This window comes from Lynx rufus, unplaced genomic scaffold, assembly GCF_022079265.1.
Source record: "Lynx rufus isolate CCGP_SWC_20201006 ecotype Redwood Valley unplaced genomic scaffold, mLynRuf1.p SCAF_1, whole genome shotgun sequence".
Classification (NCBI taxonomy): domain Eukaryota; kingdom Metazoa; phylum Chordata; class Mammalia; order Carnivora; family Felidae; genus Lynx; species Lynx rufus.
Genome location: NW_025814823.1, coordinates 101,410,532 through 101,554,710, shown reverse-complemented (window position 1 = coordinate 101,554,710; position 144,179 = coordinate 101,410,532). Strand labels below are relative to the sequence as shown.

The following is a 144,179-nucleotide window of genomic DNA, read 5'->3' as shown; positions in this document are numbered from 1 at the left end:
AGATGTCAAACATATAACTGAATGAGAGCTGTTAGGCCGTTGGTGGTAGATCTGATGTTGGTATCAGATACCACTGAACTAGATGACCCCACATCACATCTTCTGGACACTCCAGAACATACCATCCTTTGAAGTAAAACAGGTGCTTAATGGGAATCCGGGCAATGCAACGCTTTCTGTCAGGTATCAGTTGATAGTCATACTGTAACTGGTAAGAAATTGGTAAGATGAGTGAACACAGGGAAACTCCTGGCAACAGATGCCGATGGAAATGCGGAGAGTCTGGGATCGGTTATCTATTGTGCCAGGATTTATAAGCAAGTATTAAGACACGCTTCTCTGGCTGCCTATTCATTCAGATTTAATCATATGATCACCTGGAATGAAATATCCACTGAAGATAAGACCTTCCGCAGCCCCATGGCTAATGCCATAACACAATACACAGAGCCTGAGGTGAGTGTTGACACGTCCAGTGTCTCCTGGATCCTTTATGCTTCCTGTCCTAGTGTAACGTTCCTTACCATACCCATTTCACTCTTCCAAGGGTCCTGGCATGGACAATGAATCTCAGGCTCAACCTAGGATAAGGATTGAGGAAAACCAGATGAAAGAGTTGCTCCATTTGGTTCCCAAAGGCTTGAAGTTGGTGAATGACAGCCAATTCCTACAGCAGGGCTTACAAAACACACACACACACACACACACACACACACACACACACACACAATCTTCCATCTCTTTAAGTTGCTGGACTAAAATGGCCAGACATAAAATTCAGAATTTGATCTGTTGGGCTGTTGAATCATGTCCACGGAATCCACAGCTCTTCTCCATCTCTTGTGTGACAATTAGAGCAGTTGTGGAAAAAGAGTGGATCTATAAGGAGAGCAATGAGGATACGTGGAAAGCGAAGAATTTCTCAAAGGGTAGTCTCTTTCCTCCTTGGATAAGTCTGCAACCATCTTGCTTGAAGCGTTTGTAATAGCCTTACCTGAGGAAGTTCTCACACAAGGGAAATCTGAGTCCCTGTGCCTGACCTCCACCGACCCTGATAATCTCCAGGCCTATAATTAGAGCCTGTAGAGAATAGCCCTCAGAGATTCTATTTGATTTCTGTTAACAACAGCAATACCCCCTCTGGGCCTGGAGAGGCCTGTTTTCAGCTCCCAGAATGACCACAGATTTTCACCTACAATTCTCAGACCGGAGTCCATACACATGTATCCCTAACGCATGGAGAGGAGGCATGATGCCTTGAAGAAAGCACCCTGTAATATGCTAGTACGTTCTATGATTTTGTTTCCAGCTCTCCACAAAGGAAACTATTCATTCACCAGAACGACTGTGCAATGAGGAGAGGGAAATACCCCGTCCTCTCAGGGGTTGTTGGACATTGGCTCTGAGCTAACACTAATTTTTGGGAACGCTAATTTTGGGGAGACTGTTGGTATGGTCCACTGGTGAGAATGGAGGCTAAAAGAGATCAGGTAATGAGAGTTGCAACCCGAATCCAGCTCGTGGAGGCCCAGCAGGTTCCTGATCACGTCCGATGATTTTCCTGGTTCCTAAGTGCACTATCCGTACAGATGACCTCAGCAACTGACCAAATCCTGGCACTGGATTCCTGACCCTTGAGGCACCTAAATGTGTTTTTCCAGCATAATCATGAAGAGTACTCCGTTCACTATCAAAAATACACTGGTTTTAGTGATACATTGTACGGTCACCCCAGCCTATTGTGGTAGGAAGGACCCAGGAAAACTCTTAGAACTTCCTCTTCCCATCAGAAAGTAAATTGAAAGCCATATCATATCCTTGGAAGGAGGCTGGGAAAGGTGGGGTAGAAATACAAAGTTAACTGCTACCCTCAAAGACTTAAAAGAAGCAGAGGTAGCTCGTTTGACCCATGCAGAAATCACCTGAGTCTCCCAAATGTGTCTTAAACATTCTCACCCAGTTGATGATCACGAAATGAATCTGTTTTTCAAATCAAAGAGGCCCATCCAGACATCATTTCTTTACCGGAGCAAATAAAAACAGTTTTTGGTTTACGTCTATTGATCTCACCAATGCTATTTCAATAAATAAGCTCAGAAGGTTATCATCACTTGGCAGGAGCCTAGTATACTGATCCTGTCTCAGGAGTACTGGAGCTCTTGAACTCTATGCCAATTTGGCCATAGCGTCCTTGATGGTCTCATCATTTCAGAGGGCATCACGCTAGTCGAATATATCGTTTCCTGCTGAGAATACCCAGTAATAGAAAGTAGCAATGACTTTCAATGGGCCTCTCACCTGTCTGAGGTACATAGGGATATCCTTGTCAATATGAAAGACAACTTAATACGCCTTGCATCGGACAGCGGTAAAGAAAAAGTTGTAACACTTGACAAGCCTCATTGGGTTTTGGAAGTAACATATGACACAGATGTGCTCCTTTGATTCACTTACAAGAAAGCCCAGTGGCTGCGAATTTTGAGCGGAACGTGGGATCTGAGAAGGCTAGAAAATGTAAGTTTCGCAGTAGACAGCTCTTTACGACCTAGTGAATCCAGAAGGACTCAAAAATTCCGCAGCAGATTGGAATGCTGTCTAAATCCTATGAAAATTCCAATAAACAAACCACCGTAGAGGCCCCTAGGGTGTTTGAGTGTAAGCACATACTCTTTGACAAGTAATACTTCTCCTTTTGAGAAACAGCTGTTGGCTTGCTCTTGGTTCCTGGTAGGGGTTGAACACCTGTCCTGAGAACTCCATTCATGAACCTCCTATTGCAAATGAGATGTTTGTAATAAAATCGGACATTCCTTGAGACACTCTGTGCCTGCGATGAGCCGGTTAACACAGTGGTGACCCTGAGACTCGATAGAACCTAAGCACGGGCTGCTGCAGAGCCCGCTTTTGATCCTCTGTGTCCCTCTCTCTTTCTCTTCCCCTCCCCCTCTCGCACCCACACGCCCTCTCTCTTTCTCTTGTAGAATACATAAACTTAAAAAAAAAAACGGGCGCCTGGCTGGCTCAGTTGGTTAAAAGTCTGACTTCAGCTCAAGTCGTGATCTCGCGGTTTGTGGGTTTAAGCCCCTCGTCGGACTCTGTGCTGACAGCTCAGAGCCTCTGGAGCCTGCTTCAGATTCTGTGTCTCCCTCTCTCTCTGCCCCTCCCCTGCTTATGCTCTGTCTCGCTCTCCGTCTCAAAAATGAACATTAAAAAAAATTAAAATAAATAAATAAAAATCTGATTCCGTGAAAGCAATTTACATTTAGCACAACCTGGTTTCAAGACAACACAATTTCTGTGTTGCAAAAGAATTTTGACAACTTCCTGCAATGTATTGAAACGAAATTTAACTTTGGGGGAGCAGAACATCGTACTCTAACAAATGCAGTGAGAAGTTGACTATCGTATTTCCTTTAGATACCAGAGGTGACCAGTTATGGGAGTTCTTGAATTCAGTATCCAGAAATCTCCTGTGCATTTGTCTAGATTCCACTGGAGGACTGAGGGTACCGTGCAAGTTGTTGCCTCCAGAAGCCTGAGAGAAGGAGACTGAGCAGGGCAAGGTAAGATATTTCCCTTAAGTGGCTGGTAGCAGCAGCATCAAGGAGGTGAGTGAGTATACATCATGATGGAGGAGGGATACCAACGACAAAGAAAAAGTGATGAATGAAGTCAGATGTTGGGAAAGCAGAAATAAATCTGAAAGTAGAAAGGTTAGGGGGAAAGCTTTCTGCATAGAGTTCACACGGGACGCCCAAGTAGCTGTGTGGCATGGGAACAGCCCAGAAAAAGTTGAGGCCATGTGAGACCAGGTGCCTGGTCAGCAATCTTCGGGGCCAGGGTGGGGAGGCTGAGTTTCAGGTAGCAGCTTATTAGCATGGTAAAGTGTCTCGATTTCAGCCCAGGCATCACTGAGCACCAAGCCTAGTGGACTGTGGAGTTAGGTCCGCTTTCACCTGCGGACGTGCCCACAGCACAGTCACTGGGAGGCGAGCTCTGCCACTGGGGGATGCCTCCCATATCCCTTTCTGGGTCACTGGGCTACCTGTGCCTGTGAAGAAGAAAGGTGATCCCTTCTGCTTCCTCAAATAACATGAGGATTCTCAGCATTTCTTCCGCCTGTATTTGAAGACGGAACTGGGCTGCTAACACATAAAGGGGTTCCCTCCACACCAGACGATTTGTCTTCCTCTGACACATTTGACAGATTAGAAACTGTTCCGTGACATATGACTCCACTGCCTTTACATGGCTGAAATAGCTTCAAAATTCTCAAGAGCAAGGACAGTGGTTCTTATGGGCAATCCTGTTTATCGCGTATCAATACAAAATTCCAACGGCTCACAAGAGAGAAGAAAGGATCCCAAACTTAGACTTGGTAGGCAAGATATGGAGTAACTTGAAAGAAATTGGTGCCGTCGTTTGGAAGGTTCTAAATAACACCGTTTAAATAAAATTCAGGAAGAGACACACTTGGCTGGCTCAGTTGGCAGAATGTGCAATTCTTGACCTCAAGATTGTGTGTGTTCAAGCCCCATGATGGGTGCAGAGATTATTTAAAAAGAAAATTAAAAAAAAATTTTTTTTAACATTTATTTATTTTTGAGACAGAGAGAGACAGAGCATGAACGGGGGAGGGGCAGAGAGAGAGGGAGACACAGAATCGGAAGCAGGCTCCAGGCTCTGAGCCATCAGCCCAGAGCCCGACGCGGGGCTCGAACTCACGGACCGTGAGATCGTGACCTGAGCCGAAGTCGGACGCTTAACTGACTGAGCCACCCAGGCGCCCCAAAAAATAAAATTTTAAAAATCAGGAATAACTTCATACAAATGGTACCATAACTTAAAGCCAAAGTTATTTTTTATACAGTGATTTCTGAATTCCAAAGTGGCTTATGTTTTTCTAGTTGGTCATGGGTTCATAAAGACCTTTAAGTCCCAACAACTTAACGTTTGATAACTTCAAATGCATTATGTATAATTCTATATTTCCGTGATGTGGTTTTATATTTTGTTAACATGTTTTCATTGAACGTTTTCAACCTGCAGTTGACAGTAGCGAGTAGGCCAAAATAAAAATAAAGGAACCGTTTATTGAAATTTCATTACACGAATAAGGAAAGACATTACCAACTTCTAAACCTGACATAAATGGCAAAGGACAAAAACTTTTTTTCAACATAGCCGTAATTGATACCTTATATAGTCAGTGAGTCCATACCTCACTGTTTACTATCAGTAAACAAAAGAGACCCCAATTCTTGCCATCATGGAATTTATGCTATGGTTATCTCTGACTTCTTTCCTCCCTGTATTTCCAGTATTTATTAGCTATCAAGACTTGTCATACTGATTACTGCATGATTTCTTAAGTTTATTCTTTTTTTCCTGCTTCCCTAACCAATGGATTGATTGAGACTTTCATTACTATTTTTTTTTAATTTTTTTTTAACGTTTATTTATTTTTGGGACAGAGAGAGACATAGCATGAATGGGGGAGGGACAGAGAGAGCCCAGAGCCCAGAGCCCGACGCGGGGCTTGAACTCAACGGACCGCGAGATCGTGACCTGAGCTGAAGTCGGACACTCAACCGACTGAGCCACCCAGGCGCCCCCTTTCATTACTATTTTTAATGTTTATTTATTTATGACCAGGTAATCCATGCACATTCATTATTTTAAAATATTATTAAATACTAAATATGAAAAAGTATTCAAGCAGTGAAAACTATCCCACACCTGTCTCTCTTCCCAAAAGGCAAGCTCCCTTTCCAGTTTTTTGTATCACTGGACAGATTTTTCAACACCTAGGTAAGTGTTTATTTGTATTTTATGTACATAACATAATATATACTCTATTTTATAGAATAAATGTATACTCCATATATATTTTGTTGTATGTTAGTTTTTGAAATTAATATATTTGGAAGATCTTTCTGTATTAACACATACTAGCCTCATTTTTTTAATTGCATGATAAAAATGGATGTATACCAACCCACAATTTGCTTAAATGGTCCACTATCATATTAGGCAGGACAGCCTGGGTTATATTACAGAAGCAAATAGTCCTACAAATCTCAGTTGTTTATTTCTTGCTTACAAAATGTCTGTTGAGGTTCTGGGCAACCGTCCAGGGCAAATGCCTTTCCATATGGCTACTCAGTGATCATTTGTTAGCGGTCCCACCGTCCTATAGCTGTACCATCTGGCACAAGTGGCCTCCTTACTGGATGCAGCAGAAGAAGAAAGTTTTGGCTCAGAAGTAAACCTACATTGCTTCAGCCTAGGAGAGATGCACACACCCTTGATGTGACCAATTTGCCAGAACTCGTCCCATGGCCTCTCATAACTGCAGTGAGAGTAGGGAAGTAAAATCCTCCCATGTACCCAAAGGAGAGGAGAACTGACCATGCAATTAACCAGAAGTCCTCTGAAAAGCTATATTTGACAGCCATGTTATTGGTCTGAACTCTCTCAAGGAGGTGCCTCACATACCTTCCGTGTTTAATAAATATATGGTAGGTAGCCAGCTTTAATGGCGTCTTCATAACCATTGATGGCATAGCCAGTCAGTGAACTGCATTTTGCAAGTATAAGATGGGTTGGTCAAACAGCACCATCACAAGGTAGATCTGAATTATCGCTACATTTTCAGGAAAGGCAATGTTTGAGGATGGCAAATGTTTGAGGAATTATGTTCATACTCATTTGGTTCATAAATGAGTACATTGTATAACCTTCTGGAGATTCACAGCAACAAGAAAGATAAATGAGTATACCTATGTTTGTAACAGCATCATTCACAATAGGCAAAGAGTGGAAGCAACATAAGTGTCCACCCACAGATGAATGGATAAACAAGACATGGTCTATACCCTACCATAGGGTATTATTCAGCCTTAAAAGGGGAGGAAATTCTGACCCGCATTACAACATGGAAGAACCTTGGATAGACTCAGGGATGAACACGGATAGGACATTATGCTAACTGAAATAAGCCAGTCCCGTAAAGGGAACTCCTGTATGATCTAGGAAGCACCTCGAGTAGTCAAATTCAAACAGACAGAAAGTGAGCTATTGACTGCCAGGGGCTGGGGAAAGGGGGTGGGGACAGGTCAAGGGAACTGGGAGTTCGTGTTTAATAGGTCCAGAGATGCAGTTTTGCAAGATGAAAAGAGTTTTGGAGGTGGACCTTTGTGCAACGGTGTGAACGTACCTAAAGCCACTGAATCGCACCCTTTAAAATGGTCAAGATGGTAAATGTTATGTTATCCTGATAAAAAAAAAAAAAAGAACGACAAATGAGAAAACATCTTTAAAAACTGGCTGCAAAAATTTGGGAGCAAACTCTAAATAGCTCTGGTTCCTTAGAGAAACTTAGGAAGCCGTTGACACGAGAGCAGTGAATGAGCCAGCTGGAAAGAGATTGTGGTCAGAGAAGAAGAAATACGAGTTGATGATTTGGAACGTAAAAGAGTCTCAGGTGGGGGCGGGGGCGTCTAGGAACTGGCCATAGGAGCAGGTGGGTGAGGTGGAGTAAAGGAAAAACGAATGGAACATTTGCATGTCAAAGAACAAAGAAGCCAGAATGTTAGACAGGATATCTATACGGATGTTGAAATCACCCATGACGATGGCAGTCTGAAATAAAGAGGAAGGCTGTGAACAAGGGGTCAAATTCCATGAATGAGCAAATAGTTAAGAGAGGTTCTCTTATTTGATCAACATTCCTAGACTATATTTAATCTCTGGATATCCAGCTTACACCCAGTGAGCTCATAGAAGGTGGCTTGTATAAATGAGAATGACAGTTGGCTAGCTGAGAGGAGAAATGCAGGCATTCCACGGACTTCCCCAGTCTGCAAGAACAGCACATTCCTGCCCTTTACAAAATCCGTACGGGAAAGCACATTACAAACAGAAGCTATTTCGTGAACACAGAATGAGAGACACACAGAGAGAGAGCAGTGGTAGTTGAGAGGGGTGGAGGGACAAGTGTAACGTCTAAATGCTTTAGACCCTATGATAACCTGACTTATCAGCCTCTGAGCTATGGTCACCTGCCACAAGGATTGGGTCGAGCAGTTACAGGGCCTGAGGATCCCCTCCCCACTGGATGTGCTGAGAGGGTATTGCTAAGTTTTTTTCTCCGACCTCTCCCTTTTTCTAAGGAGTCAGCATGAACTTTTGTTGACTCATTTCTTCCTTTAGAAAACCAATTGCATTGGGGCGCCTGGGTGGCTGAGTTGGTTGAGCATCCGACTTTGACTCAGGTCACTTCGGGTTTGTGGGTTCCATACCGGCATCAGGCTCTGTGCTGACAGCTCAGAGCCTGGAGCCTGCTTCGGATTCGGTGTCTTCCTCTCTCTCTCTGGCCCTCCTCCGCTCGTGCTCTGTCTCTCTCTGTCTCTCAAAAAATCAAACCTTAAAAAAAGTTAAAAAAGAAAGCAGAAAAAAAACAATTGCAGTATGATTAAGGAGACATTCTGTCTCTGGCAGTAAGGTGGGCATTTGCTATGGACTGAATTGTGTCTCCCCCCAAAAGTATATGCTGTAGTCCTAAGCTGCTTTGTGATGGTATTCAGAGGGGTGTCTCCAGGATGTGATTTATACCCTTAGGCAAGGAGAAAGGCACAGGAGATCTTTCTCTGAGTGCGCACACCCAGGAAAGGCCATATGAGGACAAAAGTAGGAAGAGAGCCCTCATCAAGAATTCGACTGCTTTCAGACTTCTGTCCTCAGAACTGGGAGAAAGAAATGTTTGTTGTTTAAGCACCTAGTCTGTGGTATTTGTTGTGGCCGCCGGAATTATCTGACACAGGATTTTTCTGATATCATTCATTGGTCTTGGTTTTAGTAAACTCTAAGAACAACGTCTTTGCCTTACTTTACAGCAGCGTTATTATTTTGTCACGTTCAGCTTCTTAAAGTTTCTGATGTTCAGACTGTTTTGTTGGCCCTATAATTATTTATCTTAATTATTCTTTCATTAATCCATTCATTTCATTGAGCGGTCCAAGTAGAAAGCACTTTCATCATCACTTTCTGCATTAAGATTCCAAGAATCTGAACGTGAGCTGTGTCCATCGTGGAGAGACCCGAATCCCTAAAAGAATGGTCTCTGATCTGGACCCAGGTCCACTCTGCGGGAAATCGTTTCTTAGGCTTTACTCTGGGGGAGGGTGCCGCCAATTAGATTTTATGTGGGTATTCGTCCAATTTTGAAAGGCCATTTTTACTTACTGCATCTTACTCTTTGTTGAGAGGTGATTTAACACTTTCAAGTCTCTAGAGAACCATTCAAGAGGTTATCACATTAAGAAGAAAGTAGTCCGTAGTATCCCAAGTATGAAATGGCTTTTCATTTACCTATCTCAGCTCCAAAGTTTCAATTTATTTTCCCTTTTAAAATGGATAGCCCTTGGGGCGCCTGGGTGGCTCAGTCGGTTAAGCGGCCGACTTCGGCTCAGGTCATGATCTCGTGGTCCGTGAGTTCCAGCCCCGCGTCGGGCTCTGTGCTGACGGCTCAGAGCCTGGAGCCTGTTTCCGATTCTATGTCTCCCTCTCTCTCTGCCCCTCCCCCGTTCATGCTCTGTCTCTCTCTGTCCCAAAAATAAATAAAAAACGTTGAAAAAATAAATAAATAAATAAATAAAATGGATAGCCCATTAAACATGTAGATGGGTGGCAATGTTGATATGTATGTATTATGCCAAATTGCTTAGATTTGGATTTTTAAGCTTAAAAGCAACATTTTCCTTGTAAGAACAATCTCTATCAGTTACCAAATCGTTAGAAAATACAAGAGAGTAGAAACCAGCAAAATAAACCAGGCAACGGTCATAATCCCATGCTTAGTCACATTTAACATTTGCTTGCATATCTTTCCAAAATAATTTTTTATCTTTCTCTGGTTGTGTCTCTTTTCAGACATTTATTTGGTGTCGTAAATGCAATCGTACACACCATATTTGGTAACTTGTTTCCTGCCTGTATTGTGAACACCTTTCTATGTTGATACATAAAGAGCCATATCTCTGGGTAACAGCTCTATGGCATCTCCTTGTACACATATGCCACACTTTAATTATTATTCAGAAAATTGACATGTAGGTGGTTTCCAAATTTTTCACTCTTATAAATAACTCTCCTGTGAACATCTTCCTACCTATACTTTTTGCAATCCACCTTTTTTTAAGTTTATTTTCATTTATTTTTGAGAGAGAGAGAGAGAGAGCAAGCAGGGGGAGGGATAGAGAAAGAGGACGACAGAATCCCAAGCAGGATCCACAGTGCCAGCACAGAGCCCAACACGGGGCTTGAATTCACCAACCTTGAGATCATGACCTGAGCTGAAATCAAGAGTTGGATTTTTAATCGACTGAGCCACCCAGGCACCCCTGCAATTCATTCTTTGGGGTAAATTTGGAGAAATGGAATTTTTCCCAAGAAAATAGTTTCTCTGCTTATTGTCATCTGTACAAAGTTCGTTCTGTTTCACTATCTGACTCCAAGTATGTGAGAGTGCAGAATTTTCCGTACCGTCACCAATATGAGGCATTGTTACTCTCTTTGTTCCCCCCTGCCAATTGACAGACAAAAATGGGTAATAACTTTGAACTTCTACTTGAATGTAGATTTGCCATTCTGGGAAACCTTACGAAAAAATAAGCCACGAAATGGAGACTGAGTTTAGTCGCCTCTGGATATTGGTCAGTTTCGCCATTTTATTCCTTGCCCTGCATGTCCCTATTTTTGTTCCCTGCTTCATTAAGGGAGAAAAAAAATATCATCTCTAAGATGGAAACAGAGCAACAGCCCTTTTATTTCCAAAGTTAGTACCACCAACTCACACCTAAGTTTGAAACCTTGGAGTTTCCCTCAGACACAGTGTCTCACTCCGTAAAATAGACCTTCCTCTTGAAATGTGTCTTGCGTCTAAACTTCCATCACCATAGCTGATGACATCTTTATTTTACCCATTTCCCCAGGCCAAGTTGACATACCGCACTGTCTCTAACTCCTTACCCAATCTTTTCCTCATACTAAACTATGTAAGTTATTACATGTGCCATATTGTGACATGTGTCCTTCCTGGTATAAGGAGGGATCTTTTCGGGGCGCCTGGGTGGCGCAGTCGGTTAAGTGTCCGACTTCAGCCGGGTCACGATCTCGCGGTCCGTGAGTTCGAGCCCCGCGTCAGGCTCTGGGCTGATGGCTCGGAGCCTGGAGCCTGTTCCCGATTCTGTGTCTCCCTCTCTCTCTGCCCCTCCCCCGTTCATGCTCTGTCTCTCTCTGTCCCAAAAATAAATAAACGTTGAAAAAAAATTTTTTTAAAGAAGGGATCTTTTCAAGTGTATATATACTTACAGGGTAAGCTCCTTACCTCCACTCTTGCCCTTTCTACAATATCCATCCCCAAATGTGTTCCATGTGGAAGCAAACCGCCCTATAGTTTCACATTTTCTCCTCATTACAATCCAGTCAGGCTCCACCTACCCCCACCCCCCAATTTTGAGCAATCTCTTTCAAAGGCCAGAATTATGTGTTTCATTTGTTAAAAATAAGACTAAATTCAATTATATACTCCCCCTGACCAAAACGCCCCTCTGTTGTTAGAAAAATGGCCAAAATCTTTAGCGTGAATGACAAGGACCTATCTGTCCTCAATCTCACCTTATACTTATTTCTCTGTATTCCTGATACATCAACCGTTTCTTATTTCCTTGGACATAGCATGCTCCTATCCATTCTCTTGACTGAAACTCCCTCTCTCTCTCTCTCTCTCTCTCTCTCTCTCCATATATATATATATATATATATATATATATACCTTAGCCTGTACAACTCCTACTTCTCATGAAGTCTTATTTTAAATATAGTTCAGGTCCTCCTGATATATGACCCTGTTTTCACAACAACACCTGTCACAAATGTATTTAATTAATTATTAGGATAGTTGTTTAATGGATCTCTTCTCCACCAAACTATAAGGTCCAGGAGGTAAGAGAGTGCATCTATCTTCTTCGCCTTTGTATTCCCAGCACCTAGCACAGTGACTGGCCCATAGAAGACATTCAATAAATGTGTGTGAAAAGGACGACAGTAAGATGGAAGGAAGAAAGGGTGGAGGTAGATGTCTTAAAGTGACATCTGAAAATGACAAGTTGAGGAAATTGCTTTTGTGATTATGCTCTTCTCTGTGAAGTAGGAAATGAAAACATCTGCAGGTAACTGAGAATTTGGAAGTGGGGTACCTGGGTGGCTCACTCTGTTAAGTGTCTGTCTCTTGATCCCAGCCCAGGTCTTGATCTCAGGATCGTGAGTTCAAGCCCCACATTGGGTTCTGTGCTGGGTGTGGAGCCTACTTAAAGTGAAAGAATTTAGAAGTAGACGAGAGGGTGTCAGAGCTTTAAGGATAATGAGAAATATTTTGGAATAACATGGTGAAGAACTTGAGAGTTGGCTAAGTAACATAAATATCTTTCCAGGCCTTGGGAGATTTGAAGTTCACAGTCACGACTTTGGGCAATATTAACCTGTCTAGTGTACCATTTTCTCCACCATCGTGTTGGAGCCTGAATGAGCTTGGCGAGGAGGCAGAAGAGAAGAACAATCGAGTGAAGGAAGTTTGGGGTGTTGGGAGGAAAATGCTGAAGTGTTGAATTATAGTAACTACACTCGATAAGAAAGAAAGTAAAGTCAAACGGTTGATTGTCAGAGAAAGATAAAAGGTCAAAGGACTGGAGATCTAATAAGGCTTTAGAAAAATTGTGGTAGGAATATAGTTCAAGAAGAAACTGGAGAAAGAGGAAGTTTTGGACCTAGCACAGAATACTTAAATTAGTCATTCTGATGGTGGAGTGTTTTCAGTTCATTAAAAGTTGCAAGGAATGACCACAGAAGTGGGTGGTGAAGGTTCTGTGAATAAGTCATAGAAGATGTGGGAGGCAGGTGACGGGCCATCCAGGATACTGAGTCACCTATGATGAAAACGTAGCTCACAGTGGAGAGTAAGAGTGAACTAGGTGCCAAACATTTCACAGGATGGAGGGGAAAGGACCAGGATGTTGGAAATACGGTTCTGGAGCTTCCTAAAATTGAATCTATGAAAGCATATGAAATTGCCTGAGGGGAGTTCAGAGAGTCAGAAAATGAAATATCAATACTTACAAAGCAAGGGAAGGAAGCCCAATACATCGAAAGGATGGAACATCATGGTCAGAGAGGGAAGACAAAAACCAATACAAAGTGTTGAAGGTAAAGGAAGTCACAGCAATTGGGATGTGCCTTGCATATATTAAAAATGAAAAAAAAAAAGACGTCAATGAAATCAATGGTTGAAAAGAGATAACGATTATATTTGGTGATTAATGAGTTGTTGGTACTCATGGGGAGGTATACAGTGAGTACAGGCATCAAATCCAATATTTTCATTTTAGATACTGTTTCCGATTTTCAGAGAAATATCATTATTAGGCATCCGATGAGAGGTTCTATCAGGTTTTTTTCTACATTAAAGCACCTGTCACCATTATAATTATACATTGGTTTTACAGTTTCTTGGAAAACTCCATCTGCTCTGGATAGGCTAGTGATTTTTTCTGTCCCAGTCCTCCTACCCTCCTTTTTGTTATAGCCTAGCCTAGTCTCATGAGAGCACTGTAATTCAACTGCTTTCCTTTGAGAAATTGTCACAAATTAAAAAGATGCGGTCCTATAAATTTGGAAAAGCCACTGTAGCATTATTAATATTTAGATAAATGTCTTTTGCTGGGTATCTATGCTTGGCTCTATTGATTTCTTGCCGTGTGAGTGTGATCTGGCTTAGAACATGTACTATGTGGTGAAGTATTTACTCGAAGATTTATGAAGTATATATATATTTTTTATACTAGAAGCAGAGGAAGGTATCAACCATTGTATCACCTGAGATCATCTTTTAAATAGTGTATTAAGGATTTTTACTTGAAAACGCATGCCATCTGGACTATTTAGTACTATGTTTTTGGAGGCAAAAATACATACATAAGAGCACATAGAAGACAGTCATATTTCAACAGCCAATATCTATTGGGCACCTGCTATGAGCACGCCCTGTACTAGGTGCTCTGGCTGGGACAGGGCCTAGGGCAGAGACAATGCTGCTTCCAGAAGATTGCAGCCTTCAGGGAAAAGCAAACATTAAACAAATACAAACGTGATGACACAATCCACCATGTTAGTAGAGGTTTTTTTTCTGAAAATCAAGAAAGATTAGAAACGATGATATATTTGTTCCCTTTTTTTTTCTTTCAAATTTTGTATTTAGAACAAGACTTTCATTACCGGAAAAGATACAAAGTTCACTGAGTGAAAAAAAGGCAAAGAAAGAAACATTTGGGTTCTGCTTCATCTCTTATCAACAACGCCAGAAATCTAAAGCTTATTTTAAAACACATTAAAATCTAAACTAAGACACACTGCATGTTTTTTTTTTCCTGGATTAGTCAATGACAGATGCTGATTTTTTTTTTCTAATCCTGAATATATATATTTTCTTTAATTTTGGAGAGAGAGAGAGAGCGAGCATGAGCAGGGGAGAGGGGCAGAGAGAGAGAGAGAATCTTAGGCAGGCTTCACACTCTGCTCAGAGCCCAACACGGGGCTTGATCCCACAACCCTGGGATCACGACCTGAGTAGAAATCGAGAGTCGAATGCTCAACCAACTGAGCCACCCAGGCATCCCCACCCCCCCCGCCTTTTTTCTAATCCTAAATATTCTAAGAGCACTTGGGTTAAAGAAAAGATTCATGGTCGGCCATGAAAAAAGAAAAGCATTCAAAGACAAGTTTCATGCTCTGCTTATGTAGAATTATGAACACTTTGTACCTCAGTTTCTCCAAAAGAAGAAGGCAGAGACTGGGAATGACCACAGAGCCATATACAAGTAGATCAGGAATCTGTTTGAAATTACTGCAAGCTGTGCTCACATGTTTTGCCAGTAAACGACACCATTAAATGGCAGTTGGTGAAAAATTCAGTATCACTCTCTTTCTGTTGATAACTGTAGATAAATAACTTTCATAACTATGTATTATACATTTTTCTCTCTGAATTTTGAAATGAGCCACTTAACATTCCCATACAGAAAACAAAAGCATCTAAATGAGAACCAGGAAAATACCTGGAATGTTTAACAACTTTGTGCATGCAGGGCCCTCTAGTAAGCAAAAGAAACTAAGGACAGTTAGTGGTTAAAAATATGCCCATCTAGATTACCTATATCACACGCACATTACATTTCAAAAGGATTAAAGTTTAAATGTACTCAACACTAAAAATATACCGCCCATAATTTAATATTCCTGACCTTGTAGGCTCTTCAAGTCCATCATTATGAACATCATTTACTGTAGATATTTGAAAGTGTCCGGTGATAGAAAGCTGGGTAGACACACTACTGTGATAAATATAAATCAGGGTGATTCCTCATTTTTCAAAAGAGGATGAGTTATCACTTTGGCCTAGTAACTGGTATACTATGTGCACTAGTTGGCTTTTATAGCTATAAAAGGAATTCTTAGGGATGTGTGCATAAGAATATATAATGTTACATTTGAGCTTCCTTTAAGCCGAATTGCAAAATTAAAATATGCTGAATCAAAATACTGCTAAAAATAAAGCTTAGTAGACAGCATATTTATTTGGTTTTTAGAAAGATATCAGCGATGAATGAAGTTTGGGGAAAACAGCAAGTGTTTTGACAAAAAAATGCGACAGGGATTATGGCCGTCACGGTTCTGGCAACCTGTTAATGTCAACGATGCACTTAAGAAACGCTGTGCAAGAAGGCTAATAAATCAGAGCCAGCCATCATTAATAATCCATGACAGACAGGGAAAGGGAAAGAAAAGAAAGAGAGGGAAACGTAGGAGCAAACATTCAGTAACAAGATACTCAGTAAAGCACAAAATGTACTATAATTAGGGGGCACCTGGGTGGTTCAGTCATTTGGGTGTCCGACTTTAGCTCAGGTCATGATGTCATGGCTCACGGGTTCGAGCCCCACATCAGGCTCTGTGCAGAGCCTGGAGCCTGCTTCGGATTCTGTGTCTCCCTCTCTCTCTCTCTCTCTCCCCTCCTCCACTCATGCTCTGTCTCTCTCTGTCGCAAAAATAAAAAAACATTAAAAAAAAAAGTACTATAATTAGAATTATTTATATTACCAGAAGACCCAGGAAAGGCTTTCTAGTCAATACTTCAACAAATAATTGGGGGAGTTAATAAGCATATTGTCAGATTATGAGTTTTTCACTTGTCCTATTACATTTTAAGTGTGTGTGTGTGTGTGTGTGTGTGTGCATGTGTGTGTACATGTGCCATTTAAAAGTACATGGTATCTTGGGGCACCTGGGTGGCTCAATGGGTTAAGTGTCTGACTCTTGATCTCTGCTTGGGTCATGATCTCCTGGTTCATGAGTTCAAGCCCCGCATCAGGCTCTGTGCATACCGCACGGGTTCTGCCCATCCCCTGCTCACCTGTGCACATGCACTCTCTCTTGCACTCTCTCTCTCAAAATAAATAAATAGACTTAAAAAAAATTTTTTTTAATGAAGGCACGTAGTATCCGACTGAGGATATACCATGTGGTCAAGTTTTTCTTTCCTTCAGGTTCCTAAATAGATTAGAATTCCACACAAAAAGCAGCTAATATATTGCCATCTGGGCTGTATTGGAAATTCATCAAAAAACCATTTCTCCCTAGTGACATATGATAATAACCATACTTTCAGGTTACTCATATACAAAGAACTGAAAACTTCTCCAATATCCATGGGATGTTTCCAGTCAATGTTATTATCCTTATCTTATCAATGATACAGAGTTCATAGTGAGAAGTGCACCCTCCTAAGTTTTAAGCACTGAACAGGCTATTAATCTGGCCATTACAATATGGTGTGCTAAGTGGAATGATAAGGAAAGTAGACGTGGTATCATCAAGGCAATGACTTTGGAGGTCAAGGAAAGCCTCCTGCAGGAAATATGTAATATGAGGCATAAAGAATAAGAGGTAGACAGACAAAGATAGAGGAGGAGTAGAGTAGAGAGTAGAATTCAAGGGGAAGGAATGTCCCATGCAAACCCTAAAACTGAGAGAGAACATGGTCATCCGGAATATGGGAAGCAATTTCATTTACATTGAGTGTAGATTTTGAGGTGTGAAATGATGATAGATAAGCCTGGAGACCCAATTAATCATAGAGGTATGAGGTCCATGGAGGGCCAGGATCTCTAGCAAGGGAAAATGGCATGACCAAGTCTGTGGCAATTGTAGTGATCCACACAAGGGTTGATGAAGATTTTCAGCAGTGGTTGTACCTGCATTAGATGACGGTGGGATAGACTTGTTGAAGGGGATGGAAAGCTGTAGGAGGCAAAATTAACAATTTCTACTGTTGAATTACAAGTTCCTGAAGGAATTTCTGGTTTTCACTTGACCCCATACCGTGTAGCACCGAATAAATAAATATGCAGCAAAAATTTGTTGAGTAGATGAATGAATGAAACAAATTCAGTTTTCTTTTCCTTTGCAACCTAACTTGGTAGAAGAATTCTTACCTTTATTATATTGAATTTTAACCATTGGCCCTGCCTGAAGTGTTTTGGTTAATTCAAGCTCTCTCCACTTGTGGAAGAGAAATTACTATTATCCAAATTTTAATGTGAAAAATTTCAAAAATGTAGAAAAGTAGAAAGAATGCTACAATGAATAACTACTCAATACCTTGTTAACGATTTCATGATTTCTTGGGTTTGTGCGTGTGTGTGCACGCGTGTGGGTGTAGCACTTGAAAGTTGCAGATGTCACACTTCACGTCTAAATATTTCAGCTGTAACTTCTAAAATAAGGATGTTTTCATGTAAAACTATGATAGCATATTGCCCCTAAGAAAATTAACACTAATTCCCTAATATAACCATTTTCAAATTTCTCCAATCACCCTAAATATATCTTTTATCTATTTTGTTCAAATCAGGATCCAATCCAAGTTCACAGCTAAAGTGTGAACTACTTGGTTGTTAAGTATCTGGAAATGAGAGTTTTCTGAGCAAAGAATGAAAGTGATTGAATTACTTAACCTGAGGCAAAAGTGCTGAGAATAACTTAATACTCAACAGAAAACATTGGGCAACCAGGTTTGTTTCCTAATATGACGTACTTTCCTTTTTCTTAACCAGTGACTTCAGTTGGCAAGTGCATTGTGCTTATGAGTCCTGGGTCAAGGGCTCACTCTCTATATGGGTCTTCTCTCACTCCACGGAGAATGACCTCTGTCTATGTGATCATACATTGTGCTCCATGCCCTCGGTAATCACTTGATAAAAGACTGGACTTTGTCACCAGCAGGAACTGAATGAGTGTATGTAGACGGTCAGGTGAAAATCTATTACTCCTTTAGGGGGAGAAAAACCACTCAAAAGTAATAAATTATTCATTTGGTGGGTCGTCTTCATAGACGAAAGAGCCCATTGGTTTAAGGGGCTGATATCATGGTGCGCTGTGCGTGGTGCACCCAGATGAGTTTGGGTCTGGAGACAAAGGGTACACTGAGATAAATGCCAGGTAAATTTGGACATTAGTCTCTACCATTGCACCTGCCAAATCATCAAAGCTTAGAATATATTAACTGCAGATATGTGAGCCGACTTTCAAGGACTAAGATTTTTGTCTTCCTTTCACATTCCTTTTGCCCTCCCTTCCCTTCCTTTTTGATGGAAATACCAGTAGGAATTTGACAGTGATGGGCAGCCCAGGGGCACCATAACAAAATTCGCAGGCCTGGTGCAGTGTCTCTGTCTCTCTGTCTCTGTGATCAAAGTAATCACAATTTGTATCCTTTACACATATTCAGAGGAACGACGGCGTCCAGGGTGGTGGCTGTCTCTTCTAAAATTATGAAACTTCAGACAGTTCAGTCATTTACCGGAGTCTAAGTGGATGTTGGCTTAGAAAGTCCCGGCGAGTTGTACTCGAGGATGAAGGAACAACAGTGGTTTCTGAATGACTGGGGTAGCTCCTTGACGGGCGTTCTTCCCTTTACAACTTATAAATAATATATTCTTGACTCCATCATAAAATCTCATTTTACGTTAAGACAAACACTCTGACTTTTCCATGCAGGCTATTTTTGAAATATAAATGTTCGCAAGGTGATGTTAGTGGGGAAGTCCCTGATGGTGATGGGGCCCTAGTAGCGATTTGAAAAGCTGCGCGAGAATGATAGTCCTTTTCGATTGTACATGTCAATTTGGGGCTTGAGGCTTCCACTGCTACTTGTACAGCCTGGCCTTGCTGGTAAGCAGGTGTCTCTACTCTTTAATATCTTCCCCTAGCCTTTATTTCGGGCAAGCTGCCTTGTTTCCAATTTCTCCGTGCCAAGCTAATCCATCCCCTTAGCTGACACTACACTTGAAAGGCAGAGTTAGAGGCTTAGGGAATCTCTCGGCAGATATTAGGGCAACGCTATATAAAGCCTTCTTTCAACATTCCCCAGATCACCGGGGGAATGCACGTTATTGAAATGCACGTTATTGAAAATAACACGTTATTGAAATACACGTTATTGAAAATGCACGTTATTGAAATACAGCGATAAATGGAGTTCCGGACCCCGGTTATTAGTAATGCTTCAGGACACTGCCATTTTCTATGAAAGCTGAGTCAGATAAAACTCACAAAACTGGAAACACCACCCGGGGGGGGTGGGGACAGCAACTGAAGGTTAGATACGCTTCAGGATACATTAGCAACTGCAATCATAAATTGTATGGCAGTGTGTTCATGGTGGAAAGGATTAATGGTGGGAGCAGGAATTCCTAATCACCAGTGTGTGGCCGATGAGTGAGGGATGAAGAGAAGGTAGCCTTGGGGTTACTGTGTACAGCCCGCAGTCAAGTGGGCCCCTCACTAAGCTTGTCCATCAGGAATGCTCTGCGGAAAAATATAGTTTGCCACTCTCTACTACCGTGAAAGCCTTCGTATTTTTTCCCAGAGCTTTATACATAACAAAATTCCCTTTCGGTCTGCCATTTTGAATCTCAAAGAGAAACTGGTCCTCAAAACATGAAATCAGTTGATTGTTTCAAACGATATAACGTTGAACTGAGAACATTATTAATGGTTGCTATTATGGAGAAATTTAGTACTTTTGATGGAAGGCCACACTTTTTTTCTCTTACCCCTAGTCACTTGAATTTCCTCTCTGAGGGGTTCTAGTTGATGACAAGAAAAGAAAGAAGTCCAAAAAAACCCCCCAAATCACCGGAAGCACGTAAACAGTGTTGACAGTGGTAAGCTAGCCAGGAAATGATGGAAAGAGAGTAGAATAATAGTGAACTCAAGGGACTGGGAAGGCCAACCTTTCTCCCTTTGACTCATTCTGCCTTTGGAAAGTAGAAACTTTACACACTGAAGATGGGATGTGTATCTGATGAGAGAAAGTTCTACTTGACCATTAGGAATGCTAAGGACGTCTTTTGGATGTAGTTGCTTGTTTGGTTGGTTTGGAGTTCTGGTCTTTGACAGTTTAGCCTGTGACGGGTTAAGACCATTTTTTTTTTTTAACCTTTTAATCGAGTCTACAATGTGTGTGTGTGTGTGTGTGTGTTGAGAACACTTAAGGTGAGATCAGCTCTCTTCACAAATCTTGAAGTACACAATACATGTTGTTAAGCACAGGCACTATGTTTCACAGCTGGTCTCAGGAACTTATTCATTTACCTTAACTGAAACTTTATATCCCTTGAACAATAGCTCCTCCTTTCCCCTGCCCTCCTGCCTGTAGCCACCACTTTTAAGGTTTCTGCTTCTATGAGTTTGACTATTTCAGATACCTCCTGTAAGTGAAATCAGACAGTGTTTGTCCTTCTGTGACTGCCTCATTTCATTTCACATAAGGTCCTCCAGGCTTGTCTACGCTGTCACAAATAGCAAGATTTCCTCCTTTTTTTAAGGCTGAATAATATTCCATTGTATGTATATATCACATTTCTTTGTCTATTCATCTGTCGAAAACAGTATGGTATTGGCATAAAGACAGTCCAGTGAACAGAGAACCCAGAAATAAACCCACACATGTACAGGCAGCTGATCTTTGGCAAGGGTTCCAAGAACATACAATGGGCTACTTTCTGTTGAAGTTTTACTCCAGGCTTCAGTGGCTGAGGCAAAAGTGAATTTACGTTTCTTTCTGGCTTCCCGTGGTAGGCAAAAGAGGAAGTGATTCAGGGGGCCAGAAAAATGGCCTGGGGTTAGAATCTGCGTTAAGTGTGAGCCCCAGCTTAGAGGACCTTGATCAGGGGCAAGGATCAGAGATACGTATCAGTAAGTTCACAGTGTATTAACCCATTACAATATGCTCGATGCCAAATTTTTGAGTCCAAGTGCCTCACCTGTAAAATAATGAGAGCATTATATCCTACTTTCCAGAGTTTTTTTTTTATGTTTGTTTATTTTTATTTTTATTTTTTTAATTTTTTTTTCAACGTTTATTTATTTTTGGGACAGAGAGAGACAGAGCATGAACGGGGGAGGGGCTGAGAGAGAGGGAGACACAGAATCTGAAACAGGCTCCAGGCTCTGAGCCATCAGCCCAGAGCCCGACGCGGGGCTCGAACTCACGGACCGCGAGATCGTGACCTGGCTGAAGTCGGACGCTTAACCGACTGCGCCACCCAGACGCCCCATGTTTATTTGTTTATTTTAAGAGAGACAGACACAATGCAATTGGGGGATGGGCAGAGAGAGGGGGACAGAGAGAATCCCAAGCAGGCTCTGCACTGTCAGCACTGAGCCTGATGTGGGGCTGGAACCCATGGAGCCTCCAGATCATGACCTGAGTAGAAACCAAGAGTCAGACACATAACTGACAGTCACCCAGGCACCACCACCCCCCCCCGCCCCCCGCAGAGTTGTTTCGAAATGAAGTAAGACTATGTACACGTAAGTTCCTAGAAAAATATAAAAATCTTTTGTTTTTAATAAGCAGTATTGAAATATATTTTACATTTATATGCTCTAGTTTTCCATTAATGTTATTAACTAATGGTCTTGATTATCTGAGTAAAATAAGATTCTATATTAGTAGCAAAAGCAGAGATTTTCAAATATATTTTAGAAAGTGAAGGTCTTTCAACATTACGACTCCCTGCACTCCTGTTCAAGCCAGGTGACTTTCTATTTATGTATTTTTTATTCTTTCTTAAATCGTGAGAGACATGAGTCCAGGGAGTATTGGATTTATCTTTATTGTCAAGTTTCTGTCACTGAATAGAAGTATGTGACACAGGTAAATCACTATGCAACCACTCAGGGATTCATTAATAGACACTAAGGTGAATATGTGAAGAGAATACGATAGAATATTCATCAAATGAAAAGTGTACATACTTTTTTAAATGTTTATTTTATTTTTGAGAGAGAGAGAGAAGGCGCACATGCAGGGGAGGGGCAGAGAGTGGAAGACAGAGGATTTGAAGGGGCTCTGGGCTGACGGCACAGAGCCCGATGCAGGGCTCGAACTCATGAACTGTGAGATCATGACATGAGCCGAAGTTGATCACTCAACCAACTGAGCCACCCAGGTGCCCGGAAAAGTATACATTCTTAAATAATTTGGGGGAGGACGAAAGTTTTGGATTATTAAATTAGTCAATTCAATTAAAATGTTCAATTTTGGTTTAAGGTACTTTGAGGAATATAAATTTTTTTTCAGTTTATTTATGTTTGAGAGAGACAGAGACAGTGTGACCAGGGGAGGGGCAGAGAGAGAAAGGGACAGAGAGAATCCCAAGCAGGCTCTGCCCTGTCAGTGCAAAGCCCGATGCGGGGCTTGAACTCATGAGACAGTGAAACCATGACCTGAGCTGAAACTAAGAGTCGGGTCCTTAACCAACTGAGGTGCCCCGAACATCAATTCTTTTAAGTTACTAGCATGCCTTTAGTTACACTAAAAGTCTCATTTGCTAATGGCACCCTAATAATCTTTAAGCATTAATGAAAACTGCCTAATTTATGCCTGAGCTAATTCATCCGACACAGTACTGCCCAGAGTCCAGGCACGAGGAGAAGGGTAGATAGCATCTGCCCAGTGCCCGAGGAGGCAGGATAGCGAAAAACACCTCTGACAGGGAAGGGAGGTGGGTTTTACTCCTGACTCTGCCACCAGCCAGCTGTGTGACCTTGGCCCATCAAGGCTTATTCCCTAACCTTGAAACCAGCGTTGGCTATCAACCAAGAAAAACAAAGGCGTAGTATACATGGATGGCCTGCCCGCGTCTTCTGAACAAATTCTAAGATTTTATCACGCCAGCCGAAAAGTACAAAACCTCCCCCAGAAAATGTATTTTGCTTTTGTTTCTGTCGTTCCTGTTATGGTGGGACCCTGGAGCTTGCCCATTTAGTCTGCCTAAAGTGTGGAGAATTCCCAGAACTCCCTAATGCGTCTTCCACACTACAGGTCTGTGATCCAAGGCAACCGGTGGATGTTTGTGTGGAAGGAGACAAAGCTGGCCATGAGCCAGAACTGGTTCCAGTTATCAAGCCAGAGCCTGCCCCTCAAAATAACGAGCTTTTGAAGAGGCTAAAACTGTTTTTATTCTTCCAGGGAGCAGCCTGCTTATAATGAAAGAATAACTGACTCCAAGGGAGGAGTGTTCTATTGCCTTCAAAGTTAATATCCACATCAAATGAATCTGCCGTAGACAATTACAGTTACAAAAATTAGAAAGGATTGTCATCATTTTCCCCTTAGAGTTTAACCACAAGCGACAGGGAATTTCCTCAAGGTTACCCACTGTATTTTAATTTTATTTTTTAACGTTTATTTATTTTTGAGACAGAGAGAGACAGAGCATGAACGGGGGAGGGGCAGAGAGAGAGAGGGAGACACATAATCTGAAACAGGCTCCAGGCTCTGAGCTGTCAGCACAGAGCCCGACGCGGGGCTCGAACTCACAGACCGTGAGATCATGACCCGAGCTGAAGTCGGACGCTTAACCGACCAAGCCACCCAGGCGCCCCATACCCACTGTATTTTAAAGATTTACACTCGCTCTGTGTAAAATGCTAAGTGCTTTTTTAAAAAGAAAAGTACACAAAATTCAACAAATGAAAATGATCATTTTCACCATCTCATCAGAAAGAGAGAACAAGACGGTATGTTCCAGTTAGTTTAAACACACAATAAGATTTTCTTTTCCACTGCCCTCTCATCTCTGATAGGAGACTTTATGTCTGGAATGAGTTATCAAGGGAGCATCACAAGTATTTTGTAGCATCACATAAACAAAAGCAGAAGGGAGAAGAAAAGTGTAACCACAGTAGTAATAATGAAACAGTGTAACATTTTACTAACCTTTCAAAATGCCCAAGATTCGGGACTGGCTCTAAACTAGTGAGTCGTCTTGCTGGGTAAGGTCAGAACTGGCCTATTTCCTAACAATTCTAAACGCAAGAAAAACAGAATCCAAATAATCATTATGAAAGCTTACAATGATGGGAATATTAGAAATATCAAGGTTTTTCCCTTGATATTTGAAAGGGCATGTATTTGAAAGGGCATGACTGGAAAAAATATACATATATATTCTGCCATTTTATATTATGTATTATAATAAATCTGTCTTTATCTGAAAGTAGACTAGCCTGGGTCGTAAGTTTTACCTAGTTCTAATTTATATGAATAGCATCAGGGACGGACAGGATTTCTCGAAGAAAACCTTTAAGATTAGCTAATGCTTTCAGGACTCAGAATTTTGTTAAATATACTTGATAGGAGGCAATCCTCTGTGGGTCTTTCACATTTCCGCACATCTTATAAGCCAGGTACTGACTGCCTTTTGTTCTGGACACTCTCAAAGATGTTTGTATAGTGAGCACACTTGGAGAATGAACTGCTGCCCTTTAGAGCAAAAGTTAGGTTTGCTTGCAGCCCAGAAAATAGGGATAGTATCAGCCTCTGGAACGATGGGCGGGCATGCGTAATATCCAGTATAACAAAGATAACCCCTCCCACTAGAGCATGCTTACTGCCCATTATAAAAGATCCTGGCTCTCTCGTCTCAGGGTTTTTCTCCTGTAACACAGCCACCTGTGTGTTACTGCGGTCACCTGGCCCTCTTCATGTTGTCACGCGAGTAATGGGGGTCAGCGAACCAGCACAGCGATGCTGACACCCTGGCTACTCCTATCGCTGTCCCTCATCTTTGATCCAGGGCTCTCATGTTTTCTAGCAGCATCCATGAGACTGTGATAGGCTAAGTTGTGAGGTAGCAGGCAGAGTAAAAATCTCAGTCTTCACAGCTCTTGACAATCCTCACATTGGAAATGTAGTGGTCTCTTCTCTGGAGTGTTTGTAGGTGATGAAAAAATTTCATGCACTTAAAGTGGATGATTTTTCAGGACGTGTAGTGTAGAGATGAGATACAGGTGTATGTGTAAATTCGGACTGACCAAGGCAATACACTCTCACAGATATCAGTACCTGCAGTTCCAGAAATTCTCTGCAATCTGAGTTTATAGAGTTGATGCAACTTAGGGAGCAACAAAACTCCTGTGAGCCTGAGATATAGTCCATAATGCTGATTTATTCGTTTATGTAGGGAATATTTCCAAGCAGATGAGAAGTTTGCCGGGAAAGAAAGGCAAATGCCATTTTTCTCCTATAGGCGTGTCAAGTGTAATCATGGAAGCAATAATTAAGTCTTCTCCGGGGTTAGTGCGGGGGAGTGGGAGGAGTCTGAAACATACATGACCACATCAGGTCCTGTTCCAGGTTGACCGTTCACACCAGTTAGTCAATGCCTTTCTCTTCTGGATAATGCTGAATCACTTACAGAGGTTACTTTGAAGCCTTTTTTTTTTTTTTTTTTTGGCATCTCTCCAAACCATTTCATCTCTGTGGGTGGCTTTTTGCTTTGGACAGATGGCAACTCGACTAATCAGGTTTTGACTTTTTATGCCACTGTCACTCATTAGTAACTTAATTTCATTGAAAAGACAACCTTCGGTCGTTGGCCGGGCTTCACTGTTTCTCCATCTTCTCCATCACACATTCACAGGGAACAAAACAACTAGTTCCATGAGGGGCGATTTCACTCTCAGAGAGTTTGGAGTTGCTCCCCCTGCCTCTCTGAACACACGGAATTAGCTGTAGTTTCCCCGCGGTTTTCATCCTTTGGTTCACAGACGAGATGCCTCGGCCACCATCGCTGGCGTCGGCAGGAAATTTATCAGAACTGCAGCTTTTGGGACTCTCACCTAAATCTAGTGAATTTGAGAAAAGCCCAGGGGTCTCTGTGTAAACATGCTCCCAAGGTGATTCTGGTGCATGCTACAGAGGCACCACATGAGCTAAATCCCATGGGAGAGCTACAGTGAATTCCAGAAGGTTGTTAAAATGGTTGAAGGATATCAACTTTGTTTAATTAAAAATAAATTGAGGGGCACCTGGGGGCTCAGTCGGTTGGGCATCTAACTTCAGCCCAGGTCATGATCTCATGGTTCGTGGGTTGACAGCTCAGAGCCTGGAGCCTGCTTTGGATGCTGTGTCTCCCTCCCTATCTCTCTGCCCCTCCCCGACTGGTTCTCTCTCTCTCTCTCTCTCTCTCTCTCTCTCTCTCTCTCTCTCTCTCCTTCTGAGAAATAAACATTAAAAAATATTAAAAAAAAATAAAATAGGGCACCTGGGTGGCTCAGTCAGTTAAGTGTCTGACTTTGGGTCAGGTCATGATCGTGTGGTTCATGAGTTCGAGCCCCGCGTCAGGCTCTGTGCTGACAGCTCAGAGCCTGGAGCCTGTTTCAGATTCTGTGTCTCCCTCTCTCTCTGACCCTCCCCCGTTCATGCTCTGTCTCTCTCTGTCTCAAAAATAAATAAAGGTTAAAAAAAAAATTAAAAAAAATCTTTGAAAAGGTATGCTTTTTAAAATGAAGAGAATTTTGCTTTTATATGGAAAGAATCCGATGGCACATAACTTAGCAAACAACGACGCTTACCAAGCAACTTGTGTTATACTGAAATCTCTCTCTTTTGTTCTTCATACCCATGAGAGAAAGAGAGAAACACATGAGTTCTAGAGATACGATGTCTCCTTGGGAACTGCATGACAAACCACATGCAATTAAATTGACATTCCTCTAATTTAAAACATTACATGGAATATGTGATTATGGTAACTAAGAATTTTGTGATTTCTGGCTATCAGCATTTCATTCATAAACGTTGGGTTTATAGATTTTCGCTGATATGATTACGCTTCAGAAGATTAAAATGACCATGTGTTAGAGATCGGCCTTTGTGTTAGTTCAGGTCTTCTGAGAAGCAGATGCCAAGATAGAATTAGACAAGCAAGAAATTTATTTGTGGAAGATAAAGGGAAGGAAGTAGGAGGAGGCTGAAGGAGACATCAGACCATAATGTAGGTCTAACCCTGTGAAGCGTGAAGGAAAGTAAAAAGGATAGAAAAGAAATCTCAGACTGTAGGGGTCTAAGTGAGTTTTGGCCATCCCAAGAGTGAGTCCTTTTTTTTTTTTTAATTTTTTTAAATGTTTATTTATTTTTTGAGAGTGAGACAGAATGAGAGCGGGGGAGGGGCAGAGATAGAGGGAGACACAGAGTCCAAAGCAGGCTCCAGGCTCTGAGCTGTCAGCACACAGCCCGACGTGGGGCTTGAACTCATGAACTGTGAGGTCGTGACCTGAGCCGACGTTGGACACTCAGCCTACTGAGCCACCCAGGCGCCCCCCTGGGCGAGTCCTTGAGTGGAAAGAGCCTTGTACAAGAGCCCTGTGTCCGTGTTGGGCAGCAAGAGGTCCGTGTTGTGCCCTGCTAAGCCCTCTGTGCTTAGTCACCGGCTGGGAACAGCCCAGGGGAAATGTGTCCTCGGGTCATACACTGATGTGGATCCCGAAAGCTGGACCGCCCATCAACTGTGCACTCTGCAGCAGGAGACGTGAACGGTGCGTTTTCATGGCTACTGGAGGTTCTCGCCAAGTCGTTTCAAAAACATAAAATGCAGGGTTGCAAAAGCAGTATATGCTCTGCCTGTTCAAACTACATAGTTATCTAGACTTAATGGTGACACACTACAGACCCCTCCGGGTCACCTCTGTCATGCTTGGAAACCTCTGAGATGAGTACAACAGATGGTGCCTAAGGTATTGTTAAAGCAATTCAGGGCTGAAGTTTTTCTTTTTTTTTTTTTAAATGTTTATTTTTGAGAGAGAGAAAGAGAGAGAGAGGGAGACACAGAATCCAAAGACACAAGATCCAGGCTGTGAGCAGTCAGCACAGAACCTGACACGGGCCTCGAACTCACACACCACACGATCATGCCCTGAGCTGAAGTCAGTCTCTTAACCGACTGAGCCACCCAGGTGCTCCTTAATTGTCTCTTTAGACAGTGGTCGGAAACGAGAAAGCAGGGAAAACAAAGAGAGATTTTCTCTGCTTGACTCAAGAGACCCCCAGACTTTTCTAGTACAAGACAAAACTTTAATCACAAGTGGGACTTTCTGAAAAGAACTTCGTCATTTACGGCTCTTTTCATCTTAACCTCAGCTATTAATTAACATCCTTTGGCAAGTAAACTTTGACACTCTGGCCTGAGTCAAAGCCTTCTTTTGCAAAACTTTGTGACCAGTGTTTGTTGGTTGTTTTTGAATACATGTTCCCTGAAAAAAAAAACAACAGATGGTAATGCTGGATTGTAGGAAAGGTATTAATTGTCTTCTTCTAGCTTTTCAGTCAATGAGGATATATTTTAAATCCTTTCCATCCTCTTAAAAAAAAATCTCTATGAAGAGAAACAGATGGTCTACTCCACCTAGCACACCTGTTTTACTGGTTACTCTTAGACAAAGCCTCAGACATAAAAGATTCACGCTGATTTACTAAAAATACTGTGTAATTATAAAACGCATGTGCCTCTACAGAGTGTAAGGGACTTGGGTGTTTCCCACGTTTTAAAAGCAACCATTGTCATTAATAAAAAAAGATTTGACCTGAAAATGAGGAGAGGTCACCTGCTTTTTTTGTTCAAAATATACAAGTAAAGCATGTTCAGTGCCATAGTTTTAAGAATGCAGAAGAATGTTTAGAATACGACAAAAACCATGCCGGATTTCAGCACCTAAAGATAATCTCTATTCATAGATTGAGTAACGTACTTCCAGATGTGTCTCAATACGTGGGATTCTGAGATTAGGATAATACTCTATAGGTTGTGGGGCAATCCGTTTTTTAAAATAGGCTTTATGTTCTGTGCACTTTTCCATGATAAATGCAGATGGAATTAATCACCATCATTTTTGACAGATGCATAGTGTTCTGATATGTGACAACATCGTAATTTGTTCTATAAATCTTTTTTATTATTTAGGAAAAATTTTTAACATTTATTTTTCAGAGAGAGACAGAGACATGAATGCATGAGGGGCAGAGAGGGAGGGAAACACAGAATCTGAAGCAGGTTCCAGGCTCTGAGTTGTCAGCACAGAGTCTGTTGCGGGGCTGGAACTCGCAAACCATGAGATCATGACCTCAGCAGCAGTCAGCTACTTAACTGACTGAGCCACATAGGCACTCCAGGTTTTTGTTTGTTTGTTTGTTTGTTTGTTTTTAGAGAGGGCATGCACAAGCAGGGAGAGGGGCAGAGGGAGAGAGAGAGAGAGAGAGAGAGAGAGACAGAGAGAGAATCTTAAGGAGGCTCCACACACAGCATGGAGCCCTCCCGATCTGGGGCTTGATGTCAGGATCATGAGATCATGACCTGAGCTGAAATGAAGAGTCTGACGCTTAACTGACTGAGCCACCCAGGTGCCCCGAGTTTAGCTAAAGGAGCTGCTTTTCCTACATTTCGGTTTGAAAGCTTCATATGTAAAACGTTGTCCCTAAATGTCCAGGCAAACTGCTAGAATTCCGCCAAGAAAAAAAAAAAAGAAAAAAGCACGTTGCTAGGACAAAATGCTTTGAAAGGCTTTGTTTTCTACTCTCAAGAGAGAGTCCACATGACAATTGTGAAAAATAATTTCTTTTTTTTTAAATTTTTTTTAACGTTTATTTTTGAGACAGAGAAAGACAGAACATGAACGGGGGAGGGGCAGAGAGAGAGGGAGACACAGAATCTGAAACAGGCTCCAGGCTCTGAGCTGTCACCACAGAGCCCGACGCGGGGCTCGAACTCACGGACCGCGAGATCATGACCTGAGCTGAAGTCGGACCCTTAACCGACTGAGCCATCCAGGCGCCCCGTGAAAAATAATTTCTGATAGTCATTATCTAAAGAACTCGGTTAGTCACTGGCACATCAGTGAAAGTCAAAGCACACCAGAGACCACAGAACTAATCTAGGTCTGCATCAGCATGCTTCGGCCTACAGTCCCTGTGAATTCTTGTATTGCGCTCTCTAAAACGATACTATGCAACGTGTACTCTCTGTCTCATTGGCACAAAAGACCCTGAAACTCACGAAGTGAATGAGGACAACAGCACACTGCCTTTGTGAAAATCATGTAGCCACCTGTGTCCCCACTTATCCTTTAATTGGGGGCAATCACATGCTCGGGAGAGCAAGCCACCCTCTGTTAGTGCTTTTCCACGGTTTCCTGAGGAACACGGTAAATTCAGACACCTGCTCAACAAAGTCTTGAGGTTCTGTGTTATTCCAGGGGCTCTAAAGGGTATAGAGAAACCCCCCTTCCAGGCCTGCAGACAAGACAACAAGTAGAAAGAAGTATAACATATGTGGTCTCTAATACAACGTATGCAGATTTCCTATATAGAAACTGACGAGGGACTCAGGCTTAAATTACAGGTCATCAAGAAAGAGATCTACAGCAGAATTTCTCAGACCATAACTTGAGGAGAGAGGAGGCATGTCTGCTTTCTCCCCTTCCAGTGAGAAGAATGAGTTCTTTACTCAGTGTGTCTGACTTTGACACAATACACATTCCAAGAATGATCCTTGAAAGGCATAGGATCACTTATGTGGTCAAGACACAAGTAATGCAAGATAAAAAATACAAACATGATTTTCTTCTTCCTTAACTTGGTCTTTTAAAACAGAAAAGATGGGGAAAGCTGCCAAATGTTTGTATAAAATCAGAATAAAATGCAATTCGCATATATGTGCAAAATCCTGTCTTGATCGTATGGTCACTACTGATTTTACAAGGATATCTTATTTCCTTTCGGGTGGGGATTTATGTCATAATTTTCCTGTATTCTCTCACAGCATATATGAGTATTTATTTATAGATGGATTTTGCAAGGCTTTGGGTAAATGAGCTAAAAGTGTCTACAGTTTTATGACACAATTTACTTATAATTGTGCCTTGAAGATATTATAAACTCCATTAAAGAATTCCTTAAGACAGGGTCTGTTTCAAAATAATTGAATAAAGACACGTATAATAGTTTTCATAGAGTATAGTGAATCTCCCCTAAAAATAGGCCGGTATGTATTCTGTGTGTATTATGTATGTGTGTGTGTGTGTGTGTGCGTGTGTGTGTGTGCACGCATGCATGTATGTGTACATATGCTTTCCCTACTATGGTGGAAAATCAGATTTAGTCCCAGACCTGATAAATAATCAAGCATATGAACACAATATTTTATAACAGTTTGATTCCCAGGTAAGAATACATGATTAAAAAGCCTTTATTTTTCCTGCAAAAATAACCATCAAAATGGAAAATTCACTGTTAGCTATTTGTTCTTCCATGAAAGGCTGTCAGTAGACATATCTCTAAAGCTAAACTGGAATTTCCAGTTTTGTAAGACTCCCTTTTTAACTACAACCCTTTATATTGAGAGGACCCAAGAGTGTCTTATGTTCCTGAAATATACACCCACACGCCCACACTCCCTTCTAGATAACAGGCAATTGAAAGACGTTGACTGCATGTATTTCTTTTTTGTTACAAAAGTGTTTCATTTAGATGCTAACATAAACCAGTTATAATCTGAATTTTTCATAGTGATTTATGTTAACATCATTATTCTTTATGGACATTTAATAGTGGGTAAATATGTGGAATGCTCCATTAAATACAGAAAAATCTTAAAAATATTTAAAGTCGTTTTATGCTATAATAGACTATTTTCAATAAATATATGCAACAGTCTACATATACTGAATTATGCATTAATTACAAATAAAATAAAATATGTTGACTAGATTTGAATACCAAAATTCTAAAATAAACAAATAGGCTGATTCCTATACTGGAGTATAATATTGTGAGTATTTTCAAACATGTTTTGGTTGTCAGGATTTTTCTTTAATTTCTTTTTGTTTTAACATCTATTTATTTTTGAGAGAGAGGGACAGAGAGAGAGAGAGAGCGCGCGTGCGCGCGAGTGCACAAGTGGGGGAGGGGCAGGGAGAGAACGGGGTAGGGGGGAGAGGGGTGGAAACAGAGGATCCCAAGTGGGCTCCGTGCTGACAGCAGAAAGTCCAATGTGGGGCTCGAACTCCATGACGTGAACCCAAGTCAGACGCTTAACTAGCTGACCCATCCAGGCACGGCAGGATTTTTTTTTCTTTCTTTCTTTTTTTTTTAAATAAGACTCTACAGGGGCTCCTGGGTGGCTCAGTAGGTTGAGCGTCCCACTTCGGCTCAGGTCATGATCTCGCGGTCGGTGAGCTCGAGCCCCGCGTCCGGCTCTGTGCTGACAGCTCAGAACCTGGAGCCTGCTTCGGATTCTGTGTCTTTCTCTCTGCCCCTCCCCCGCTCATGCTCTGTCAAAAATAAATAAACGTTAAAAAAAAAAAAAAAAGACTCTACAGGGCACACAGAAAAAAAAAGTAATAAAGCCAATAATTTGTCCATACGGTCCATTCTCTGTCAATTAAACAAACAGATTTGGTTCTTCTATTATCTTAGAATATTTATCATGACACTACTATTTATTAGGCGCTTATGTGCCAGGTGCTATGCTAATCTGAATCCTTAAAACAACACTACGAAGTTGGTATGGTTGCAGCCATTTTAGGGATGAAGGGACTGTGGCTTCAGAAGATTAAGTAAACTTGCCCAAGGGCACCGGACTACTTAATGACCTGGCTGAGATTTCAGTCTAGCTGTTCTAGCTTCATAGTCTATGTCCTTGGGCTCTTGTTCATTACTTCAAAAAGTACCTATGGAGCCCATACTACGTGTGAAGCACTCTGATAGATGCTGAGGATATAGTGATCAACTAAAAAATTCCTGATCTGGGTGGGGATTAGCAGGAGGGACAAAAACAAAATATTAAAAGGACAACTGGCTCAAACAACCACATTTCTGAGAAGCGTGGTCGTGCAGGTGTATATACCTCTTGGGGCTGTGGCATTACTGGGTCATCAAGTTCATGCAGAAGCATCTCAGGGATATTCTACTATCCTGCCCTGTTTCCATTCTCAAGCAGGTTGCAGGAACAGATTACAGAAAAATCTTTCATTTGTGTTACTGGCAAAGCTATCATCTGGCTCCTCCCTTGAGTCATAAAAAAAAAGCTAGACGGAAACACACCTGGAGGGATGATCCACATTCCATGTCAGAAGCTTGCCGCCAGCCTCAGGAGTGAAGCTTTTCCCCCAAAGTGGCCACACTGGGTCCCAGGCTTTTCAAATTTGTACACCAGAACAGATGGCTATCAGTTGATAGAGACAATCACTATCTCATTAATGGATCATTTTATGATTTTATGGGGGCCATATTTTGGGGTAAGTTCCAATTGCCTCTTGGGGCAAGGGCCACACCTCTGAGAACACCATCCATCAGACTTACGCTCTATTTTAAGCTAAGACTCTTTCTTCCCTTGAATACATACCTCGTGACATCAACGATACACAGGATTGCTTTTAATCACTTGACTTGAACAGACACCTTGTGTCTGCATTATTGGACGTGTCTCAATATGTAATTAGCATTCGTAGCCTTCAAAATCCCCATTACCATCCAGAGAACCAAACCCATACGGGCTCCACATGTGTGCTAGGCATTAGTACCTTTGTGATATTTCAGGAAACAAATCAAAGCAGTTGTACAAAATCTCTTTTAAGCTTTGTTCCACTTGGGGGCGCTTGGGTGGCTCAGTCGGCTAAGCGTCTGACTCTCGATTTTTGCTCAGGTCATGATCTCACGGTTTCGTGAGTTCAAGCCCCACATTGGGCTCCGTGCTCATGGCACAGAGCCTGTTCGGGATTCTCTCTCTCTCCTCTCTCTCTGCCCTTCCTTCCCGTCACCCCCTGTCAAAATAAATAAATAAGCTTAAAAACAAACAAACAAACTTTGTCCCTCTTAGGAGTGGTATTAGTCAGCTAGGGACGCTGTAACAAAGTACCATAGACTAGGTGCTTGAACAACACTTTATTTTCTCAAGGTCCTGCAGGCGAGAGGTCTAAGATACAGGTGTCGACACGGTTGGTTTCTCCTGAGGCCTCTTTCCTGGCTGGTAAGAGGCTGTTGTCTCTGTGTCCTCACACGGTCTTCCATTACGTGTGCCTGTGTGTCCATGTCTGTGTGTGTGTCCTAATTTTGTCTTCTTATAAGGACACCAGTCATATTGGATTAGGGGCCACTGTAATGACCTCATTTTAACTCAGTTACCTCTTTCTAAGCCCTGTCTCCAAATACGGTCATGTTCTGAGGTCCTGGGAGTTGGGGCTTCAAGACAGGAATGTGGGGGTGGGCGGGGTGATGGCAAATCACAGGCAATAATAGGAGTGTTCGCCAGAGATGAGAGCATTCCCTACCCAACCCATCACTGCGTTACAGAGTATATAGGGTTTTACAGGAACGCCTCAAATCCTAACACCTCCCAAGGTTGGCCTACAGGTGCCATTGGGACGTTCTCCCTAGCCCTTTTCAGAGGAGGGTCGCTTCCTCCAGCACAGTGTTTCTAGGCAGGGACGTACCCCACAGGACACCTAACGTTGAATGACGTAGTGAGAGTGATTGAATTCCCTTGCAGATCCGAGGAAGTCATCTGGCAGTCTGAGTTTGCTAGTAATGTTTTTAACACCTGCTACTTCCTCTCTACCCATAGCCGTCCCCCCCTCCCCAGCTTTTCCTAAACAAACAGAAATCAGGCCTCAGGCTCAAGAGCCTTTGGCAAGCAACAGCATCCACCCCTCACTAGACACTATTTTTGTTGTGTGTTTATTTTCATTGAATTCGTGAGGTCACCCACCATTCCATTTGTGGTGATTCTGTTTTCCGATTGAATTCAGGATGTATATTTTTTTCACTTCACATAAAGTGTTTAAGCTTAAAACAAGCGAGTCCGTGGAGAGAAAAATATTAACGATCGTACTCGTGACAGGCACATATGGAAAAATCGTGAAGGCGGTTTACAAAGGATCTTAGAAATGCGGCTTTCCCATGTAAGGGAAGAGGAAATATTGGTCTTCTAGTATTTGAGTTGTCCAGGAAGGGATACTCCTCAGGACAAGGACACTTCTAGATCCATCCTGAGCCACCACTGTCAGTATTGGGGTCAGTACATGTTTCCAGGGTCCGACGTCCCTCCTCTGAGTGCACACTTTGTCCACTGCAAGCTGGGAGGAGACAGAGCTGCTTTCTCTGCGTGTTCTCTGGAAAATACCATATCCAGGATCTAAACAGACCTCTGAGCATAGGGCGGGGCCTCCACCTCTGGGTCCTTTCCCTTTTCCTTCATCTCCAACCTTGACATCAGTAAGACCCTCATCTTGGCAAAGGAGCAGCTCATCATAGAAGTTTAGGGCAGACACACGTAGACAAAGCAACATTTCTGGCCTGGATCTGAAATTTCCAGGAAATTCCAGTGTACATTTGATTCATAGTTTTTTTCCAACCTTGTTCCCTCTCTTTGCCACACGTTTGTTTTACAATGTGTGGTTTCGTTCCTCGCTTGCTTACTGGTTTTCTGATTTAGCACTAATTTGGACTCAGGTAGCTCAAAAAGGAGCTTGGTTTATGTCTGTTTGAGATGTTCTAGCTTCATAATATGTTTTATTTTCAAGACTAAGATATTTTTCCCAATTGGGATTGGTTAAATACCGCTATTTATGTGACGGTTTTAGAAGAATTACTAATCCATGGGGGAAATGTATATTAAACAAAGCGAACAGTTTACAAAACAGCATTTCTGGTAAAGTGTTGCTTATTTTTTTTATTTTTTTATTTCAGAGAGAGAGAGAGAGAGAGAGAGAGAGAGAGAGAGAAAGCAGGGGAGAAGGCAGAGGAATAGAGAGAGAATCTTATGCATGCTCCAAGCTCCACGCAGAGCTCGATCCTACGACCCTGAGATCAACACCTGAGCTGAAATCCAGGGTCGGGTGCTCAACGGACTGAGCACCCAGGCTCCCCTAAAGTACTACTTTTTAAAAGCACTATATGGGGGCGCTGGGTGACTCAGTCAGTGAAGTGTCTGACCTCGGCTCAGGACAAGATGTCGAGGGTCGTGATTTAGACCCCCCCATCGGGCTATGTGTTATCAGCACAGAGCCCAATTTAGATCCTCTGTCCCCCTCTCTCTCTGCCCCTCCCCTGCTAGTGCTCTCTCTCGCTCTCTGTCTCTAAAAAAATAAATATTTTTTTAAAAAAGGAGAAAAGGGTTTATTTGAAATGAAGTAAATAAAAAGACTATATGTGTCTGTGTGTATATATCTCTATACATCTATGTATAGATATATAGATATTATGCAAACAATTGATTCATATGTAATTGAATGTTATTAATGGTTCTTTAACCAAAGAGATTAAAAGCATTTTTAATTTTATTCTTTATATGTTTCTACACGTTTTCAATTTTCTACATTTAATTTTTATTTAGCTTAAAATTATAAAAATAGTAAATTTACAACGGACCTCATGTGAAAACAAAACAAAACAGTTCTATTCAAATGTTTCCAAGAGGGAGTCTCTACCATCTCAAGGTGACCAGGGCTGCTGGCCAGGACTCTTCTAGAAATTTCTTTTGCTCTTTGCTGAGAAAGGTATAGAAATGCTATAGTTAGTCCTGAGCCATTTTCTACCAAGAGACATGGTCTTCGGTGAAATACAGGGTCAACAAAACAAAACAAGTTTGGCTAAAATTTCTTAGCACTAGGTTAGAGGAAATCTGTTTTTTTTTTTTTCCTTGAAGAGTGAAACTAAATAGCACGTGAAAAGAGGCAGTCACCAAGATAGAGAATATCAATAACCAGGTACATTATTTTATTTCTTATGGACCATTTATTTTGATCTCTCACATTATAAAGCTTTTTCCATGGCAATGGTTCTCAATCTCTTTAACCCCCATCGTCCATCGGATCCAACATGGCTCCTAAGTGTAACTAATTTTCCACCAGGCAAGCAAGAGAGCCTCTTAAGGTGCAAATCAGAATGGGAAGTAATTTTACTTGGATAAAATTATTTCTAGTTGCTTCTGATATCCCCCCACTTTGATGATTACTGCTCTATAGTATTTTATTGCCTTTTATTGAATATTTAGATCCACATCACATAGGGGAAAAAAGCGCTTTACAATATTCTGCTAAACATTGTGAGAATTCTCCCTTCACCCTACCTCAGTGTGCCCTAACTTTCTCCAAAACCCACGTGCTTCAGAGAAAAGTGATTTCGTCTCCAGTCCCAGAACTAGGCCTGGGTGGTGTAAGGGTAATCTCAAACACTTGCAACGGTGATTGGTTTAGGAATAGAGCCCAGGGAATTGGCTGTGGCATTCCCCCAGCCACAGAATTGTTCAGAAACGACCAATGGCCAATGTGAGCCAATGGACTTCAGCTGGCTGGAAAGAAATTTCCTTACTGTTAGGAGAAAAGCCCCCAGAAGAGACAAGTTCTTTCTCTGAAAGCCATTTTGTGCTGATGTGAAGTATGAGACTATTTTAGTCTCTCTCCAGCAAAGGAAGCTGACTTTGAAAATGGAACGATTCTAGTTGAAGAGAGCACGGAGAAGGAATTCACAGGGACTACATCTACCCCAAACCCCTGTCCTGCTTCTAAAGCACTGTTTGCAACCATTCCTTTATTCTGTAAACCAATTGGGGTAAAGTTTTCCATTTCTCACAGCTGAAAGCATCCGAATGCTGATACCATGTGTATAATATTGAAGAATTCCTCAAAATATAGGTTTGTGATTCTAGTGTGAACTTAATTTCACCTTATAGATTGGAGTGAATAGGGCAAGGGAAGCTGACTTAGTCTCTTTAACTCTCAATTTAAGTTAATTCCCTTACATAGCATCTTAAATATTAATACCAAAAGTTTCCATTAAATACAGCATAATAATATGGTTGGTTATAAGAGAGGAGGGCTTTTAGCGATCACAAAATGCCAATGATCTTGAAGCAAATCTCAATAATAGGATTTGTGCTTAAACTCTGTTTTACCTATAATGTCCTTGAGATCTAATCTTAAAATATAAGTGCTGATAAGTGATTAAGATACATTTCTTTGTGAATAATTCATGTATCAGTTCATCAAGTTGAAGAATTATTACAGTGAAGAGAGATTTCAAAAACTATTTATAGTATCATAAAAATAATCCTCATGTTTTTGAAAAATGATGCCTTTTCAAATAATTCATTTCTTTACATTTATTGAAATATTTTTAAATAATAAATTAAAACTATAAAAATAAAAGCAGGGACACTTGGGAAAAAAAAACATCTTTCCCCTCTTTGGTGAAATCATTTTATTTATTTATTTATTTTTTGAGAGAGAGAGACAGAGGAGGAGGGGTAGAGAGTGAGGGAGACACAGAACCCAAAACAGGCTCCAGGCTCTGAGCTAGCGGCACAGAGCCGGACGCAGGGCTCGAACCCACGAGCCGTGAGATCATGACCTGAGCCGAAGTCTGACGCTTAACTGACTGAGCCACCCAGGTACCCCTCATTTCATATTTTGTTCTATAACTTGTGTGTATAAGAAATCAGTACCTTTAAATGTGTGGGAAGGAGAGGTAATTAAAAAGCAAACAAACAAACAACAAAAAAACCCGCCAAATCCCAGGTAATCTACATGATTCTTTTCTACGTAGCTACGTTGAAAGTGTATGTTTTTGAATATTACTTAGGTGCCAAAATAATGGTGGAAACGCTGTGTTCCATTTTGATGGGAAATCTTCTGCCCTTCAAACATGTTTATTTTGAGGTTTCTACTTTTTCTCCATTAAACTCAGCAGTATCTATGACGTATACTATAAATTTTTTTTAATGTTTATTTCTGAGACAGAGCATGAGTGGGGGAGGGGCGGAGGGGGGGGACACACAGAATCCGAAGCAGGCTCCAGGCTCTGAGCTGTCAGCACACAGCCCCACACGGGGCTCGAACCCACAAACTGTGAGATCATGACCCGAGCCGAAGCCGGACACTCAACCAACTGAGCCACCCAGGCGCCCCCATGCTGTACGTTATAGAAGCACAGGCACTTTGCCACCCATCCCCCATTATTTACTTATGTTTAATTTGCTAGATTCCTACATTCCTGCACATCATAATCGCATGTGGCCGCAGAGGCTAGCTGAATATTGAAATTGATTGAAATTGATTTCCACTTTGCTGACACAAGAAAGTGGGAAAAAGAAATAGTGACTCTGAAAGAGAGTTCTTAAATTAAGGGAAAATGTATTAAATTAACTCCTTTTTTTTTGTTTGTTTGCGTGTGGAGGTTCATATTTCACATTTTAAAATGGAAAGCAGTCTCCGAAGAGGTCCAAAGAGCGAATCTGAGCCTATTTGGGGGTTCTGTTTCCAAAAATACAGAATATTTTAACACATGAAGACTTTCTTTAGGGGGTAGCACTTGTGAACAAAATATCTCAATAAGTGAAATTTTAACCAAAATAAATAACATACCTGGAAACGTTATTATCTTTGAATATAGCCAATGTGAATTTGAGAGGAATGGGAGAAAAAAATGTATAGAATCATTTTGTCTCACTATCAGTATCAGATTGAAGTATGTAGTTTGTTTTAAATGGATTCTGTCAAAATGATAACATTAGGGCACCCATACTCATGAGAACCAAGCTGGGTAGGGCGAAAGCTAATTGATCTAGGCAGAAACGCTTCAGGGAAAGGACAAGAAGAAAAAGAAACCCAACCGTGTGTGTAAGATGAGCTCTCCCTAGGCACTAGTCTCAGAAGTGGTTAAGTTAACTATTTGGATAGGATGATAACTGGGTTCATTGCAATGTGTTTGTTATACCATTTGGTGCTTTTCAAATGGAAAGAAAGTGGAATATCTGATCACTTTTCCTGAAACTTGAAAGCTTACTTTAATTAAAAAAAAAAAATCACCAGTGAATTTGACAGAATGTAGATATATGATAAATTTATTCAATCCCCCTGATTGAGTTCAGCAGTATATTTTCCAAGTGAGACAGCAGTGTGAACTTGGATATTTGAAATTTAAAGAAACCCCTGGGAATCTGATGGTGCCTTATGGTTCTATTTTGGCCCAATTAAGACATAGGAGAAAGTCCTTGAAAACTTTTGATCTCTACATTTAAACAATTGAGGTTTAAGAGTTTGACAAAAGTGGAAAGCTGCTGGCTAAATACAAAAAAATAATGTAGCATTTTCTTTTGAAGAAATGAATATTGCAAGAAAATGTTTAACATTTTTATACATTCATGGTAGAGGACATTAGTCAAATATATCACACAAGCCTACGTTTAGAGCCCATCTACTGGCTAAAATCCATCATAGTGTTGCCCATTTGTGCAACAAATATTCATTGAATGCCTATATTGTGTGCCAAGCACTGATCTAGATCCTGGGGATAGGGAGCGAAACAAACAAGGTCCCGGTCTTGTGGAACTTAATTAATAGATTGTACTTCATTGGCACTTGTGCTCTTGACAAAATGAGTTGTTAATTTTAACAAGGATTTGGGATGCAATGTATCAAAATAGTATTAACATTCCCAACAAGAAAATAATAACGAACAAGTAATCCATTGCCTTTTTATCCTTAACCTGCTGAATAGACATCATTTTGGTGTGTTCCTATCCCTTGACGGAGATAACAGAACCTGGTTTGTCGGTCCACACTGCCTGGATGGTAGACAAAGCTATAATATCCCATGCCTTGGTTTAATACAAATGTTATTTAGGTAAGAATTGTTAGAGACAGCTGACAAACACATACTTTTGAAAACATATTTGGAAGGTACTCCTCTTTGTATCTGTGAGCATCAGTTTCAATTCTGCAAAAGTCTGTAAAATTCTATGGGGCACCTGGGTGGCTCAGTCAGTTGAGTGTCTGACTCTTGGTTTCGGCTCAGTTCATGATCTTGCGGTTTGTGAGTTCGAGCCCTACTTCAGGCTCCGTGCTGGTAGCCTGGAGCCTGCTTGGGATTCTCTCTCTCTTTCTCTCTCTCTCTCTCTCTGCGCCTCCCCTGTTCTATCTCTGTCTCTCTCAAATAAATAAAAACTTTAAAAAGTTCTTTAAATTCTGTAAACGTCTAGATTTTTAATTATTTCTCTTTGTTATTTTAAGTATCCTTCTCTCTCCCTAACAAAGCAATCATCTTTGTTTATCAGACTTCTGTGGTACTGCTAATTAGAACACTAATGAAACATACAAGTCCAATATTTTATTTCTCTTTTTTCCTTCAATTTTTCCTCTTTTTCTTCTTGACACTAATATAATAATCATATTTCTCTAAATTAACCTACCCACTCTCATCCCTGACATCCTTACAAAATCATCTGTTTATCTTAACCTTCAAGTTTTTCCCAAAGTATCACTGTAGATTGTTCTCTTCTCCTCTAGCCCAGGAAATCACTTCTTCTCCTTTTGTTAGAAAGCTTGTGAAATCAAATAGACTGCAAAGTGTTTCTTAATGCATCACAGAATGACTAGTGCAATCTGAGCAAGACAGTTTCGTAGCTACATTTCTTAATCTGCATCGAATTACGAATTCACCTTTGTCCTCCATGTATCTAAGTCTCATCTCTAATACTGTCTATCACTTGGTGCAGATATAGTTCTAACATCATTGTAAATTTCACTTTATTTATTTAACGAGAATTTATGGAGCATCTGCTACAAATTCACTCAAGACACTCTTCTAGGCACCAGGAGTATGGTAATGAACAAATTAAACGTGTTCTCCAATCTACTGGAATTTGCTCTCTTGATTTTTGGTAGATTCCATACTTCCGGCTAATGCTAGGATAATCCAGTCAATGTTCACATTGCAGATTTTTAGCCAAAAGTTAAAAAAAAAAATCACCGTAATCAACTCTTACCTTATAATCAACTCTTTTCTGGGACATGAATCATTTTATGATGAAAAAGCAGTTCACGTATGTAACAATTTATAGAGCACACTAACATTCTGTTATCACACTCAATGAACCCAAGAGGACCTCACAACTGAACATCCAACCATTTAAATCTGGAGGAATTAGAATGTCCAAGTCAGCCTTCCTAAGAACTCGATTCACCGTATTGAAATAACAATGACTTCAACGTATAATTAGGAAAATAAATTTAATCTTCTCCAAACTCTGGGAGCACTATGTGGAAGTAAGACATTCCTTCCCCTTAGATATTATCTTTCTCCCTTTCACCCCTGAGAATAGTGAAGTAGATGTGGCTGAAGAATGCAAGTGATGAGCTTTTCAAAAAACTCCAACCAGTGATCCCTCAGCTGGAGAGCGGGGTCGATATTGATGGGGCGCGTGGGGACGTTAAAGGCTGATGATGTAGTACAAACAAATTTCCTTGAAGTATTAAGTTTTTTTCTATTAAAGTCATGCAAAAGGTCTTTTGTGTCCATATAGCTTCATGTTTTAATTTCTTAACCATTGGCTAACATGGTTGCTTTACAATAGGGCATACAAGTTGGTATAATCCAGTTTCCTGCCACAGCTCCATTGGCTCCTATGTGTATCCCAGTTTGAAATCACTGGAGTAGCTTAACACAAGCTGTCAAAAGAACTGATCTTTCACAATTATCCAGTTTCAAGTTATCCAACTTCATGTTTTCTCCTGTGCTCAATTTTAATGAAATACCTGCTTTTCTCTCCACATGGTTGCTGGGAAGCTCAGAAGGGTTGATAGGATTTGATTATTATTACAATTACTACTTTTATTATTATTAAATTACTGTTTTGTTCAACAGTCTGAACTCGGGTCTGGGTCAAGGAACAAAGATGAAATGGTTCCATTTTTCTCCAGTTACTCCTTCCAACTGTGCTCCGTTAAGTCTCCTTCTCCCACCCCTTAACGACAGCTTGATTATACCTTTCTGATCACTTCCAGCTATAAAAATATTAGTTCAGACCAATTTAACCCTTTTTTAAATTTATTTATTTTTATTTTATTTTATTTTATTTTGAGAGAGAGTGAACGGGGGGTGGGGTGGGGGGAGGAGAGGCAGAGGGGAGAGAGAGAGAGAGACAGATTCCCAAGTAGACTCCATGCTCAACACAGGGCCTAATGCAGGGCTCAGTTCCATGAGCCTGGGATCATGACCTGAGCCAAAATCAGAAGTTGGAAGCTCAACCAAGTGAGCCACCCAGGCATCCCCAATTTAACCCATTTTATTTATTTATTATTTTAAAAAATTTTTATTTTCAAGTTAGCTAACATACAGTGTGCTCTTGGCTTCAGGAGTAGATTCCTGTGATTCATCACTTACATACAACACCCAGGGCTCATCCCAACAAGTGGCCTCCTCAATGCCCATCATACATTTTTCCCACCCCCTCATCCCCACCCCCATCAACTCTGAATTTGTTCTCTGTCTATAAGAGTCTCCTTTGGTTTGCCTTCCTCTCTGTTTGTATCTCATTTTTTCTTCCCTTCCCATATGGTCATCTGTTAAGTTTCTCGAATTCCACATATGAGTGAAACCATATGATATATGTCTTTCTCTGACTGACTTATTTCACTTAGCATAATGCCTCCAGTTCCATCCATGTTGCTGCAATTTTTTTCAAGTTTATTTTTATTTATTTTGAGAGACATAGAGAACAAGCGGGTGAGGGGCAGCGAGACAGGGAGAGAGAGAATCCCAAGCAGGCTCCTCACTGTCAGTGCAGAACCCGATGTGGGGCTTGACCTCACAAACCAGTGAGATCAAGACCTGAGCCAAAGTCAGGAGTCGGACCCTTAACTGACCGAGCCACCCAGGTTCCCCTTAACCCATTTAAAAATGTTAACTCACATCTGTTTGAATTCTCATCTCCTCCCATTTTCCCTGTTCAGCAAAGTTTCCACCTATGGGATTTGAATGGGGAGAGAAGTGGGATCCACTTTTTCACCTCTCTCCTCCCTTTCTTTTGAGATCCTTACTCCTCCAAAGAGTCGGGATCCAAGATGGAGAATGGCTGCAAATATCCCTAACTTAGCAGCTGCAGGTGTGGTCCTGTCTTGTCCGTTGCTCTTTCTCCGTTCAAGACCTGTCAGTCTCTGCTGCCGTGTGAGAGGCTCCCAGCTAACTGCTGCTTCTCCTGGGACTTAGGTGCGAATCCTTTCTAGAGGCATTTGGTCAAGGTGGTGTGGGGAGCTTCCCAAAACACTGCGTCGTGCTCTGGAAGACCTGCCTTAACTCAGCCATTTTTGATTCCTCCTGCTCAACTGCTTCTGGAACCAGATCAGTTCCCCTCTTGGAGTCTATGCCCCAGCTTCTCAAGGTTGCAGTATCCTTACCCGGTGGCCTGGCCTCTTGGATGCCAGAATGGCTCGGCAGAAATGACCTTCTGCCATATTCTTTTCATCTATGGGGATCTCATGCATTTTGGCCACAACGAAACATGATGTCGGCTGCTAATGCTAATCTTTCTCTCTCTCTGACACACCCATGTGCACACATACACGAGTAGCCTCTCTCTCTCACACTCCTTCCTACTTAACTACTTGAGTAGCCACAGTGAGCTGCTGATGAGAAAGACCATCCATGTCTGTGGGAAGTTCCTTTTGACTTACTCCTCTTTACTCGGCCTGGGCTGAGGAGGGGGGCACGTTCGCTCTCCCCAATGGGAAGACCCTCAGGCCTGTCACTGGCCACACCTCAGCCCATCATGTTTGAGCACAGCGTTAGGTGACTGCTCAACTGATGGTCATGCTGAGCCAGTGTGGTCACCTCCTCCAAAGGCCAGGAGAGGCGTCTGGGCCTCTGTTGTCCCAGGTGCTCTTCAGAACAAAGAAGGCACGACACCTCTTCGTCATCCTGTGAGTCACGGGTGACGACTCCAAGGCAACAAAGTCCCCATTCGACACCCCGTTACCTGCTACACTTGCTGGATAGAGTCTCTCTGGAAGTGTTCACGTTCTGGCAAATGAAAAGTTCTGGGCTGGCGGCAAAAACACATACAGTAACTTGGGAAGGACAGTTTTGTGATTTATGCAGCTGCCAAGGGATATCGGCTCCGTTAGACCACTCGTGAAATGACATGACTAAGCTTGCTTAGCTGCTGGCTGTGGGGGCCGCTTGGGCTAGCGCTCAGGGATGTGGGTGAGAAGTTGAGAGAGCCTTCTGTCTCCCTGAATCCAGGCCATATGTTTAGAGCTTTTTTTTGTCTGAATCCACAGGGTGGGGGGCAGGGATGTTGGGCAATTATTGTCTGTTGTAATTTCTGGTGGTTGATGGTGACCATAAGGCAGAGAGGCAGCAAATAGTTTTATACCCTTCAGATGCACTTGTAACATCGGCATTAAATAGAACTCCTGTGCCAGAGATATTTTATAGTACGGAAGACTGGGTTTACGGTTTGGCGGGGTCAGACTTCTGTGGGCCAAAACACCCAGAAGCCTGGGGAATCTCTCCTCCGGACAGCTCAGTAGGCCCGCACCAGTTCTTCCTCTACTCTTGGCTTTGGTGTTTCAAAAGGAAGCTTTTTCGAGGAGGGAGAAATTGACACCCATCAGAGATTACATAACAGGTGAGTCAAAGTCCCCGAGGGTCACGTAGTGTCTCTCAATGACACAGGGTCACAGTGGTGGGGGTTTCATCCCAGCACATACCATCTGTTGTGTCCTTTACTCCCTCGGATGAAGTCCCCTCAAAGTTGGCTGCCTCTGGAAAGCGGGCGCTCTACTGATGGCCTCGTCTTTTCAAAGCAAACCTGAGCAGCACCGTCTGTTGGCCTGCAGCCCTTTCCCACAGTTCCAGAAGGGTCTCTATGGAGTAGGACGTGGTCTCCCACTCTCTGCTGTCTACCCTGCCTCCAGGAGAGAGCCACTGTGACAAACACCATGACTGGGTGCCTCAAAGCTCATCCCAGCCCAAAAGTAACCCCATGAAGCTTACTCCACAAAGGAGGGAGAGCAAGAAATGTGGGTTTTCTTCAGACTCTTCAATTCTACTTCAAGCTTCCCCCGCCAGGCAGAAGTTCAATCTCAGTCATCACGGGGGCTCCCACTGCACACACAAAATGTGGTGCAAAGGTGCTGGGGTTCTTACCCAGGGCAAACTTTGGGACGGCGGGGGGCTGTTTGCAAGGTTTTGCTCCTCTGGGTTATTGATAAGCTAACCATCATCCAAGACTTCGTGGCCTCTTCTAGTGACTTTGCTGATTGATTCTGTGTCAAATTAGGGGCATAAGATGGGGCGCCTGGGTGGCTGTCGGTTGGGTGTCCAACTTCAGCTCAGGTCATGATCTTGCTCGTGGTTTCGAACCCTGCGTCAGGCTCTGTGCTGCCAGCTCAGACTTGGAGCCTGCTTCGGATTCTGTATCTCCCTCTCTCTCTGCCCCTCCTCTGCTCATGCTCTGTCTCTCTCTCTAAAAAATAAATCAACATTAAAAAAAAAATAGGGGCATAAAAACTTGTGCCAAGTATGACAAACGGGGGTCTACAGTCTCTGTTCCCTGGGGATCCATCAGCTCTAGTCCCTGTTGCTAATCCCTTCCTGAAAGTTCTGTCAAGGGTTGGAATGCGGGTCCCCACCACACTGTCCTTCACCCCTCTCCTTCCCACTTTAAGATAATCTCTTCTCTTTTCCTTTCTACTATCCTTTCTCTGCCCTTCAGGGATGCATATTAGAACCACCTTACGGAATGTAGGTCAGAGGTAACTAAAGTGTGGCTGGAAAAAGTTTTGGTTGGCTTGTATCGTGTTGTTATGGGTTTTTTTGGGGGGGGGGTTATGTCTTTAATTTGAATGAGAATATATTTATAGCATCTGAGGAGACCAAAGCGTGTGAGGTCCACCACATTGTGTATATCCAAGGGCCGCCATTTGTTGTTTTGGTTTTTAACTGAAATTAGTAACCAGCATTTAAAAATCAAATGCGTGCACATTAAAATCTATAATTCTAGCTTCTTAAGGAATTTTGGAAAATCTGGCTTTTGCTGCATGGCAATAACCAGCTGGGGAGAGAAGGGCTGTCCCTTTAGACAACCACAGTGCTCTGCTTCTGTCCTGGTGCAGCCCAGCATTCGTCACTAGTTAATAGCACCGCCTGACCTGAAGGAGTGTTGGACTTTGGAACTCTCTCTTCTGGTCTTTCACAAGAGCCAGGGAGACAAACATTTTTTGGGGGGGGGGCAGATATCACCCTTAGAACCCTTAGAACATAAATATAGGCCAAGGTGAGGGGATATAAAAAAAACATGGTTGTCTTTGTAGAACCAAAAAAGAAACAAATGACGAAGACCGGAATAAATTATCCGTCCACGTGAACAATAAAAATGGCTACCACATTCAGAGATTTCATTATGGCCCAAGTTCTTCACAGAAACAATGCCAATTAATCCTCACAAATACACCCTGTCTCACGGAGGGGAAAACTGAGGCTCAGAAGAAAGTGACTTGGCCAAGTCACAAAGCTAATAACATGGTGGAAACTTGGAACGCTGGTATGCATGGGTCTTCCCTCTGGGGCTCCCCTGCCTCTCTTATCATGGGTGTTAGTGGCCCTTCTTCAGGGGAGTAAGGACACCTGAATTCATCGCCAAGTTTAACGATATCAGAGGCTGAGTTGGAAGTGAAGTCACCTTGACACTGAGTACCAGTTAGTACCTCCACTCTCACTCCCTCTGCCAGAAGGAAACTATTTTCTAAGACTCTCTGGAGGGTCAGGGTCTGGCCCTATGCTCTGACAAATAGCACTTATTCAATAAATGTGTTCACGTTGTTACTCCTGTTAGCTTGTCTGGAATTGCACTAAGCGCATGTGTGTGTGAGTGCGTGTGTGTAGGGTGACAAGGGAAAGGACTGAGGAAGGGGAACATAGTTCCTGATCCTTCCTGTCTTGGGCCAGAAATATTGCTGAAAAGGTAAAAACTATAGAGACATACTATAAAGAGAGTGTTTTTCCAAAATGTACAATAGCTTCAGAAAAAGACCTAACATGAATCAAAATACTTTGCTTTCTTGGGGTTTGTTTTTTTGACAGAAATTCATAGAAAGAGAAAGCTACCTAATATGATAAGCTTTTAGGTTGACAATTTGAATTTGCATGTTTAAAATGAATCTCACATTGTCGACTAGACAACATTTTTCTATCCTATTAGCATTTACCTAAGTGAAATTTAAGCTGACATAGGGTTTATGCCAGAACTGAAGTTACCACTGTTGAATATCGCATATGAAAAAATTAGATGATAGAATAACAGGTGAAGAGGCTATCGCTGCGGATTCGCATTATAATTTCATTTCTGGATGGGATATATGGGGAATTTTCTGTCGTTAGTTTTGTACAGTATGTAAAAAGAGAACCAGCTACGTCAATGACTTCAGAAGCTCTGATGTCATGATTTTGAGAGTAATCGTGTTGTTCAGGGGAGGGGGAAAGTCCAGTTAAAGGGAACTATATGAAAATTGTACTATGTGAAAGTTTCTGAGTTAATTTTAATGATTTGTCAGATTTTTCTTTTCCGATTTGAGATTATTCTCTGGCATCCAGTGATGGCTTACAATGTAGCTTTTCAGCCCTGCGGGATGGAGATCCTAAAACAAAAACAACGAGGCCATGTTGGTGGCAATTCCTAGTTCTCTACAGCTGCTAACTTAAGGTCTGTTACTGCTCATATCAAAAGATGATAACCAAACGGCCTTTAATACATTTAGGTCCTGAACTAAGAAATTATGTATACTACCATTGTAGAGCTGAAACGGGGGCTCAGAGAGGTGAAGGGACTTGTCTAAGGTCACCTAGCAGATAAGTCGTAGAAGTAGGTCCCATATTCTGATTTCCAGGAGTATTCTCTCCTTTGGAGACACTGGTTTCATTGCTTTGGCTTCCTTTTGTCTAAGGCTTAAGCTAAAGAGTGTTTTACACCATAATAAGCTTGTATTTTGCTTGCTGTTGTTGATCTGTTTGCTGATCTTTGAGTATTGTGGGTGTAGACATATTTATTAGACTGCTCCATAGAGGGTGTGTAAAATAATGACATTTGTATTGTATCCACAAAATTGAGACTGTGGCAAACTCCGCAGGATACATGACTGACTGATTTCATAAAGAGTTTCAAGGGGAAAAAAAAAAAAATTGGGAGCGACCTATCCATTAAATGAGGCAAAAGACAGGTCAACCAAGTACATTGTGTTTTGGAACCTCTTTGGATCCTGATTTGAAGAAAACAACTGGAAAACAATTATTAGACAATCAGGGAAATTTCAACGGTGTATACTTAAAGGTTTTAGAGAATTATTTTTATTTATTTATTTTTTAGGTAAAATAATGCAATTAAGTAAGATTTTAAGAATCTTTAAGATCTTTTAAGATTCTTAAAATCTTACTTAAAAAATCTTTCTCGGGGCGCCTGGGTGGCTCAGTGTTAAGCATCCGACTTCGGCTCAGGTCACGATCTCACGGTCCGTGAGTTCGAGCCCCGCGTCGGGCTCTGGGCTGATGGCTCAGAGCCTGGAGCCTGCTTCTGATTCTGTGTCTCCTTCTCTCTCTGCCCCTCCCCCATTCATGCTCTGTCTCTCTCTGTCTCAAAAATAAATAAAAACGTTAAAAAAAAAAATCTTTCTCTTTCACAGGTAGATATCGAAGAGATGACTTGATACGATATTAGGGGCTTCCTGCAAGTTAACAGAGCAGATGAAGATTGGTCTTTAAATGATAATTGTTGAAGCTGGGTTCTGGGTACTCGATGGTTTACTATATTATGGTATCTACTTTGGATTCTGTATGTACATCTTACACAAAACAATGCATTGTTCAGTGATGAACCCAAAGTAGATGATTTGGTTTTATATTGCATAATGCCTCATTTCAGGGAGCTCTGAAGGGAACGGAAAAGGGTCTTAGAAGTCGTCTAGCCCGATCTCCACATCCTTCTCCTTTCCTTTTGGGCACAAATGGGGGTGGGGTGGGGATTGTTTTTTCCTCCTTGTTCTCTCCCTCTACCCCGCCCGAGGTCCATTTTCAAGGTAGATAACCCCCAAAAGATTTCTCATCTTTCCTAAAATAAAGCCCGAAGGTTGGGAGGAATGCCTTCTTTAATTGGGGTCTTGATTGTGCTAATTAGTTACTCGGTTGTCAGGGGCCCGAAGAACCTATACTTTTAATTCCCCTACCCACGTGACAGTGTTTTTGTTTCTAAAGCACAGGAAATTCTCGGAGAGTTTACGTCACCTCCAGCAGTTACAGTAATTACCGTATTGACGCGACTTGTTTCCAAAACGTGAACACTCGCGGTGCGGCGCGAGTCCTACTTAGAGATTTTTTTCAGTCCAGACTTAAGTCTGAATTTCGTCTAGTAGATGATGTGAGATTCATTAGATCACTCTGTGATCTAATTTTTAAGCAGTAGTGACACCGGGGATCGGAACGGAGCTGGTTTTGTGTGTGCGTGTGCGTGTTTTCAGTGTCTATTGCTGGATTTCCCAGGTGTGTCTGGGGGAGAAAAGCAGAGACTACACCACACTGACACTCCACGCAGGGGCACTGCAGGCAGCGTTTGCTGCAGTAGTGCGCCTGCGCAGTCGGTCCCCGCCAACTCGCCCGCCTTCCCCCATCCGGCTAGCAGGGGGCGCTGTGAGGTGATGGCCTAGTCTTTCCCCAGGGCTCTGGAACATAGCATAAAAGGGCAGGAGGCGAAGCGGGCTGAGGGGCGTTCTATCCTCGACTGCCCTGGTCTCTATCACCCTTTGTCCTCCAGCTTTCGCCCTCCCTGCACTGGGCCTGCGGGCCTGGTTGCTAGGCGGAAGCGGGGCGCGGCGGCTGCCGCTGCGGCTGCCCGGGCGTTTGAAAAGCGGCCACACAGGCGGCAAAAGGTCCTCCGGTGGCGGGTTCGCTTCTCCCTGCAGACAGTCCGGGGGACCGAGCGGCCTTTGCCTTTCCGTGGAGTCGGGGCAGGGCTAGGGTCGGGCTGGCGGTCCGGGGCAGGGGAGCCGGGCGCGCTGCAGGCGGCGGCGGGCCCGGGCCGAGGAGCGGGGTCTCGGCGTCGGGGGCCGCGGGAGGGCGGTGGGAGCCCCGGAGGGAGCCCTCCTCCTGGTGGTCGCGGGCCTCCAGCATCTCACCCGGGTCCCTCTTCCCCCAAGCAGACCCCGCCTGTGGGCCGCCCACCGCGACCATGGTCTCCAAGTCCGACCAACTGCTCATCGTCGTATCCATCCTAGAAGGTGAGCGGCCAAGGGGCTTGCATTTGCACCTGCAGCCTCCTTACTTAACCGAGTGGCGTGCGACTGAGACTTTGTTAACCTTACGAACCCTGTCATCTTTCCTTTTGCAGTCCCGCAAGACTTGTTCAAAGTTGTACTTCCTGAGGCCTGTTAGGCGATTGATTTAGAAACCTCTCAAGGGAGCGTGAGAGCTATTAGGGATAGGTGATATTTAGCGTGAATAGCCGGAGCCCCAGAGAACGTAGGAAAAACGATTTCCATCAGAAGCAGCACGTCGATGACTTACTCGTGAGCTAAGGTGCCTGGAAAGCACGTTCTGTTCAGAGGCCTCCCGGTGATCCCATTTGTGAGAGCTTTGCTTTCGACTCGAATCCCTATTTCCTGCAGTCTGAAGTGTTACGGAGGCGTTCCCTTTACTAAGTCTTGATAGGGGACTTAGGAGGAGTAGTTGTCAAGACGGTCTGTTATATACGTTCCTAGAAGTTTGGTGTGTTGAAGGAGTGACCTTTGTTTATTGCAGGCTCATGGAGTGTCAGGCACTGTGCTGGGAATGTAGGGGTAAAACAGCCCGGGTCCTAAAACCTAAGTAAACAGTATAGCCTGGAGAATGTGTATAGTTCATCAGGCTGTGGGAGAAGGAAAGACCAGCTCTGGGGAAAATTTCCCGGAGGAGGTGACATTTATTTGGGTCCTAAAGGATGAGTAGGAATGTGTCAGGGGAAAAGGGGAAGGGTGGGCTTTCCAGGCAAAGGGAAGAGGAAAGAACCCTTAAGGTGTGGAAAGGCCAGGCACATTCTGCTCTTGCTTAAATTCAGTGTGGTTGGAGAGAAGCTGCAGGCAAGTGGAGGGAGTAGGAATTGCTAGGTAAGTTGAAGATGGGTTTTGAGGGGCGCCTGGGTGGCTTGGTCGGTTAAGCGTCCAACTTCGGCTCACGTCATGATCGCACGCTCCGTGAGTTTGAGCCCCGCGTCAGGCTCTGTGCTGACAGCTCAGAGCCTGTTTCAGATTCTGTGTCTCCCTCTCTCTCTGCCCCTCCCCCATTCATGCTCTGTCTCTCTCTGTCTCAAAAATAAATAAACATTAAAAAAAAATTAAAAAAAGAAGATGGGTTTTGAATAATCTGATCACAGCAATCCTCTTGAGTTGGGCCTGAGGAATGGCTGCCTTCCGCCCCCCTCCCCCACCATTGGAGATATTTTGTGGAGGCCTGGTACTATTTGGGGGGGGGGTGGGTGGTAAGAGGGAATGAGTGGTAATGGCTTTTGGCACAGAAAACTGACCAGAACCCCTAAATTGTTGGGGCAGCATTTTTAGCTGTTCTCTTACTGATTGTTTAAAGATGGAGGGCTGAAATCCCCTTGTAATTGGTCAACAAAAGCTTCTGGACTTGGTACTTGCTCCCTCCTATGAGGAAACCCAAATAAAAGGCACGATCTTTCCCTTCAAGGATGTAGGATTCTGTCTTCTTCAGCAGATCAAATTCACAGGCAGGACACAGTATGTTGGAGTGCAGTATAATATTAAAAATATGGGATGTGGGCTGTAAACATCGGTTTTGGGGGTGGGTGGGGATGATGGCTTAAGGGCTTTGAGTAGTTAGTTAATGATGGGAGGAAGTCCTTGCTGGCCATTAGATCAACCCAGGCCAGGGGTGCCTGGGTAGCTTAGTCCATTAACTGCCTGCCTCTTGCTTTCTGCTCAGCTCATGATCTCTCATTTCATGAGTTCAAACCACGTCTCGGGCTCCGCGCTGACAGTACGGAGCCTGCTTGGAATTCTCTCTCCCTCTCCCTCTGCTTCTCTTCTCTCTCACAATAAATAAATAAACTTAAGAAAAACGGAAAATAAAAAACCAACCCCAGGCCAATGATGGAGTAATTTTGGTGGATGGAATGATGAAGAGGTCCCGCAAGATGACCAGGATCAAGGGAGGTGAACATTGAGGAGTATTCTGGTCAAATAAGCTTGTGTAGCTGGAGTGAGCAGGCCTTGGAGGATTTTGAAAGCCAAGGAGTTCAATGTTCTAAAAAATAGGGAGGCAGCCTATATTTCTAAGTAGGAGAGCATTATCTGCAAGTTTAGTATCGGTGTGCAGAGAAGAGAACCTCGATTCAGGGCTGTTGGTTAGGTGTTGCCCTAAACATACCTAAAACCGGACCATGGACCTCCGTTCAAACTGTCTCCTTTTGTGTTTCCATTCATCATAACCGTGTTGTTGCCTCAAGCCCAGAACCTGGGACTCTTCATCTTCCTGGTTCCTTCTCCATCCCCTTCTTCCAGATGGTCACCAAGCTTTGTTGCTAAAATCATACGAGATGCTTCACGTAAACTTTTAAATGAGGAAGTTTCCACTGTGAGTGTCCCGCTTTGAGCCCCTCATGATGCGCTTGATCTCTTGTAGTAATCTTTTCAGTGGTCTGTTTCATCAATTTTTTTCCCCCCTTTCCAGAGAATGTCTATTGTTCACATTACCATCTAGGAGTAATCTTTCTGAAATGCGAATTTAATTGTCTTAAAAATCCTACAGTTTCCTAAAGGATAAGGTCTGTACTTTCTAGAACAGCATTCATGGCCCTTCACGGTATGCCTCTTGCCTGCCTTTTCAGCCTCTTCTCCTCTCTTGCCATCTGTCCCTACGTCCCCATCTCTTCAGTTATTTTGAGCTACGTGCAGTTTCTTGACTACACTTCTAGAAATGCCCATTATTCAAAAGAAAATGATGAGGTTTCTACCATGAGCCAAATTTGGGCTATGTGCCGGAATCCATGGATGAAAAAGACAAGGTTTCTGTTCTCAAGGTATTGTCTGTGGAATGAGGGAGGCAGCCCTTCATTCCAGTACGTATCCTCTGTTCTCAGGCTAACTGGATGGTATGGTTATGATGGTGTGACTGAGAATACAGGCTTTCTGACAGACATGAAATGCATTTGGGGAACCCCATGATCTTTTAGAGCAGCTCAAAATGATGTCCAGAGAGAGGCCCCTGTAAGTGCTAATTGGGAGACCCCTGCTAAGACACTTGTACTAAGACTCCCAAATGGGGAGTTTGAAGCGAGAGCTTCAGGTTGAAAGTCAGAGGATTGCAATCAAGAATCTCTCTGACCCCTTTACTTCCTACTGAGAAGAGTGTAGCAGGGTGAGTAGCAGCTGGAATGTATTTATTTAATATTGGTCAAAACGTGTTGAGACACGTGTCTCAACACCATGCCCTGCGCCAGACCTACAAACAGGTTGACTGTGAGATTCTTCCCTAGTTTTTAGCTTCCTGTTGGCACTCTTTTCAGTTTGCTTCTTTCCACTAGACCCTCAATTCCTTGAGGTGATGTACTCTGTTTTACTCTTGTTTGTACCCCATCGTTTGACATAGAGAATACCTGACCCTGATAATGCCTTTAGTAAATGGTGAAAGAAGGGGGTCAGGCAGTACCAGGGAAAAGTGATAGGTAGACAGAATATTTTTAAAATGATTGACAACATTGTCCTTGTGATTTGAATGAATGAATACTTGTGTCTGTTTTTCTTGGGCTGATTTGCTGAGTGTTCCTAACTGTGTTAACAGGAAAATTATGATGCATGTTGGTTGGCTTTTGCTTATTGGGTTATTTCCCAGCTCTCCAGAAGACTTGACTATTCCATTTTAACTTCTGATACAGTAATATCTAAAATTAGTGGAATCACATTTTTCTTCTAAACGTCACTGAGATCGTTGCTGCTCAAAGTGTGAATCAAGGACAATAGCATTGACATCATGTGGGAGTTTGTTAGAAATGTGCCTCTCAGAGGGCACCTGGGTGGCTGAGTCAGTTGGGCTTCTGACTTCAGCTCAGGTCCTGCTCTCATGGTCTGTGAGTTTGAGCCCCAAATCAGGCTCTGTGCTGACAGCTTGGAGTCTGGAGCCTGCTTCCGATTCTGTGTCTTCCTCTCTGCCCCTCCCCCACTCACACTGTGTCTCTCAAAAATGAATAAATGTTTTAAAAAAAGGCCTCTCAGCCTCGACTAGTGAACCATAATCTACATTTTAACAGAGTCCCTAGGTGATTCATGTGCACGTTAATGTTTTGGAATCACTAATTTACAAATTGTAGCTTTCAGTTTGATTCTTTCTTATGAATCATGAATTTGTACGTGAGAGTACACATTAGTAGGTAGTTAGTGGACTATATAAGTCAACAACTCCTAATGTGTATTTTTTTTTTTTTAACATTTATTTATTTTTTGGGGGGACAGAGAGAGACAAAGCATGAACAGGGGAGGGGCAGAGAGAGAGGGAGACACAGAATCGGAAACAGGCTCCAGGCTCTGAGCCATCAGCCCAGAGCCCGATGCGGGGCTCGAACTCACGGACCGCGAGATCGTGACCTGGCTGAAGTCGGACGCTTAACCGACTGCGCCACCCAGGCGCCCCTCCTAATGTGTATTTTTAAAAAGTGCTAAAAGATCATAGTTGATTTTTGTACAGTTCTGATTAACCTGTATGGTCTTTTTTTCCAGGTCGTCATTTCCCCAAGCGTCCAAAACATATGCTTATAGTAGAAGCAAAGTTTGACGGAGAACAGTTGGCTACTGACCCTGTGAACCACACCGACCAGCCAGAATTTGCTACCGAGTTAGCCTGGGAGATCGACAGGAAAGCACTCCATCAGCACAGGTGACTGTTGTTTTCCATTTGTTTTGCTCTAGGTTTTAGGCTGCTAGAGATGAATAAATCTCTATCTTTCTAGATTATAGTAACAATGATAATACTTGTTTAGTGGTTTTCTCATGTGCTAGGAAGTTTTCAAAGTACTTTGCAATAGTAATTCATTTGAACATCAAGACAATCCTATGAAGTGGGTGTTAGGATTTCCCCCAATTACAGATGAAAAAACTGAGGCCTAAGAAGGTAAGTAACCTGTTACAAGGGAGTCAGCTGGATAATGGTAGAGCACAGCCATTTGAGTTCTAGAGCCTAAGTTTTTAACCATTACACGTAGCTTTTTTTTTTTTCCCTGATGTCTGAGAGGATACTCTAGAAGTGTTGTAATGATAGCTACCCAATATTAAACATGGGTTGGAATTCACTGTAATTTCTGTTACTTCCTTTATCATAACTTTATCTGGCTTGCTAAGGATATGTAGAGATATGTGTATAGTAATTATGTAAGGGTCTCTAATAAATTTTATACTTCATTTTAGCCCTTTAAACACTTCATATCAGTACATAAAACAGGCTTAAAGCTACAGCCTCTTATTTATTTCATGAGCTCAGATGACTCGAAACAGGCAAGAGTGTGGCTACTTCTGTTTTTTTTTTTTTTTTTTTTTTAAATTTTTTTTCAACGTTTTTTATTTATTTTTGGGACAGAGAGAGACAGAGCATGAACGGGAGAGGGGCAGAGAGAGAGGGAGACACAGAATCGGAAACAGGCTCCAGGCTCCGAGCCATCAGCCCAGAGCCCGATGCGGGGCTCGAACTCACGGACTGTGAGATCGTGACCTGGCTGAAGTCGGACGCTTAACCGACTGCGCCACCCAGGCACCCCGCTACTTCTGTTTTAAAAAGGATTGGAAAAGCATTTTTCTGAAAAGCACAGAATCACTTCATTCACTGGTGTGTCTTAGGACTAAAGCAAATAAAATTACGAAGTTAAAAAGTCAATGTAAGGAGAAATTTATTTTCTTATGTGGCCAAATCGGTCCATGGATTTGTTTGGGGGATTTGCAAGGGCATTAAATTCTTAGAAGATCAAAATTTTGTGTTCAGTGACTTCTGGAATATCTGCACAGAGTCCTGATAGGAGGTATTAGTGCCCGCAGTGTTCACAGTTGTGTTAATGCCAAGTGGTACCACTCTGCGTGTTGGAAGCTGAGAAAAGAACACAGATAAATTGCATGTATATAAATGATGACTGTATGCCAAGTGCAAGTTTTATAGTCATTCCATTAGGTAACAGTGATGGTCGAATCTAATGAGCTTACGTATGAGCCAGTATAGAGGTTTCAGACTCTCAAGAACCCCTGCTATACCAGCCAAGGTCATGCTTACAGAACATTGTTGTGTATTACAATGAATTATTACTTTCAATAGTCTGTGATTTTATGGTATTTAATTCTGAAGTTGATTTCATCATTTTAGTGACAAAAAGAGCTTTAAGCATATATGTGTATTGCTAGTTTTATGTGTGTCTGACAGTGTAAAGATAATTTAAAATCAATCTTGAAGATTCATGTTCAATTTTAATTTAGTAACTTTTAAAGAGTTCTGTATGTTAGAGAAGCTTGAAAAGCACTGACCTACAGCATAGCTCCTCAGATGAGAGAGACCAAGATTTTTGATGTGGTTGTAGTATTACTTGGTGTAAAGATAAATAGGCATGATGAATAGTTCATGTCAGTTGAAGTTCTGCAGAAAATAGAGATTATCCGAAAGAATTATAGTTGTCTTGCTAGTAGCAGGCAGCTTTTCAAAACTAGCAGAACATCAGCTCAATATTAAGCAGAAGCTAGTTCGTCTATAACATAAACTGTTACGTTACAGGCTGCAACGCACGCCTATCAAACTGCAGTGTTTTGCCTTGGATCCCGTATCTTCAGCCAAGGAAACTATAGGCTACATTGTGCTAGACTTGAGGACTGCTCAAGAAACAAAGCAGGTATTGCCCTTTTGATGTGTTGTTACCGATGACGTTAGGTGTGGATTTTTCGTAGATAACCCATTGATGGAAAGAACCTGTGGTACCGGACCTGAAAGGGCTAGGGTCTGAGCCGGTGTGGCGATTCTGAGGTTTCACTTTAGGAATTTGATTTAGAAAGTCCCAATATTTTGGTCATTTCTTTGACCTAGAATGACCTTTCTCAAAGAAAATTCTCTCTGAGCTCAGATGTTCGGCCACATTGCTGTGACCTGGAGCTCAGCATGTTCAGCTGCCAAGCTTTGCTTTCAGAGGTAGTGCTTTCGCCTCGTGCCCTGCTCTGGTGAACGGCACCCCTCTTCCAGGTACGCAGGCCAGACGGCCTCCATTTCCGGCCTCCGTAGCCATCCTTTTCCAGTTGGTTTCAGGCCTGCGGCGACCCCTTCCTGATCCAGCTCCTGTTGTACATTTTCACCGTTGCGATCCCAGCCTAAGGCACCGTCCTTTCTTAACCTTGGCTGTGCTAGTAGCCTTCTGATTCCTTCCCCTGCTTCCCATTCCTTCCGTGTGTAGCAGTCAGAACACGTGAGCTCAGTGAAATACACTTATGGGACATAAACAGCAGCCTTGCCAGGAGCACACACATAAGGAAGGAAAAATAATTCAGGGTCTCAATTCCTACGTCAGTGCTTTTTGTTACCGAAAATGTTTCTTTTCTCTTTTAAAATATCTACCAATCTTTTTTTTTTCCTTCAAGTTTATATATTTATATTGAGAGAGAGAGAGAGAGAGAGAGTGAGGGAGAGAGAGAATCCCAGCAGTCTCCGTGCTCATCACCAGACCTGAAATCAACAGACGCCTAACCAGCTGAGTCACCCACGCACGCCTTTTCTCACCTTTTTTTATGTTACTGACTTTGGAAATACTTTGAATGGTTCATAATAACTTTGTTTTGTCACTTAAACAAAAACAAACAAATAAACTTACTTTTGAAGTCTTTGATTCTTGATTTGAATCCTAAATTAGGAATCTCTGAAGAAAAATTGATCTCTTAGCAACATGTTCGCTACTGATAGCCACGGTATTTACAAAGGAGCCAGTTAGCTTAGCCCACATTTGGAATCCTTGAAAAGAAATGGGAATTTAAAAAGTTCTCTAAAAGGGAATCTGTTTCTCCTCCCTCCTTGGGTACTCCTCACGTCTCTGTCCCTAGGTTCTGAAGAGGTTTTCTTTCTGAAGTCTTAGCCCCTCAACCAGGAGCCACGATCATGCCCCTGATGTATCTCTTCCCTAGCTGTGCTACAACCTGCACAGGATCCTTTTGCGGTTGCTTTGGTTACACAGAAGGTAATCCTTTTAGGAGGAGGATAGCTGTAAATGCACGTGGCATTCCTTTCTGCCCCTGTCGCACCTGCCCTGTCTGGTCCTGTAGGACGCTTTTGTCATTACATTTGCTTCTTATCATTAACAGAGTTCAGGGGAAATGTTTCAGAATTAAGAGTTTTAAGAAAGCCAGATGTTGTCTTAATCACTCCTGTTTATTAGCAGAACTATCTGAAGTTGGTGCGTAGAATATTTGAAGTTCAGAATAAATTGATTATCTGTAAATGAAAAGAAACACAAAAAAATAAGCTGTTTTTCCAAGTTCTAAAACAGAAAAACATAGCGTAAGTTCCCTGAGTAGCTAAAACTCTTTTTCAGGCTTATTCTTAAAATTGTAATATATCCATCATAAAAAAAATACACAACAGATTATGAGTTTTTCTTTTAAAAACCTTGGGTGTGGATTTAAAAAAAACAAAAAAAAAAAAACCCCAAAAATGATGGCTTAGGCTTATTTTACTTACCAGAAGTTTTTGGTTTTGATATTCTTAAAGACCAGTTTCTTTTTTTTTTTTTTTTTTTTTTTTTTTTTTTTTTTTTAGTATGACTTTCTTTTTTCTTCTTTTTTTTTTTTTTTTTCAACGTTTATTTATTTTGGGGACAGAGAGAGACAGAGCATGAACGGGCGAGGGGCAGAGAGAGAGGGAGACACACAGAATCGGAAACAGGCTCCAGGCTCTGAGCCATCAGCCCAGAGCCTGACGCGGGGCTCGAACTCCCGGACCGCGAGATCGTGGCCTGGCTGAAGTCGGACGCTTAACCGACTGCGCCACCCAGGCGCCCCAAAGACCAGTTTCTTTAAAAAAAATTTTTTTTAACATTTATTTATTATTGAGAGACACAGAGACACAGAGTGTGAGCAGGGGAGGGGTAGAGGGAGGGGGAGACATAGAATCTGAAGCAGGCTTCAGGCTCTGAGCTGTCAGCACAGAGCCTGACTCAGGGCTCGAACTCACAAACTGCAAGATCATGACCTGAGCCGAAGTCGGTCGCTTAACCAACTGAGCCACCCAGGCGCCCCTATAAAGATCAGTTTCTATGTCTTTATATAATAGTGGTTAGAGTAAGAACGCTGTTTCTATGAATTTAAATGGTGTCCCTGCATTAATGCAACATGCAGTTCTGGGCCATGAGGTTGTGCAGGCTGGTTTGAGTATTAGGATTTCTGAGTATTAGAATATCCTCTGGCCAGGATATTGAGGTAATTTATACTTCATCCTGTGAGAAAGCCTTTATATTTCAGCCAAGTATGTGGTTCATAACCCAGAGCTCTACCTTGGGTCTTTCCTTCAGTATTTTGTTAGTGTCTTTTTGTTAACAATAGCTCTCTGCACATTTGGTATATGTAGGACAAAGCAGAAATGTGGTAGGCAGCAAAGGTATATACCAGAAAAAAGTGACAAATTAGGGGTTAGGGAAAGGGAAAATTGGTAGTCTAAACTTTTTATTTTCATTTTATGTTTTTAATATTATTTTTGAGAGAGAGAGAGACAGAGTGCACGTGGGGGAGAAGCAGAGAGAGAGGGAGACACAGAATCCGAAGCAGGCTCCAGGCTCTGAGCTGTCAGCACAGAGCCCGACATAGGACACAAACTCATGAATGGTGAGATCATGACCTGAGCCAAAGTCAGACGCTTAACCAACTGAGCCACCTAGGTCCCCCTAAACTTCTTATTTTTTTTTTTAAGAGGAAATACAGTTAGCTTCCTAAGCAGGATTAGATTCTTTTGAGGAAAATGTGAAAAATACTTTAAAAGAGGAGAAAGTGCTAAGGAACTACAGGAAATATATTTGGAAGCTTATAGGACATTTCCCACTATTGTTTGTTTCCTATTAATTATTAACGTGTTTTTGTTTTGTTGTTACTTACTCTCCAGGCGCCAAAATGGTACCAGCTATTGAGTAATAAATACACCAAGTTCAAGTCGGAGATACAGATAAGCATTGGTTTGGAAACAGACACCAAGGCGCCAGTGGATAGTTTTAAAGCAAAAGGAGCCCCCCCTCGAGATGGAAAAGGTTTGTGTGTCATTTCTAAGGACGTCATCTGAAAAGTTGCTTCTGTGGACTAGAGCTTCAGGAGCGGTGGGTGGTGTGATTGGAAAATACACGCAGGAGTGTAAACACATTTTACTCTGGTGCCTCTGACAGATGTTGTCGTATTGTTAAATGTGCAGCACTGCTCTAACTCTTCCTAGAGAAGAGCTAGAAATAGACAAAATTTTCCTTTCTTTATTTGATATATGACAAAGCACAATTGTGTATTCTTAAAGATGGCTATTTAGGAAAATTTTCTTCCTAGGATGAGTACAAGAAAGCCAAACAGTTACACTGTTCTCTCTTCACTCACTTGTTAACCACACCTTCATATTTTTCTTTCCTTGTTTTTTCTTTTTTTTTTTTGTTATTAATAAACTTTATTTTCGAGCGGTTTTAGCTTCCCAGCAAAATTGAGTGTCAAGTGCAGAGTGTTGCTGTGGACCTCGGTCTCCTCAGCCACACAGCCGCCCCACTATTCACCTCCCCGGCCAGAGGGGCCACATGTTAAAAGTGATGAGCCTACATGAGCCAATCACTTATCACCCGGAGTCCACAGTTGACATTAGCACTTATTTTTGGCGTTTTATGTTCTGTAAGTTTTGACAAACGAGTAATCACCTACGTCTATGACTGTAGTTTCCCACAGTGTCACTGCCCTGAAACCCGTCTGTGCCGTTTCTCCCTCCTTTCTGCCTAACTCTGACAAACACTTGTTTTTTTTTTTTTCACCGAAGTACGGTTGACGTAAAATGTCCTAATGGTTTCAAGTGTACAACATAGTGATTTGACCAGTCTGTTCGTGAACCTGCGCTCAGCACAAGTGTAGAGACCCCTTGTCACCATACGGCCGTCATAATAACGTTGCTGTGTTCCTGTGATGTGACTTGCATCCTTGTGACTTACTCCTTCCGTAACCGGAAGCCTGTACCTCCCATTCCCCTTCATTCGTTGTGGCCACTGCCCCCTTTCCCTCTGGCAGCCACCAGTTTGTTCCTTGTGTATTTATAGGTCTGATTCTGCTGGGAATAGACTTTGCATCATTTGCAGACAGAGACCATATCATGTCTTTATTCCCAGTCGGCATGCCTTTGTTTCCTTTGCGTATCTTCCTGCGTTTGTCAGGACGTGTAGTCTGGCACCACAAAGCTGTGATGAAAGGGGATCTCCTTGTCTTGTTTCTGGAGGATTTTTATGGATGTTCTTTATCAAGTCGAGGAAGTTACTCTCTAGTTGTCTGCTGAGGGTGTTTCATCATTACCGAATGTGGGATTTTGTCAGATGCTTTTTCTGCGTATTTGATACCATCATGTGGTTCTTCTTTAGTTTGTGATGTGATGGATTATATTAGCAGATTTTTGAATGTTGAACTAGTCTCGCGTACCTGAAAAAAATCGCATTTGGTTGTGGTGTATGGTTCTTTTTATACGTTGTTGGATTCACGTGGCCAATAGGTTGTTGAGAATCTGTGCATGTATGTTAATGAGAGCTAGTGGTCTCTTGTGTTCTTGTTGGGTAATGTCTGGGTCTGGTTTTGACATCAGGGTTTTAAATGCTGGCATCATAGAATGAGTTAGGGATTATTTCTTCTGCTTCCGTTGTCTGAAAAAGATGGTGGAGAATTGGTCTTTCTTCCTTGAATGTTGGGTAGAATTCACCAGTGAAGTCATCAGGGTCTGGTACTTTCTGTTGTGTAAAGTTGTCATTGATTCAATTTCACCAAATGATATAGGCCTGTCTGGATTGTGTGTTTCTTCCTGTGTGACTTTTGGCAGACTGTGTCTTTCAAGGGAGTTGGCCCATTTCTTACAGGCAATCGAATCTGTGGATAAAAAGTCGCTCGTGTAACATTCCTTCAGTATCCTTTTAATGTCTATGGACTGTACAGTGATTCTCTTTTTATTTCAGATATTAGGAATTTGTATTTTCTCTCTTTTTCTCTTAGTAACTTGGCTAAATGTTTACTGATTTTATTGATGTTTTCAGAGAGCCAGCTTTCGGTTTTTATTAGGTCTCTTTCTCTGCTGACTGAATTTGATCTGCAAAAATGTGCTGCTCTTATTTTATTTTCCTGAAAGAGAAGCTTGGGTTGTTTTGTTTTTTTGTTTTGCTTTTTAGTGTGCCTTGTACTATTTTGTTGAAAAGTGGACGTGATACCCTGGGTAAGAAGAAAACAGGTCTTAGGTAATTTAGAGGTGAAGGAGAGGGAGGGGTTTTGTAGTCCTGTGATGAAGTCTCAGTCTTTGGTGAGCCTGCCCCCCCTGTACTGTTGGGGTTCATCTGGTATTAGATTTAGGTTCTAGATCTTTGGCAGGAGGATCAGAGAAGTGATGCTTTTGTTCTTTTTCACTGCATCCTATCAGCACACAACTTTGATTTGTTCCATTACTGGTGATGTCCACTTTGGTTATGATTCAGGTAGCGCATGCCTGTTACTTTTTCTTTCCTTCACTTATAATTAATATTTTCTGGGACATTATCAAGTGTGGACTTAGAGTTCTTTTTGCTTAATGGGTTACAATATTTATCATTTTTTTGTCCCTGATTTGTGCAGCGAGAGCCCCTTCAAACTTCTGTTTCCGTTAGCTTGTCTCCATAATTCTTACTGCTTTGGTAAAATTTATTCCTAGGTATCTTCTGGTTTTTGGTGCAGTTGTAAATGGGATCAATTCCTTGACTTCTCTTTCTGCTCCTTCACTATTGGTGTATAGAAACAGATTTCTGTGCATTGATTTTGGATCCTGCGACTTAGCTGAACCGGTGTATCACTTCTAGCAATTTTTTGGTGGAGTCCTATGGGTTTTCTATATAGAGTATCATGTCGTCTGCAAATTGTGAAAGTTTGACTTCTTCCTTGCCGATTTGGATGCCTTTTATTTATTTACTGATTTTGAGAGAGTGAGTTGGGGGGTGGAATCCCAAGCAGGCTCCACACTGACAGTGTGGGGTTCAAATCTGTGAACTATGAGATCGTGACCTGAGTGAAATCAAGAATTGGACACTTAACTGACTGAGCCACCCAGGCACCCCTGGAGACCTTTTAATTCTTTTTGTTGCCTGATTGCTGGGGGTAAGACTTGGACTACTATGTTAAGAGGGTGGACATCCTGGTCTTGTTCCTGACCATAGAGGAAAAGCTCTGTTTTTCCCCAATGAGGGTGATGTTCGCTGTGGGTTTTTCATAGATGGTCTTTATTAAGTTGAGGTATGTTCCGTCTGTCCCTACTTTGTTGAGGGTTTTTATCAAGAATAGATCTGTATTTTGTCAAGTGCTTTTTCTGCATCTATTGAGAGGATCATATGGTCCTTATCTTTTCCTTTGTTAATGTGGTGCATCACATTGATTGACTTGCAAATATTTAGCCATGCTTGCCGCCCGTATTCCACTTGATACGGGTGAATAATTCTTTTAATGTACTGGTTGGATTTGATTTGCTAGTATCTTGAGAATTTTTGCATCTATGTTCATGAGGGATATTGGCCTGTAATTCTCCTTTTTAGTGGGGTCTTTGGTTTTGGAATCAAGGTAAGTTTAGCAGCTTTCCTTCCATTTGCATTTTTTCAGAGCAGTTTGAGAAGAATAGCTATTAACTCTTCTTTAAATGGCTGGGAGAATTCCCCTGGGAAGCCATCTGGCCCTGTACTTGAGTTCTTTGGGAGATTTTTGATTGCTGATTCAGTTTCTTTGCTTGTTATTGGTCTGTTTAAGTTATCTGTTTCTTCCTGTTTCAGTGTTGGTGGTTTGTATGTTTCTAGGGATTTATCCATTTCTTCCAGGTTGCCCAACTTGTTAGCATATAATTTTTCATAATATTCTCTTATAGTTGGTATTTCTGCGGTGTTGGTTGTGATCTCTTTCATTTGTGATTTTATTTATTTGGGTCCTATCTCTTTTCTTTTTGATAAGTCTGTCTAGGAGCTTATCATTTTTATTAATTCTTCCAGAGAACCAGCTCCTCGTTTCATTGATCTGTTCTATGGTTTCTATATCATTTACTTCTGCTCTAATCTGTATTATTTCCATTCTTATGCTAGCTTTAGGCTTTATTTGCTGGTCCTTTTTCTAGCTCCTTTAGGTGTAAGGTTAGGCTGTGTAGTTGAGACCTTTCTTGCCTTTTAAGTAGGCTTGTATTGCAATATGTTTCCCTCTTAGGACCACTTTTGGCGCATCTCAAAAGTTTTGGGTTGTTGTGTTTTCATTTTCTTCTATGTATTAATTTCTTCTTTAATTTCCTGGTTAACCCATTCATTCTTTAGTAGGATGTCCTTTAATCCTCATGTATTTGTGGTCTGTCTAAATTTTTTTTTGTGGCTGACTTCGTTTCATAGTGTTGTGGTATAAAAATAAGCATGGTATGACCTCAGTCTTTTTATACTTCTGGAGGCCTGATTTGTGACCCGGTACGTGATCTATTCTGGAGAATGTTCCATGTGCACTCGACAGGAATGTGTATCCTGCTACTTTAGGATAAAATGTTCTGAATATATCTTAAGTCTGTCCGGTCCAGTGTGTCATTCGAACCCATTGTTTTCTTGTTGATTTTTCTCCTTAGATGATCCGCCCATTGCTGTAAGTGGGTGTTAGAATCCCCTACTATTATTGTATTGTTATCGATGAGTTTCTTTATGCTTGTGATGAACTGATTTATAGATTTGGATGCTTCCATATCAGGAACATAAATATTTACAATTGTTAGGTCTTCCTGGGATAGCCCCCTTAATTATGATATAATGCCCTTCATCTCTTATTACAGTCTTTGGTTTAAAATCTAGTTTGTCTGATAGAAGTATGGCTACTCCGGGCTTTCTTTTGACATCCATTAGCGTGAGAAATGGTTCTCCATCCCCTCAATTTCAATCTGCAGGTGTCTTCAGGTCTAAAATGAGTCTACAGGCAGCATATAGATGAATCTTGTTTTTTTTTGTTTGTTTGTTTATGCATTCTGATACTCTCTATCTTTTGATTGGAGCATTTAGTCCATATACATTCAGAGTGATTATTGACAGATAGCCTGTGTCCGTAATTCTTTGAGCTTTTTCTTGGTTTCTGGCATAAGAAGATGATCCAGGCTTATCTTGTTCTTTGCCTATCTTAGCCCTGGGTTCAGCTGTTTCTTTAAGGAGCCCTGCTTCCTTTTAGTAAAGAAAGATGTTGAGGAGTCAAGTTCCAAGTGCAAGATATGCCAGTTGCTATTGGGGTGTTCCAGTGGAAAAAGGGAATCGGTGCATGTGTGTATACATACACACACATATATACATAAACATGTATATGTATATGTATTTGTATGTGTATATATGTGTGTGTATATATATGTATATATATACACCCCAGTAACACACACATATACACCTTTATGGCTCTGTTTATTTACACATTTAGTGAACAGCATACATTCACATTGACACCTTCATTCCATCCAGTCTTCTATAAGAGTTTTCCTAGTTGTTCTTCCTTCCCATACCTGTAACTCCCTGACAATGGGAGATCTGTCATAGTTATTCTGCTGACTTCTAAGCTCTGCTGACCTTAATATTTCATGGCTATCGTTATTAAAGTGATTGTCAGATACCGTACTAAATGCATTACTTTGATTTAATCTTCTAAACGACATAAAAGCTTTGCAGAAATAAAAATGGAAGCTAAAAGAGATCATATAGTTACAACATACAGCTAGCAAATGGCAGAACTGGGATTGGAACCTTGGTCTGTGTTACTTGAGTGTCTCTGCTCTAAACCATGATGCTATTTTTATTTATTTATTTATTTTTGAGAGAGAGAGAGAGAGAGAGGGAGAGAGAGAGAGAGAGTGTGTGTGTGTGTGTGTGTGTGTGTGTGTGTGTGTGTACACACACCTGCTCAAGTGAGGAAGAGCCGGAGAGAGAGGGAGACGGAGAATCCTAAGGTGTCTCTCCATGCTGTCAGCACAGAGCCCACTGCGGGGCTCAAACTCATGAACCATGAGATCATGACCTGAGCTGAAATCAAGAGTCATACCCTCAATTCCCTGAACCACTCACGTGCCCCTCTTATATTTTTTTAAAGTTTTATTTATGTATGTATGTATTTATTTATTTTGAGAGAGAGAGAGAGAGATGAGGCAAGAAGAGAAGAGAGTGTGAGTGGAAGAGGGGCAGAGGCATGGGTAGAGAGAGAGAATCTCAAGCAGGCTCCGGGGCAGAGCCCATCGCAAGGTTTGATTTCACAACTGCAAGATCATGACCTGAGCTGAAAGGAAGAGTCAGACACTCAGGATTAACCCTGCATATTACCCCTCCCTCCATCCCCCATCAGAGTGAGAGCTGTCTTTTAGCTAAAGAGTTTTGTTAGAGACTCATTTTCAAGCCAGAGGTGCAATTTGCACCTCAGCCTGGAAAATTGGAATCCGGAGAGGATTACTTACTGATAGGGTATGTATACATATGAGGTGTGAATTCTGCCACTTCTCTTCTCCTAATTGGTTCATAGTTTCCTCTTAGGAAACTATCTCACTGTTTAGCGTGGCATCCAGTAAGCCTCTGCTTAGCCCTCCAGCCCCGTGACATGTGCCTTCCATGTCGGTCATCACCCTGTGATCAGCGCCACGCCTACCTCACTTCTCCAACCACAGACTTTCTCTTCCTTCCCAGTCTCTGCAGTGCGGTTCCTTCTGCCTAGAACACTCTTTTCTACTCCCTTATCCTGTGTATGTTCACCTTTCTCTTCTTAGCCACATGGAGTTTATTTTTCAGTTCCCAGTTGAGATTCACTGCCTTCAGGAAACCTATAATGTCTTTTCTTTGTGGTTTATTTATTTTAAAAATATTACCGTATTCCAAAATAAGGCTTTTATGTGCAGAAAGAAAACGGTGCTTAAGTAAGGTTTTTTTTTTGAGGGTGTTAAAAACAAGAACATCCAAGGAAACCTTATTGAGATACTATATCCATGAAAACTGCAAGCAAGATACAAAGCGTACCCAGCTTTCAAAACCTTCACAGTAGTTTATGGCACACTGTGACATAGTTTAATTGTGTTTTTTCCCCATAAAGTACCTGCCAGCTTGTCTGGCCTCAACCCCAAGGACATTGTGGCAGTGCTGAATGAGGAGGGAGGCTACCATCAGATCGGACCAGCCGAGCATTGCACAGACTCCTTCATTATGTCAGTGACCATAGCATTTGCCACCCAACTGGAGCAGGTAAGACTTTCCTTCTGATTAGTGATTCACAAAGAGCGGAAAACATTGACTTTTTAAAAACTTGCCTTTTGGGTATTAAAAAGATGTGCAAGTGGACTGTTTTTTTACTTAAAAAAAAATGTAGAAACATGTTTCCATTCATACCAGAAAATATTTCTTTTTTTTATAAATTTTTTTTTTTCAACGTTTATTTATTTTTGGGACAGAGACAGACAGAGCATGAACGGGGGAGGGGCAGAGAGAGAGGGAGACACAGAATCGGAAACAGGCTCCAGGCTCTGAGCCATCAGCCCAGAGCCCGACGCAGGGCTCGAACTCACGGACCGCGAGATCGTGACCTGGCTGAAGTCGGACGCTTAACCGACTACGCCACCCAGGCGCCCCAAAATATTTCTGCTTTAAGAATAAATTGGTATGATGTTAGTAGTAAGAGAATGAATTAAATCTCTGGACATTGAGAAGAAAGCCCATCAGTAAACACTGTTTCCCGTTGTACCATGTGGCATTGTAAAGACTGGTCTGAAAGGATTTTTCTTTCTAAGTATTGAAATATTTATTTTTTGGAGAAATGTTCAATGTTGGGAACACTTGGTCCCAGTCATACTTTACTGGGTATCATGTCTGGAATTAGATTTTACCTTATTTACAAACTGACAAATTAGCCAGTTAGAATTTCTTGGATGTTGCCAGATGACAGGAGGTTCCTGGGTCAGAGACAAAGGACTGTATTACTCTCGGCACAGCAGACATCAGCATCTGCATGTTGCCTGCAGTCTTTGTTACCCTATGTCCCAAGGGGTGACATCGAGGGGCCCAGGTTGCTGCTGTACAGAGTGGGTTTCCATCACAGCTGAGGAACAGAACACTTTGATTGTAAGTCGCCTGGTCTCCCCAGGAAGACACTTGACCTAATCCTTCTAGGTTACCAGCTGTATAAGCAACACAGGGAAGTGGCCTGTGTGAGGGTGGTCAGTGCCCCAGCAGGAAGTGCAGGGACTCAAGACCCACGTCAGCATTGCCTCTTCCCCAAAATGGCTTAGCACAACATGAGCTGCTACCTCATTTTCCTTCTCAGGATCTAGCCCAGTTTTCTTGACATTATGTTGGTCGATAGCAGCTGAAGTAAATTAATCTTTTCAAAAATAGAGAATATGGCTCATGACTTAAATTTTTACCATACTAATAGCTTTCTTAGAAGTACAAAGTTCCCACATAGTCTGCATTTACAAGTGAAATATGAGTTAGTGACCACAGATTTATATGACTTGTGAGACTGTCAGGTAAAGATTTTTCTCAGTGAGTATGTATAATTTTGTCGCACTAAATTCGTGTTTTTGCCTTTCTGTATCACTTTCTCTATTTTTCTTCTCTTCATAAAGCCCTGCCTATGGATTGCTCCAAATATGCCATTCTGGTTAGAGGGAAGGTTAGTTACTCAGTTTAGTTTTTAAAAAAAAAAACTCAAAACCAGAATAATTGCCTGTTGGCTCTCGCTGCTAAAAATTAAGCCAAAATGGGTTCCTCAGAAACAGTAAACAGAATTACCATGGAGCCCAGCAGTTCCACTGCTAGGTGTGTATCAAAAGAATTGAGAACAGGTGTTCAAACAAAAACGTGTACAGGAATGTTCATAGCAGTATTCACAGTATCTAAAAGGTGGTAACAACCCACATGTCCATCAGTGGATGAGTGGATAAACCAAGTGTTTGTGTGTATAATGGGATATTACTCAACTCTAAAGGGATGGGGTACTGACATGTACTGCATCACGGATGAACATCGAAAACCTGCCGAGTGAAAGAAGCCAGACATGCAACGTCACATAATGTGTGATGGCATTTATGTGAAATATCTAGAATAGGTGAATCCATAGAGCTAGAAAGCACATTGGTGGTTTCCTGAGGCTGCAGGAAGGGGGAAATGGGAAGTGAGTGCGTAACAGTTACGGTATTTGTCTTGGGGATGGTGACAGCTTCACAGAGCTAGATGTGGCGACCCTAAATGTGGGCGCATGAACAACATTGTGAATGTACTCTGTTACTGAGGTGTGCATGTTCTCGTGGTTATAGTGTTAGATTTTCTGTTGTGTATTTTACAATAATTAAAACACACAAAAAATTAAGTCCAGTAGTGTATTCATCTTTTGATACTGTTGAATAGTTATTGTTTGCTTTTTTCATTTTTTAAAGACAAACTTTTTTTTTTTTTTTTGGTACCTTTGTTAATTTTTGTTGAGAGAGTGCATGAGCAGGGCAGGGGCAGAGAGGGGAGAGAGAATCCCAAGTGGCTCTGTGCTGTCAGTGCAGAGCCTGATGTGAGGCTCAATCCCATAAGCCATGAGATCATGACCTGAGAAGAAATCAAGAATTGGATTGAGCCACCCCACGTGCCCCAAGCCAAGCATTTTATAAATTAGCCATTTAGTTTTTTCTCTTCGAGGCAGTGAAAGGTGGTGTGAGAAAGCATTTGGCAACAAACAAACCAACGAAAAATACCTTTTCAGATGCACATCAGTGACTTAGAATCCACTGCTATCAAGTGGTAGAATGGAGGAGTTAGTTTGGGGCAGCGACCAGGCGGTGATAATCGTGCATTCCTCCTTTTCTCAGTTACTGAAAGTTGAGGGTTAAAAAAACAAACAAGGATGATAAAGGATTTTTAAAAGAATCTTTTCTTAGTGGAATTACTTAAAATGAAGTACGCTATGAAATATCTAAGGACCATCTTTACTTCTTAAAATTTTTATTGCTTTGTGATTATGGAAGAAACCAAAGGGGAAAAAAAAGTCTCTTGTAACTGAACTCAAAAGTAATCACTGGTGACAAGGTACTGTATTTTTTTCTTCAGACATTTTCTTGTTCACATAATAGCTGACTCTGCTGGGTGGTGATGGTGTCCACTTGAACATGTTTTTTCTCTTGTAATCCTTTTATTGACCCTAAAAGAAATGGAAGTACAGAGTGATAGAGCACTTTGCCCAGAGCTTCACAGGAAGCCATTGATGGAACCAGGATTGGGGGCGTAATCCAGAACTTGCTCTTAGCAACTGTCAGTGTATAAATGCTGCCTCTCTATAAATCTACATGATTAAGATCTACTCAAATACATTTTTTCTCAGATTCGTGAATGTATGGGACTAAAGTAAACATTTATATGTAAAAATATACTCTATACGAAACGAAAAATCGCTACTGAGTATTTACTATGTTATTTTACCCAAAATAAGTAATTTTATTGAATATTTGCTATATACTGAATACGGAGCTGCTATATTCTAAGCGGTTAATTCTTTTATTTTCTTGAACCATACAAACTGTCCTGTAACTTCTCTTGGCCTAAGAGTATGTCTTAGATAACTTCCATGTCAGTATATCATTATTTAGCAGCCATATTGTATGATAACAAAAATATATTTAAGCCATCCTCTACCGATGAATACGACACTTGTTATTTTTAACAACATCCTAGTGAACACTTAGGGTCTGTTGGATATTTTATATTTTATGGGACAGGAATCTGTGTTTCCGCCATAGGTGGCCCTGAAGCTGCCAGTTTTGAGAAACAGGAAACATCCTTTTGCAACTGTTAACTTGTAGGTTTCCCAATTTTGACAGAGTGTCTAGAAAGCTTTTTTCTCAAAGGCGTGGACTAAGGTGTTACATTAAATAGCCTGCCTGAAGTTTGTTTAAAACCCTCCTCTTATGTATGAAGACAGTGGCCGAGTAAGAAGAAGATGAAATAAGGTATATGGAAGTAAAGAAGACTCGGTTTAAAATATGTGACTGCTTGCTTCTAAAAGAACTTACACGTACTCGTTCATGGATCAGTTGGATGAAAAGTAAACTTTAAAACAAAACGTATCTCTAAAAAATATTTTAGTCTCTGGGCTTTTCTAAGGTAAACCTTGAAAAGTTAAACTAGTCATGAGGTCGTAATTTTTCAGAGATTAAGAAATTTTGAGTGATTTTAAGACTTTGAAATAAAATCAACATTTTAGCATAAATTTTAGAGTTCATCAGACATTCATAAGCCTGTGTAGTGGTTTATAAATGAATACTCTTTTTTTTCCTCCTTAAATGCTTAGTTAATTCCGTGTACCATGAAACTTCCAGAAAGACAGCCTGAGTTTTTCTTTTACTATTCTTTGCTGGGAAATGATGTTACAAATGAACCCTTCAGTGATTTGATCAACCCAAACTTTGAGCCAGAGAGAGCATCTGTTCGAATACGTAGCAGCATAGAAATTCTTCGTGTTTACCTGGCACTTCAGTCTAAACTACAGGTAAGTACGGCAGGAACTCTTTTTCACTTGAGATTTTTTTTTTTTTAATGTTTATTTTAGAGACAGAGTGTGAGTGGGGGAGGGTCAAAGACAGAGGGAGACAGAGAATCCGAAGCAGGCTCCAGGCTCTGAGCAAGCTGTCAGCACAGAGCCTGATGCAGGGCTCGAACTCACGGACCGTGAGATCATGACCTGAGCCGAAGTCAGATGCTTAAGTGACTGAGCCACCCAGGTGCCCCAACTTGAGATGATTTTTTAAAGCTTCATAGAGGTACCAAGACTCTTATTTGAGTAGTGAAGGTCATCTTTCCCCCATATCTTGTCCTTTTTTAGGAATTCTCCTGGCTTGTGAAGTCCCTAGTATAGCCATTACTTGAGAATTTTAGGAGATACCCCTCTTTTCATCATAACTGGGTAAAGACGCATATCAGTTGACAGTCTGTGTAATAGAAAATGTATAGAGAGCCTAAAGTTGTGGGCTCAGGGAACATTTCATCATTAATTAGGGGGCTTAGTAGTCATACACAGATCATGCCCTGGATTTCAGAATGTATATACCCAATTGTTATTAAAAGCTAAGAAAGGGGTGCTTGGATGGCTTAGTTGGCTAAGCATCTGACTTTGGCTCAGGTCATAATCTCATGCTTTGTGGGTTTAAGACCCACATTGGGCTCTGTGCTCACAGCTCAGAGCCTGGAGCCTGATTTTGATCCTGTGTCTCCCTTTCTCTCTGTGCCCCTCCCCCACTCATGCTCTGTCTCTGTCTCTCAAAAATGAATGAACGTTAAAAAAAAGGCATGAAATAACCCAACTTTCTAAAACCTGCCCTTGAATTGAGGAATTTTGTCAAATAACGTTCTATTGGACCCTCTTTAAGTGAAGCTTACTCAGTGAATTTACTGTTCTTTGTTTTATTACAATTGATTTTAATCAGACTGAAATGGGGTAGTGTAATAAAGGATTAGGTAGTCATTTTTTAAAAGTGATCAGTCTTTAGATTTTGCTTGCAATTTGGTGGGAGGTGGGAAGAGCCTTTAAGAAATTGTAATAGAGGTATATTTTGGACGTGGTTCTGCTAAACTCAGGATTCTAAGTAGCTGAATACTATATAAAATGATGAACTGCTTTCTTCCTGTATTTTATCTTTTCATATGGATGTTACCTTTCTCCCATCCAAGTACTAACCAGGCCTGACCCTGCTTAGCTTCCGAGATCAGACAAGATCAGGCGTGTTCAGGGTGGTATGGCCGTAGGCTGGATTTTAGCTTTCTAAACATCTTGAGATGTATTCCACATCTAAAATACCAGTCTTTACCAAAGTATTGACTTCTTTCTTACTTTAATTCTCCTAGACATTTAAGTCGTAAAAATCCTTTCTCTCCAGCCCATTAACACCATCACACCTAATAACATTGAGACTAAATTACAAGTCATTGCTGACATTAGAACTAAAAATAGTTTCGTGTTGTGACTGCTTATTGTGCATCTGAATGCCAGTACAGGAAGGTAAACAGGTTGATACTATAGTATGTAGGTGATGGGTAGTTTCCAAAGGGGGTAATGTTGAAGTTTTGATTAGCTATCAGTGATAAACAGTACGCTCCACCCAAGAGGTACTCTGCTTTACCTTGTAGCGTTAAACGCTGTTTTATATATGAACTCTGAAAAGCAAGAAAAGAAAAGGAAACACTAAAGATGTTTTATGAGCAAATAAAACAGAATTATTTCAAGTTCTTTACTTTCCAAATAGGGCTGGAGCTACTAACTTATTATTTTTTTTTTTTTTACAACTGTTGAGATTAATTTTGAAATCGAAATAGAAACATTGCTTGAGGTATTTGTTTTCTATTTACGTTCATGTATTCATGATATATTTGCTTATGTCAAAACAACCCAGTAAGATATTAAAGTAACCATAATTCCTGAAGGAGAAAAGGGTGATAACGTATGATTATACAACACTGGAAGAAAAAATGAAAAAGAATAGCTTTATTATTGAGTTCTTAGGAAAGTTTATGCCTTATCAACAGTTTGAACAATCAAGTTTGAGACTCTTTGACGCAGTTGCTGCAGGTCAGGAAGATAACCCGCATTATACTTCCCTTCTCTGGATCATGTTATAACCTTGGGTTAAAGTTGATGTGTTTAGGAGAAAGGAGAGACCATAAGGCCCTATTCCGATTTTCTCTTTCACATCAGATCCATCTTTGCTGCGGAGACCAGTCACTTGGAAGTACAGAAGTGCCCTTAACCGGACTGCTGAAAAAGGGGAGTACGGAAATCAACCAGCGCCCCGTTACAGTTGAGGGTGCTTTTATTCTTGACCCTCCGAAGCGAGCCAAGCAAAAGCTTGCACCTATTCCTGTGCAGCTGGCCCCCACTGTGGGCGTGTCTGTGGCTCTGCAGAGAGAAGGCGTAGATGCCCAGGCAAGTAGTGACCCCTCCATCTCCTCCTCCAGCTTCTGCGCTGTCACTCCAGTGTCACTCGTGACTCCCGATAAAAGTTGAACTTCAAGAGTGACCTAGCGTAAGCAAGTATTTATTATTCTTAATTAGTGCCCTCCATTATAGGTGTTTCTTTTCTGGAAAGTACTGTAGCTGCCCTGGCTGTAGTTTATAAGTGATAACATGGCCTTCATGTACCGTTTTCTCCGATGCTAGGAATCTCCCCTCCACCCCCCACCCCCCAGGTCATGGTCAGTCACTGGCAGAGATGGACCTCATTTCTGGGAATCTGCACTCATGGTATCATTTTGGTGGACTCAGCTTTAGCTTAAAAACAGGGTTCTTGGTTCATTAGTGCTTTCTGGTCCCCGTACTCTCTTTAGGCAACAGAGATGGTATTTGTTTGGATGTATATGTTTTTTGATTGTATATAGTCCCAGAATCAGCCTCCGTGTACTGTTCTTCTAAAGAACTGATCTTTATGTAGATTACAAATGACAGAAAAACTGATGTGAGAGTTTGTATATATATATATATATATATATATATATATATAAATTAAAATATATATATGCATATATTTTTAGGAGGAAGTAGAACAAAAGAAGAAAATCATGCTAGATCTGTTTTTATTTTGGTTTTGTTTTAACATAGGCCTCCATTGTATTTATTGCCTTGGTAACAATAACCTTTCCCAGGGACCCCTGTCCCTGACTTCTTACACCAAATATCCCTTCTTACCAGTTAGGATATATTTTGGTACTCAGCTCTGGATATCCTGTTTCCTTCCTGTCCATCTTCCTTTTTCCGGTTCTAGATGCTATACGAAAATTTGCAAATAATGAAGAAAAATAGACTAGGAATATCTAAAGTGGGAAGGGAAGCTATTACTAAAAAAAAAAAAATAAAAAAAAAATAAAAGTGACTTTTTTTTGCTTAATGATGAAGGAAAGTGCTTTGCGAATCATACTTTATTTAACAATTATTTTTAGTCTTTAATTGAATTAAAGACCCAGAACGAACATGAGCCACAGCAATCAAAGAAGCAAGTTTTAACTCCTGTAAAAGAGAAGACGCTCGCTGGGCCAAAGTCACCAAGCGTGTCCCCTGTTCCACCTCAAAACCAGTCGCCTCCAACCCAAGATGATGCAACCGGAAGTGAAGTGGAGAGCCTGCAGTATGACAGGGACATGAAACCAAACGCAAAGGGTAAGACGTTCTCACACATCTTCCAAGCGTCCGTTTTGTAGCCATCTACTTAACGATGAAGAGCGTTTTCACCGTTTGTCAGTATATTGTGAGTTTGATTTTTTTTCAAGAGCCAATAATGTGTGGTGATGTAAAAATTCAGTTTAAATGGAATTGAATTGAATTGAAATTGAGTCTGTAACTTCATCACAGAATTGGCTAACAGGTAAGAATTGTTCAATTACTTTTATTTTAGACACAGCTTACTGAGAAGAAATGACAGAAAATAGTTCTCGCTAACATATTTTTCACTAGGCAACGCTTGAATATCTTGAATCCATTGGAATTTTAGAGAGAAGAGCTACTAACCACCTGTTGTAATAAACTTGTTATACCCATTTTTGATGCTAAAGTTAAGGGAGAGCCTGAGAATGGTTTTACCTGGTTGTGTCAATTTTCCACCCCACTGCACTAGGACCCGCAGTTAGATCTTGTAGCGGAAGTAATTAGAACAGTGTTCGATCAGGAGTTGGAAGTTAAGGTGCAAGTGATCCCTCGGTCACTCAGTAGCTGTAGGACTTGGGCCACTCGCTACCCATCTCTGGTCTGCAATGGGACTGGAGGAGAATTCTCTTTTTGTCAGACTATGTCCTGTGTGCCTTCCGTAGCCAGAACTGTGTCTTCAGAAGCGATGTAATGATGCCTGCATTAAGTCTGCCATACAACCCCTCGAACTCGAAGTTAAGGTTAGCTGCCTCTTGGAAATAAGTTGGCGCCTGCCGGGCTGCTGTCGTATGTTAGCACTTTTCTGGTGTGCAGTCGATGTGGAGAGGGGGGCCTTCTTTACACAGTTCTAAAAATGGGAATTAAAGCCTACCTAATTTGGGGGCAAGTCACTTTAAGAAGTTCCTATGCCTCATTTCAGAGGTTTATGAAACCAAATGATCACATTTCTTGCTTAGAGGGAAATGAGATGGTATCTTTAAGTGAGGTAAATAAAGGAAGAGAAAGTGTTACCGAGTGGGATTTTTTTCTCTTAAATTTTTATGTTCATTGTAGCCATGGGTTCTTCTTTGCCTCTTCCGGTGGCCCAGCCAGTGACCACAGCCACTGCTTCAGAAACCGCCTCGGGACAGAAGATTGCGGTGCCAGCGACATCACATCATTTTTGCTTCTCAATAGACTTAAGGAGTATCCATGATTTGGAAGCTGGTTTTCCAATCAACTGTATGTTAAGGTGTGATATGATTTTGTTTCAAAGTATTCTTTTCTGAAGAGCAGTGCCTTATCTCTACTTGGGAGTTTCAGAGGGAGAAACATCACCGGAGAAGTTAGAACATTCGTTAAACCCTGTGGACTGAAAAAGCCTGCAAGGTTCTGTCCTCATGAGTTCGAATTCAACAAGGGTGTGTTGGTGGCATTGGTGGTAGGAGAGGTGGTGATAATTGTAGGTGCTGGTGATAATTTACTACCGCTTCTATTCAAAGAGAGCGACTCTTAAAATGTGTTGTTTCAGAAGGTCACCTGGGTGGCTCAGTTAGTTAAGCGTACGACTTCAGCTCAGGTCACAATCTCACACTTCGTGGGTTCGAGTGCCGCATCAGACTCTGTGCCGACAGCTCGGAGCCTGCAGCCTGCTTCGGATTCTGTGTCTTCCTCTCTCTCTGCCCTCTTGTGCTCTATGTCTCTCTGTCCCTCAAAAATGAATAAACGTTAAAAAAAAAAATGGAAAAAAAGCATTGTTTCTAGAAAAGGTGTCACGGCAAATTCAGGGAAGTGTAATAGCTTGTTTTTCTATGAAACTGTATTAGAATGGGAAGTTGTATCTCTACTACTTGATAAATGAGACTCTGAGAACCATCCTTAATGGGCTACACGTGGAATGTGTCTACCCTGTTCCATATAAAGAATTGAAATACTTATATATTTCAGTCAGTTAAATGGCTCTACTCAATAGCCTGTTATTAACAGTAATACATTTTCATAAACCTTCTGGTTGAAATGTATATCCAATGTAATATGTTAATGTGTTTTAGTTGGGAGTGGTTAGTTGTTCCTTACAAATTTCTTCAGAGCAAGCACTAGCCTTTCTAACAAAGTTGGTGCTCTTGATGCAACTAAAATGAGAAAATCTTTCTGTCATCTTGGACTGCCGTTTCCAGGAACGTCCACAGCTACGCACTGCTTCCTGCTGGTATTTGAGGCATACCTGCCTTTCAAATGCATAAGTTAACTCATACTTGTATCTACTCCTTCATGTCTTAGATTCCTCTCCAGCTCTATCCAGAATCCTCGCAGCTTGGATGTGAACGATGGACAAAATCAAAGGGACCCAGCACTGGGTGTGACTGTGAATTCACAGAATGGCATTGTTTCCATCACAGCTTAAGTTGTACTGTTTACCTCTTCTCAGAGGCTGAGAATAATTATTAATATGTTATTTGAAAATTGAGGGAGAAAAAGCTTGTCTCTAACAGAGCTTTTCTCAAAGGGTTTATAAAACCTCTCTTAAAATTGTTTTTAGAAAAAGAATTGTTACTAGTATTTCTACTCTTTTTGTCTTCCTCTGTTTTTAATTTATTTAATTTATTTTGATTTTATTTATTTAGAGAGAGCACGAGCAGGGCAGAGGTGCAGAGGGAGAGAGAGAGAATTTCAAGCAGGTTCCAGGCTCAGCGTGGATCCCAACATGGCGCTCCATCCCATGACCCTGGGATCATCACCTGAGCTGAAATCAGGAGTCAGACGCTCAACCGACTGAGTCATGCAGGCGCCCCTATCCCTCTACTTTTTTAACCGAGATCTCTTTTCTGCTGCTACTAGAGAATGTGATCTTAGGGTACCTAGAGATAGTGTTGGCTAGAAGCATAGAAATATCGAGGTGATCTACAGTTAGAAGCTGTGAGGGGGAAGCCTTGTACTAGCCCCCTTAGCAGGCATGCATCCTAGTTTTTGTGGTTCCGTCTTGTCATATGGGCCATGTGTTTAATCATTAAGTGCCCACATTATGCCAGCAGTGTGCCAGGTATTAGGAGTTTATGGGCCACGTAAACAAAGAGCTCAACCTAGTGAACAAGACAGACTGAGAAATAAGTCCACATACAAGGAAGGCTAGACGTTCGCTTGGCAAAGAAAAGGGGAAAAATACTCTAAACCGAGGAAATAGTTATGATATGCTTAACACTCCACCTGGAATTCACTTGATGATAAGGGCCATTGGTTCTGTCTTTGAGTCATTTTGTGGCATTTTTCAAAACATTGGCCATTTAACTTTCCGTTTGATAAATTTTATGTCATCATGCTGTCACTGGTGTCAAACTGGTTGGCAACTGTGGAATGGCATTTGTGAGATGAGCTGATTTCACTGCATGTGTCATTATGTAGGAATGGAGTCAATGCGCAGGATTCTCGTTGCAGAAAAAGCAGTTTTCGTTACTAGTCTTTAAATTCCCGTTTTCATAACGCATAACGAGACACGAGATGAAACTGAAGTGAGCCTCAAGTTGTCTTTCTCTTTGGCTTTAAATACAGAGTAAGTTCAGCAGTAGTCAGACATGTTCCCATTTAATCAGGTGTGGTTTCTGTGAAGAAAGGAAGAAAGAGTCTTGTCACTCCTTGAATCACCGCTTCCATCCTTGATTCTCAAAGACAGAATCTTACCATGGGTGCACCCTCTGGGAGGTGACTAGGGGTTTTCAGCCCATAAAAATCGAGACATGATTAAAAAATTTTTTTTCATGTTTATTTATTTTGAAAGCAAGAGAGGCAGAGCATGAGCAGGGGAGGGGCAGAGAGTGAGGGAGAGAGAGACTCCCAAGCAGGGTCCACACCGTCAGCACAGAGCCCGATGCGGGCCTCGTTTCCACAAATGATAACATCATGACCTGAGCCGAAATCATCAGCCAGATGCTTAACCGACTGAGCCACCCAGGTGCCCCAAGACATTATTAAATAGATAAAGTAAGTTTAGAAATTAAATTCAGCAGGTATTTCCTGAACATTTACTATATGCCAAAAAGTGCTTATTTTTGCTGGGAGGACAGAGATGAAAAACACAGGAGCCATGCCCCCAAGGGACTCCTGGACAAAGGGCAGGTTGGTCTTTGTTTGGCGTCACTGTCATTCCTAAATTTTAGAGTCATTGGGAGTGTATGAGAATGATTCTCTCTTCCTTTTTCGGTGTTACCGCCTTCACAATACGAGACTTCTTCTTGCCCTCAAGTTCATCTTAAGATTGCTTATAAAGCAGCTTTGGGAACTAGTGCCAAATACACATAATGCATTTCCTCTAGAATTGCTGACAATATTTGTAGAATTTTAAAGGTGATGACAGGATTAGAACCACAATGTATTTGTACCATTTACGTATTCTAAAAATTCTATTTGTTATATCCATTTTATCCTTTAAAAAAAAACAGATTTGAAGTCTCATCTGTAACCTGTATCATAGGTTGGTTTTTTTTTTTGTTTGTTTTTTGTTTTTTTTTCTAAATTCTAGGTACTCCTATCCATTCTTTGGTAGTGCAGCTCCTATTATGACAAATCCTCCTGTAGAAGTTCGCAAAAACATGGAAGTTTTTCTTCCACAGTCTTACTGTGCATTTGACTTTGCAACTATGCCTCAACAGCTGCAGGATACCTTCTTAAGGTAACGTAAATATGGTGTGTATGACACGAAGCCACTCTTGAAAATGCGTATCTTGTTACTGATGAGGAATTTCTAGAGATTTAGATCCACAGCAGTTAATGCATCTGATAACTTGGACACGCACGTATTAGTAATGTAATTAGTAATGTCTGTGACGTGGGTGCTTCTGCTCTGAAGTTGTATGAAGTTATGGAGACTCTTCGCAGATTTTCATATCTTATTTGTCTGAATTTGGAGGTTAGAACTGTGTTAAATACCATCTGTGAGTAAGGAAGACGATTTGAAAGACTACTGTCTTGCCTTTCATAATATGTGAAGATCAGTAGGAACAAGCTATTTAGTTTTATCACGGATGCACCAGTTGACTGTAGTGAATTGGTTGCGTTTTCTGTTGCCTCATCTGTATAAAATGAAGGTGTTATTAATGCACCTATCTGAAATGGATTTGTGAAGAAAAAGATCTGAAACGTCTTTTTACTCAATTCAAGTGTGTATATTATTTTACAAGGAGGAAGGAAGAGTAAAAAATAGCACTTCGTGGGTTTTCTTTATTGCACAGAAAGAGGTGTAGAAACTGTAATGGTATTTTCTGTTTGTTACCCGTGGAATGGAGCCTTTCCGACCCAGGTAACAGAAACATCTTGGTGCTTGGGCAACTCAAAGATCTACTACTGACTTGGTTCAGAAATGATAAGATATGAACACTTGTTTTCTCTTCCTTAGGATTCCACTGCTGGTTGAATTATGGCACAAGGACAAAATGAGTAAAGATTTACTCCTGGGAATCGCCAGGATCCAGCTTTCTAACGTCTTGTCTTCAGAAAAAACTCGCTTTTTAGGTTCCAGTGGTGAACAGTGTTGGCGTCAGACGTACAGTGAAAGTGTGCCTTTTATAGCAGCACAGGGGTAACGGATTTCCCAAAATGGCCATAGCCTTCTTTTTGTTCTCATTGGCTGGGTACAGCCTTACGCTTCCCTGTCGTCTTGGTGGTGATGGTCCTTCTTTGACCTCGGGGGGCTGTATTCTAGTTGGCTTTTTAGCACTGTTTACCTTTCTGATCCCACTGTACCCTCTAAGACTCTTAACACCTAGGATCTTACGTGTTTCCCTCCTCTCTGTTAAGCCTGACGGTTTTAATTTCCTGCTATGTTGTTTGTTTGTGTGTTTAGTAATTCAAGGTCAGATTTATAATGTATTTTTACATTATTTTGCTTTGGGAATGACTGTTTTTCTACTTGAAAATATTTTAACTTTTGCTTCAAATCTATTTTCTGAGAATGTTACAAATGTTTGGCACTTTTAAAAAATGAGTATGGTTTCTATGCCCTGGAATCTGGTGCCACCATGGAAAACTGAAGTTCACATACCTTACACAAAATACCTCTATTTTATTTATTTTAATTTTTTTTTTAATGTTTATTTGTGAGAGAGAGAGAGAGAGAGAGAGAGACACACACACACACAGAGTGAGCGGGGGAGGGGCAGAGAGAAAGCGAGACAGAATCTGAAGCAGACTCCAGGCTCTGAGCTGTCAGCACATAGCCTGATGTGGGGCTCGAACTCCCGAACTGTGAGATCGTGACCCGAGCCGTAGTCAGATGCTTAACTGACTGAGCCACCCTAGGCGCCCCAAAATACATCTATTTTAAATACATCTTTTTAAATTTAGCAGTAGAAATTTAAGTACACTTTAAAATTATACATCATATGCCTTGGTTTTTGAAGCATAATTAGAATGTACAAAGAAATCAGGCTCAGTAAAAAGCTGAGATCTAAAAGTAGTATTTAAATCCCTTCCTTTGCTCTTCCCCATCTATAGTCCCTTCCAGAGAGCAAAGAATTAGTAAAACTTTTATTCACTTGGAGGATCTGGCAACAGGTGTTTTAGAGAATCACATCTTCTGCTGAACTGAAAATTCTTCCAAAAATCCCATTCTTTTGTCGCATTAAGTAGAACACAATGAAAATAATTAAATCATTACTAGTTATTTTAAATCTGTTGGTTATGAATGTGAACTTGTGTTGCCCTGCTCTGTAGACAGAGAAGTTTTAGGAGACTTAGTGCTTTGGTGTATTTTATTAATTTCTTCTAAAAGTTGTGAGATTAGACGAAAATGTAAAAATGATTATTAAGAATTTATTTGTGTGGGTTCCAGTCATTGAAGTTTTTGCTTGATCAAGGCTTTATGGAATAGATTTTAGACAAGGCCATGTTTCTTGTAGGCAAGACTGTATTTTCCTCTGATGTTCTGGTAAATGCTACATGCAGCTGTACAAGACAGAGAGATGCTCTTTATGATAAAAATAACATATAATTATCCTATTTTTAGGAATTACCCTGAGGCAGTGCTGACATCCAGTAAAAGATTTATGTACAAGTGCTTCATCCCAGGAAAATAGTAGAGTAAGAATTCAGAAGAATCTACATAATCAAGAGTAGGAAAATTAGTTTTTGTCTTAGTTTTACTGTGTAATTTTATTAGTATATTTTACAGGCATTAAAACTTAAACATTTTTGAATGAAGGTTGATAACATGAGAAAATGCTCCAGATGTACATGGAGAAAAAGGGACAATGTGTATCTGTACATACGTAAAACAGAAGAGAGGAAGGAAATGAAAGTTTAGCAGTAATTACCTTTGGGCAGTAAGAGTTTAAATTTCTCCAAAATAATCTATAGCTAATGTAGGTCTTCTTGTAGTAAACGTAGGTCTGTATGTAAGAGTTCCGTAATCAGGTAAAATGCATATATGGAAGGTCTCGAGGTTTGAGTAGTGCGAGTGTCAGATGCAAGAAATGTGACCTACTCAGTGCTGTAACGTTGGGGAAATAAAAGGAAAAATCATAGTGTTTCCACAAATTTTAAAGTATTTCTGACTTCATGTGTAGGTCAAACAACAGGATAATGGATCTTTCTTACACAGTAACTCTAGAAGATTATGGACTAGTAAAAATGCGTGAGATTCTTGTATCTGATTCATCTCAGGTAAGTAACAGTGAATGTGAAACAACATGACTGTAGTGGATCGAATGCATTGTGTGTATGTGTTTGTTTCAATATGTTTTCATTCATGTCTTAGGGTTTATCTGCTGGGCAACAGAAGGCATGTTCCCTTCCTCCAGCACCTTGTCCTTCAGAAATCCAGACAGAGCCTCGAGAAACCTTAGAATACAAAGCAGCACTAGAGCTAGAAATGTGGAAAGAGATGCAGGAGGACATTTTCGAAAATCAGGTTACCTTTTAAATGTTACTTTGAAACCTTTTTTTTTTTTTATTGGTTTACTTAGAATATTTTTCTTCTCCATAGTAGACTTTTTTTTTTCTCTCTATTCCACGGGTACCCTATCTAGCCCTCTTAATAGCAAGAATACTTTACTCTGAGAGAAAAACAGAATAAAAAACTCGATAAATGATAGTTTGGCAGAAGTCATGCAGAAGGATCCCCTTCTCTATGACTTCTGGACAAAATTAGGACTGAAGGTTCGAAGTCAGTGTTTGAGAAAGTGAACATTTCTTTTAATTTCAGGCCCTCGTTTACCATATCCTCCTGGAGCCTAGAACCATCTCTCTTTACACAATAAAGAGAGAAAACAGGTCTTCACTTCAGTTAAAAAAAAATTTTTTTTTACATGTTTTATTTATTTTTGAGAGAGAGAGAGAGCGCGCGCAAGCAAGCAGGGGAGGGCCACAGAGAGAGGGAGACACAGAATCCGAAGCAGGCTCCAGGCTCCGAGCTGTCAGCACAGAGCCCCACACAGGGCTCAAACCCACGAACTGTGAGATCATGACCTGAGCCCAAGTCAGATGCTCAACCGACTGAGCCACTCAGGCGCCCCATTTTAGTTTATAATCTTGTGGGTATCCCTTGCTTCAGGCATTCTCTTTGGTTTGTTTTAAGAATAAAAGAGGAGGTCTGAAGGAAACATACTGGTGATCAGTAGTATTTAACAGAGAACGACCGATTTGTGTGTTTGAAATATTGATGTGCTTTTTGTGACTTTTCTTTCCTTGTGTAGCTAAAGCAGAAGGAATTGGCTCATATGCAGGCTCTTGCAGAGGAATGGAAGAAAAGAGACCGAGAAAGAGAATCACTCGTAAAGAAAAAGGTAATAACTTTTGTAGGAAATCTGTGGAGTAACAAAGTACAATGATTGTATACTGTTTTGGATAAACTGAATGGATGGGTCAGGAGTAGGAGGAAGGCCTTTCTCTGTAAGGTATTGGCTGCTTTTTTGATTTTGAACCCTGCAAATGTATTATTTGTTCAAAAAATGAATACTCTAGGAAAAAAGCCTACCTCTGTATGAAAAAAGAAGATAGCACCTTTTAATCTGTTGCTAATCAGATGCTAATAAAAAAGCATTGAGAACTTAGAAGGTAATTTTAAGAATTTAATCCTGGAATAAATGACATCTTTAAAAATGAGACCATCTGATCTTACTCCAAAAAGCAAAAGTTCAGTACTTACCTATTTACACTTAAGTTATTGAGTAAAACAAAAACCCTGAAAATAACACTTCTCTCAAATACTGAAATTAAACTCTCATACGAGTGGTTAATGACATAGCTACAAACGGGAGAAGATAACCAATGGCAGGATGGCTTACTGCCCTCCACCAAGAGACTGGAGCAGGATGCAGACTAGAATATTTTCAAAAGTTATTTTCAGGGCTCTGACCAACCAGTTACATTTAATACGTAATTATTGGCACACTTAGGTTTTTTTTACTTGTTTTTTGCTATGCTTGGGTTTAAATCTGTTTTGCTGTTGCTTTTCCATTGTTCCATCGTTTCTTAGTTCTTTTTTTTTTTTTAATTTTTTTAACGTTTATTTTTGAGAGAGAGAGGGAGACACACACACAGAATGCAAGCGGGGGAGGGGCAGAGAGCGAAGGAGACACAGAATCTGAAGCAGGCTGCAGGCTCTGAGCTGTCAGCACAGAGCCCTACATGGGGCTTGAACCCATGAACCGCAAGATCGTGACCTGAGCCGAAGTCAGATACTGAGCCACCCAGGTGCCTTCTCTTAGTTCTTTTTTTTTTTTTTTTTTGGTCTTTTCCTGCTTTCTTTTGGATTCATTGACTTTTCTTATGATCCCATTTTATTTTTACTATTGCTTTATTACCAGTGTCTGTTTCATTGCTTTTTGGGAGGGTTGCTTTAAGGTTTAAAATATTCCGTTTTAACTTATTATTAGCACACAACTACTACTATTATAATTAATTATTGATGCTAATAATGCTATTATACCATATCACGTGTAGTGTAATAAGTTTACATCAGTGTATATCAGGCATGCGTTCTTTGTGTTGATACCATCATACATTTTGCTTCTCCATAAATTATCCTAAAATATATTTTTGCTTTTAAGAGTTAGTTTTTATTTTTATTATTATTTTTTTTAATATATTTTTGAGACAGGGAGAGACAGAGCATGAACAGGGGAGGGTCAGAGAGAGGGAGACACAGAATCTGAAACAGGCTTCAGGCTCTGAGCCATCAGCACAGAGCCCGATGCGGGGCTGGAACTCACGGACCTTGAGATCATGACCTGAGCTGAAGTCGGCCGCCCAACTGACTGAGCCACCCAGGCACCCCAAGAGTTAGTTTTTAAAGAAAACTTTGAAGCAAAAGCCTCTTTTATTAACCACATAAATAACATTTCTTGTAGTATGGATCTGATGGCGATATATGCTGTTAGCTTTTGCTTGAAGAAGTGTTTATCTCTCATTTTGAAATAAATATATTTTCACTGGGTATAGAATTCTGGGTTGACAGCTTTTTGTCTCAGTCTGTAAAGTTGTTACATTAGCATTTTGGCTTGTTTCGTTCTTGATGGAAAAATCTGCTGGCCTTGTTATCTTGGCCCTCTATCTCTGTAAGGTCTCTTTTTTCCTCTCACTTGGTTTAAGATTTTTTTTTCTTGATCCCTAGTTTTCAGCATTAGGAATTTGATGGGCCTTGTTATTCTGTGTGTGTGTGTGTGTGTTTATGTGCACCCTGCTTGGAGTCTTGGAGCTGCTTTGGTTATAGGGTTTTATCAAGCTTGGAACATTTTGGGTTTTTATTGCTGAAAATTTTTTCCTGTGTCTCTTTCTCCTCTCCTGATCAGAGTCCAGCGTGCATGTATTGTACTACTTCATATTGTCTCAGAGAGAATTGAATTATTTTTTAAGTCTTTTTTTTCCTCTCACTGCTTCATCTTGGATATATTTTATTGCTGTGACTTCCAGTTGACCATTGGTTCTTCTGAAGGGTCTGATTTGCCACAAATCCAATTCAGCACAATGTTTCCTTTCATATACTGTATTTTTCATCTCTATAAGGTTCACTTAGGCCTTTTCCTTTTTTTTTAAGCACTTTTCCTCATGTTCGTGTTTTCCTTTACATTCTTGAGTATCTGGAATATATTTACAATATGTTATCTACTAGTTACAACATGCGTGTCATTTTGAGGTTTCTTTTATTTTTTTCATCTGGTTATGGGGGACAATTTTATATTACTTTGAATGACTGGTAATTTTTTCTTAGATGCCAGAAATTGTGAAGTTTACATTGTTGATTTCTGGATCTTGGTGTGTGAGGTTATTTGGGTTGAGTTTGATCCTTTTGAGTTTTGCTAGGGCAAACTGAGAAGAGCCTGTAGCCGTGGGCTGTATGGTAAGATGCCTAGCATATGACAATCTCTCCCCTCAGACCAGGAGGAATGCCCACTATTCTCATTCCTGACTGAGCTCTGGGAATGCTGTATCTTCGAACTTTCTAGTGGTACTTTACCTAGCCTCACAGGGTTTCACCTCGGACTGGAGGGGACTACTCTGCTGGTCTCCAGCACTCACTTTCTGCACATCTCCCTCCTCCTCACCACCTCGAGTTCCCACAGCCTTTTTAGTCTCCTCTCTGCTGCCTCAACTCAGCAAGATTGAGAGGCTCTGCTGGGTGTCCCCTTCTCTGAGCCTTAGTCTGGAAAATGCTAGAGTTATTGTAGGGCTGGACTCATTCATCTCTGCTCTGTCAGTGGTGATGGTCCTGTGCTGCCCATTCTCCAATGTGTAAACACAGTTGTTTCGTGCATGTCGTTCCATTTGTGTTTGTAGAGGAGGGCAGGTAGTCTTTTATGAGTAGACCAAGCAGAAGTCCCCAAGGCCTTGGGCTTTCAAATAACTGTTTCAATTTTATTGCCCTTAATTCACAACCATTAAAAATTTGAAAAACCAGTGGGTTAAAAAAAAAATCTAAAAAAAGAAAAAGTTAACAGTACTCCAAACCATCCATTCTTAAGAAGTGTTCAAATAACCAAACTTTAAAAACTAGAGGCCCTCACACATATTTAAGCAATATACTAGTTTTCCTTAAATGTGTCTTTTATATTAAGTTGGATTTACAGTTCTCAGGTATCCTTTATTCATTGAATCTGAGTGAGCTATCAAATATTTAATTTTTTAGAATTTTTCATTTAGCTTTTAAGGTAAGCAGAGTTTATTGTGGAACCATTTTTTTAAATGCTTTTGAAGAGTTTTCCTGTGTTAAGTTTTGCAAAAGTCAAATCAGAAAAACTTTCTTAGTTAATATTTTGACAGATCCAACTTGTGCCATAATTGATCTTTCTATTACAAAAAGAAAACAAAACAGTGTCTGTATAATGGTTGAAAAAAAAACTCAAAGTAATTTTTGCTTGGTTGTCATTTTGATAATTATCTTGTCGGTTACCATTGTATACAATTTCTCCCACCATTTCAGCTTGAATTGTCTATTTCTTGACTAGTTTATAATAACTCTGCTTAGAAAATGAAATACAATGGGTACCTGGGTGGCTCTGTCAGTTAAGTATCTAACTTGATTTTGGCTCAGATCATGATCTCACAGTTGATGAGTTCGAGCCCCACAATGGGATCTGTGCTGAGAGTGTAGAGCCTGCCTAGGATTCTCTCTCACCCTCTCTCTCTGTCCCTTCCCTGCTCACATGCTCACTCTCCCAAACTAAATAAATACTAAAAAAAAAAAAAAAAAAAAAGGAATATGAGGTCTGTCTAGTAAGTGGCTATTTGAATTAGTCTTGTCAAAAACTTGATAGGATTGCTGGTTTTTTTCCAACCTAAATACATTTGAGAGTAACAACTCATCCAGCACAATGTGTGCCCTGTCGTGTAAGAATATGGTCAGCTAGGATGTGATCCATTTCCTAAAACTTCATAAGCCACTGTAAAATTGATTAATTGGGGAGAAAAAAAGCAGTGTTTGCCTGAATAGGATGAAATCTTTTCAAGCTAAATTCTCTGAGAATCCCCCTGTGTGATTACTACATCTACAGTGTATACGCCTTTTCTGTTGATTTGTTTTAAAACAACGTATAACTTCTTCGGTACTTGGAAAACTTACCTGAAGGAGTCACGGTAATATTGGTGGAACAGCATGCAGTCATCTAAATTTACTTCTGCTCTTCAGCACAAAAGGAGTTAATAGTAAAATGGAGCTCATCTACTTACTATGAGGAGGTTTGTCCTGCCTGACAAGGTGCTAACTAGTTAACAGCCCACCAATTCAGGAAGCAGTAGTGAAGGGATATATTTAGTAAATAAAATTACATCTAATTAGACTCACGTATATTAGTATTTCATAATAAGTTAATATTTTAAGCTTATGTGTACCTAATGATTTGTATCATGGTGGGGGACGGTTATTAATCTATCAGTGTTTTTTTGGTCATCTTTTGGAACCAGTGTGGAAGGATTATTTTAACTGTGAAAGAGCAGATTATTTTTGTGGAATGTTTTCTTTTCATAAAATAATGCATCCTCTGGTGTTACACATAAACTTTTTTCCCAAAGAAATGAAGCTTTAGTTAACCTTGAAGCAATTAATAGTCCACCAGCTCATTTGGGGCCTTTGGGGTCAAGTGAAATATTTGTAACTGTACCAAATCTGTATTTTCAGAAACCAGTGTCCTGGAAATGACCTGGTTGTCCAGATTGACATGCTAAACCCAGTGACAGTTGAAGACAAATTCATTACTTGACAAACTTAGGACTATAACATTCTGGTCCTGTGTGGCCTTCCATATAGCTGAGATCATGTTTGTCTTCTACATGACTTCCCATCAGATGGCTGAAGATCGCTATCATATACCTACCAAGAAGGAAGGCCTCGGTTCTGCATTAGGGAAGAGGAGGAAGCGTTTCATGGATAAGATCATGCTTCCACTTTGATAAAGATTAGTAGATACTACCACAGAGACTCCAAGGGAATTCCAAACAAAGAAGTTGGAAATAGGCTCGGCATTAAGGAAATTGTAGGTAGCTTGATATAGGAAGAAGGGAAGAGAAGTCTCAAGAAATAAGGTGGAGACGTCTATGGCATGTAAATGATCTTCTGTTTCATTCTGAGGAGATTAGACTTGATCCCGTAGACGTTCTCAGCCAGGGTTTCCTGGGAGAATTAAGCCATAATGCCTGCCAGCGGGCACTGTTGCTGGTGGATTCACTTCCTCCTGTGCTTCAGCAATGGTAGATTTGTGTGCCATTAAAGAGAAGATGGAGAAAATAATCAGTTAGATCATTTTTTATGTTCTATGGTTCAGATGATAAAACCTGCTTGGGAAAGGTAGAAATTTGATAAACTTATTTTTTAAATGAAGATTTTTATGTAAGAGAACAAGGAAGTGAGATTTTCATTTTAGAACAGTTGTTGCAGAATAGAGGAATGTGGATCCAAAGTCAGGAAGGCCAGGGAAGCAATAATGAGTTGTAAAAGAAAATAAAGGCTGAACAGGAATAGCCATGATAAGATGAAGGAGGAAAGACGAACAGGAGCTAGAGAAATGGAGTTACGGAGGTTTAAGGTCTCAAGCCTTAAGGGATATTCAGTGCTACCCTCGCATCCTACTGCTTTCCCTAATCAATTCCTTCTCTTCCCAGAGCGGTTCTCAGCCAACCCTCCCTCATCCTCACCTGATTGGATCTTTCCCTTTCTCAAACATTTCCTCAACTTGACTCCCCTTCCTATACTTTCCTACTCTTCTACTGAATTCACTGGTCTCCCCTTGGCAATTTTCATGCTGGAACTTCCCCCCCCCCTCAGCCTCTGCTGGCTTTATTGGCTTGCCCCAAAGCCCAGTCCCTGAACCTCTTTTCTGTTTTTACACTTCAAGTATTCTCATCCACTTTCTTAGCATCATATACAAGTTAAACACAGTTATTCACTGTGTGTGTGTGTGTGTGTGTGTGTGTGTCTGTATCTCCAACCTCTTCACTGGACTCTACATGTGGCTGTTCGGCTGCCTATACTACACTGCCAACTGATTCTCTGCTAAGCAAATCAAAGGGAGCATGTCTAGAGACAGGCTCTTTGTCTCCCTCCTGTATAAATTTGTTCCTGTTGATCCCCATCTTAATAAATGGCAATACCTTTTACTGAGCTCCTCAGGCTACAAGGCAAGTTACCCTTGACTCTGTTTCGTTCCACATCTAGTTTGTCAGCAAATTCTCTTGACTCTGTATTGAGTACAGATTCTGGAAACGAACCACTTTCAGCCACCTTCTTCACTACTTACCTTAGTTTAAATATTCCTGATCTCTTTCCTAGATTACTACAGTTACTTCTTAACTCAGAATTCTGTCCTCTTTCCTGACCCCGGTAGCTTGTTAAATCCATATCCACCAAGGTTGAGACTTTTAAACCAAAAGTCAGATTATGTACTCTTCTGCTTAAAACCTCTCCTACTCATTACGCATAGAATAAAACTCCTGTTTCTTACCAGGTCCTACACGGCCTTATGTGATCTATCTACTAGCTTCCTTTGTGACCTCATTTCTGTCAGCCTTCTATTCACATAGTCTGTTCTCACCAACCTGGCCTCTCTGTAGTTCCTCAGACATGCTCCCTAAGTCCCCCTCAGGATCTATAGAAGACTCTTTTGTTAGAGGCACTGTCTGGTCTCTGTTCAAAATAATCTGAGTGAGGCCTTCTCTGATCATTCTGTCTTAAATAGGCCTTCTTCTGCCCCCAGGAGCTAATTATATGCTCGTTCTGCTTGTTTTCATCCTAGTATTTACTTAGAATTACGTTAAACATCCACTTCTATTTTCATAGTTTGTCTTCCCTCAGAATATAGGTTCACAAGACTTTGTTTTACCCACATCTCCTAGGTATTCAATAGGTATTTGTTATTGAAATGATTATGATCTCAGGTTTTTACTCACTTTTGAGTTTGAGATACATAGGGAATACTGGAGACAGAGATACAGAGATACAGATGTAATCTCTGGAGGGGGTTTTGACTTTGCAATCTGGTTTTGGAAGTGCTTAGGATATGTGATGGTAGGTAGTTAAGATCATCCCCTGAGGTCAGGTAGTAGGAGAGGAGACCTCCTGAGACAGAGCTCTGGGAACCCATGCATTTCAGTTGCCAGAGGAAGAACAGTTGAATACTGACCCACCATCCTGTTTACTTACCTCTCTAAGACTTTTTAAGGCGGTAGGGCACACTTAGCATTTTTTTGAGATAAACCAAAAGTGGGTGGTAGATTGAACAGAATGAATAGGTGATGGCTCATGATTGTCTAGCATGCCAGGCCTAAGTCATTGAACTAAAGTTTAACAAGGACAAATGTCAACTTCTGTAGTCGAAACAATCTTTCGGACAATAGGTATGTTGTTATAGTTATCCCAGGTTTAAAAACAAAAGCTTTGGGGATTTTCTTTGACGGAGCAAACTGTGATTAGGATCCTCAAATAGCACGTGCAGGTTTAGACTAACGTAATAGACACGTTGTCTTCATCTTAGGCAGTGGACATTCTTTGGCCTATGAAGTAGGGAGATCACATCTGGGTACCACATTTTTTAAAAAGACTTAATCTAGGGGCGCCTGGGTGGCGCAGTCGGTTAAGCGTCCGACTTCAGCCAGGTCACGATCTCGCGGTCCGTGAGTTCGAGCCCCGCGTCGGGCTCTGGGCTGATGGCTCAGAGCCTGGAGCCTGTTTCCGACTCTGTGACTCCTTCTCTCTCTGCCCCTCCCCCGTTCATGCTCTGCCTCTCTCTGTCCCAAAAATAAATAAACGTTGAAAAAAAAAAATTTAAAAAGACTTAATCTAGAATCTAGACTGTAGATTAGATCCAAGATGTTAGACGATGTGGAAATTGTAATTAATATGTGAGTAATAGCTGAAACTTGTGTTTCTCTTGGAGAAGAAAAAGTGAGAGGATGTATGATGGCTATTTCCAGACCAAATATGTGAAGATAGATTTTTTTTTCCTTCTGTCTAAAGGGTAGAAATAAGATGAAGGAGGATTAAAGCAAGATCTTATTAACTGTGGGAGAGAATGTTAGGATGGACCTGAAACCTGGGAACCAGTTGGTGAGAACAAAGAAATTGGTTCAGGAAGTCGCAGTAAAAGTGATCAGTTAGAAATGAAAGACAGAAAACCGTAAAGACTCCTCCATCCTGTGTAGGCTGAACTGGCAGGCGTCTTTTCTCTGAACGGGAATCTCACCGCCGAAGAGCAGGGCAGAACTAGAGGCCCCTGGAGGTTAAGGTACTAGGCTTGGGGCCCAAGCAGGGAGTGGTGCATCAGAAGCAATTAGGAACTCAGTTACTGGAACTGTAGGAAAGGATCGGACCTGAACCCATAGGAGAATTGACTTGAAACTGACCAGCTAGCCGAACTAGCATCAGGATTCGTTGCAGGGAAGGAGTGTATGTGCTGAAGGGGGCGTCAGAGGAATACTGGAGTAGTGACGAAGGCAGATTTTAAAGAGCTAGGTTTTGACTACACATAAGATTTTACTAGCAGCCTGACTGCCCAGTGGGAGAATGACCTTCCTCTGGAAATTGAACGTCACTAGAGATACCCAAGCAGAAGCTAGAGGGATGCCCTCACTTACAGTACTAGAAGGAATTTCTGCTCTGACTTGGTGGATATAATTCATGAGTTTCCTATTCCCAGAACTTGTGTTTCAGTAAGTTGTAATGTATGCATTGTTGGATTTGCTTGTGTTTTGAAAGTTGGGGAAAAGATAATGTGTCTTTTATTATATTTTAGGTGGCTGAATATACTGTCCTAGAAGGAAAACTTCAAAAAACCCTAATTGACTTAGAGAAACGAGAGCAGCAGCTGATCATTGCAGAGTCAGAGGTAACTGTATGTCTTTATTTCCTGGAATCCATGCATGAGGTACATGCTATTATAAAATATATTTCATAAAAAGCCTTTCATGGAAATTGTCTTGTAGGCATGGTGGAGAAAACTGCTGTTCAGCAGAGGAAAGCATCTTTGACATGTCAGAATGTGAGGAATACATAGCAAAGTGTTTGTTATTTGAAATGGTTAATAGCCGGCCAGCCAGCTTTGGCTGACTGCTGCACTCTGCGGAAGTACACTTCTTCCCCGGGATGTGGAGGGACTGGATAGTCACACTGCCCAGAGCATAGAGAAAACGTAGCACAGGCTGAGGGGCCTAGAATTCGGATGTCATTCTCAGTAACAAGAATATCCCACCTGGTTGTCGATTAAAAGTTAGAGCCCAAGGATGGATGAAAACTTCTGTTAATACCATGCCTAGTTAGCATTTTTGTTAGGTCTTGATAAATTTTAGCCTAAATATTTATTTCAATTACTACATAAATCATTTCAAATTATTAGAATTTCTTCCACATTAAATTTGTATGCTCCTGTCCTAACCATATGTGTTTCTTAAAATTTTTCTCAGCATTTCACTCTGACCTGATCCTCCTACATTTTCTGGAATTTCTCAATTGATGTTTCACCTTAAATGTATTTGTTTCCAATATGAAGGCTCTGTTACTTTCTGTGTGATTAGGCAGAATAGAAGAAATTCCTAAAGAAGAAAAGGAACTTGGGTATATTTGCTTAGGTAATACAGTGGGTTTTACTCAAAAAGGAATTTTAAGTGATTAGGGCCTTTTCAATTGAATTTATATAAGTCATATATAGAGTTTTGGATACACTTTGTATTTTAGAATTAAATGATGATGGATGAGCAATGTGGGTTGAAGCCCTGTGTGCTATCAGCACAGAGCCCACTTGGGGTTCTCTCTTTCCCTCTCTATCTGCCCCTCCCCTATTCACACGTGCACTCTCAAGAGTAAATAAATACATTAAAAAATTTTTTTTTAATGTATAATTTCAATTGTGCTTCAACATGAACTCGGACAATGGAAAAGGATATGAAAATAAAATTGGAAATATTGTAAACATTGTGTAGAAGGATAATAGAATATTGAACAGCATACTGTAGCTGAGCCTTTAAGCCAGCTTCATAAAGACGCACTTGTTTTTAGGTTCAAAGAGAAAGGAAGGAACTGAAATCAGAACGTGACCGGAACCTGCAAGAACTTCAGGACTCCATCCGCAGGGCCAGAGAAGATTGTGTTCACCAAGTAGAACTAGAAAGGTTAAAGATCAAGCAGCTAGAAGAGGACAAACATCGACTGCAGCAGCAGGTGGTATCAAATAGTTGTCATCACTTAGAGTTTATTTGTTTTCTAGGAAGAGTTCACTGAAAAGTTAGAGAAATTCACAGTGGTTTGAACTATTGATGATGTTGATTGCACCAAGATGCCGATATACTTTAAGCTGGCTCTTGTTTTCCTAAATCAAAGCTAAAGACTACCTTGGAATAATTTTCCTTCCCTTGTCATTATTCGCACAATATTGAACTATATTTCAGGTAACTCAACATCTTTCTGATAAATCGCCTTTTGGCCAACATCTTGTGCATGTGTCACTGGACCAAATTCAGTTAAGAACGCCAGTTCGTGAGTGCATCGTCTGCGCTCCTCACCTTACTCTCACCTTTCGGCCCTTCCCACCCCACACCCCATCCCCTTGGCTCCAGCCCCTTGTCAGCGAAGCCACCAGTGGCTCATCACTTTGACTCCCCCTCTTAATCAGGCAGCTCCAACACTGTTGGACTTCTGATTGTGTATTCTCTTCTCTCCCCTTCTTTAACCCCACTCTCCTGGTCTTCCTCTACTTTCTGGCCACCTCTCAGGCTCCTTTTCCTTTTCCTAGCCCTCCAGTATTGGACTTCCTCCAGGCCCAGGACTTACTTTGTACTAAACAATCGTATTGCTGCCCATGGCTTCAGAGAGAGTCCCCTTTCTAAGTATGTCCCAGACTGACTGTCTCTTTGATCATTCTTTCAGTGAAAGGTGATGAAGATAAGTGTCTATATTTCAAAATATAAAAGCAGTTCCCAGAACTCAAACAATCCGTGTCACTTATGGACATTTAGCAAAAGAAAAAGCCTAGTGTGCCGCATAGCTTACTTCTGCACAACCTGATTTTAGGCACAGTAATTGTTTATGATAATGTCTCTGCGACACTTGGGTGGCTCAGTCGGTTAAGCATCCAACTTCTGCTCAAGTCATGATCTCATGGTTCATGGGTTCAAGCCCTGCCTCGGGCTCTGTGTTGCCAGCTCAGAGCCTTGAGCCTGCTTTGGATTCTTTGTCTTCCTCTCACTCTGTCCTCCCCCGCTCACACTATGTCTCTCTCTGTCTCAGTAATAATAATAAAATAAAAATTTATGGTAATGTTTCTGAATGGTAGAAAAAATACCAAATTTTAAGTCTGTTAGCTTTTGTTTAAAACAGAAATAAATGAGAGAGATGCTTGAGAAAGGTTTTTTTTTTCCAAATTGAAAAGTCAAAGTTTGGATATTCAAAGAAGTAAACTTCAGCCATAGGAAGACTTTGCAGGTAATAGAGTACCTCATTACCTAAAGATGCTAGATAAACTAAACCCTAATTAGAATTATTTGTGCTTACTGGCATGAAACAAGAATTGATTATTGATAATTTATATTCCATTTTTGCCACCCATTTTCTCAGCATTTCAAATTTAGTTAAGTCTTATGTCTTAGTAAGTAGATAAATGGGTTTATCTAATACTTGCTAGAGGGTTATGGAAGGCATCTTTAACAGTCCTTGTTTGCATTTGATTAAAAAAAAAATCCCAGATTTGAAAAGAACATTCTTATATTCTGTTTGGTTTTTTGTTTTGTTTTGGTAGTTTTGAAAGTGTTCTAAGGGAAATTATATATAGAGTGTTGAGTCCAGGTAAGTCTCTGTTTTATTTAATTTTAAAAAGTATTGCCTCCTTTCATCAGAGCATTATTCTAGGGGATGAATAGATTTGAGAGCTGTTCATGTCTCTGCCGCTGACTAGATCCTGGGCACTGCCGAGCTGAGCTTCTGAAACCCTCAAATGTCTTATCCACAGAAATGAAGGGGTTGAGTTAAATCATCTTGAAATGACTTTAAGTTGTAATAGTGTTTGAATTATGAAACTTTTACAGTTTCAAATTATAAGAACAATAAATACCGCGCTAAAATTAAGTTTTTTATTTTTATCGTCATTAGCTGGTCTATCTAATGTGCATAGTATTCTCGTACACGTGACATCTTAAGGATATAGTATAAGCATTTTTATAAAGTGACTTTCATTTGCCATCTAAAGTTGAGCAAAAATGTTCTCATGATTCTGGTTTTCTAACACATTTCACACTCTTAAATAAAAGTTTTTGTATATTGTTAATTAGTTGACTCACTAAATTTTTAAGATTACTAGAAATCTTAATTTTCCTCTTTATGCTTTATGGATTTTCTAAATTTTCTACTATAAACAAGCTTTACAATAAGAAAAAAAATGACTGTTGAATTCTGTAGCATTGAACTTTGCATACTGGTCTTTTTAAATGGCTGTCATCCTTTTTTTTTTTTTTTTTTTTAATACAGCTTAATGATGCTGAAAATAAGTATAAGATTTTGGAAAAAGAGTTCCATCAGTTCAAGGATCAGCAAAGCAACAAACCAGAAATCCGCCTTCAGTCTGAAATAAATCTACTCACCTTGGAAAAGGTACCCGTGTCAGTTTATGGCAATTTAATTCTGCTAATTTATAAAATCAGTAGGTGCTATTTGAATATAAAATGTACTGACATTTCACTGTAGTATTCTGATATCAAATAAGAACAGCATTTGAGACACATGACATTGTCAGTACTTGAATTTCTTGACTTCTATCAGTTACAGCATATACTAACTAGAGTTGTTGGTTGCACAAAACAGAAGTGACTAACTCTAGAAATAAAGGAATCCACAGAACTCTCAGGAAGGCTAAAGAACAACTTCCAAAATATGTACAAGAACAGGGGGAAGCACAGCATGGCCTATCCTGTCCCAAAACTGTCTCCTCTTGCTATTGTTGGTGCTTTCACTGCCTTATCACCTGATTTCCGTATTCAACAGCCAGTCTTGCCATCATGAATGCTGACTGCATATTACTTACTACCCAGTAGATTCAGTGCCCCAGGTAGGAGCATTCGTATCAATCACAAGACTACGCTCTCCTCTGAGCCCAGAGAAGGGATATCCATCCTATTTTGTTTCTTGCGGTTGGAGGCCAGGTCCTGCCTCTAGTTATATAGTGATCCTCTGCAAACGGGAAGAATGTTCTGCTTCGAGGCATTAAAAACTGTGTACTGTCCAAAATGTGTAATGTTAAGTTTGACAGTATGTGCTGTTGCATTTTATCGTTTAGTATTTTTTAGGTATTATTAAAAAGATACAGCCTACCCAAGAAATGACACAGGTAATAAGAGAATAATTTTCAGAAGTTACAGGATTTCATGGTGTCAGCCACGGCCTGTCATTGTCCACTGAACATTCTATTGAAGGCTTCCTTGCCTCTTTTCCACTGCAGATGTAGCCACTAGGGGGCACTATCAGAAGATCGGTAGGGGGTGTCAGGAAGTTGCCAGGGTAGTTCGTTCTTCTCTTTGTCTGTGTGCTTCCCTTCTCTCTTAGTAGGTGCACCTTTTTATGGTTTCCCCTCTGGCTAGACACGTTCTCTCCAGCTTGCCTTGGGCTGTCCCTACTGCATGAACAATCCATGTTTCTGCGTTCCTAGTAGGAAGAACTGTTACCCATGGTACTTGCTTTTGTAGTCCCTCCTACCCCGGAGACGTAGGGCCTGGATGCTCCTGCTTATCACTGGTTGCCTCATCCTATCCTCTCTAGCATTTGTGCTTTCCTGTTACCTGTATAACCAGTTTCCTGGCAGGATGCTAAATGACAGAACTGGTTTTTCATTATCCAGCGAAGATGCATCCTCCTGGGCGCTGTGCTAAATGCTATGCTGAATGATTTAAAAACGTTCCAGAGCGAGTCAAATAAATGACGAGTCCTACAAAGAGGCAGGGAACTTACCCAGATAATTAAAGTGAAAGGCAGGTAATAGCTTACCATACTATCTAACTCTCTCTTACTAAATGCCGTGAACTCAAAGGGGAGACAAAGCTACTTCTGAAATCAACACATGAGGTAAACTAAGAAGGGAGACTAGATATAGAATCTAAAGGGCACGTTAATAAGTGAGTGTGTGTGGGAGAGTATTCCAAGAAGTATTCAAGAGAACTAGAGGGGTTAGAAAGCCTATTGCATATTCGGGTAATAGCTTGACTAGAACTTGGGAGTTTAAGTATTGTGGTAGTTGCTCAAAAATAACAGGGCTGATAAGAGAATGCTAGAAGTTAAGATAATTTGTGGCCATATGTGGGGAAGACCTTAGATGCTAAGTTAAAGAATTTGTATTTCATCTGGTAAGAAAAGTCAGAGATTACTCTCAAGTGTATTACATTGGCTTAATGGATGTTAATAGGAGTGAGGAATTTTCAGGAAGAACTTTTTGAGGAGGTTGAAAGTTGTAGAGAATTATGGTTCTAGGCAGGTTCCATTTGAGACTCTAGCAGAAAACGTTGAAGCGGAGCAGTTCACTGAGGGGTTGAAAATGGGTAAGTATGGGACGCCTGGCTGCTTCAGTCGGTTAAGTGTCTGACTTTTGATTTCACCTCAGGTCATGATCCCACAGTTCATTAGTTTGAGCCCTGCGTCAGGCTTTGTGCTGACAGCTCGGAGCTTCTTGGGTTTCTCTCCCAGACTCTCTCTTTCCCTCTCTCTCTCAAAATTAAACAAAGTTTTTTAACAAATAGGCAAGTATAGTAGGAAGAGAGAAAAGGGGGTAGAGATAAAGATTTGGAATCACTGGAATAAACTAACCGCCTTGGATTTAGATGAAGTGGTCTAAGGTGTCTTTAGGAAGGACACCCAGACAAGTTGGTGGGAACTACGGCCTCAGGTACGAAAAGCAAGAGTCAGAGAAGGAGGCTAAAAAGATCCAGAGACATAGTAAAGACAGTCTAGTGCAGTGCTAAGAGGAGGGATTTGGAGAATAAGGAAATAGAAGTCATCTCTTATGACAGCCAAGTCAAGAACGGTTGAAGAAGGGCCTTATGTTTTGCAGGTAAGAGATTTTAAAGAAGCAAAACTACAGAGGGTTATAAAAGTTTGGCATTGAAAAAAAAAACCAGGAAAATATGTAACCAGGGGGCTTCATGTTATTAAAACCTTATATGGTAGGTGGAAAATCTACGAACATACACATATACAGAGATATTTTTTGAGTGAGCCAGAGAGGGGCAGAGGGAGCAGGCCCAAGGCCGAGCCCCATGTGGGGCTTGATCCCAGCACCCTGGGATCACGACCTCTAGTCAAAGAGTTGGACTCTGACCTAACTGAGCCTCCCAGGTGCCCCTGAATATTTTTAGATTGAGGATAAGCAGCAATTAATAGCAAGAAGAAATTGAGCTTTGAGAGAGGAGGGGATGAGTGGACCAAAGAAGAGTCAGTCTTAGGAAGTAGAAACGCTATTTAAGAGGCAGAAAGGGTGAATAATATGTAGAAAAGCTCGCGACAAGAAAGGGTGTGGTAAAATAAGTTTTTGAGGGTTTGAAGCAGGTATTAACCAGTTTGTTCTGCTTCTGAATTCACTGACTTGCTGCAGCCTGTCCATTGCCACGCTATCTCTGGTTCCTCTTCTTACCCCTACGTGCACTTAACTGCCAAGCCTTGTTGATTCTGCTTCTTACATACCTGGAAAATCTTTTCGTTTCTCCATTTGATTCTTGGGCCTTTTGAATTTCTCTATCAGTGAACTTGAATCCAGTTGGACATTTTTAACCCCTCTTAAAAAAAAAAAAGGGGGGGTGCCTGGGTGGCTCAGTCGGCTGAGCATCCGACTTCGGCTCAGGTCATGATCTCACAGTTCGTGAGTTCGAGCCCCACGTCAGGCTCTGTGCTGACAGCTCGGAGCCTGGAGCCTGCTTCCTATTCTGTGTCTCCCTCTCTCTCTGCCCCTCCCCTGCTCATGCTCTGTCTCTCTCTCTGTCAAAAACAAATAAAATTAAAAAAAAAAAAAGTTTATTTTACCTATTTGGAGAGAGAGAGGCTCTCCCAAGCAGTCTCTGCAGTGTCAGCACCAAGCCCAACGTGGGGCTCAAACCCACGAACCGCGAGACTGTGACCTGAGCCGAAGTCAAGAGTCGGTCGCCCAACTGGCTGAGCCACCCAGGTGCCCCATAACCCCTCTTTTGATTAAAAACAAGTATTCCACTATTTCCCTGTTTACAACTGTGAATTCTGTGGTACCTACCAAAGATAGCTAAAGTGCACAGACACTAAGCGTCAAAGAGTGTTTTTATTTTACCTTCAGAGACCACATATCTCACAATTAGAACCTTATCTTTTGTGAATAGAAAGTTGGTAACTAGCTGCCATAGAAATACATTTTATGTGATTTCTTTAAATCCCGTTTTCCAACTATACTTCTACCAAAAGGATAAAAATCCCTCAACGTATCAAAAATGTAAACAGTGCCATGAACTTGTGAAGGGCAAGGGGAAAAAAAATGAATAATTAAACTGCCTCTGTTTGAGACCCAAGGAACTCATCCAGCATGTTTAAGTGTTGAGTAAAACACAGCTTCTCAGCTCTGGTGAAAATTCTTGGTAAATTTTGTTTGGAGCCAGAAGAGGGCAGAATCTTATTTCTTATTGCTAAGTAATAACAAGGACATAAACGCACAAAAAGAAAGACATAAGTGAAAAAGTATCTTATTCATTGTATAACTTCTGGTTATGTGAAATAGAGAGCATTTGCTGATTACCTGTTCTCTTCAGTTTAACAGAAATACTTCAATTTTCACTAAAATGGTGTAAAATAAGATACAGTTTTACCAGATGTAATTCTTCATTCCTTTTATTAAAAAGTCAAGAATAGTTTATGATTTGCTTTTAACTAGGAGTGTCTCTTAGATGGCTTAAAAATAATTAGGTTTTTAAATAAAAGAAATATGGAAAACATTAATATAGTAGGGCAGACTGAAGTTGAAGATAAATGCCAAAATTTATGTATTTATGATTATTTGGTAGCTACCATGGGTCCACCCCTGTCTTAAGGCAAAGGGAAAGATGAGAGAAAAAAGAGGAGAAAAAGTACATGATCCTTCCGGGACCTCACTTTTAAAGAGTTTGTAATAAAATTGGAGAGATGCCTCAAGGAGCCTGAAGTGACTGTGTGTGATCAAATACCAGGGAATATGATAGAAACTCTTTGCAGTTGAGAAAATAGTAGTTTTAAGTAAGCAGAGAAGAAAGTGACAGGCGTAGGAAGTTAATTGGGTGATGGGGGGTGAACCAGGACACCAACCTACGGGCTGGAGTAGAGGGCTTTTTGTTGAGGAACACCAAGGAAATAGGTGCAGCAAGTAGGACAGAAGTTCGATTCTGGAACACCTTAAAACAGGCAGAGGAGTGTAGGTTCCAGCCTGCAGGCAAGTAGCAGCAGCGGCATCTTTGAGAGTAAAGTGACCTGACAGTGGTTTGCGGGATTTGGAGACAGAAAAGTGTGGAGGCTGAGGAGACTGGAGAAGATACGAACGTGGGCTAAGGAAAGGGCAGGAGCAACATAGAAGAATAAAACTGCCAAGTTCTGCCAGGGAGAAGTCTCTGTAGTTCCTTGTGACAGTGGGGAATAGGGCATCAGAGACAAAGACGGTGCCATCCACTGAGCAGAGAATGGGACTTGTGGGCCTAGAAACAGGGAGACAGAGAACGAGTGAACACGGGTTTGTGCTTTCTGCCTGCACTGGCCTCTGAATGGACTCTGGGTCCTGAGGTGAGTTTTCACATGAGAAATCTGTAACTTGGTTCATGAGGTAAGTGAAAAGCTTGCCCAAGCCTTAGATCTACTCAAGAGGAGAGGTTTCAACTCAAGGTCTTTGAATGCCCTGGAGTTCTCTCAAATCTTTAGTCGCGTGCATGTTTCTGGGAACTGGGTCCCCTATGTTTCCTTAGAATCACAGAGGCAGTTGTATTCTTAAAAAAAAAAAAAAAAAAAAGAAGAAAGGTTAGGAATCACTGATTAGGTCATAGGAATGCATTAGAAAAGTGGGGTTTGAATCTGAAATTTGCAAACTACGTTTTTTTTTTTAAATTTAACTGTGAATATGCAAATGTGATTTTGATAATCCTGGCAAAACTGATAAAACCTATCCAGCCTTTTCTATTGAGTCAGTCCATGGGATATACTTGATCCCTCTGGGGTTATCCCTTCCTAACCCTCATCCTTGGGCCAGTCTAGGCTACCAGACCTCCTCCAAGACCCAGGGACATGATCACTTTTATAATTAAATACTACCCTTTTATCCCAGCAATATAAAACGATTTTTGCTATTCCTCTGACTTATGCCCTACTGTTAAATTACCAAGTAATATGTATAAATCTTTGGGGCACAAGTAGAAGAGGTCACCTTTGATAATCTCAGAGTATTTATTCAACTTAAGACATGGAAGTCTAGTTGTGAAATGTCAACACCTTTAAATTCAAGCACCAGGGATTTATAAAGCAGAAAAGACCGTGACTCCATGAGTTCATATATTACTGCAGAGAATATTCTGGTCTTTTGTGAAGGGAATTTGGCAATCTGCTTTTCCTTTCCTTTTGTTTTCATACACGTTTTCTGAAGTTTGAATTTTGGGACTGTGCCTTTGGTTTGATGTTCCTGCAAAACATGAAGAGTTGTGTGTATGGGAAAAACTAGACTTGATATAAAAAACTTAGACCAGTTTAGAGTCACAGTATTGTGCTGTAATTCAGGCAGATTATTACATTATCACTTAAATAGTAAAACTGTCTGTTGGCTTCATGAATTTGTTTGGTACTTGGTTTGAAACACTGAGAACGTACATTCCAGAACATCGCCAAGTTGGCTTCGGTTCATGCACAACAGATTGCCTGCTGCAAGTATAAATAACCATTTTTTTAATGGAATCACTTTCATGTTTTTCTTTATATGTTTGAGGAAAAATAGAAAATCAAAGTTAGTGTTATGAGGAGCATTATTTTTCCTACTCTCAGGTTTATTTTAACATTCTTAAAATATTTTCCCCTTTGTCCTCTTTCTCAGTAAACTGCTTTCTGATAAAAGATCTCCCTGCTCTCAGCACTCTCCGAGTTTTGCGGCAATAGAGTTATAAGAGTATCTCTACTAGCTCTCGGGGTTGTAAGACCAAGTTCCATCTCATGATAGGCCCCCAGAAGGAAGAACTAGGTTTCTGAGATGTCGAGTGCCAGCTAAATTGGAATGCTAACAGTAAGGACTGCTTTTCGTAAAAAATGAATGTTTTGCACTCTATACACGTTTTAATACATTTATAGTAACTGTCTGGAGGTTAAGACTGATTCCGTTCCTTTCAGTATAGGCTGTTAGGCAGTAAAAATACGACTATATTTTAAACAAGAAAATGTTCATGTGCCATAATATTTATAGTAAATTATATAACAGTTTTAGATGATGTCGTATGTTACACTGTATAAACTCTTTTCTTAAGCCAGACTCTTTGTATATATTATCTTTCAGTGATTGTACACAGTGGTATAGTGTTTCACTTGATACGATTTTAATCACTGTTAGGTTGAACTTGAAAGGAAGTTGGAATCTGCAACTAAGTCTAAACTACATTACAAGCAGCAGTGGGGACGAGCTTTGAAAGAACTTGCCAGACTTAAACAGGTATGTAGTTTATAGCTGATGATGGATTCTTCTTTTTATGTCTTTTTCCCCTTGATTCTTTAAAAGTATGCGTATTTGGCAATAGCTATTACGTTCATATGTGGACATTTGGATCTGCAGGGCTATTTTTGAGATTATTAAAAGATTGTTTTCTTAATAAAAAAATTAACTCTTAGGTCTTTTTTTTTTTTTTTCAAATTGGCAACTGTTGTCCTCCCCAGAAGAAATTAGGAATGATTTCTTTCACTTTCACTTATAAAACGGCCATTTTTTTTGTCTTAGTATTAATTTCTTTCCATTGAAAGTAACTTTCAGAAGAGAAATTTCAGAATAACTGAAAAAATTTAACATGTCCTCCAGCTGAACAGCTGATTTCAAATGTTAGTCCTAGAAGACCTAGTCATTTATTCAGTTAAGAAAAGGAATCACAATTTTTGCACAATTTTACAAGAATTTACAAGTGATAGTGGTTTCCTGAATTCTTCTTAGACTTCTTTTTTCTTCTTCTTCCTACTACTAAATAACAAATGCCATAAGCCTCAGGAGAAATTACTCTTATTTTGGAGTGAAATTTGCTCAAATGATTAAGATCAATTAAATGCGAGCAAGGTTTTTCCTTAGACTCTAATCTACTTGACCTAACCCTTCAAACTTTCGCCTTTCTTTAATGATCTGTTTACTCGGAGTGAAATTTGGCACATAGGGTCTTTCATAATTGTATTTTTTTCTCTGTCTCCATGACCAGCAAATGCTATTAAACATCTCTGTGGTATTGCACTAAACACCTACTGCTCTCAAAGAGAGGTATGTACAAGACCTCAGGAGAATAAACAGTACAGTTTGCCTTAATGTAGCTTGTCGAAGAGTTGAGATTGTAAGCATAACAGAATATTACACGAAGTGAAAGTATTTTATAAATGTTCACAGGATCAAGGACAGATGCGTGTACTGAGGGCCTCCTGTATTCACAGTACTGCCCTAGATTTATTGGTGTATGTAAAACTTAAGTCTTTCCCTCAGAGAGCTTACAATTTATTAAGAGGGAAGAAAATTATAAATGTAACATTTATATTTAAGAGTGAGAGCCGTGACAAGAACCATCCTGAGGAGGCAGGAGGGGAAAGTACATCTATTTAATAGCACTTAAGTAGGACGCTGTGGAAGAGGAGTATTTGAGATAGACCTCTGGTGAGCTGGTTGTGATTTAAGAAAGCAGGGAGGGAAATGCTATAAATGTAACCAACAAAATGAGTATAGGAAACATGCAGGAAGGTGGAAAGCAGAGACTCTACTTGGACAAGAGAGGAGGGTCAATTTTAGAGGTAATTTCAGGTAACCAGGACTGGAACTTAAGTGGGAACGTGACACACAGATTCCTGGGGAAAAAAACCCCAAAACATGGTTTTGGTAGATTGGTATAGCCCCGTTTTTACCTGATTGTAATGCAAAGTAGAAAGTTGAAGATGATGCCAAAGGCTGAAGCCTCAGTGTCTGCAAAGCGAGTTTTCCAGTATGGAAATAACGGTAGTAATACAAGGAGGAGAAAGGACTTGCGAATGTGGACATCTTGACTTTTGCCAAAAGAAATTCAGCAAGCATTCAGAAATATGCAGCTGGTATTGGGAGGATGATTGGGCTCCTTGCAGATGTGAGAATTTAAGCTGTGGTAGATAAAACTGAGCATTCTTAGGTTTGCAGAGGAGGCCTGAGAGCTGATGATGGAACCAACGGGCAGAGAGCAAGAGGGCGGTCATGATTTCAGGCCCCTCACACCTTGTCATTTCATCCTAACCAAGATCGCAGTAGAGCTGGTAACTGAATTTCGATTTTCTAGATGAAAGAAATGGAGACTTAGGGAAGTTAAGGAAGGTGCACCAGATCGCACAGGTCACGAGTGAGAGAGCAAGGATTAGAGCCACTGGACTGGACTGGGGTCCCGGCTGTTTCCCCTTTATGCTGGTATCAGGTTATTCCATGGAAGCCAAATAATGAAAGGATTTCGAGAAGAAGAAAGTGAGCCCTGGAAGGTTTTAGGGATTTCTGACACAGTATCCAGGCACAAGTCATGGTTTGGCACATCCCAGCAAGGAAAATGGCATCAGTGACTGTTAGACCAGCTCTCCTAATGAGAATTGAAGTGACCTCGAGCGAGAAGAAGCTCCAGTCAGGATGCCAAAGTACGGAGAGGAGATGGGGAAGAAGTAGAAAATGGTGCCTGCCATTAAAGAAGTTACACAGTGAAGGCTCAGAGACTAAGGGAATGAATCATGGGGCATTACCAGAACCAGTAATGAAAAGGTGGAAAAGTGTGAGCGTTGAGGAGGGCATTTCCTTTGGAGAGAGGAGTAATCGTTAATGACTGAAATGTCTCCTTCCTGTACCCTTTTGTTACCTTCTGAATCTTCCCATTTCATCCATTCTTTTACATTTACCCCCTTTTGTCCTATGTATTTTCTACCCCCTTGCCTAAAAAGCATGGGCAGATAATTTTGCTGTTTGTTTCTAGTAGGAGAGGCTATCACGAAAGTCAGATGCTTCCCCGTGAGTTACTTTATGTATTAAGGAAACGGCGTTAAATTTAGAATTCAACTCTAAACTATTTCTTCAAGAAAAGAGCCTCATTCTTTGAGTGCAGTAATCTTCCTCGAGACTAATTCTGTTCCTTATCCCACTAACTTTCTGCTTTGGAAACAACACTGTAAACAACCTTTAGGTCACTAGGAATCACTGATGTTCCACAGACGACATTGGAGGTTTGGTACTTGAAGAGCAAATATAAGCCTTTGCCATGACCATCCCAAACTGTGCTCTGCCACTAACTGTTCTTATAGGGTTAAAATTAATAGCTTCATCAAATAGGCACAATTCATATGTGTGAAAGTACCATATTTTTCTAGAACTTTTTATTAAAAACACATTTATTGTGTTTGAATATAAAATTGGAATCCTCTATCTGCTTTTGTTCAGAGGATTGTTTGTGCAACTTCTTGTTTAAATTGGATTAGTACCATGTTAATTTTACATTGCCTCTGGTGAATAGCCACGGGGCTATAATCTCTGCCAGTAATTTGTCACAGCAAAATCCTCTGGAGGGCCATACAAAACATTTGTGTAGTACGGATTAGATGGGGAAAGCCATATCTTAGATTGTTAATAAATGTTAATGACAAAACCCAGCTGGTAAAGCTTGGAAATAAGATCTAATGCTGGGTGCCTATTGCCAAAAGAATGTTTAAACAGATTTCCATTACTCAAAGGTGACCCAGTACAGTCAATCTGTGAATTAAAAAAAAAAAACAAAACATACTCTTCTAATGATTTAGGGAAAAAAAAAAATCGTCTAATTCCCAAAAGTCTGCGTTTCCAAGCTGTAAATTTGTTGTTGTTGTTCTTTGCTAACTTGGGGAAGTAACAGCTGTAAAAAACAAACAAACAAACAAATAAACATAAATGGGTCCTAACTTAGAAAACAAGGAAATGATACCCAGACATTCTGGATTTGATATCTTTGGTACAATGTGTAGCACAGATCTGAAAGAATTCTGATGGTAAGACATCTAAGGGGAAATTTAGTTGTTTCCGCCCCACCCCTAGTCTCCATGAAGATACACGACAGAAATATTTTTAAACCAAAGGTTTCATTGTTTGACAAACACTCAAGATTGTCACTTTAATTTTTTTTTCTAAAAAATGTTTGTTTAAAAATATTTCTTATCACCTTAGAAAACAATTGTGTAGGTTGAATAAAAGCTACTCCTTTTGAAAAATAAATCATTAAGAGGTATGAATTTGTTCGTGTAGAAAATTTAACATTTTCATTATGTGAGATAAATTGAAACTAGGTCCGCTTGTTCCCAAGACAGGAAACAGAACTAAGATTTTGGGTAGGATGTGGGTCCCTTACCATATTTGTGCACAGTAGATCTGTTTAAAACTAAGCTCTGATATATTTAGTTAAAACAACACAGGCTTCATTGGCTGACATCAGCACTATCTTGTCCAGTCTCCTGCTTATCCACTCAGGGTAATTAATTTGATTAATTTATAAGTAATTTAGCCAAGGATGGGATGTAAATCTTTGTTTAAGAAAACAGTTGGAGGTCCAAGTCTTGGTTAAAAACTGTGTCTTGAAACCATCCAGGCCCTCCTACTGACTTGTCAGCTCTGGGTTATTTTCAGAAAACTTGACTTGAGTTCCTTAGTTTAGTTGTAAGTTTTTCCCACAGACTTACATGGTATGTGTGAGCGGGAGAGTAAGTAGTGGCCACTTTTTAGCCGCTGTTTAGTCTAGTGTATGCATGTTTACATCTCCTCTCTGGATTTATAGGCAGCTCAGGCAAAATAAAGATTATACTCACTTGATTGAGGAGTCTTTAACCCAGAGCACCTGGCAGCAGAGAGGATTTCTTTCTGTAACCTCTAATTTTTGTGTGTGCGTGTGTGATCAGTATTAATGCCATATATGTGATGAAAAATTCAAGGCATTTAAAGGCTTGTCTTCTGTGTTTTAGAACTAGGATGTTTCAAGTCTTAGAAAATTACAATTTTACAAAGTAACCTAACCTAATTGACTCTTATTATTTTTTTCTGTTTGTAATTATGCTGGCTTATTGTAAACAAAGACAAACTTTGCAGCACTGCATAACACAGAAAATAAAAATCACCAGCCAGAGGTAACAACTGGGTCTGTTTTTGCCGAGCTTTCTTTTCCTTTCTTTCTTAATAGTTGCTTTTTAAAAGAAATAGATCCTAACAGTCCAAAGAGGGAAAGAAAAAGAAGATGGTTATGCACCCTACCCGCCCCCCCCCACTTCTATTTTAAGAACCAGAGCACATTATCAGTGTTCTGGAAGCCTTCTGTGCCTTTGCTCAACTGCATCCTCTCCAGAGGTAACTACTTGCCTAAATTTGGTATTTATTCTCCCTTTGCGTTTCTTTACGTTTGTGTGGTTTTAAACTTTATGTAGATGGACTCATTGCCTTTGAATCATTCTCTTGTCCGCCTTGTATGACTCAAAATTGGTTTTTTTTTTTTTTTTTTTTTTTTTTTTAATTTTTTTTTTTTTTTCAACGTTTATTTATTTTTGGGACAGAGAGAGACAGAGCATGAACGGGGGAGGGGCAGAGAGAGAGGGAGACACAGAATGGGAAACAGGCTCCAGGCTCTGAGCCATCAGCCCAGAGCCCGACGCGGGGCTCGAACTCACGGACCGCGAGATCGTGACCTGGTTGAAGTCGGACGCTTAACCGACTGCGCCACCCAGGCGCCCCTCAAAATTGGTTTTGAGATTTAGCTATGTTGAGGCAAGTAGCTATAGTTCATTTTTATTGCTTTATAAAACAAACAGATGAACATAGCACATTTTACCCAGTCCTTTTTCAATGGCTTTTTCCTTTAACTTAGAACAAGACAGCACTGAAAAGTTTTGAATTTGTCCGAGTTTCTCTAGTATTTATATCAAAAAGTAGAGTTTCTGGTAATAGGGGTCGCTGCTTTCTAATGCTTTGCTCAATAGGGCAAAATTACTTTCCAAAGTGCTTGTACGACTCTTGAGTTCCCAAGAGTGGTGTGTAACTGTTATTCTTCATATGATGTCCAACACTTGGCTATTATCACATGTGTTAATTTTTTCCAGTTTGGTGGGTTTGAAATAGTGTCACTTTGTGGCTTCAGTTTTCCTATCCCTGATGACTTACTTGGAGCAGCTTTTCTTTTGCATATCAACCACTTGTCTTTCTTCACTAAGGAATGCCTGTTAATGCCCTTTGCTCAATAGAAGTCAACAGGTAATCCAGATTTTAGAGTCACCAGATGCCAAGTTTGAAATAACTGCTATTACTGTGTTCTAGAACAAAGGTGATATGATGGAGAAATGAAATGAAGAATTAGAGTATTTTGAATAATGTAGAAATTGTGGAACTGAGAAATATTTTAAGTGAAATGTAAGAATGTAAAAGATGAGTTAACAGCAGATTGGATGCAGCAGAACCAAAGATGTGTGAAGTCAAGTCAGTAAAAAGCATCTAAGCTGAAACAGAGGGGAAAAAAGAGGATGGAAAAAATAGCAAACAACATGAGTGACCCCTGAGATAGAGGATATGAGACTGACTACCATTTGTGTGTAACTACAGACCCTGTCTTCGTCTCTGTGGGCTCCCATAACAAAATATCAGAGACTTACTAACAAACCACAGAAATTGGTTTCTCGCACTTCTGGAGGCTGGAAGGCCAAGATCAGGGTGTAGGCACGGTCACCAGTTCATAAAAGGCCACCTTTTTGTCAAGTCCTCGTGGAAGAGGAGTCAGGGAGCTCTCCTGGGCCTCTTTTATAGGGGCAGCAGTCCCATTTAGGAGGGCTTACCTTCATGACCTAATCACCTCCCAAAGGCCCCATCCCCTAACAGTTCAAAATGGGGATTAGGTTTCATAACACATATTTCCCCAGCTATCCAAAAGTAGAGCGTTCCTGTGAAACCTCTCTTAAGCAGAAATGATGCAAAGCAAAGAGCATCCCCAGCTTACCCACAGTTGGCCTTAGGCCACTTTGCTTTTACAGAAGACCTACATTTGCATGGTAATGGTTTTCAGAATAGCCAAAATCCTCCTTGGATTTATTTAGCAAAAATCGATACTAATGTAGCTTTTTCTAACTGTCAAACGGCTTACTTCCAACTTTCAGAAAGCAGGGAAACCTATATGTATTGGGGGAGACAAACATGAAGCCTCTAGCAACCCCTCAGAAAAAGAATGGGAGAGAAAGCAGGATTTGAAGAGATACTACATGAGAATTCTCTAAAACTGAAAAAGATAGCAATTCATAGATTCAAGAGTGTTTATGAACTCTAGGAATAAATACCAAGTATACCATACCTAGGTTCATGGTAGCGGAGTTGCCAAAAAGCAAAGAAACCCTTAAGAAGATGGGGCTAGAGGGAGACATAGCTTTCACAGGAGCAGCAATAAGACTGACAGATGACTTTCCAGCCGCAGGATAACATCCTTAAAGTATTGCGAAAACAGAACTGCCAACTTAAGGTTCTCTTCCCACTGAAAATGTTCTTCATAAATGACAGTGACAGAAGACTTTTCAGAGCTACAAAAACTAGGAGGCTTTGTCATGGCAAACCTAAAGTAAGAGAAAATAATTCAAGGTGTTCTTCAGAAGGAAAATGATCCCAAATGAAAACAGGAGAATAAAGAGCAATGGAAATAAATGTCTGACTAAAATATAAATACGGATTGTAGAAAGCAACACTCAAAATATTTGTTGGTTTTAAAATATAGATAGAATTAAAATTCTTGACAAAAACAGAAGAACAAGAGTAGAAAAGAAGAGACGGATAGAGTTAAAATGCTCAAAGTATGTTCCATTATTTGAAGTTGTCAAAGGACTGATTTGTGTTATTATTTGTAAATGAAGAGTAAAAATGAATGAGAAGCTGATAGAGAAGGGGAAATGGAATGACAAAGGATTAGACTAACCTAAAAAAAAAAAAAAAAAGAGAATAATCCCAAAGAGATAGAACAAGTACAAAATACCAACATGTAAAGATTGCAACCCAATGTATCACCAATGACTTGAAATATAAATGGACTAAATACTGTCATTAGAGACCAGTACTGCATGAAAAACTAAAGAACAGTATACCACTCATAAGGCATATAGCTTAAATGTAAGGATATACAATGGATAAGTTTAAAAGAGGGAGAAGTATGTATTATATTAAGACTCATCACAGGAAAGCCTATCTAGCAATACTTTTATCAGGCAAAGCAGATTTTGGGGCAAAAGCCATTACCGTAGATACAATGTTCATGATCATAAAAGGGTCAGTTCACCTGGAAGATGACAGCAATTCCACACGTGTATGCACCTGACAACAGCCACAAATTTAGGTAAAGCAAAAATCTATAGAACTAAAGGAAAAATAGACAAATGCATAATAATGGTAGATTTTTACCACAACTCTCCTGGAAACTGATAGAGCAAACAAGAGAATTGGTAAATATTTAGAACATTTAGACAACACAACCCTTGGTATACAGAATATTTTAGCAGAAAAGTCCAAAATACACGTTTTCTAGTATACATGGTATACATCGAATATTTAGCCAAATTGCTCATGTGCTAGGTCAAACCATTCTCAATAAATTTCAGAAGATTGTAATTTAGAATATGTTGTGTCCAGAGTGAGATTAAGCTAGAAATTAATGAAAAGATAATGAATATCCTCAAATGATTGAAAATTAAGTAGTATGCTTCTAATTACCCATAGCTAAACTGGAGACAAGTGAATTTAGAAAATATTTTGAACAAAAAATAATGAAAATATAGCTTATCAAGACATGAGATACTTTTTTTTTTTCTTTTTCTTTGAGAGAGAGCACACAAGAGCAGGGGAGAGGGGCAGAGGGAGAGAGAGAGAGAGAGCAAGAGATGGAATCCTAACCATTCTCCCTGCTCAGCATGGAGCCTGATGCAGGGCTCTGTCCCATGACCTTGGGATCATGACCTGAGCTGAAATCAAGAGTCAGATGCTCAGAGAGGGGTCAAGATGGTGAAAGAGCATGGAGGTTTTTTTGTGTCTCCCATCCCTGAAATGCAGCCAGATCTGCACTAAACCATCTTGCACGTCAGGAAAACTGATTTGAGAATTAACACAACAGTCTGCACAACCTGAACCACAGAATGCACCAGGCACACAGCACAGAGAAGTGAACTGGGGGAGAGAGAAGCTGTGGAAGGCAGGGAGCTGTTTTTGCTTGCGGAGAGAGGACAGAGGCAGGGGGAGAGTATGGGAAGGAACCCCCCTCCCTCCAGAAAGCAGCTGGAAAGAAAGTAGAAGAGGAAGACAGGAAATAATAAAGATTAGAGAGGAAATCAATGCTCTCGTAACCAAAAAAAAAAAAAAAAGAAGAAGAAGAAGAAAGAAAAATCAGTAGAACAGATCAATGAAACCAGGAGCTGGTTCTTTGGAAAAATTAAGAAAACTGATAAACCCATAGCCAGTTTGATCAAAAAGAAAAAGGGCCCAAATAAATAAAATCAAGAACAAAAGAGGAGAGGTCATAACCAAAACAGCAGAAACACAAACAACAATAAGAGAATATTATGAGCAGTTATATGCCAATAAAATGGGCAATCTGGAAGAAATGGGCAAATTCCTAGAAACAGATAAACTACCAAAACTGAAACAGGAAGAAATAGAAAATTTGAACAGACCCATAACCAGTAAAGAAATCGAATTAGTAATCAAAAATCTCCCAAAAAACAAGAATTCAGGGCCGAATAACTTTCCACGGGAATTCTACCAAACATTTAAGGAAGAGTTAACACCTACCTATTCTCTTGAAGCTGTTCCAAAAAACAGAATTGGAAGGAAAACTTCTAGACTCATTTTATGAAGCCAGCATTACCTTGGTTCCAAAACCAGACAAAGACTCCACTAAAAAGGAGAACTACAGACCAATTTTCCTGATGAACGTGGATGCAAAAATCCTCAACGAGATACTAGCCAACTAGATCCAACAATAAATTTAAAAAAATTATCCACCATGACCAAGTGGGATTTATACCTGGGATGCAGGGTTGGTTCGAAATCTGCAAAGCAATCAATGTGATACATCAATAAAAGAAAGGACAGGAACCACATGATCCTCTCAACAGATGCAGAGAAAGCACTTGACAAAATACAATATAATAAAAAACGCTTGGGGGCGCCTGGGTGGCTCAGTCGGTTAAGCATCCAACTTCAGCTCAGGTCATGATCTTACAGTCTGAGTTCAAGCCCCGTGTCAGGCTCTGTGCTGACAGCTCAGAGCCTGGAGCTTGCATCAGATTCTGTGTCTCCCTCTCTCTTTCTGCCCCTCCCCTGCTCATGCTCTGTCTCTCTCTGTCTCAAAAATAAATAAAAACTTAAAAAAATAAATAAAAATAAATAAAAATAAAAAAACCCTTGGTAAAAACCCTCAAGAAAGTAGGGACAGAAGGATCATATCTCAAGGTTATAAAAGCCATATATGAAAGGACATTAATACCATCCTCAATGGGGATAAACAGAGTTTTCCCCCTCAAGTTAGACCTAACCTAGGAAGAGGGATGTCCACTTTTACCACTGTTACTCAACATAGTATTGGAAGTCTTAGCCTCATCAGCACAAAGGAATAAAAGGCATCCAAATCAGCCAGGAGGACGTCAAACTTTCACTTGTCACAGATGACATATTACTCTAAGTGGAAAACCCAAAAGATTCTACCAAAAGCTACTAGAACTGATCATGAATTCAGCAAAGTCGCAGGATATAAAATCAATGCCCAGAAATCGACTGCATTCCTATACACCAACGATGAAGCAGCAAAAAGAGAAATCAAGGAATCAATCCCATTTACAATTGCACCAAAAACCATAAAATACCTAGGAATAAATCTAACCAAAGAGGTGAAAAATCTATACACTGAAGACTGTAGAAAGCTTATGAAAGAAATTGAAGATGACACACACAAAAAGGAAAAATACTCCATGCTTCTGCATAGGAAAAACAAACATTGTTAAAATGTTGATACTCCCCAAAGCAATCCACATATTCAATGCAATTCCTATCAAAATAACACCAGCATTCTTCACAGAGCTAGAACAGTCCTAAAATTTGTATAGAACCAGAAAAGATTCTGAGCAGTCAAAGCAATCTTGAAAAAGAAAACCAAAACCGGAGGCAATCTCAATCCTGGACTTAAAGCTGTATTACAAAGCTGTAATTGTCAAGACAGTATCGTACTGGCACAAAACCAGACACTAGGATCAATGGAACAGAATAGAGAACCCAGAAATGGACCCACAAAGGTATGGCAAACTAATCTGTAAAGAATTAGTAAAGAATATCCAATAGAATAAAGACAGTCTCTTTCTTACACTACACACAAAAATAAACTCAAAATGGATGAAAGACCTAAATGTAAGACAGGAAGCCATCAAAATCATAGAGGAGAAAGCAGGTAAAAACCTCTTTGACCTCGGCCTGGGCCACAGCATAGTTTTACCATGTCTTTGGAGGCAAGAGAAACAAAAGCAAAAATGAGCTATTGGGACTTCATCAAAATTAAAGGCTTTCTGCACAGCAAAGGAAACAATCAGCAAACTGAAAGCCAACCAACAGAATGGGAGAAGATACTTGCAAACGACCTGTCTGATAAAGGGTTAGTATCCAAGACCTATAAAGAACACATCAAACTCAACACCCAAAAAAGCAATCCAGTGAAGAAATGGGCAAAAGACATGAATAGACACTTCTCCAAAGAAGACATCCAGATGGTTAGCAGACACATGAAAAAATGCTCAACATCACTCATCAGGAAAATACAAATCCAAAACACAATGAGATACCACCTTACACCTGTCAAAATGGCTAACGTTGACAACCCAGGCAACAACAGATGTTGGCGAGGATGCAGAGAAAGAGGATCTCTTTTGCACTATTGGTGGGAATGCAAACTGCAGACACTCTGGAAAACAGTATGGAGGTTCCTCAAAAAATTAAAAATAAAACTACCCTACAACCCAGCAATTGCACTACTAGGTATTTATCCAAGGGATACAGGTATGCTGTTTCGAAGGGACACATGCACCCCCATGTTTATAGCAGCACTATCCACAATAGCCAAAGTATGGAAAGAGCCCAAATGTCCATCGATGGATGACTGGATAAAGAAGATGTGGTATATATACAATGGAGTATTACTCGGCAATCAAAAAGAATGAAATCTTGCCATTTGCAATTACGTGGATGGAACTGAGGGTATTATGCTAAGTGAAATTAGTCAGAGAAAGACAAATATCATATGACTTCACTCATGTTACTTTAAGACAAAGAACAGATGAACATAAAGGAAGGGAAGCAAAAATAATATAAAAACAGGGAGACAAAACATAAACTCTTAAATATGGAGAACAAATAGAGGGTTGCTAGGAGGGTTGGGGGATGGGCTAAATGGGTAAGGGGCGTTAAGGAATCTACTCCTGAAATCATTGTTGCACTATATGCTAACTAATTTGGATGTAAATTAAAAAATTAATTAATTAATTAAAGAAAAGAGAGGGGCGCCTGGGTGGCGCAGTCGGTTAAGCGTCCGACTTCAGCCAGGTCACGATCTCGCGTTCTGTGAGTTCGAGCCCCGCGTCAGGCTCTGGGCTGATGGCTCAGAGCCTGGAGCCTGTTTCCGATTCTGTGTCTCCCTCTCTCTCTGCCCCTCGCCCGTTCATGCTCTGTCTCTCTCTGTCCCAAAAATAAATAAACGTTAAAGAAAAGAGTTAGATGCTCAGCCAGTTGAGCCATCTAGGTGCCCCCTCAAGGCATGAGATTTAATTCAAGCTGTGCTTAGTGGGAAATTTCATAACCTTGAGTGCACTTAAAAAATAAGCAAAAAAAAATTTTTTTTTCAAAATATCCCTTTCAAATAGTAAAAGAATAAGAAATTAAGGCAACTAGAAGGAAGGGATAAGTAAAAATTAATGAAATAGGGAGGAAATGTGCATATAACACAGTCAACAAAGCAAAAAGCTCTTTGAAAAGACCTCCCCCATGGAGTGTTCAAGGACAAAAAGAGAATATCAAGAATTAAAAAAAAAAAGGGGGACACAGGAATTCTGATCCCACAGTCATTTAAAAAGATAGGAGAATGGTATTAAAATTTTTTTGTGAACTTTAGATACAGAACTTACAAAACTGACATAAGAAGAAACAAAATATTCTTTGGACAGCTATTAGGGAAATTGAGTCTGTAATGGAAAACTTTCACACAAACGCTCTAGACCCAGATGGCTTCACATGTGAATTTCAGTAAAAGTTTTAGAACTAATGCTAAACTTAAACTGTTTCAGAAAGAAGACAGAACATTTCTCTTTTTAAAAACAAGACTAGCATAATCTTGATCTCCAAACCTGACAAAGATATTATAAGAACAAAATCAAGTGGACATCCAGTCTCAGGAACATTGATAAACAGTGTATAAGCATCTGAACTGAGTTTATTTATTAAATAAAGGTAAAGTTGGTTGGTTAACACCTTCAGAAAATAAACGAGTAAAACATACAAAGGGTGTATCAGTTGGAAAGGAGAAGATAAAACTATTATTTGTAGATGATACTATTATATTTAGAAAACCAAAAAGTATCTACAGGTGACACACTAGAGCTAATAAGTGAGTTTAGCAAGTTTGCTGAAATGAACTCAGTACATAATTACCAATTTTAATTACACTAGGGCCAATTAGAAAATGAGAATTTAAAAACTGCCATTTACTATAACATCTAAAATCAAGAAGTACCTAGGAGCATATTCTAAGACAGTTCTTACCCTTCATCTGTAGAGAAGTATAAAATATTAAGTGAAATTAAGACCTAAATAATTGGAGAGGTAAACTGTTCACTGATTGAAGAATCAGTATTGTAAATATAATGCTTTTGGCCAAAGTGATGTGTAGATTAAGCACACTTGTAAGCAGATCCCCGGAGCCTTTCTTTTTTCCAGCTTTAGCAACAGAGATTTATATAAAAATGTCAGAGTCCCGAATAGCTAAGAGAATTCTGAAGGACAGCCAGAGGTGGAAGACTTATACTATCACTTATCAAGAGTTATTATTTTCACAGTTACAGCATCAAAGCAATATAACTGAATGCAAAGGCAGAGAAATACATCAGGTGAGAGATTCCATAAACAAACCCATACATATATTACATACATGGACAGAGGTGGTATATCAGTGTTGTTACTGCCAAACCATGGGAGATGCAATTTTTTTTTAGTAAATGTTGCCACATCAGTTGAAGCTCTATATGGGGGTAGGGGAGGGGGAGAAAATAAACTTGATCTCACACATCCTCAAAACCAGTACATGAATTACATATATATGTACATGAATTAGTGATCTGAATGAACCTTCAGGATGGTATAAGAGAGCATCTTCATAAAGAGTCTCTTCAAGATTGAGGCAGGCAAAAATTTACTTAAGTTGGACAAAGAAGGCACCAGCCAAAAAAGATGAGACCAGATGTGGACTCTGTCAAAATTAAGTCAAAAACACCACTAAAAGGAATGAAAAGGCAAGAAAAAATAAAACTAGTGGAAAATATTTGCAATATTTAAATAATTGACAGAAGACTTACTCAGTATATATAAGGAACTATGAATATATCAATAAGGGAAAATGTATAGCCAGTAGAGCAATGTGCCAAATGGCTGAACAGGAAATTCACAAAAAGAAAGAACGCCGTTACAAATATACCATGTTCAACCTCATTAGTCTTTGAAAAAAAAATGCAAAATGAAATCACAGTGAGGTACCACCATGTAACCTATCAGAATGGTTTAAATAAAAAAAGAAATTACTAAGTGCCGATAAGAATATGGAGCCCTGGAAAACTCACAGGCAAGTACAAATTAGTTCCAACTACTTTGAAAGCTATTTGACAATACTTAGTAATACTGAAATTTTCGTATCCTTCTGTTTGAATCCTATACCCAGTAGAAAGGCATACATAATGTTCACATCAGTTTTATAGAACGAAATTACAAACCAACCCAAATGTCCCTTGACGGTGGAATGAATAGACTGTGTAATAGTATATAGGAATGGCAGACATCAGCTATACCAAATACAAATGAATGTGCAAACCATTTTAACTCAAGATAGCCAAACATAAATATATACAATTCATTCCATGTACATGAAGTTCAAAGCAGTCAAAAGTAATTTGTGGTGTTAGAAGTTAGGGTAGTAATTACCTTGAGGAAAGGATGAGTGGTTAATGGCTGGGCAGAAGCCACAGAGGCATTTCTGGGGTTCTCTTAAATTTCTGTTTCTCAATCTGCACGGAGGAGTTTGCTTTGCAAAATTTCACCACAATGTCCACTCGTCATTTGGCAGTTTATTGTTATTCAGAAAAAGTTTATGTTAAAAAAAGACATACCTATTGATACAGTTCTCCCCTTTGGTGGTTCTGACCCCAAAGAAAAGGACCTGTCCCTCAAAACATATGTAGAAAGGACCATGAACCATCTCTGTTAGATGATAGGGTGTTTTACTGAAGCAGTGCTTATGATATCAGAAGTGCCTGTTCCTGAGAGAGTGGTTAAGTAAACCATGGGATATCCATTCTGTGGAAGGTTAGACATTCATTCTAACAAAATTTTATATCCTAGCTGCAGAGATTTTTGTGTGATCTTGGAGAAGAGTAGAAAGGCATATTATTTATTACCTGAACTTGAAGGAGAATTAGTGACCAGTGCAGAGACACTTAGTTCAATTTTTCAGGGTACATCTTTGTATAATTAAACTATTTCTTAGATGCTTTTACCAATGCTCCCTGGGGCACGTCATTATGCTGATAGCAGACTCTTTCTTTCCTTCATCTTCTGTTATCTTATGGTGGTTATCTAACCTCAATTCACTGATTGGGCCATGAATGATTATGGCTTATAACAAGAAGACGAGTGAGAGCTTTCAAGAGAGCCTGGGCCTTCCAGATAGTAGGTGACTCATACAGTTGGAGAGCATGGCTATATCATGGGTATCATCTAACAGGATTATGAACACAAGTCACAGTCCTATGAGATACATTTATTCCTAACTTAAGAGTATTGGCTTGTTTTTTTCTTTTGAGCGGGAACAAGAAAGTCAAATGGCTCGTCTTAAAAAACAGCAAGAAGAATTGGAACAGATGAGACTACGTTACCTGGCTGCTGAGGAAAAAGATACAGTCAAGACGGAGAGACAAGAATTGTTGGATATAAGGAATGAATTAAACAGGTATAATAACCAAAAAATTCCCTTTTTTTCCAGACACGAATGCAAGTTCCAGTAGGAGAACCTTTAATTGGCTATTGGTCCAAGGAAAGTACAATGTCAGAGCTTTAAGAAAAATGTAGTGGACTAGCAAAATGGAAAATCTACACTAAGGACCATTATGCTATTTTTTGCCATAAATGTAGGTGTATGTAGCTTTTTTGTTCCTATTCATAGCGTTAATCCTTTAAATTTTATTTTTGTGTGACTGCTGTAGGATTCTCGCTACTCTTTCAAGGTAATTGATTACACTGAATTTTTAATAACATAAAAGTAAGACACTTCAAATCTAGTTGTATTATTAATATAAATAATAAAATTGCCCTTACTTATTGAGCCCTTACTATAGGCCAGGAGCTTTTATAAATGCTTTCTTGGCTAATTTTTTTTTTTTTTTTAATCTTGAAAGCAGCTTTGTGAGGAAGATATCATCCCCATTTACAGACGAGGAACCTGCTGATTAGAGATTTAAGTACCCTTTCCAAGGTCACATAGCTAGTAAATCATGGAGCCAGCAGGGTTCACATGTGATTCTGTGGCTGTGTTTTTAATTACTGTTCACCACTGGACTTCTCTGGAATGTCATGTTCATCTGAGTTACGATTTCAGCAGTATTGCATGTCAGAAAAGCCATCATTAGAAAGCAGCATAAGAACAAATTACGGACTTTGGGGGAAGACTTTTTAAGTTAGTTGATCAAGATACTAGTATTTTCATTTCAGCACAGCAAACCGTCTTAGCTTGGGCTGCCATCTGTACACTGGGTGGCTTCAACAACAGAAATTTCTTTCTCACAGTGCTAGAGGCTCAAAGTTCCAGATCAGGGGACCAGCATGTTGAGTTTGTGGTGAGGACTCTCTGGCTTGTACCTAGCTGCTTCACACTGTGTCCTCCCACTGTCTCTAGTGTCTTTTCTGCTATGAGCAGGAATCCCAGCATGAGACCCCCACCCTTATGCTCTCATCTAAACCTACTCATCTCCCGAAGACCCTTTCTCCAAATACCATCACATTAAGGATGAGAGCTTCAGCATATTAACTTTGAGGGACACAAAATTCGGTCCACAGCACATACATTTGACAGATGCAGTCACTATTAGGTGGGTTCAGAGCTGAATTAAACAACTACACTTAGAATACTTATACATAAATATCAGTTGGAAAAGGTTAAGGTCTGTCGTGCCATGCTGCAGGCTCCATTTTCGGATTTTCGTTTTTAATCACAATTTTGGTGGCCACTGTATTGTAAACGTGGAAGATGTTACAAATTAGTAAGTAACATGATCCTTGCCTTCCAACATTTTGCTGCCATACGCATCTAGTGCATGTTTTGGTTCTAGGCCACTTCATATTAAGCCTCCGCTACTTACTAAGCACGATTCTGTTGGCTGAAGATAGCCATTTGGTATCAAATTTGTAGGTTATGCAAAATTAAATCTTATTAATAAGATATTAAGATTATTAATCTCAAGAAATTGAGATTTAGAGAGTACTTAAACCAATAAGTAGATTAGAAACAAAAGCAGAGTCCTTATAAGAAAAACCTCTTAAGTGATGGGCAGGACATAATAAAACGGTTGATGTGAGGAAGCCGGGGAGGATTTGAGTGGCCACTAGTAACCGTGTGACTTGGCTGTCAAAGTGCCACTGCAGTTAGGGACATGGAGAGACGTGTTCAGTTACTCAGCACTGGTAAAACCACACCTGGGGTGTTCTTACCCACGTGCAACACGTTTTCAAGTCAGTCACCTACTTTGAGGGCTTCCGATGGAATGTGACCTAAAAGGTGGTTAGGAGAGTGAGGGATATTGAACTTGAGAACTCTAGGGCAGAGTATTAGACAGCTGTCTTCAAGTAGCTGGAGGGCTACCGAGCTAAAGAGAAGTCGGTGCCCTTCCTGAGCAGAATCATAGCCAGCTGTTGGAAAGGAGAAGCCTGGACACTAAGTTCTTTGTAAGAAAGAACTCTAACAGAGCAGTTGTACAAAGCAGTAGGTTCCTAGTGATAGAAACGTGCAGGTGGAGGCCAGACACAGTGTTTGTCAGGGATGTAGAGTGTCCTTTGACAACTTTATGGACTTTTTCAGCTATAAGGTTCTAAAGATCTACTGTGAGCCTGATGGGTGATTTGCATTTTAGTCAAGATGCAGTAGGGATAATCTATCACTTGTATAAAAATTCCATTTATCTTTCATGCATAAACAGATGAACATGAAAATGGCTGGAGTTTCTAATACATGGTTTGATGTCATATGTCATTAGTTTGCACAGAGGACCCCTTTCTCCAAGAGAACTATAAAAATCACAACAGGGGCGGCATCCATACGAATTGCTCTAATTTGTACCATTTTTCCATTAACCATTTGATTTCCACCCCTGTCCCAAACCACAGTGCTTTCACTACCTAGGCTTCTTCTCTCACAACAGATGGAGATGTTTGGTATCCTTCTTGGACTGTAGACTTCAGTTTCCTGTTCGTTTGTGGGGAATCTTGTTCATACACTTTGAACAAACCAAAGTGTATGCTGTCAAGAGTCCTGCACCCTTTCTCGGGGCTCAGTCCTCCTTGTCTGTGAGACCAGGACTCTCCTCACTGCATCTCCCCAACTCTGTGTCAATTCACAACTGGATTTGGTTCTCATTGGCATGGTTCCTCTAAAGACCGTGCAGAAGCCGGGGCTCAGACTTAACTGCTTCATCCTTCTTATTTATAACAACAAAATTTAGGAGTAGTTGCAAATGAAAACATTTTTATAGCTACTTGCTAGAGGAATATGAGGTTCTCTCTTAATGGTATATTCTCAATTAAAACAAAACATATGCCTTGTCCAAACTTGGTATCACTATCACATAGTAAGTATACTAAGTATATGACATTTACAAGGCAGTGTGGTTAACAGTATTCCATCAGAAGTACCCAGATTCCAGTCTGATACCTGCTCCATTCTCTGTCTCCTGGATGAGGCATCACAAACATAATGTGAAGACTTGGCAAACAGAGTCTTCAAATGTACATGCCCTCTGAACCAGGCATTCACATCCATACAGTTTCACTTTCTACAAATGCTCAGTGACCTCAGCTCCATAATGGAAAGTTTTCTTCACGATTCACTGTAGTATCCCCAAAACCTAGTACTGTTTGGTACATTTGTGGAATGAATGGAGAAAGAAATTCTGTTCAAAATAACAACAAAGGTTTAACCACAACCTAACTATCAGCAATAAAGGATGATTAAGTAACAGTACATGCAAATGATGGAGTGTTGGGGAGCCCTGTAGAAGCACCCTTAGAGATGTAAGAAAACTTCTGTTATATTAGGAAGTGAAAAAAAATCATAGACAGCTTTGCCTGTATACTATCGTCAATGTTTTAGAAAAATATTTAAAATACACATGACTTTTTCATAGAAAATTATTACTTGGATGGGTTATCTAAAGGAAGATCATAATGATTTCATTTTCTTTTTTTGCACATTTCCAGAACGTCTACAGTTTTTATGTATTTCATTATTAGAAAAACAAATATTGTTTTCAAAACTGTCTTTGAAGAGTATGCTTACTCTGGCTAGCCAAGTCGAATGCTGGTTTTTGTCGTCTTCCTGAAAATCCTACTACAGACATAATTTACCATTAAGTCATTTTTTAAAACGGGGTTGTTAACAAAAAAATCAGAACCCAACATGGTATTTGCTGCCTGCTAGAGTGGTATTGGTTCTTGACTTCTCAGGTTAAGGCAACAAGAACAAAAACAGTACCAGGATTCCAGAGAGATTGCAAGTGGAAAAATGGACAGCCCACGTGGCAACCCATTGGAAGAAGGTTTGGATGATTATTTGACTCGACTCATAGAAGAAAGGGATACTTTGATGCGGACGGGTGTGTATAATCACGAGGATCGAATAATAAGCGAACTAGACCGACAGATCAGAGAGGTTTTGGCAAAACACAATGCCAGTAATTAATAACATTTGGAAAATCTTTACAGAGACTCCAGGCTTAAATTTTAATTTCGTTGTCAAACTCTCAAAAGAAGAGAAAATGGATGTTTTAAAAACCTATTTTCAATTTTTTACAAGGAGAATTTTGTATGTTATTGTACAGTATTTATTTGATTTTATTTACCTTATGCTACCTCTCCCACCCTGGTTTTGTCATTGCATTTTATACACTCACTTTACATGACTTTTCATTATTTCCCATAATTTATGATTTCATGGCTAACTTTCAGAACAGCCTTTCATGAGATTTGTTCTTAGAGAAACGACTATGGTAGTTTCCAGTTACCTAATTTTTCATGTTGAGCCAAAAGAGTCTATGTTGCACTTTAAAAAAGCCGTGTCCTGTTCATTTGAATATAGAGGTCTCTCCAATTTTATTTAACTCATGTTAGATGGCCTGTGTTTTTAACTTGTAACTATTTGCCAAGGACAGGTTTGAAAACAGAAAACAGGATCGATGCAGAGAAGCCATAACACACACTGAATGACAAAAACAGTCATTTGTGTAAATAAAATTCATACAGAGCAAACTTGTTTCAGCAAGTATTGAATTTCCAAATTTTCCGTGTGCTATTATCTTGCAGGAAGATGACAGTACTAGCTTTAAAAGGTCTTCTCTGCCCATCTCCTGCTCAAGATTGTATTGTTTTCTTTTCTTGAAAAGAGGGATTTTTTTTATCTTCCAGTAACACTGATGCTCGTTGTTAACCCAAACCCTCTAGTGTAACAGGCAAACAGACACAAAGGCCCGTGCTGAGAAAGGAGGAGTGAAAAATGGCTATTTTTTACTCCCCCTAATCTTAATCAGTCTTTTTAAAGTACACGAGATGAAGTCATTGGATTTATGTAGTACCCTGTCTATAGAAGCTTCTGAGAATTCCTATACAACGTCTTCTTCATGGCCAACATCTGTCCTCAGAGCAACACTTTCTACCTCCTTTTACAGGGTACCGAAAAGGCTGGTTAGCAGATTCACAGATTATGTGAGTCTTAAGATACATGCTGTTTAAAATTTCCTGATTCCCAAATACAATAAATTTAAGTGTACTTCAGGAAATAGGTAACATTTACTGAGAACTTCCATAAAAGCAGAACAGGCTGTTGGGAAACATGAAAATAATTTTCCGTTGTTTTCAAGGAGGTGTATTTTTTGGAAAAGCAAAGCCCCAACACACATTATAGGTTTCATTTTGTTTCCTTAATAACAAAGTATTCATCTTCTAAAAACAACCCAGCAGTAAAAAACAGAGAAAGAAATTTCTGAGTGAGAGAATACGGACTAGGTGAATCACAGCAGGAATCGGAAATATTAATTATGGTTAAACCTTTCTCTCTTTAACTCATGCCCCACGAATGGAACAGGAGTGTTGTTATTTCAGAAGGTCTCTGGTAAAATATTGTGACTGTGCCTTCACCTGCTTTGTGTGCTGCGTGTGACTGTTTTCAGACACTAGAGGGGGCCTCAGATTTAAAGAAACAAAAGGACTTTTCTCATCTGGTGTGTGGTTCACTTCGCCTTCTGTAAAGCCGTCCTCTGGCTCTGTCACTTAACAAATAAAAGTCATAATCCGATGTCTCTTGGAGATCCCGAGCAGTCTGTTACTGTTGTTCCGGCACAGGGTCGGCAAGCACTCGGTACTCCCCGTCGAGTCACTTTGTGTTTTGGTTTTTAAATGCTTACATCGCGGATGCTTTTCTGTCTCTTAAAACTGGGAACATCTGAAACTCCTTTTCTGGAGTCCTTGAGCGACAGCCATTTCATATGTAAGTGTCCGTGAATGTGTTAACACCGGTTGCCTTACTGAGTTAGCATCAGTGTCTGGACTGGGAGTGTAACCACAGTAGATAAATATGTGGGGATTGGCGAACACGTTTCTCATTACTGCGCCCAGTGGCAGCCCTTCCATCCAATATTTTAGGGTGAAATAAAATTGACCTTTAGGTGTTCGTGGTCCCTCTACATGGAGAGAGTCTAGTTTCCCCGTCTGAGGCCGGCCTATCGTGCACGGGAAGGGTGGGTCACGTCTCCCAGGTCGATGCGGTGCCCCATCCGTGTAAGCGTGCAGAGTTCCCTTCCCAGTGTAGCCCGGTCATTTCTGTGTAGACCTCGCTTCCTGATGTGCCGGCAGATGTGGGAGTCTGAGTAGGATCGAACAATGTATCAAGGCACTGCACAGACAACTTGAGAAGACAACGGTCTCCTGTGACCACATGACTTTTCTGGCCCACTTACTACTGTGTCCAGCGACTGCCCGGCCTGAATCTCATCTCTCAGTTTCCACAACACATTGCCTGTTCTGGTCTGAAAAGGGGTCCGCTGGTAGCTCTGTGTGGAATTTTAAAATTTGGCCTCTTGCTATCACTGTGTCCAGCTTGACTGAATAGCTAACTTGATTGTTTTTTTGTGTTTTTTTTTTTTACTGGTATAATTCACAACCATAAAATCACTGTGGTTTTTATTTTAGAGAGTGCACATGAGCAGGGAAGAAGGCGCGCGCGTGCGCGCGCGCGCGCGAGAGAGAGAGAGAGAGAGAGAGAGAGAATCTCAAACAGGTTCCACATTCCGCCCAGAGCTGGATGTAGGGCTCAGTCCCTGACCCTGGGATCATGCCTTGAGCCGAAATCAAGAGGCCATCCCTCAACCGACTAAGCCAGCCAGGCACTCCTGAAATTCACCAGTGTAAAGTACACAATTCGGTGATTATTATATTCACACAGTTGTGCAACGATCACTAATTCTAAAACATTTCGTTATCCTCACAAGAAACCCCATATACATGAGCAAGTTCTTTGCCATTCTCCCCTCTGCCCAGTTCCTGGCAGCCGCTACTGTACCTTCGGTCGCTGTGGAGTTGACTCTTGGGGACATTTCATATATCAAGTCCCAAAGTTGGTATTTAAAAAAAATTTTTTTTTTTTAATGTTTATTTTCGAGAGAGACACAGAATGTGAGTGGAGGAGGGGCAGAGAGAATCTGAAGCGGGTTCCAGGCTCTGAGCTGTCAGCACAGAGCCCGAGGTAGAGCCCTAACTCACGAACCACGAGATTGTGACCTGAGCTGAAGTTGGACGCTTAACTGACTGAGCCACCCAGGTGCCCCCCCAAATTTGGTATTTAAAACTGGATATACTGGAAAACCTGAGGAATTTTTTATAGCCAGTTCCTATGGTATACAACATTTTATCAGATGTTGTATTAAGCGATAATAGGCAGAAGGCCAAAATAAGGGTGTAACATTTGTCAGTCAATGAAGACAGCTCAACTCTTACTATCAGTCACCTACCAAATCAGTCATGAATAATAATAATAGTGAAAGGTGAGGGGCTCCTGGGTGGCTCAGTCAGTTAAGCATCTGACTCTTGATTTCAGTTCAGATCAGGTTCTCACAGTTCCTGAGATCGAGCCCCATGTCAGGCTCTGTGCTGACACTGCAGAGCCTGCTTGGGATTCTCTCTGCCCGTTTCCCACTTGTATGCATGTGCTGTCTCTCGCTCCCAAAATAAATAAACTTAAAAACATCTTTATAAAAAATGTTTAAAAACCGTAAAGTTTGCCTCCGATCTGTCTACCCAGTGTTGTTATGCTGAACGTTTTCTACACCTGAGTTGCCCATCAAGCCATCCTTGAAGATCCTGTCTTCTCATTCTCTGATCGCGTGCATTGTTAGATGCCTGTTGCACCTTTCTTAACAAAATCTGGAGTGAAAATTAATGAAATTAATGACTGCGTTTCCATTTTGACTTCCAAAGGTAAATTGGAGGATCCTTGAAACTTGTATTACGTTCATGTTTTATAAAATTAATGTCTTGTCTTAAAAAAAAAACAAAAACAAAACAATAACAACAACAAGAGGAAACCAGACAAAACAACACTGGCGTCTCATTTTGCAGATAGCCCAGACCACAGACGTAACAAATTGGAGAGAGAACTTTTCACAGCGGATTTCTAGTTGCCTAAATTAGGCTTAGTAGTCTTATTACTGGTTGGGCTTACCAACTGATGAAGTAATTTGTGTGAGAGTGCTGAATAAAGTCTGGTTGAATAATTTTTCTTATGGCAGAATGTGCAAATTGAAGTCCATCTTTGATACTTGTGTTTTGGCAACTGTACCATTGGCATTGGAGCCCAGACTTTCCAGCCTTCCCTTTACTGCTCCCTGCTCGAGAGCAGTCCTTCTGCTTCCTCCTCTCTGCTTCCCTCGGCTTCCGTGATTCGGGAAACCAAGCCGTGACTCCTCTATCTTGGTGTAAATGGGACAGTCAGACAGGGTGGTGTAAGCACTTAAATTTCTCACTGAAACCAAAAGAATATAATACTGATGGTATTATATAGCCTCTATCTGGCATCAAGTTCGAATCTACTGTTGTTAGGAATGTAACTGTAAGAAGGCTGCTATATACTTAAATCTCACTTTATTTGCTTCTCTGGGGTTGTCCTCATGTTTTCATTAGAAATGTTTTTACAGATGTAGGCTCTTCAGATATGAAGTTGCTCAAGTGGAGACGCACAAGTTTAGCTTTCAAATTAAAGGGGGGTAGAAATCTGCTTAGAAAGATTAATTTATAGATAATAATTTACTGACTGATACGTTAATGCACAGGGATCCCTAGGGGCTTTTAAAGATGTAGTCATTATATTCTTAAGGTTTCTAGGAATGTTAAACCTGTCATTCATAACAGGAGAGAACTAAAATAAGGCCCATTTATAATTTCTTTTTGGAAACATTTCATCCACAAATTCATAGACAAATATTTTTTCTTTTCCAAGTAAACTAATAGTTGGACAGCACAATCCTTTTCTTGATTAACATGTTAACTGGTCGAAAGCATGCAGACACAGTGGATGAATGCTGAGTTTTCCTCAACATTTTATATTAAAACTTGGCCAGAGAAAAAGAAATATTGCTGCAAAATCTTAACTTTGGCATTACTATAAATTTCTGTGAATGCCAACCCCATACTGAGGAGTCTGAGCCTGGTAGGTTTGCAGTATTTTAAGCTCTTCTTCAGCAAATTCTTCTATTAGCAAGTAGACTGAACAGGATTCAGAGCTTTAAAGAACGAGTAGTTCCAGCTGTAGGACTTCTTTCCGTCATGTGAAAAATCAACACGTGGCCCCTACCATTTCCATCTGTTTTCTTGAGAGAACTTTGGAATTTCGAACAAGACCGTTATTCTATTACCTGAGTTCAGTTCAGATTCGGTGCAAAATGGGATGCCCTGAAGAAGACAGACTGTCAAATCAAGAATGTGAGGCATGAATATTGAGTAGCTATCTTCAGTCATGCTGTTTAGATTGGATGAGATAGGGTTGCAGACTGGTGTCTTCACCTGACTGTTGCCTGAGGAAGGAAATTTCAGTTCCTGGCTTAGCTTCATTGTTGGCAGATGAGATTAATGGTCTTCTCTTGGTCTCTGACACAAGTTTATTTAGGTAACTAACTGAAGTTTGTAAAATGTCCCCAAAGAAAATAAAGGTACCGAATGGGTGGGGCTCCTGGGTGGCTCAGTCGGTTAAGTGTCCAACTTTGGCTCAGGTCATGATCTCACAGTCCGTGGGTTTCAGCTCTGCGTTTGGCATTGTGCTGACAGCTCAGAGCCTAGAGTCTGCTTCAGGTTCTGTATCTCTCTCTCTCTCTCTCTCTCTCTCTCTCTCTCTCTGCCCCCACTCTCAAAAATCAATAAACATTTTAAAAAAATGTTTTTAAAGGTACCAAATGGGAAATCTTTTTATAAATAGTCTTCAGAAGTGCTTTAGACCACAGACTTTTGCCAATAAAAATTATATTTGCCAGCCCAGTTTCGGCCTTCCGTCAATCCATTGTCAACCCACACCCCTCTCCGTTATCTCTCTGCATGTGCGTGTTTACCAGGAACAAAGGACACCCAAAATGTGTCTTTAAAAGGTTCTTTTAAAAATCCACAAAAAGGAAAAGAGAGGAGAAGGAGAAAGAGCAGAAAGAAGTTCATGCCCTAGTTTTGTCCTTGGGTCGACCTTTGTTCGTTCTCAGGTCTACAAGGTGGCCAGTGGTTCTGCTGGCTCTTTTATTCATTTGAACCTCAGTGTCCTTGTCCAGATCTACAGGGAGATGTCTGGAATCCAACACACAGACGCAGACGCACAGATGCAGGAGGAGCAAATGGCAGCCTAGTCTGTTGCCTGAAGCCCCACGTGAAATTTGCCGTGTCCGTGCCACTGCTTTCAGGGTGCGTATGAGCTGAGCAAGTCCCGGTGGCATGTCCTTCTACCAAAGAGAATAATCTGCACCTTCTACTGAGATCAGATGAACTGAGGTAGTCATCGTGATTATGTATATTTATATTTTCTTATATATGTGTATCTGTACGTTATTATGTTTACATAGGCATTTGTAAACTGGGAATCCTTCGTTTAGTATAATACTCTTTCAGTTACATATAAATTCCTAACATTGTTCTTCCTGTTCTATCTCAGAGATTAGACCTTTCATGGGTATTCGTGAACCGTGGAGGGGACAGTGGGCCTCTATTCCCTTTACCAATCAACAGCCAAGAACGGACAGAAGACCAGTTCTGCATTATGTTCTTGAGCCTTGTCTGCACTCACTATTCTACCTTTCCTATGATGACTCTGCATCCTGGCTAGTGAAGTTAACCAAAACTTCCAATCACAGGATTATTAATAAAAGCTCTACTAATGCTTATTGATTTTATGGCAAAAGGGACTTTTCTCAGATCAAGAGTATTTGGATACCAAGGGTAATATCAGAGCTGTTCGAAATACATGCTCAGTTTAGTCAAACCACATCAGCTTAGCTGCTAGTCACATTGAAACTTCAGAGGGAACTATGTGAAAAAAACAGATAGTTAATACTCTACTGTATACTTGAAATTTGCTCAAATAGCAGTTCTTCAACGTTCTTACCACACACACACTCACGTACACATGATAACTATGTGAGGCGATGGATTGATTATGGTAATCACTTCACAGTGTATGTACCTATCAAATCATTACACTGTATACCTTGTATACGATTTTGTCGATTATAACTCAAACTGGGAAGAAAAAGAAAGGCATCCAAATTATAAAGGTATGAGTATCTGTTTACAGATGATGTAACTGATTACCTTAAAAAAAATCCAAAGGAATCTACAAAACTACCACCAGGACTACTAAGTCGGTTTTGCAAGGTTGGAAAATCCAAGATCAACATGTAAAAATCTACAAACATCAGTTGTATTTGTACATACTACCAGCAAACAATCCCCACAGCATAAAAATATGTAACACTTAGGTATAAATGGGACACATATTTGAAAGACCTACATAGGTACAACTAAAACACCACTGAGACAACCTAAGTAAGTAAAGAAACATGACGTCCACTTAGGTCAGAAGAGTCTGTATTGCTAAGGCGTCACTCTCCCCCAGTTGATCTACACGTTTAGCATAACTCCTATAAAAATCCCATCATGGTTCTTTTGTTTTTGTTGAAATTGAGACAGTGAATCTAAAATTTACATTGAAATGCAGAGAAGACCCTGAACTCACCTCCTCCACCAAGGCACCAAACGTACACATATTTATTGTAGAGGAATTCCTCCTGAAGAAGAACTGACTGAACAGCTTCCAAACGACAAAAGACAGACCCCGCAGAGAACTGCAGGAGAGCTGGAGACACAGTTGCGAGAACACCCACCCTGATGCTGCAAAGCGCAGTAAGGAGGGATGGTACTTTGAGACACCGAGCAGAACTGTTTGCCCTGGGGCACAGGAGAAAGAGCCCTGGTTTCACAGGGTAACTGGAATATAAAAGAACCAGCCCTGAGGAGCTGTTGGAACTCTCTGGATCAGAGGGGCTTCCTTTCCCCCTCCACCTTGAGAGTGTGGAGGAGAGTGGGGTCTGCGAGCCCGGGCTGGCCTGCCACCTCGGTAAATCCCAAGCCCCCAGCCTGCCCCAACCCGAGCCATCCCACCAAGGTGACCTCAGCATGGTGAACACTTCAGCACCACTGGTCAGTGCTCATTACAGTGCTCACCCTGGCTCCAGTCCCCCTGCCGGGGTACCCCCTGAACTGAGCACCCCGGGACACCACAGCCTGCACTCCAGCTTCAGCTGTCCTGCCAGAGTGTCTTTTGTGCAGACAGCCCCAGGAAGGCCCTGGCCCATGCCCCCCCACATCTCCAGTCATCCCACCAGAACAGCCCCAGCATGGAGTGCCCCAGGACTCCCAGCCCACAGCAGCCACAGCTCCAACTGGCCAGCTACAGTCACGAGACACACAGTCTACACAGGGGACCATCATACACAGGCATTCCTCTAAATTTAGGACAGTAGCTGTTCTTCCTAATTCATAGAAATACACACAGGTAGTCAAGCAAAATGAGGACACAACAGAATGTGTGCCAAACAAACAGGACAAAACCTCAGAAAAACAACTAAAAGGAACAGAGGCAACCAATCTACCTAATAAATAGTCCAAAGTAATGGTCATGAAGATGCTCACCAGGCTGGAGAGAAGAGGGGATGAACTACAGGGAACAACTAGATGAAGTAAGAACTTCAACAAAGAGATTAAAAAATATATTGGGGTGCCTGGGTGGCTCAGTCGGTTGGGTGTCAGACTTCAGCTCAGGTCATGATCTCACAGTCTGAGTTCGAGCCCTGTGTCAGGCTCTGTGCTGACAGCTTGGAGCCTTGAGCCTGCTTCGGATTCTGTGTCTCCCTCTCTCTCTGCCCCTCCCCTGCTCATGCTGTGTCTCTCTCTGTCTCAAAAATAAATAAAAACATTTAAAAAAATATGTTAAAGAGAAGCAAAGTTGAAGAATACAATAACTAAAATGAAAAATACAGCAGAGGGAATCAATAGCAGAGTAGAAGATGCACAAGAACGGATCTGCAATCTGGAAGATAGGCTTATGGAAAGCACCCAAGCTTACAGCAAAGAGGGGAAAAAAAATAACTAGGATGGGTTAAGAATCTCTTGGACAACATCAACTGAATAAACATTGACATTACAGGAATTCCAGAAGGAGAAGAGACAGAGAAAGGGGCATGCAACCGATTTTAAGAAACAACAGCTGAAAACTTATTGAACCTGGGAAAGGAAACAGACATCCATGTTCAGGAAGCATGAGGGTACGAAACAACCAACCCAAGAAGGTCCAAACCATGACTCAGATTTGAAATGCCAAAGATTAACGATAAACAGAATTTAAAAAGCAACAAAGAAAGAAGGTCTTGGTGAAGGGCTAGGGAAACCCTATAAGACTATCAGCTGATTTCTCAGCAGCAACTCTGCAGGCCTCAATGGAGTGACGCAAGATACTCAAAGTGCTGAAAGGGAAAAACCAACAACCAAGAATACTGTACTCAACAAGGTTATCATTCAGAATTGAAGGAGAGAAAGGGTTTCCTTGGACCATGAAAAGTTAAAGGAGATGTTCACCCTTCAACTGGTCTTACAAGAATTGTTAAAGGGAGTTCTTTAATGGGAAAAGAAAAGGCCATAATTACCAGAAAATTATACAACTAAAAAATTTTATCAGTAAAAGCAAATATACAATAAAAGTAGTAAAGCAATCACTTAGAAAACAAGTATAAACGTTAAAAGACAAAAGTAGTAAAATCATTTATACCTAAAAAATCAGTTAAGGGACTCACAAAATACAAAGATGTAGGAAAAAAGACAATCTATACATAAAACGTGGAGGAGTAAAAATGAAATTCTCTTAGAACATGTTCAAACTTAAGTGACTGTCAACTTAATATAAACTGCTATATACTTAGAATGTTATTTATGAACTTTGTGGTAACCATAGGTCAGAAACCTGTAATCAATACACAGACTCAGAAAGTCAAGTGTAACCCTAAAGATAGTCATTCATCACAAAGCTAGAGCAAGAAAATGAACAGAGAAGAATTACAAAAACAATCAGAAAACAATTCGCAAAATGGCAAATGCTCTAAATGTAAATGGTCTAAATGCTCCAATGAAAAAACATATGGGGTAACTAAATGGATTTAAAAATCAAGACTCTATGTTACCTACCGGACTCACTTCAGACCTCAGGACACATATACACTGAAAATAAAGAGATGGAAAAAGATATTCCATGCAAATGGAAGCAAAAAAAAAAAAAAAAAAAAAGAGCCATGGTAATAATACTTATTTTACACAAAATGGACTTTAAAACAAAGACATGCATTACATAATGATAAGGGGTCAATTAAACCAAAGGGTGTAATAATTGTAATTATCTATGGACCCAACAATGAAGCACCCAAAACATAAAGCAAATATTAACAGACATGAAGGGAAAAACTGACAGTAATATACTCACAGTTAGAGGACTTGAACACCCCACTTACATCGAAGGATAGGACCTGCAGGCAGAAAATTGAACAGTATCCTTGAACATCATATTATACCAGCTGCATTTAACAGATGTATATAAAACATTCCATCCAAAAACAATAGAATACATGTTCTTTTCAAGTACACAAAGAACATTCTCCAGGGTAGATCACATGTGAGACCACAAAGAGTCTTCATATATTTAAGAAGACTGAAATTGTATCATGCGTCTTTTCCAACTACAGCACTATAAAATTAGAAATGAATTACAAGGAAAAACAAAACTTGAAGAACTACAAACACATGGAAGCTAAATAACATGCTCCTAAAGACCCAATGGACCAACAAAAAAGCAAAGAGGAAATTTAAAAAACAACTGGGTGAATCAGTTGGTTGAGTATTAGATTCTTGATTTTGGCTTGGCTCATGTTCCCAGGGTTGTGGGATCGAGCCCTGCAAAGGGCTCTGCACTGAGTGTGGAGCCTGCTTAAGATTCTCTCTCCCTCTGCCCCTCTCCCCTGCTCATCCACTTGTTCTCTAAATATAAAGAATAGGGGCGCCTGGGTGGCGCAGTTGGTTAAGCGTCCGACTTCAGCCAGGTCACGATCTCGCGGTCCGTGAGTTCGAGCCCCGCGTCAGGCTCTGGGCTGATGGCTCAGAGCCTGGAGCCTGTTTCCGATTCTGTGTCTCCCTCTCTCTCTGCCCCTCCCCCGTTCATGCTCTGTCTCTCTCTGTCCCAAAAATAAATAAACGTTGTAAATATAAAGAATAAAACATCCTTAATACATATATACATACATATATGAAGATAAGTGAAAATGGAAACACAAGAGTCCAAAATCTTTTGGATCCAGCAAAACCTGTGCTAAATGGGAAATTTACAGTGATACAAGAAACAGGAAAAATCACAAGTACACAATCTAACTGTATGCCTAAAGGAGCTAGAAAAGAACAAATAAAATCCAAAGTTACTAGAAAGAAGGAAATAATAAAGATCAGAGCACAAATAAATTAGAAACTTAAAAAACAGTAGAAAAGATCAGTGAAGCCAAGAACCGGTTCTTTCAAAAGATAAACATAACTGATAAACCTTTGGCCAGATGTAGCAAGAAAAAATGAGAGAGGACCCAAATAATAAAATCAGCGATGAAAGAAGAAAAGTAATAACCACCACCACACACACACACACACACACACACACACACACACACACACAAATGAAGGATTATCAGTACTACAGAAAATCATATACAAGCAAATTGGACAGCCTAGAAAAAGTGGATAAATTCCTGGAAATACACAATCTTCCAAAACTGAATCAGGAACAAACAGTAATTATGAACGGTGTAAAAACTAATAAGAAACTGAATCAGTAACCAAAAATTCCCAAAGAACAAAAGTCCAGAACCAGATAGATTCATAGGAGAGTTCTACCAAACATTTAAAGAAAAGTGAATAATCATTCTACTCAAACTATTCCAAAAAATAGAAAAGGAAGAAAAGTTTCTAAATACATTCTATAAGGCCAGCATTACCATTATACTAAAACCAGACAAAGATGCACACATGAAGGAAGGAAGGAAGGAAGGAAGGAAGGAAGGAAGGAAGGAAGGAAGGAATGCGAGGGGAGGGAAGGGGAGGGGAGGGGAGGGAAGGAGGAAGGGACGGAGGAAGGAAGGAAGTTAGAAAAATTACAGGTCAATATCCCTGATAAATATGGATGCAAAAATCCTCAACAAAATATTAGCAATCTACATTCAAAAATACATTAAAGGGATCATTCCCCACAATCAAGTGAGATTTATTTCTGGGATGCAAAGATGGTTCAATATTCACAAGTCAATCAATGTTATACATGACATTAACAAAATGAAGCACAAAAATCATATGATCATGACAAATAATATAGAAAATTCATTGAACTAAATTCAACATCTTTTCAGAATAAAAACTCTCAACTAAGTGAGCTTACAGGGAACATATGTCAACATAATTAAGGTCATATATGAAAACCCAAAGCTAACATCACACTCAATGATGAAAAACAGAGAGCTTTTCCTCTAAGGTGAGGAATTAAGGCACTTGCCACTTGTACTCAACATAGTACTGGAAGCCGTAGCCATAGCCATCAAACAAGCAACAAAAGGCACCCAAATTGGTAAGGAAGAAGTAAAACTCAGTATTTGTGGATGACATGATACAATACATACAAAACCCTAAAGATGCCACCAGAAAACTATTAAAATAAATTCAGTATAGTTTCAGGGTACAAAATTAACATACAGAAATAATCTGTTCTGATTCTGTACCCTAATAACAATGTGGCAGAAAGAGACACTAAGAAAACAATCTCATTTATAATTACACCAAAAATAATAAAATACCTAGGAATAAACTTAACCAAGGAGGTCCAAGACCTGTACTCTGAACATGATAAAACCCTGATGAAAGCAATTGAACATGACTCAAATGCAAAGACATACTATGCTCACGGACTGGAAAAGTTTATATTATTAAAATATCCATACTACCCAGACCAATTTACAGATTCAATGCAATCTTTACCAAAACACCAACACCATTTTTCACAGAACTAAAACAAGTAAAAGTAAAATATGCTTGGAACCACATAAGACTCTTCAGAGCCAAGCCGAATTTGAGGAAAAAAGAATGAAACTAGAGGTACCAAAATCCTGTATTTCAAGATGTACTACCAAGTTATAATAATTAAAATAGTATGGTACTGGCACCAAAATAGACACATAGATCAAAAGAACAAAATAGCCCACAAATAAACCAACAATTTTAGGTTCAATTAATCTTAAAAAAGGAGGCAAAAACAAGCAATGGGAAAAGGTGTCTCCTCAACAAATAATGCAAACAGTGGACAACTACATGCATAAGAATGAAACTGGACCACTTTCTCACACCATACACAAAAATAAATTCAAAACGGATTTAAAGACCTAAATGTGAGACCTGAAATATACAATTCCTAGGAAAAAACAACTCAGTAATCTGTGTGACAATGATCTTAGCAACATTTTTCTAGTTTTTAAAGTTTATTATTTTGAGAGAGAGAGAGAAAGAGGGCACGTGAGTAGGGGAAGTGCAGAGGGACAGAGAGAATCCCAAATAGGGTCTGCACTGACAGTGAGGGGCTCGAACTCATGAACTGTGAGATCATGACCTGAGCCGAAATTGAGAGTTTGACACTTAACTGATTCAGCCACCAAGGTGCCCTGCAACATTTTTCTAGATTGGTCTTCTCAGGTAAGGGAAACAAAAGTAAAACTATTGGGACTGCATCAAAATAAAAAGCTCCAGCACAGCAAAGGAAACCATCAACAAAATGAAATGGCAGCCTACTAAATGGGAGAAGATATTTCCAAGATAAAAGGGTAACATCCAAAATATAAAAAAGAACTTATATAGCTCAACAGCAAACAATAAAAATAATCCAATTTTAAAATGAGTAGTGGACCTGAATAGACATTTTTCCAAAAAAGTCATACATGTGTCCAACAGATGAATGCAAAGATGCTTAACGTCTCTAATCATTAGAGAAATGGAAACCAAAACCACATTGAGATACCACCGTACCCATGTGAGTATGGCTAGGATGAAAAAGACAAGACATAACAAGTGTTGGTGAGGATGAGGGCAAGAAGGAACCCTCATTCACGGAAAATGTATATCGTGAAGCCACTGTGGAAAAAACAAGATGGAGGTTTCTCAAAAACTAAAATCAGAAATACCATATGATCCAGTAATTCCACCAGTGTGTATTTAGCCAACAAAAACACTAATTTGAAAAGATTTACGTACTCTTACTTTTCTTGCAGCACTGTTACAAAAGTCGAGATAAGGGAGCAACCTAAGTGTCCATCCATAGATGATGGGTAAAGATATGTTGTATACACGCTCTCTGGAATATTACTCAGTCATCAAGAAGAATGAGATTTTTGTCATTTGCAACAACATGGATGGACCCAGTGGGTATCAGGTTAAAGGAGATAAGTCAGACAGACATAAACCATATCACTTTGCTTATTTGTCAAATCTAACAAACAAAAAACAGAAACAGACCTACAAATACAGAGAACAAACGGAAGGGTACCAGAGGAATGGGGACAGTGGGCAAAATGGGTGATGGGGAGTGGGAGGTACAGGCTTTCAGTTATGGAATGAATAAGTAGCAGGGAGGAAGGGAATAGCATAGGGAATACAGTAAAAGGTACTGCAATAGTGTTGTATCGCAAGAGATGGTAGCTATACTTGTAGAAAGCAGAGAATAAGGTATAGACTTGTGGAATCAGTAGGTTGTACAAGTGAAATGTAATACTGTGTGTCAACTATACTTTAATAAAAAATATATACCCAAAAAATATATAAGGAACATGACTCAAGAGCAAAACCCCTGCAAGTAATCCAATTTAAAAACAAGAAAAGGACCTGAATAGACACTTTTCCAAAGAAGACCTATAAATGGCCAAGAGCTGCTCAACATCACTAATCACTAGTGAAATGTAAATCAATGATAGATAAACAATGATCTATCGTCTCACACCGGTCACAATGTCTGGTATCAAAAAGGAGAGGTACTTGCGATGCCTGGGCGCTGACAGCATGGAGCCTGCTTGGGATTCTCTCTCTCCCTCTCTCTCTCTGCCTCCGCCCCCCGCTCTCTTTCTCTCAATATAAATAAACAAACTTAAAAAAAAAAAAAGATGAGATACCAGATGTTGGTGACAATGTGGAGAAAAGGGAACCCTCGTGCTCTGTGGTGGGAACATAAATCAGTGCAGCCACTATGGAAAACACTAAGGAGGTTCCTGAAAAAAATGAAAACCAGAACTACCATAGGAGCCAGCGTTCCATTTCTGGGTACATACTCAACAAAAATGAAATCCCTATCTCGAAGAAAAAAAAACCTGAATATTCATGGCAACATTACAATAGCTAATGCATGGAAGCAACCTAAGTGTCCATCAACAGATGAAGATTACTTAGCCATAAAAAGGAAGGAAATTCTGCCATTTGCAGCAACATGAATGAAACGTGAGGTTATTATGCCAAGTACCATAAGTCAGGCAGATAAAGACAAGTATTCTGTCTGACTTATATGTGGAATCTAAGAAAATCGATGTCACAGAAACAGACTGCTGGTTGCCAGGGGTGTAGAAATGGGGGAAGGTGGTCAAAGAGTACAAACATTCAGTTACAAGACAGGTAAGTCCTGGGGACGTAATGTACAGCATGGTGACCAGTTAACGACAGTGCATTGTGTATTTGAAAGTTTCGAAGAGTAGATTTTAAAAGTTCTCACCACACGCAAAAAATCATTACGTGAAAGTGATGGATGTGTTCACTAATCCTCTTGTGGCAATCATTTTGCAATATATATATGTCTATCAAATCATTATGTTACCTAAACTTACACAATAGGTTATATGTGAATTACATCTCGATGAAGTAGAAAAGTCCAAAAATTTAACTCAAAATGGTTCGTACATCTAAATGTAAAATCTATGACTATAAAACTTCTCAAAGAAAACATGGGAGAATACTTTTGTCGTTTTTAGTTAGACCAAGATTTCTTACATATAACATCAAAAGCACAATCCATAAAAGAATAAATTGTATTAGAACTTCATCAAAATTAATAACCCTGTTCTTCAAAAACAATGATTAGAGAATGATAGGAAAAAAAAGCCACAACTTGGAGGAAAACACTTGCAAATCGTGTATCTGAATCAGAGTGTGTATTTAGAACATATAAACAGCTCTTACAAGTCGATAAGAAACTCAGTTTTTAGAAAGATAAGACATCTGAACAAATGCTCACTCAGAAAGATCTATGAATGTCCAATAAGTGAATACAAAGAGGTTCATTATTATTAAGTATGAAAATGGAAATTAAAACCATAGTGAGCTACTAGTACACAACAATTAGAACGACTAAAATTCAACGGACTCAATAGATTGCCCATTCTTCTCCTAGGTGAAATAAAACATATGTCCCACAAAGACTTGTATATGAATGTTCATAGAACCGTTATTTGTAGCCAGATAGGAAGCAGATTGAATGTTCATCAACAGAACGAGCAAACGGGCATAGCTATCCAATGGAACACTACTCCACAATAATCAGTTTCCTGATACAAGGAACAAGGATGAATCTCGAAATAATTATCAAAAGTATATTCAGAGAGTACAAGAAATGCAACAAAAAAGGAGCCCACAGGTTATTTCTATATTTATAGAGAGTTCTGGAAAGCAAAGATTCATCTACAGTTGCAGAAAGCAGATCCATTAGTATTGGGGTGCAAGGGACGGGAAGGGGCAGCACAGAGGAATTACAAAGTAGTACAAGAAGGAGCGTCTGGCTGGCTCAGTCAGTAGAGCATGTGACTCCTGTAAATTCCAGTTTGGGGGTGGAGATTACTTAACAACAAACAAAACAAAGGGCTACAAGGAAACTTTTTGTAGTATGGGATACAATCATTATTTTGACGTGATGGTGTCACAGATTTATACATATCAAAACTTTTCTGATTGTATGCTTTAAGTACACACTTTTATATCAATGTCTTTTTTTAAGTTTATTTTATTTTTATCTTTTTAAGTTTATTTATTTTGACAGAGATAAAGACAGAGCAAATGGGTGAGGGGCACAGAGAGAGGGGGAGAGAGAATCCCAAACAGGTTCTGTGCACGGCCAGCACAGAGCCCAATGTGGGGCTCAAACTCACAAAACTGTGAGATCATGACCTGAGCTGAAATCAAGAGTCAGATGCTCAAATGACTGAGCCACCCAGGGGTCCCTCAACATGTCTTGATAAAGTTGTTAAACTTAAAAACAAAAATTTCTATATTAACATAATAGCTGCAGGGGTGCCTGGGTGGCTCAGGTGGTTAAGTGTCTGACTTCTGCTCAGCTCATGATCTCGTGGTTCATGAGTTCGAGCCCCGCATCGGGCTCTGGGCTGAGAGCTCAGAGCCTGGAGCCTGCTTCAGACGTTGTGTCTCCCTCTCTCTCTGCCCCTGCCCTGCTCATGCTCTGTCTCTGTCTCTGTCTCTCAAAAACAAGCATTTAAAAAATAATAGCTACCATGGTATTCTTGGTTGTCTGTTCAACTGTATTTAGTTCTTATTATTTAATGCAGTGGCAATACATTTGTTCAGCCCTATTAGGGCATGTACTTTTCCATCTACATGGATGTTCCACGTAACTGAGGTTTGAGTGGTTACCATACTGGAGAATGCTTACTTGAACCGTTTTTTTTTTTAATTTTTTAAAAATTTTTTAAACGTTTATTTATTTTTGACACAGAGAGAGACAGAGCATGAATGGTGGAGGGTCAGAAAAAGAGGGAGATACAGAATCCGAAGCAGTTTCCAGGCTCTGAGCCATCAGCCCAGAGCCCGATGCGGGGCTCGAACTCATGGACCACGAGATCATGACCTGAGCTGAAGTCGGACACCCAACCAACTGAGCCACCCAGGCGGCCCTGAACCATTTTAAAGATAAATCTTTGCTTAATGTATCACAGCCTCCTTTGCTTTTTGAAACACAAAATACAGAAACCAAGAAATCTTTTCTGTATGTCACAGACTGCCATGGCCACAGCTGCAGCACAAACGGAAAGTACCGTGCGTGAAGTTAGCTGATACTATGTACAGGTTTACATTTGCTTTTCTTCACAAGGAAGTTCAGACTGCTTGCAAAATTGTATTGAATTCAAAAAGGAAATACAGAATTGAAGGAATCAAAAGGGGAAAAAAAAGAGCACAGACTGGCAAACACTCATCCCAGAGAAACTATTAGTGAGTAAGGACATTGTTGTCATCAGGGGTCTTCTGGGAAAGGGACAGAAATTCCAGCGGGTTAGCTGTTAACTACTGTGGGATTCCTTTTACAATATATGTAAATCAAACCATCAAGCTGTGTGACTTAAACTGACATAGTGATGGATGTCAGCTACTTCTCAATAAAACTTGGGGAAAAATCTAGTGCAGTGGCAGCAGAACACATATACACTAATATTCAGGAACTTTACATTTAAGGGGTAGTACAGGTATAATGCTGACTAAAGGAACAGGATAATATTTATGCTTTTCCCCCTAATTTTAATACAGTACTACTACTCAAAATATGTGCCATGTCAAAACTATGTCTTCAGATCTGACAAAAAAGTCCCTTCCAGAAAACTGTATCATTATAACATTTTAGAACCTACAAATACCTAAAAGGTCATATAATTTAAAGCATTTACTGAATTACATTATTAATAAGTAACACTGAAAAGAAATATTCAATTACTACTAGAGATTATATAGTGGATTTAAGATTCTTTCCTAACCCAGGGGTGATGACTAATAATTTCTTGGATATTCTTCATGAAGTTTAATACACAAGCACACATTTTGCCTGTTTAACACCATTACAAGGAGGCTATAAAGTTGTGATGGCTTTCAGTAAATCTCAGATAATTCTCTATTAATAAATAAAAACCATTTTTTAATAGGAGATACTTGAAATAATGGGTGCAGATACAAATATAATAAACACTCTTAAAGACACCCCCTAAATTTAAAATATTAACATTTTATTAGTTTTTCATCTTTTCCCTTTAAGAAAAAAAATCAGATTGAATTTGGGGTCAATTCGGGATCCCTTTTCTGAATCCAGTGACTCCTTTCTTTCCCCACTGACTGTTCTCCTGAATGTTTATTTGC

At 40.4% G+C, this 144,179-nt stretch overlaps 1 protein-coding gene across 2 annotated transcripts; it reads left to right on the top strand.

Annotated features, from left to right (window-relative positions):
- Window positions 1–51,095: 51,095 nt before the first annotated feature.
- Window positions 51,096–131,721, top strand: CEP120 (centrosomal protein 120). 2 transcript variants are annotated; one of them, XM_047083897.1, is made up of 22 exons: window positions 51,096–51,210; window positions 51,481–51,558; window positions 56,050–56,206; window positions 58,076–58,190; window positions 61,430–61,571; window positions 68,617–68,765; window positions 72,850–73,047; window positions 75,247–75,474; window positions 76,485–76,701; window positions 77,740–77,917; window positions 81,179–81,328; window positions 82,052–82,234; window positions 84,219–84,315; window positions 84,410–84,562; window positions 85,347–85,436; window positions 94,371–94,463; window positions 95,630–95,791; window positions 98,090–98,212; window positions 105,165–105,263; window positions 120,920–121,065; window positions 131,174–131,303; window positions 131,551–131,721. In XM_047083897.1, the coding sequence occupies exons 2-22, from the start codon at window positions 51,510–51,512 to the stop codon at window positions 131,719–131,721; spliced, it is 3,030 nt and encodes a 1,009-aa protein (XP_046939853.1). In that variant the 5' UTR covers window positions 51,096–51,210; window positions 51,481–51,509. The 2 variants fall into 2 exon arrangements, with proteins under 2 accessions (XP_046939853.1, XP_046939842.1); XM_047083886.1 differs by lacking the exons at window positions 131,174–131,303; window positions 131,551–131,721 and adding an exon at window positions 124,827–126,669 and having other exon boundaries at window positions 51,103–51,210.
- The last annotated feature ends 12,458 nt before the right edge of the window (window positions 131,722–144,179 follow it).

What these genes read in the sequence shown, in the direction of transcription:
- CEP120 (XM_047083897.1), top strand. Translation starts at nt 51,510, where the DNA reads ATGGTCTCCAAGTCCGACCAACTGCTCATCGTCGTATCCATCCTAGAA. An exon ending in CACTTCAGTCTAAACTACAG is followed by an intron (nt 73,048 to 75,246) that starts GTAAGTACGGCA and finishes CTTTCACATCAG; the next exon opens with ATCCATCTTTGCTGCGGAGA. An exon ending in ATAAGGAATGAATTAAACAG is followed by an intron (nt 121,066 to 131,173) that starts GTATAATAACCA and finishes GTCCTTGTCCAG; the next exon opens with ATCTACAGGGAGATGTCTGG.